Genomic DNA, 144179 nt, shown 5'->3' with positions numbered 1-144179 from the left:
TGCTGCATTGCAGTCACTTTTACAATAGAAGTAACAAAAAAGAGCTCTTCGAAAAACGAAACAAATAAGTTATTTTTCAGTCTTAACCACTCAGATCATCCCAGACAGAAAACAATTTTAGAAAGCTAAGCCTTCTCATTGGCTGATTGGTGATCAAAACAGTTGGTTGCAAGAGTAGAAGAGAAAAACTGGGCATTCCCTGGACTCTTTAAATCCCAATTACATCAACAATTGAATCAAGATTAACAGATAGTGCATGGTAAAACAATGATGTAAAAACGAGTCGGTGTCAAAACAGTTTCGAGAAAAATAATTTTTCAATTTGAACCACTTAGATAATCGTAGACAGTAAACACTTTTAAAAAGGTACGCATTTTAATTGGCAGCCAGGATGAGAGTGTCGGTTCAAGGCTATGGTATGTGATGCACGTTTATTTGGCTAGTAATGTTTTTGGGGTACATGTCCTATTTTTGAATTTCGATGCGCGTTATCTTATGATAATGCTGTGACATAACAATGGGTCATTCTTTAAATAATTTCCAGAAAAAAAAAATTTGACCCTTTTGTATTTATTGCAAATTGTTTACAGGTCAATGCTATGCATTACCACTGTTTCTTGCAGCACTTTGTATGGGTAATGATTCCATGCTGGTTGCCATTTCATCCCGAAGAACACTGAGACCTGTCCAAAATAGAAGAAATTCTCTTGGGCCACCCTCCATATGGACAATTATGACGAAGGCCTTCCAGAAAAGAAGGGAAACCTAAAAATTGGGAAATAACGCTTGCACATCGGAGTAGGGGTCAATCCTACCCTAAAAGAGACGTGAAAATCTATTACGTGTAATATACTGAAAAAAAACGTAAAACGCAATAAAACGTAAATTATAAAGGTTACAAATAAATGATCTACGTTGTAAATGCATCAATGAAAAGTCAAAGGGGTTGGGGAAAACGAATTAAAAACATCCAAGTTATGCAAAGACCAATCCGCTTTGAACCCCTCGTTTCCATTTCTATTCATAGATTCTCGAGAAAAAGATATTTTGTACTTTTTAGCTCGCTTTTTAGTCCATTTTGAAAACGACTCGAGAAAAAGATATTTTAGAGCTCGTCAGAAGAAATCTCGTCAGAAAGTGGCTGAGTTCAGAAAAACGAGTTTAAAAAAAAAAATGGATTATTGTCCAACAGCGTTGCAAACCCTTTGAGGTAAACTGCAACACTTTTCTGACCAAATTATGCCCAAAAAATGTCTGTGAAACAGTTATAGCATTCTATTTCAGTTCCATTTCATCGATTAAAATACTAGTGTAGGCTAAATTGAAAAGCAAGCAACTTTTTATCCACTCACATCTTTACCCTCTCTTAGAAACCGATTCTAAGCGCTGTGTCCCCGTGCAATGCTTAATCTGAAATCCGTTGAGATTTCCTTCACTGTGGAGTTTATGTTCGACAAAACTCCCCTTTTCTTTTGCTTATATATCCATAAGAGCTGACTGGAGGATTGGTTCGAAAAAGTGAATCTTAACTGGGGGATGCAATCAAAATGTACCAGAAACTTTGGATTGTACCATAAAATGTTCGAGTGAACCGTATTTACCAGAATACCTGTACAAAAAAAAACGGTTCAACTGTTTCACGTTGGCAACGCTGGTCCTACACTTCGGTGTTAAAAAGTGTGTTTTGAATCCATCGATTTATTTAATTAGCATACTTTCTCAAGCCAATGACGTTATTCATTCAACCATGGCCACATTAAGGGGGATTTAACCAGTTTGACCCCCCCCCCCCTCCTCTGAAATATGTGTCGAACTCGTAAAAAGCAACAAAAATACATAGAAAAATATTCGTTGCGTTTTATAAAGTTTTTTTTTACACCATCCTCCCCTCAAACAAAATCCTGGATACGGCCTTTCCTAAAACGTATTTTAAAAAGGTAATAACCCCACCTTGGTTATCCACTGATGTAGTTAGCATTAGTCGACATGTCGAATTTTGAGACCAAAGTATTCACAATCTGATTGGTTCTTTTGTGTGAAATTTTTAACCAGTAAAAAAAATAACAAAGGAACGCCCTTCTTAACAAATAAACTCTCTGTTTCTCTGTGCCTCAAACCTAACAAAAAAGCTAGATCAGATACTGACAATATTAGCTCACTATGTATATATTCATGATAATAATACACTAAAAAAAACTGCGTCATGTTTTGGGCAACAAGTACCAATTAGGCACCACACAAGATAGAAACCACAGGAGTAGAAGGGGGGTGCTACTCGTGACGGGACTCCTAATATGGGCATAGAGTCCCTAGGGGAGATGGATTTCTGAGAAATTGATTGCGTAATCAAAGTGTGTCAATGACCTCTTTTTTCCAAGGTCGATTTGTTTGTTGTTTCTAGGTGTAATAACTCCGGGACGAAGGTTGCACATGCGCATTGAATTCTAACGGGAACAATGTTATTGATCTAGGACTCGAGGGGGAAGTGAATTTCCGAGAACTTGATTGCGTAATCGATCGTGAATGTCATGGTGTCCAGAAATAGGAAACAGTATTTGTTATTGTTGCTCGAGCCAAATGTTATGAGTTTCCAGAAATTTGGAACATCTGTCCTGTCGACCTCAATTCCCCTATCGTGAATCAATAATTCCCCTTAGAAACAACAAATTAATTCCCCTTTCTTGACAGATCAATCAACCAATGACATCATCTGTCAGACTTTAAAAATTTTCTCCTAGAAACGATTCTCCAGGAATAGATCCAAGTCATTAATGTCTTTGCCTCGGAAACAGTTCTACTGGTCGAACTCCAAAAGATATTGATAACCAAACGCTATGGAAACAATTCTCCAAGAAACATCTTAGAGATGAATTGTTTTAGCGCGGGAATCAGGTTTCTTATTAATTTGAAATGCCTCAGCGCAGAAATGCCAATAACAAAGGAATACGCTGAATTTACGTTTAGGGATTATTTGGGCGAAACCGTTTTAGACATTTTAGGGAATTATTTCGGCGAAACAGATAGAGACATTTTAAAAGAAGATTTAAGGAAAGGTTTTAGAAGAGAATTTGAGGGTCAAACTCTATGGTCGTTATAATACACAAGTTCCATTTGAACAGTGTTGTGAGGTCCTCTACCACAACCCCAAAGGCTTCCAATGCCCCTACCCACCCCCGCAGGGAGCCCCCGGTACTCAAAGGTCCCCCACGCTCCCATAGAGACCCCGCCCCCCCCACCCCCTCCTCCCACCCGCCACGGACCACCCCTGGTCCGCAAAGGGCCCCCCGACCCCCCAAGGGCACCCCCGACCCCAAAGGCCCTCCCCCCGGTCCTCAAAGGTCCCCCGGGCCCGAGACGCGCCGCGGGGCAGGAATGCGCCGCATGGGGATGCACCGCCGGGGGATGCGCCGCGGGTCGGGGGAAGCGCCGCAGGGATGCGCCGCGTTTTGTTAGAGTTCTAGTTTACTTTAATTTTAGTTAAGAGTTTGATGTTTTACCTTTGAGTTTCAGTTAGAGTTGTTGTTTAGTTTTAGTTAAGAGTTTAGAGTTTTTAGCTTAGAGTTTTTGTTGAAGTTCTAGTTTAGTTTAGTTTTAGTTAATAGTTTAGAGTTTTAGCTTAGAGTCTTAGCTTAGAGTTTTTGTTAGAGTTCTAGTTTATTTTATTTTTATTTAAGAGTTTAGATTTTTAGCTTATATTCTTATATTAGAGTTTTTGTTAGAGTTGTGGTTTATTTTAGTTTTAGTTAAGAGCTTAGAGTTTTTAGCTTAGAATCTTAGCTCGGAGTTTTTGTTGAAGTTCTAGTATAGTTTAGTTTTATTTAATAGTTTATAGTTTTATACTATAGTCTTAGCTTAGAGTTTTTGTTAGAGTTCTAGTTTATTTTAATTTTATTTTAGAGTTTTAGCTTAGTCTTAGCTTAGAGTTTTTTTGTTAGAGTTCTAGTTTAGTTTAATTTTAGTTAAGAGTTTGATTTTTTTACCTTTGAGTTTCAGTTAGAGTTTTAGTTTAGTTTTAGTCAAGATTTTGGTGTTTTACCTTAGAGTCTTAGCTTAGAGTTTTAATTTGAGTTCTAGTTTAGTTTAGTTTTAGTTAAGATTTTAGAATTTTAGCTTAGAGTTTTTTTGTTAGAGTTATAGTTTAGTTTAATTTTAGCTAAAAATTTGATTTTTTTACCTATGAGTTTCAGTTAGAGTTCTAGTTTAGTTTTAGTTAAGAGTTTAGAGTTTTTAGCTTAGATTTTTTGTTGAAGTTCTAGTGTAGTTTAGTTTTTGTTAATAGTTTAGATTTTTAGCTTAGAGTCTTAGCTTAGAGTTTTTGTTATAGTTATAGTTTATTTTAATTTTAGTTAATAGTTTGATGTTTTACATTTGAGTTTCAGTTAGAGTTCTAGTTTAGTTTAGTTTTAGTTAAGAATTTATAGTTTTTATCTTAGAGTCTTAGCTTAGAGTTTTTGTTGAAGTTCTAGTATAGTTTAGTTTTAGTTAATAGCTTAGAGTTTTAGCTTAGAGTCTTAGCTTAGAGTTTTTTTTAGAGTTCTAGTTTATTTTAATTTTATTTTAGAGTTTATAGTTTTAGCTTAGTCTTAGCTTAGAGTTTTTTTTGTTAGATTTCTAGTTTAAGTTTAATTTTAGTTAAGAGTTTTATGTTTTACCTTTGAGTTTCAGTTAGAGTTTTAGTTTAGTTTTAGTTAATAGTTTGCTTTTTTACCTTAGAGTCTTAGCTTAGAGTTTTAATTTGAGTTCTAGTTTAGTTTAGTTTTAGTTAAGATTTTAGAATTTTAGCTTAGAGTTTTTTTGTTAAGAGTTCTAGTTTAGTTTAATTTTAGTTAAGAGTTTGATGTTTTACCTTTGAGTTTCAGTTAGAGTTCTAGTTTAGTTTAGTTATAGTTAAGAATTTAGAGTTTTTAGCTTAGAGTCTTAGCTTAGAGTTTTTGATTAAGTTCTAGTATAGTTTAGTTTTAGTTAATATCTTAGAGTTTTAGCTTAGAGTTTTTTTTATAGTTCTAGTTTATTTTTATTTTATTTTATAGTTTATAGTTTTATCTTAGTCTTAGATTAAAGTTTTTTTTTTATAGTTATAGTTTAGTTTAATTTTAGTTAAGAGTTTGATTTTTTTAACTTTGAGTTTCAGTTAGAGTTTTAGTTTAGTTTTAGTTAAGAGTTTGGTGTTTTACCTTAGAGTCTTAGCTTAGAGTTTTAATTTTAGTTATAGTTTATTTTAGTTTTAGTTAAGATTTTATAATTTTATCTTAGAGTTTTTTTTTTAGAGTTCTAGTTTAGTTTAATTTTAGCTAAGAGTCTGATTTTTTTTACATATTAGTTTCAGTTAGAGTTCTAGTTTAGTTTTCGTTAAGAGTTTTGTGTTTTACCTTAATGTAATAGCTTAGAGTTTTTAGTTAGAGTTCTAGTTTAGTTTAGTTTTGGTTAAGAGTTTAGAATTTTAGCTTATAGTCTTAGCTTAGAGTTTTTTTATAGAGTTCTAGTTTATTTTAGTTTTAGTTAAGATTTTAGATTTTTTGTTTAAGTTTTATTTTATTTTACTTTTAGTTAATAGTTTAGAGTTTTAGCTTAGAGTTTATGTTAGAGTTGAAGTTTAGTTTATTAATAGTTAATAGTTTAGAGTTTTTAGCATAGAGTCTTAGCTTAGAATTTTAGTTGGAGTTCTAGTTTAGTTTACATGTAGTTAAGAGTTTAGACTTTTATTTTATATACCTAGCTTAGAGTTTTAGTTTATTTTAGTTTTATTTAAGATTTTAGAATTTTAGATTAGAGTTTTTTTGTTAGATTTATTGTTTAGTTTAATTTTAGCTAAGAGTTTGTTTTTTTACCTCTGAGTTTCAGTTAGAGTTCTAGTTTAGTTTTAGTTAAGAGTTTAGAATTTTATCTTAATGTCTTAGCTTAGAGTTTTATGTTAGGGTTCGAGTTTATTTTAGTTTTGGTTAAGATTTTAGAATTTTAGCTTTGAGTTTTTTTGTTAGAGTTCTAGTTTAGTTTAATTTTAGCTAAGAGTTTTATTTTTTACCTCTGAGTTTCAGTTAGAGTTCTAGTTTAGTTTTAGTTAAGAGTTTAATGTTTTAACTTAATGTCTTAGCTTAGAGTTTTTAGTTAGAGTTTTAGTTTATTTTAGTTTTAGTTCAGAGTTTGGAGTTTTACCTTAGAGACCTAGCTTAGAATTTTAGTATAGTTTAGTTTTAGTTAAGAGTTTAGAGTTTTAGCATAGAGTCTTAGTTTAGAGTTTTGTTAGATTTATAGTTTAGTTTACATGTAGTTAAGAGTTTAGAGTTTTAGCTTAGAGACATAGCTTAGAATTTTAGTTTAGTTTTAGTTAAAATTCTAGAGTTTTAGATTAGAGTCTTGGCAGAGAGTTTTTGTTAGGGTTCAAGTTTAGTTTATTTTTAGTTAAGAGTTTAGAGTTTTAGCCTAGAGTCATATCTCAGAGTTTTTGTTAGAGTTCTAGTTTAGTTTTAGTTATGAGTTTAGAATTTTAGATTATAATCTTAGCTTAGAATTTTTGTTAGAGTTATGGTTTATTTTAGTTTTAGTTAAGAGTAAATATTTTCAAGCTTATACTAAAAGCATATAGATTTTGCAAACGATCTATATTATTAAATTTTTACTTTAGAGTTTAGCTTTTCAGTGTATATCATTTTATCAGAGTTTATGTTAGAGTATTATGTTAGGTTATAATTTGCTAATAGATTAGATTCTTTATCTTATAGTCGTATCCTATAGTTTTTGTTAGAGTTCTAGTTTATATATAGTTAAGATTTTAGTGTTTTTAGCTTAGAGTCTTAGTTTAAAGTTTTTTGTTGAAGTTCTAGTTTAGTTTATAGTTTTAGCTTAGACTTAGAGTTTTAATTAGAGTTCTAGTTTAGTTTAGTTTTAGTTGAGAGTTTAGAGTTTTAGCTTAGAGTCTTAGCTTAGAGTTTTTGTTAGAGTTCTAGTTTAGTTTAGTTTTAGTTAAGAGTTTAGAGTTTTAGCATAGAGTCTTAGTTTAAAGTTTTGTTAGAGTTCTAGTTTAGTTTACATGTAGTTAAGAGTTTAGAGTTTTACCTTAGAGACATAGCTTAGAATTTTAGTTTAGTTTAGTTTTAGTTAATATTTTAGAATTTTAGCTTAGAGTCATAGCAGAGAGTTTTTGTTAGAGTTCTAGTTTAGTTTAGTTTTAGTTAAGAGTTTAGAGTTTTAGCCTAGAGTCGAGTTTAGTTTATTTTTATTTAATATTTTAGAGTTTTAACATAGAGTCCTATCTTAGAGTTTTTGTTAGAGTTAGAGTTTAGTTTAATTTTATTTAATAATTTTATATTTTACCTTTGAGTTTCAGTTAGAGTTCTAGTTTAGTTTACTTTTAGTTAAGAGTTTAGAGTTTTACCTTGGAGTCTTAGCTTAGAGTTTTAGTTAGATTTCTAGTTTTGTTTAGTTTTAGTTAAGAGTTTAGATTTTTAGATTAGAGTCTTAGCTCAGAGTTTTTGTTAGAGTTCTAGTTTAGTTTAATTTTATTTAAGAGTTTAGAGTTTTAGCTTAGAGTTTTTTGTTAGACTTCTAGTTTAATTTAATTTTAGTTAAGTTTTATTTTTTTACCTTCGAGTTTCAATTAGAGTTCTAGTTTAGTTTTAGTTAAGAGTTTGATGTTTTACCTTAGAGTTACAGTTAGAGTTCTAGTTTAGTTTTAGTTAAGAGTTTGGTGTTTTACCTTAGAGTCTTAGCTTAGAGTTTTTTTTTGTTAGGGTTCTAGTTTAGTTTAATTTTAGTTAAGAGTTTGATTTTGTACCTATGAGTTTCAGTTAGAGTTCTAGTTTAGTTTTAGTTAAGAGTTGGGAGTTTTACCTTAGAGTCTTATCTTAGAGTTTTTAGTTAGAGTTCTAGTTTAGTTTAGTTTTGGTTAATAATTTAGAATTTCAGCTTAGAGCCTTTTCTTAGAGTTTTTTTTAGAGTTCTAGGTTATTTTAGTTTTAGTTCAGAGTATAGTTTTTAACATGTAGTATTATCTTAGAGTTTTTGTTGAATTTTTAGTTTATTTTAGTTTTAGTTAATAGTTTAGAGTTTTTAACTTAGAGTCTTAGCTTAGAGTTTTTGTTAGAGTTGAAGTTTATTTTAGTAATAGTTAAGAGTTTGGTGTTTTACCATAGAGTCATAGCTTAGAGTTTTATTTAGAGTTCTAGTTTAGTTTAGTTTTAGTTAATAGTTTGGTGTTTTAGCATAGACTCATAGCTTAGAGTTTTAGTTAGAGTTCTAGTTTAGTTTAGTTTTAGTCAAGAGTTTAGAGTTTTTGCTTAGATTCATAACTTAGAGCTTTTGTTGAAGCTATAGCTTAGTTTAGTTTTAGTTAAGAGTTTATAGTTTAAGCTTTGTTTCTTAGCTTAGTTTTTGTTAGAGTTTTAGTTTGGTTAAGTTTTAATTAAGAGTTTAGAGTTTTAGCTTAGAGTATTAGCTTAGAGTTATAGTTAGAGTTGAAGTTTAGTTTAGTTATAGTTAAGAATTTAGAGTTTCTAGATTATATTCGAAGTTTAGAGTTTTTGTTATAGTCTTATTTTAGTTTAGTTAAGATTTTTGAGTTATAGCATATATTAGTATGTTAGATTTTTTGTTGAAGTTGACTTTTAGTTTATTTAGAGTTAATAATTTGTAGTTTATATCGTATAGTCATAGTCTATAGTTTTTTGAAGTTCTAGTTTAGTTTATGTAATTTTTTATATTTCCAAATCAGAGACTTATCTTAGAGTTTTAATTAGAGTTGAAGTTTAGTTTACTTATAGTTAAGGGTTTAGAGTTTTAGCTTGGAGTTATAGCTTAGAGTTTTAGTTAGAGTTCTAGCTTAGTTTAGTTTTAGTTAAGAGTTTAGAGTTTTACCTTAAAGTCTTAGCTTATTGTTTTATTTAGAGTTCTAGTTTAGTTTAGTTTAGTTTTAGTTAAGAGTTTTGAGTTTTACCTTAAAGTCTTAGATTAGAGTTTTAGTTAGGGTTGAAGTTCCGTTTAGTTTAGTTATAGTAAAGAGTTTATAATTTTAGCTTAGAGTCTTAGCTTAGAGTTTTAGTTAGAGTTATTGTTTAGTTTAGTTTTAGTTAAGAGTTATAGCTTTAGCATAGAATCGTAGCTTAGAGATTTAGTTAGAGTTGAAGTTTAGTCCAAACTAGCATATAAAATTGACAAAATATAAGCATCAGAGTGAATAATTTTTTTATCAACATCCTATGCCAGTTACATTGAAAAAAAATGACAGAATCTAAGTGTCAGAGTGAATAATTTTTTTTATCAACATCCTTTGTCAGATGCATCGAATAAAAATTGACAAAATTTAAATATCAGAATGAATAAATGCTTTAACAACATCCTTCATCGGATTCATAGGTTAAAATTGGCAAAATCTAAGTATCAGTCGGATTAAATTCTACATCAACATCCTTTGTCTCAGATACATAGATTAAAATTAACAAAATCCAAGTGTTAGAGTGATAATATTCTTAATGGCTTGTTAGCTCAGTTGGTTAGAGCGTCATGCTAATAACGCGAAGGTCGAGGGTTCGATCCCCTCACGAGCCATAGTTTTGATCTTCGTATGGTAACTCCATAAGTTATTTTAAGGATATATTTTATATCAACATGCAAAGTCGACATAGCTTTATTTAAAAAAAACCTTAACCTTAACCTTTTAACCTTAAAAAATGAAATAAAGCTATGTCGACTTTGCATGTTGATATAAAATATATCCTTAAAATAACCTATGGAGTTACCATACGAAAGTCAAAACTAGGGCTCGTGAGGGGATCGAACCCTCAACATTCGCGTTATTATCATGACGCTCTAACAAGCTGAGCTAACAAGCCATTAAGAATATTATCACTCTAACACTTAGATTTTGTTAATTTTAATCTATGTATCTGAGAAAAAGGATGTTGATGTAGAATTTAATCTGACTGTTACTTAGATTTTGCCAATTTTAACCAACGAATCCGATGAAGGATGTTGTTAAAGCATTTGTTCATTCTGATATTTAAATTTTGTCAATTTTTATTCGATGCATCTGACAAAGGATGTTGATAAAAAAAATTATTCACTCTGACACTTAGATTCTGTCAATTTTTTTCAATGTATCTGGCATAGGATGTTGATAAAAAAAATTATTCACTCTGATGCTTATATTTTGTCAATTTTATATGCTAGTTTGGACTAAACTTCAACTCTAACTAAATCTCTAAGCTACGATTTTATGCTAAAGCTATAACTCTTAAATAAAACTAAAATAAACAATAACTCTAAATAAAACTCTAAGATAAGACTCTAAGCTAAAATTATAAACTCTTAACTATAACTAAACTAAACTAAACTACAACCCTAACTAAAACTCTAATCTAAGACTTTAATGTAAAACTCAAAACTCTAAAATAAAACTAAAATAAACTAGAATTCTAAATAAAAAAATAATCTAAGACTTTAAGGTAAAACTCTCAACTCTTAACTAAAACTAAAATAAGATATAACTCTAACTAAAACTCTAAGCTATAACTCCAAGCTAAAACTCTAAACCATTAGCTATAAGTAAACTAAACTTCAACTCTAATTAAGACTCTAAGCTAAGACTCTAAGGTGGAACTCTAAACTCTTAACTAAACTTAACTAGAACTTCAAAAAACTCTAAGCTATGAATCTAAGATAAAAACTCTAAATTCTTAACTATGACTAAACTAAACTTCAACTTCAACAAAAACTCTAACCTATGACTCTATGATAAAACTCTAATCTCTTAACTAAACTAAACTAGAACTCTATGAAAAACTCTAAACTTTGAATCTAAGCTAAAAACTCTAAATTCTTAACTATAACTAAACTAAACTTCAACTCTAACTATAACTCTAAGCTAATACACTAAGCTAAAACTCTAAACTCTTAACTAAAACTAAACTAAACTAAAACTCTAACAAAAACTCTAAGCTAAGAAACTAAGCTAAAACTATAAACTCTTAACTAAAACTAAACTAAGCTATAGCTTCAACAACATCTATACTTTATTAATATAATCAAAAACTATAAACTATGGAACAAAAATACACTACAATTTAACAAAAACAAAAAATCTGAGCTAAGAGTATAAGCTAAAATTATAAACTCTAATATTACCCTGAAATAGGAATATAGCAAGAAAACTAATCATATACAAAACTTCAGAAATCATAACTATAAAATAAAACTGCAATACACTTCAACTCTAACAAAAACTCTAAGATAATAATTCATTTTAAAACTCTAAAATTTTAAATATAAGTAAAATAAGCTAAAACTTTAAAGAAAACTCTAAAATAAGACTCAATGGTAAAAACTAAACTCTTAACTAAAACTAAAATAAACTAGAACTCTAAAAAAACTCTAAGCTAAAATTCTAAATTCTTAACCAAAACTAAACTAAACTAGAACTCTAACTAAAAACTCTAAGCTAAGACTCTAAAGTAAAACACAAAACTCTTAACTAAAACTAAACTAGAACTTTAACTGAAACTCAGAGATAAAAAATTAAACTCTTAACTAAAATTAAACTAAACTAGAACCCTAACAAAAAAAAACTCTAAGCTAAGCCTCTAAGGTTAAACACAAAACTCTTAACTAAAACTAAACTAGAACTCTAATTTAAACTAAGTTAAAACATCAAACTCTTAACTAAAACTAAACTAGAACTCTAATTGAAACTCTAAGGTAAAAAAATAAAACTCTTAACTAAAATTAAAGTAAACTAGAAGTCTAACAAAAAAACTCTAACCTAAAACTCTAAACTCTTAAATAAAATTAAACTAAACTAGAACTCTAACAAAAACTCTGAGCTAAGACTCTAAGCTAAAATTCTAAACTCTTAACTAAAACTAAACAAAACTAGAACACCAACTAAAACTCTAAGCTAAAACTCCAAGGTAAAACGCTAAACTCTTAACTAAAAGTAAACTAAACTAGAACTCTAACTGAAACTCAAAGGTAAAATATAAAATTCTTAAATAAAATTAAACTAAACTCGAACTCTAACAAAAACTCTAAGCTAGGAATCTAAGGTAAAACTCTAAACTCTTAACTAAAACTAAACTAAACTCGACTCTAGGCTAAAACTCTAAACTCTTAACTAAAACTAAACTAAACTAGAACTCTAACAAAAACTCTCTGATATGACTCTAATATAAAATTATAAAATAATAACTAAAACTAAAATAAACTGAAAGAATAATATAGTTATCTAAGGTTAAACTATAAACTCTTAACTACATGTAAACTAAAATGGAGCTCGAACTAAACTCTAAGATAATAATCTATGCTAAGAATCTCAACTCGTAACTAAAAATAATCAGAACTAAAATTCTAAGCTATGACTCTAAACTCTTAACTAAAACTAAACTAAACTAGAACTCTAACAAAAACTCTAATCTAAGACTCTAGGCTAAAACTCTAAACTCTCTACTAAAACTAAACTAAAATAGAACTATAATTAAAACTATAAGTCTAAGATAAGACTCTAAAATAAACTAGAACTTCAACAAAAAAATACAAACTAAGACTCTAAGCCAAAAAGGCTAAACTCTTAACTATATCTAAACCAAACTAGAACTCTAACAAAAACTCTAAGCTACGACTCTAAGCTAAAAAATCTAATCTATTAACTAAAAATGAAAAAAACTTCAACTATAACAAAAATTCTAAGCAAAAACTATAAGCTAAAACTCTAAACTCTTAACTAAAACTGAACTAAACTAGAACGTCGACAAAAACTCTAGGCTATGACTCTCAGCTAAAAACTCTAAACTCTTAAGTAAAACTAAACTAAACTATAACTCTAACAAAACTCTAAGCTAAGATTCTAATCTAAAATTCTAAACTCATAACTAAAACTAAACTAGAACTCTAACAAAAACTCTGAGATATGACTCTAGGCTAAAACTCTAAACTCTTAACTAAAACTAAACTAAACTAGAACTCTAACAAAAACTCTCTGCTAAGACTCTAAGCTAAAATTCTAGAATTTTAACTAAACTAAACTAAAATTCTAAGCTATGTCTCTAAGGTAAAACTCTAAACTCTTAACTACATTTAAAATAAACTAGAACTATAACAAAACTCTAAACTAAGACTCAATGTTAAAACTCTAAACTATTAACTAAAACTAAAATAAACTAAAATTTTAAGCTAGGTCTCTAAGGTAAAACTCAAAACTCTTAACTAAAACTAAAATAAACTAGAACTCTAACTAAAAACTATAAGCTAAGACATTAAGTTAAAACACCAAACTCTTAACTAAAACTAAACTATAACTCTAACTGAAACTCAGAGGTAAAAAATCAAACTCTTAGCTAAAATTAAACTAAACTAGAACTCTAACAAAAAAAACTCTAAGCTAAAATTCTAAAATCTTAACCAAAACTAAAATAAACTTGAACTCTAACATAAAACTCTAAGCTAAGACATTAAGCTAAAATTATAAACTCTTAACTAAAACTAAACTAGAACTCTAACTGAAACTAAGATGTAAAAAATCAAACTATTATATAAAATTAAACTAAGCTATAACTCTAAAAAAAAAAACTCTAAGCTAAAATTCTAAAATCTTAACTAAAACTAAACTATACTAAAACTCTAAGCTAGTTCTCTAATATAAAACTATAAACTCTTAACTAAATGTAAACTAAACTAGAACTCCAACAGAAACTCTAAGCTAAGACTCTATGCTAAAACTCTAAACTCTTAACTATTAATAAACTAAACTTAAACTCTAACATAAACTCTAAGCTAAGACTCTAAGATAAAACTCTAAACTATTAACTAAAAGTAAAATAAACTAAAACTTCAACAAAAACTCTAAACTATTAACTAAAACTAAAATAAACTAGAACTCTAGAAAAAAACTCTAAGCTAAGACTCTAAGCTAAAATTCTAAAATCTTAACCAAAACTAAGATAAACTAGAACTCTAACTAAAAACTATAAGCTACGACATTAAGTTAAAACACAAAACTCTTAACTAAAACTAAACTAGAACTGTAACTGAAACTCATACGTAAAAAAATCAAACTCTTAGCTAAAATTAATCTAAACTCTAACTCTAACAAAAAAACTCTAAGCTAAGACTAAGCTAAAACTCTAAACTCTAAAATAAAATTAAAATAAACTAGAACTCTAACAAAAACTCTAAGCTAAGACTCTAAGCTAAAACTATAAACTATTAACTAAAACTAAACTAAACTAGAACTTCAACAAAAACTCTAAGCTAAAAACTCTAATTTCTTAACTAATTATAACTAAACTAGAACTCTAACTGAAACTCAAAGGTCAAAAAATCAAACTCTTAACTGAAATTAGACTAAACTAGAACTCTAACAAAAAAAACTCTAAGCTAAGACTCTAAGCTAAAACTCTAAACTATTAACTAAAACTAAACTAAACTAGAACTTAAATAAAAATTCTAAGCTATAAGCTCTAAAATCTTAACTAAAACTAAAATAAAACTCTAACTGAAACTCATAGGTAAAAAAAATCAAACTCTTATCTAAAATTAAACTAAACTATAACTCTAAAAAAAAAACTCTAAGCTAAAATTCTAAAATCTTAACTAAAACTACACTAAACTAGAACTCAAATTAAAACTCTAAGCTAAGACTCTAAGTTAAAACATCAAACTCTTAAGTAAAACTAAACTAAAAATCTAACTGAAACTAAAAGGTAAAAAAATCAAACTCTTAACTAAAATTAAACTAAACTAGAACTCTAACAAAAAAACTTTAAGCTAAGACTAAGCTAAAACTCTAAACTCTAAAATAAAATTAAAATAAACTAGAACTCTAACAAAAACTCTAAGCTAAGACTCTAATCTAAAACTCTAAACTATTAACTAAAACTAAACTATACTAGAACTTCAACAAAAACTCTAAGCTAAGACTCTAATCTAAAAACTCTAAATTCTTAAATAAAACTAAACTAAACCATAACTATAACTTAAACTCAAATTTAAAATATCAAACTATTAAATAAAATTAAACTAAACTAGAACTGTAACAAAAACTCTAAGCTAAAACACTAAACTCTTAACTAAAACTAAACTAAACTAGAGCTTCAATAAAAATTATAAGCTAAAAACTCTAAACTCTTAACTGAATCTAAACTAGAACTCTAACTGAAACTCATAGGTAAAAAAATCAAACTCTTAGCTAAAATTAAACTAAACTAGAACTCTAACAAAAAAACTCTAAGCTAAAATTCTAAAATCTTAACTAAAACTAAACTAAACTAGAACTCAAATTAAAACTCTAAGCTAAGACTCTAAGGTAAAACACCAAACTCTTAACTAAAACTAAACTAAAACTCTAACTGAAACTCAAAGGTAAAAAAATCAAACTCTTAACTAAAATTAAACTAAACTAGAACTCTAACAAAAAAAATCTAAGCTAAGACTAAGCTAAAACTCTAAACTCTAAAATAAAAATAAAATAAACTAGAACTATAAAAAAAACTCTAATCTAAGAATCTAAGATAAAACTATAAACTATTAACTAAAACTAAACTAAACTAGAACTTCAACAAAAACTCTAAGCTATGACTCTAAGCTAAAAACTCTAATCTCTTAACTAAAACTAAACTAAAATTCAACTCTAAAAAAAACTATAATCTAAGACTCTAAGCTAAAACTCTAAACTCTTAACTAAAATTAAACTAAACTAGAACTCTAACAAAAACTCTAAGCTATGACAATAAGCTAAAAATCTAAACTATTAACTAAAACTAAACTAAACTATAAATTAAAAAAAAACTCTAATCTAAAAAATATAAACTCTTAACTAAAACTAAACAAGAACTCTAACTGAAACTCAATGGTTAAACATCAAACTCTTAACTAAAATTAAAGTAAACTAGAACTCAAACAAAAAAGCGGCGCATCCCTGCGGCGCGACCCCCGACCCACGGCGCATCCCCAGGTGGCGCCTCCCCATGTGGCGCATTTCGGGCCCAGGGCACGTAGCGTTCCCAGGGGAAAGTGGAGGCCCGGGGGAGGGCCTTGGGTGTTGGGGGGGCGCTGTGGGGGTCCGGTGGGCCCAGTGAGGGCTTGAGGAGGGCCTTTGAGGGTCTGAGGAGGGCGGTTGGGGGGCTGGGGGGCTTTGGGAGCTTGGGGGACCTTTGAGGACCGGGGGCTTCCTTCGGGGTTGGGTCGGGGGATTGGAAGCCTTTGGGGTTGTGGTAGAGGACCTCACAGCACTGTTCAAATGTAACTTGTGTATTATAACGACCATAGAGTTTGACCCTCAAATTCTCTTCTAAAACCTTTTCTAAAATCTTCTTTTAAAATGTCTCTATCTGTTTCGCCGAAATAATTCCCTAAAATGTCTAAAACGGTTTCGCCCAAATAATCCCTAAACGTAAATTCAGCGTATTCCTTTGTTATTGGCATCTCTGCGCTGAGGCATTTCAAATTAATAAGAAACCTGATTCCCGCGCTAAAACAATTCATCTCTAAGATGTTTCTTGGAGAATTGTTTCCATGGCGTTTGGTTATCAATATCTTTTGGAGTTTGACCAGTAGAACTGTTTCCAATGCAATGACATTAATGACTTGGATGTATTCCTTGAGAATCGTTTCTAGGTAAAAATTTTTAAGATCTGACAGATGATGTTACTGGTTGATGGATATGTCAAGAAAGTGGACTTAATTTGTTGTTTCTAAGGGGAATTATTGATTCACAATAGGGGAATTGAGGTCGACAGCACAGATGTTCCAAATTTCTGGAAACTCATAACATTTGGCTTGAGCAACAACAACAAATACTGTTTCCTATTTCTGGACACCTTGACATTCACGATCGATTACGCAATCAAGTTCTCGGAAATTCACTTCCCCCTCGAGTCCTAGATCAATAACATTGTTCCCGTTAGAATTCAATGCGCATGTGCAACCTTCGTCCCGGAGTTATTACACCTAGAAACAACAAACAAATCGATCTTGGAAAAAAGAGGTCATTGACACACTTTGATTACGCAATCAATTTCTCAGAAATCCATCTCCCCTAGGGACTCTATGCCCATATTAGGAGTCCCGTCACGAGTAGCGCCCCCCTTCTACTCACAGGATATTAAAAAGTACTTCATGCGATACCTTCAAGCCACAACTGGCGAAATTGAGCCGGGAAACTTTTTTTCCATCGGCTATTGACACGCCTGTCAATGCTAAATTATGTGGTGCAATAGTAAGAAAACAATAGCAAATAATAATAGAATGGTAGGCTAAATTTACAGTGATGGTGAACAGCAAGCGATATTGTATGTGTATTTAATGAAGAATAAAACTTATCTTATCTTAACAATGTTGTCTAACAGTTATTGTTAAAATAGTTATTTTAGAGATTGTTTGTGGGGCCAAGAGGAGCTGGAGGCAGTAGTCAAGTCAAGTTGACATAGGTCAAGTTGACAGTAGGTCAAGTCAAGTGACATAGGTCAAGTTTATAGTTTCCTCTTCATTGAGGTCTACATGGCTCTGTCTACATGCCCCGTACGTTACAAGACTATAAGAGACAAAATAAATTTCGGGCGTCATGAATCGATTCAGCAAAATTAATTTCAAATTTGTTTTCAGTATAGGGGTCCACTGTCCCAGATACTTTGAAGGTAATTTTGAAGCCGAGTGGAGAAAGGCCCCATTTTTGTGCATCCTCAATATTTTAGTCTTTTGGTCTGGAACACTGTAAAGAGATATAAACAGTACGATCATTTCCATCTTAACCATCAGACAAAGCCGGGCCGAGATGCAGCTGCTCCGGAGAACATATAACCAGAAGAAACATATGCGACATTATATTTTTTCATGGGTAGGCAAGCGTGTGGCAATAACAGTGGTTTGAGAATGAAAAGAAAAACAAAGAATGAATTTATAAGAATAATCAAGGTAAAAATAAGTTTTATTTGAACAATGCCATAACGTGGAGACATTTGATTAAGATATTTGGCACTTCCCATTGATATTTCAGTTCCATAGTTTTATCAATTTTTTCTCAAAGGCAAATCGTGTGGTCGGTATGAATGCAGACTCGCAGCTAAATCAAATTTAGTCACTTCCTTTTTTCAAATATGTTTATTGATAGTGGTTTGATTTTGCCTATCTTACATTACGGATCAGAAATATGGGGGTATCAGCCGGCAAAGCAACTAGAAACCCTTCAACTTCAATATTATAAACGAGTTTTTGGCCTACACAATACAACACATACGTTAGTTTTAAAAGGTGATCTTGGTATATTTAACCTGAAATTGAAAAGATATACCCAAATCATCAAATTTTGGTTAGGACTTCTAGAACTTCCCCAGACTAGACTTGCCCGAGCAGCATATGAAGATCTTCTTCTTCAGTGTAACAAAACATCATGGACAGCACAAATCAAGAGGATATTAGATGAGAATGGATTTTCAAATTCGTGGGAGAAGGGAAAAGGGCCAGAGGATCATGAAAAGTTCTTCAAGGAATTTAGTGCAAGACTTGAAGACCAAGAAGTGCAACTATGGCAAGCAGCTGTGGACAAATCTCCAGAGTCTTACTTTGTATAGAGAAGTAAAAGAGAATTTTGGTCAGGAGTTTTATTTCAAGCTGGGATTGCCCATTAAGTATTTGAGGATTTGGATTCAGATTCGAGCAAATTATCGTCCAATTTATACTAAAGTTGCAAGGAAAAAGAGGGAAGGTCCGGAGGCCGGGTGTAGTTGCTTAAGATGTGGGGAAAATAATTATGGGCTGGGCCATTTCCTGCTCCGGTGTAAGCAACTCTCTCATTTAAGGGGATTAATTATCCAGGAGGGGGGAGATAGGCTGCTTTGTGAGTTAATGAGGTCTAAGACTCCCCGTTATATTGTGGCAGTAGGAAAATTTGTATTGATGGGAAGGATGTCAAATGAAGTGTAATTTTTCTTTAGTATGTCTTTTTGTATATGGCTTTAGTTGGCTTTTAAATACAGATTATTATTATATTATAGAGTCTTTTGATTTACCTCACTGCTTCAGCCTGAATAGATGTAAAGCTCAACTGGACCTAATAGTGGCAACATTTTTAGGCATTTGGAATATACAAAGTCCCCCCTTTTTTCAATCTAAACTCAGAATATGAAGTCTCCTTGTCTCCTCTCACTTCCCCCTCGACACTACAAAAGTTTCAGCTCGATCCCTACAAGTCGTTCCCGAAATTGTGCAGAAATGCCATTTTGATAACCTAGATGCATAGTTTCTTTCGATTTACATCTGATCATCCCCTCAAGTAAGCAATTCAAGGCCACTTACCCCCCCCCCTCCGAACCCCCTGAAAATTTCAATTCAATCGTCCAATCCGTTCCTGAGGTAAAGCAGATACGCTATTTTGACGACTGGGTACACATAATGTGTTTTGGTCTACATCGTTACTCCACCAGAAATAGATTCTAGTCCCAAAAGGGCCTATAGTGCCACAAATTTCAAACAGGTTGGAGAACAAAATCTTTAGATCTTTCTCCTCGTTCCCCATCAGCAAGTTCACGTTCGTTGTCTACTTGACCCAAAAAGTCCCAGAAAGTTTCAATATGATCCCCATAGCCGTTCCCAGGTATTTCAGATACGCTACTTTGATCATCTGGTAAAGCATAATGTCTGTTGATTTAACTCGCTAGTTAACTATGAATAGATCATAGTCCCAGAGACTATAGGTACAAAAAAAATTAACTGAATCGGAGAAAATATCCTTTCATCCCCCCCCCCCCGTCACCCCCTCTCCCAAGTCTAAATTTGACCTCCACTTGGCCTTGGCCCCAAGGAACACTTTAGATTTCCTCTATCCCTTTCCCCAAGTAAAAACTTGAGGTTCACTTGACCCCCCAACACCCTTAGAGGTCGATCTCCCAAGCCGTTTCTGAGACATTGTGGATACCCCTATTTTTTTGGAAACCCTTGGCCCAAGGACTTTCAAATGTGAGTTTCAAACCAATCAAAAAACTTGTTGGTATTTTTGGGCGGCCCATGCATCTAACCTAAATTCTCTTTTGGCTATGCAGTTCCCTTTGGCTCGGAAACTAACGGGTGTAAGTTTCAAGTTTGATGGTCGGACCCATGATCCCATACGAATTTTTTTGTACATTTGGTTCCTCTCAGCCAACAACTTACGGCTTCAAATTCAAAGTGATTTTGGATATAAAAAAAAATGGCTAGTTTCCAAACCCCTTAACACTTTGTCCCCACCAAAATATATGTTCCTCTTGGCCAATCAAACAATTCCTGAAAGTTTTAACCTATCCAAGCACCCATGATAAAAAGTGTCCCCTTTCTCTACTCTAAGATTTGTCTACACACAGTTGGCATAGTTTACAGTCCTCACCCCAGGGAGTTAGGGGGATGTGGGAGTTATGACATCCCCAGAAGCGTATTTGTTAAAACTTTTAGTCTGTTTTGAACAAATGGATATTTTAAAATTTTGACCTCACATCATGAGGAGAGTGCTGGAGGGTCGGGCAGCAAAAAAGGGCACGGGCAGGAGGCTTGCTGGTCGACAATCATTTTCAACCCTTAAAAAGGGTACTAGAACTTCCGATCTAACGAGCCCCTTCCAAGGTTCTACGACCACCCCTTCCATACGAAGTGACCGGGGGCAGAAATAAACAAATGCATGGAACCGTTGGCTCTGACTATTGCCGCAGAAACTTTTTTATCAATTGGTGGTATACCATGTTGAACACTTTATTTCGAAAAGCGCCATTGCCTATTTCTTTAGCCTTTGAAACATGGGAGATGGGAAATATTTATAAAACGCGGTTCTACTTATAGCGGTTATATGAATAAAATTTCCATTCTAGTTTATCCACACAGAATTTCATACCTCCAATTTTAAGGTCATAACCCAGGTATTTTGAACCTTGATGTCTAAATTTATTTTATGACCTAAATTCTGTCAATTCCATTGAGATTCGTGTTATCAAGATTATTTTGTCAACACAAATTAATAATGAAGTTGATTTGCAGTTTTGTTCGTTTGCCTTGCAAAATATTGTGGTCTGTCTCCCAAATTCCTGAATTTATCATTTCAATTAAAAAAAGGGAAAAGGCATAATTAATTAAGACATGAGATAGTGCAAATTTATACTACAACGATACTAACATATTCAACACAATAGCATGACTTGATAAAGAGCAATGTGACACCAAAATATTTGTTGTTGTTTTTTTTTCGGCCTAGATGGTTGCAAAAACTTAGGGTACTTACGGGAGTTTATTTTAAGCTGGGATTGCCCATTAAATATCAGAAGATTTGGATTCCGATTCGAGCTAATTGTCTTCCAATTTATGGTAAGGTTGTAAGGAAAATGAGGGAAGGTCCGGAGGCCAGGTGTAGTTGCTTGAGATGTGGGGAAAATGGGTTGGGCCATTTCCTCCTCCGGTGTAAGCAGTTTTCTCATTTAAGGGGACCAATTATCCAAGAAGGGGGACATAGGCTGCCTCGTGGGTTAATGAGTTCTATGTCTCCCCGCTATATTGCGACAGTAGGAAATTTTGTATTGAAGGGAAGGATGCCAAATAGAGTGTAATTTTTCTTTAGTATTTGTCTTTTTTTTATATGGCTTTACGAGGCTTTTAAATACAGATTATTATTATTATCATAGCGACCACACCAAAGAAGCGAGGTTAATCTTAATGAAATATACCAAAATATGATGAAAATATAATGCTTTAGTAACAAAATTATGGAAAGCAGACCGCCCAGAGCTTGACTGACTTAAGGCTCCTGCCGAGGGTTCGGCGTAGAGAATGATGAGACTAGGCGCCTCCAGGTTGACCTATCGCTTGCCAGGCTCGCAGGTTCTTCCACCGGGATGTGGGCTTGGGGGAGGAATTCATCGGCTTTGTCTTTCCACCTAGTGGGTGGGCGTCCTCTGGGTCGCTTCCATCCGTTTATGGTGGGGTTGAAGTCAATTGCAACCCGTGCTGGGGCGTCGTGTGGTATGCGAAGGAGGTAGCCGTACCACCTAAAAGTACGCTGGGCGAGCTGCGTCGAGAAAGGAGTTTGAGCCGTACGTGATAGGAGAGTCTGGTTGCTAACGAAGTCAGTCCAGTGAAGTCTTTCGATTCTTCGGAGATGTTTCGGCTGAGCGACATCGACGGCGCTGAGGATAGATTTGGCAGCTGACCACGTTTCCGCTCCATACAGCAGGACGGTGCTGACTGACACATTGTAGATGCGCATTTTGGTAAAGCGGCTTATGTTTGGCTTTCGCCAGATGCTGCTAAGCCTCCCAACAAGTGCTGACGCTTTTGCTGATCGAGATGTAAGCTCTTTTGTGATCAAGCCATCATTCGACAGAATAGATCCCAGGTAAGTGAAGTCTTCAACCACATCTACTCGGTTAACGTCCAGAGCGCATTATATTAAATACCTAGCCACCTCTATATATTGAACATTTAATTAAAATATACCTGCATAGATACCGTTTATCTCGTTTATGCTAAGCTGGTTATCTCTAAGTGGACACCACAGTTTATATAATTAGCAGTATGATCATTCTCTATCTCACCAATTATAAAAACCCGGACCGGGGTTAGCTTGTTTCTGCATTAGCTTTATTTCCGTTTTGGCAGATACAAACATAGGCGAAGTCAGATTAGCGGGAATGCAGTTTAGTCTGTTTCCGACTGTTTCCATCAAAGTGCATTGAAACAAACTGAAATAAAGCTAATGCAGAAATCAGTGGGAGGAGCTTTTTGTTCATGAAGAGCAGAAATTATCTGCGATAAGCTTGCTGGTACATTCTGTCTACCGTGGTAGACACAGACAATCGGTTTCATTACAGAAACCAGATATAGCGACCAAGTGTGGTCGATATATCATATCTACCAAACTTAGGATATGGTTTGATAGACATCAAAACTGCTACAGTACCTCTATAAGAGCCAAAATCGGTCAGAAGACAACGTAATGCCAATTCAACGGCCCATATACTCCCTGGCGACCACACATGGCATTAAACAGAAATCTTAAACATGGCCATTTCAATCTGAATTATTAGAAGATTTAAAAATGTAGTTTCGAGGGCTGCAAGAACACATCCAGGATTTTTTTCGAGGTGAGGGGGGTTTAAAAAAAAAACTAAAAACGCATCAAAAATGTGTTTATGTCTCCTTTGTTTTACGTTCTTACGAATCGGACAAACATTTCACGGGGGAAGGGGGTTCAAACCCCCTACCCCCCTGGACACAGCCTTGCCGGGCTGCACCTGGGGCAACGGCCTCGAATATGCAAATAGTCCATATAAAATAGAAGCTTTTCATCTTCATTTAAATAGAAAGGTGATCATGCTATACCTTGCTGAAATCAGAGTTAAACCAGGATTTTATGGATAACGAATTGTCAAAGATTTTACTTTTTAACAATCCTGCTGTGGCCAAATGAAAGACAGATTGTCCCCGGATGGGGATAGAAAGGTCATAAAAAAAAAATTAAATGAAACTGGAATTTCATGGGAGGAGGTAAGGAGTGGCACTTTTGGGTCCAGATATGCAAAAGTTCCAAAGCAGCCAGTAGCAGAACTTGACAAAATTCCAAAAGCTGCCAACAAATTCAGGGATAGTGGAAGCACTAGCATTTTCTGACAAAATCTGCCGAAAATTTCACTAGGCCATGAAAACAACCAAGTATCATGACAACCATGCTACCCCACTTTTCGCACGCTGGCATGGGTCTATGCTCCCTCTTTTTTTTTCAAAAACAGTATCTAAGATTTTCTATGCTTTTTAACAAAGGCTAATTATGCAACAAAGATGTCTAAAGCAGAGGCGGACCCAGGATTTTTTTTAGGGGGGGGGGCAAAATAGGTTGATCCAATAAACTTGCGTTAGGAGCAAGTTTAATTAACGCAAACTTGCGTAAATTACACTACCTTAGACAATGTTAGGGGCGCAACCCCTCTAGATCCACCACTGGTCCAAAGTCAAAATACATTAAACATGTCAAATGGTAGATATGTCACACCTTATCGAAAAATTAGACTTAGTAAAGTTTTCAAATGCAACTAAAAAGCGAAATTCAGACCTAAACTGAGCAGAAATTTACCGTCGTCGACATGAAAAGGGCTGCATACCCCTAAAAATCCCAAACATAGAGTTCAAGTAGGGGTTTTCGATCACCAAAAACAACAAATTTTCGAATATTTTTCGTAAAAACGCGAAGATACTTGCATTTTTAATAATCGATATAAAATTGGAATTTCCCAATCGGACATTTGTTTTCATTGTAATAAGTTTTCCTTAAGGCCCAAGCAACAAATTGGATATTATGAGCGGCCACTTGGGGGGGGGGCATATGCCCTCTTTCTGCTTAGTTGTTTTGTATTTTTTTTTTTTTAATTTCAACATCGATCCTTACTTCTATTAGAAAAAAAAAAATAACCGTTTTTCCCTAGCGTAGTGGTATATATTTGTATTGGTTTATATTTCTGTTTATTATGTTAAATAAAAGTAAAAAAAAGTTTGTTTTTTAATTTTCATTAAAGCATAGTTTTTGCTTCTCCTATAAATGAGTGAAGTTTCTCTTACTTATTAGGACCAGCCCTTCGCCATCGTTTTCCATTTTACTGGACATGGGGAATAATCTGAAGATGTTCTTCTTTCATTAAGTGCTTTAGTTAGTGTTAGAAAATATGATAGAAAATAATGCGCAATAGAAATACGTCGAAAGGGATTTTTCATCTTACGCAATAAATTGACTGTATACATTTCGGTTTGTGATCAGTGCAGTAGTTTTTGGCATGTTATTTCCTACAGTTCTAATTGTGCAAATAATTGTGCTATCAGTCGATAGTTGAGATTCGACTTTATCCATGTAGCCTACCGAATTACGTTTGAAATTCACTTTGCGTTTTATAGATCAAAAAATTCGTTGAAAATTGGTGGAAAATCATTGAAAAAGGAAACTCTTCCTATTTCTAAGCAGCCTTCAATCACTCTCTAAATAAAACTGTACTCGACCTACTGCGACCACTCCATCTTATCTTTATCCGGTTTGTTTCAAATTTTCCTCCAAAAAGATCCGAGCTCTCCGCTCAGCGTATTTTCGGTATTTAAGATTTTTTATTTATTTACCACAATGGTATAAGAATAGAAAAATTGTGCAGAATTTTAATTCTCCAGATATAACGACAAAACTGGCCCTGTGAGATCAGGAGTTGTCCCAGTCGGCTATTTCATGGTCTTACCCCATGTTCTGTTCTAGTAGGTTGTCTTTGTTTATTTTAGTCTCTTTTTTAATGCACCTTTGTCTTGTTGCTTATAGTGGCTTGACAATAAATTATTATAATTAAAAGACCGATTATATCATATAATGCCCTGGTGAATGAATAGATCTGAAATCGATCACTCCAAATATATAAATATTTTATCCTTTCGACTAAAGTTGCAGCTTTAGGCTCGCTGCAAAATTGCATGTTTCAGAGGGAATATGAGTTTGAATCAAGAAGACATTAAAAGAGAAACCTTGAAATTGCAGAGTGAAAAAAAAGGCTACCACCAGAGGACCCCCCCCCCCCCAAAGATCTTTTGACCTTTTTTTTAAAATAAACTTGTCAATTTGGTCAATTTTTGGCACCCTTATAGATCCGCCTTTGGCTACCACTGTAACTAATTATTAAAGCCATCCAATGATTTTCAATCTGTATAATCAGAGTCCTTGAGCCCGTGCTTACTCCAGTTTCGGTTTGACACCTTACATTCAATGTCAGATATCAATCTTTGTCTTTCTTTATTTTTTCCCTTATTTAATAATATTATGTATGTGCAAGGGGTTGATAAAATTTGAACAAATAAAAGCTTAAGAAGGGTTAAGTTTTTAATTTAAGTTTTTAGTTTAATTTAAGGGTTAAGTTTTTAAAATTTGAACAAATGAAAGCTTAAGAAGGGTCTCGTGTTTTAATCTTAAAAAAAAGTTTACTTAGGAACTTAATGCTCCATCAAAGATTCACGATTAGCCATTGCCTTTAAAGAAATTAAATAAAAAACTAGTTTTTTTCAACTGGAAATAAGGACCAGCATGAAAAACTTAAAACGAAGAGAAATTATTACGTATATGAAGGGGGGTGCCTCCTCTTCGACACCTCACTCTTGACGCTAAAGTTTTTTAGTACTTTTGAAAAAAGCTTCTTATTGTTCTAATTGAACGATTCTTACGTCTCAGGGGTTGTTGTTACAAATTTTGGACGAAGTTTAAAGCTTAGTGTGAAGAGCAGAGTGTTGAGGAGGAGGCAACTCCCTTCATATACGTAATAATTTCTCTTCGTTTTAAGTTTTAATGTTGCTCCTTACTCTCAGTTGGAAAAACTTGCTTTTTTTATTTAATTTCTGAGCATTTCTAAATAATCCCAGGAAACACCTCCATGGAGAAATACCCTCCCCACGGATATATCTTCTAGACAATTCAATCCCGGTGAAAATTTTCCTCTGACAAGTTCGCCCCCTGGAAACTTCCCCCCTGAAAAAAAGAGTAGAAAATTCGTCTTTCCACCCTAAAATGTATGCATGCTTCCCAATAACAAATACTATGCGTAAACAATGAGCAATTTTTTAAACTTAAAGACCTTTCCCCCGGGGCTGTGGGGGGTCATGTTATATCCTAAGACATAGTTATTGAGCCTTTCAACTACGATGAACCAAATGGCTATCTCAAAATTTTAATCGGACAGTTTTTTGGGGGAAACAATGGGGGAGGGGGCCTAGTTGCCCTCCAATCTTTTTGGTCACTTAAAAAGGGCACTAGAGCTTTTAACTTCCGTTCGAATGAGCTCTCTCACGATATTCTAGGACCCCTGAAAAAAAAAAAAAACACACATCTGTGATCTTTCTTATGGCAAAAAATACAAAATTCCACATTTTTGCAGATATAAGCTTTAAACCTCTACAATAGGGTACTCTGGTACGCTGAATCTGATGGTGACCCCCCCCCCCCCGTCTAGATACGACCTTGACCAAAATTCCACATTTTTGCATATAGAAGCTTTAGACTTATACAACAGGGTTCTCTGGTATGCTGAATCTGATAGTGTGATTTTCATTAATATTGAAAATCACACCTTTGATGGGTAAGACTAAACTTGATGAAACTTATATATTTGAAATCAACACAAAAAGCCGATTCTTTTGATGTATCTATTGGTATCTAAATTCCGTTTTTTAGAGTTTTGGTTACTATTGAGCCAGGTTGCCCCTTACTGACAGTTTGTTACCACAAATTGTTTGAAAGACAAGAATTACGCGTAGGTTAGATATCAGAAAACTGGTATTCATAGCCACAAAGACAAGTGATAAAATGCATTGGGCTTATATTTACACAATAGGGGGTGGGGTTAGGTTAGGGGCGCTGTCCAAATACTTTACCCCCACCTTGCCCCTTGATATGCAAATATATAGCCCAGATTATATTACTATATAAACTAAAGGTTATAGTTCAGTAGGATTAACCTAACTTCACTTTTTGGGTGTGTTTTGTTTAATTAACAAGTGCCAAAAAGTCTGTATTTTGAATATAAATTGTAATACTAATGGCTGAGAACAATTTTTAAAGAACAATTAAAAAATATTTCTATTTTTGTAGTTTTTATTTCTGTTCATGTTTTTATTCCTATATGTAGTTTTGGTGTTAGAGGTAAAAAAAAAGAACAATGAGTCTATTTTGATGTCCTTGGTACTTCAACCACAAGAAGAAGACATATATAACAACCTGAGAACAATGGACATTAGAAGCAATCATATGACTGTTATACCTGTGTTGTCGCATAGACAACAAACAAAATCACTTTCATCATCAATCCTAAGAAAAAGGATGGTGACTGTCCCTTTGATAAACTAATTCAGTTTCAAATATAGCCTATTTTACCAAAGCAATTTTCTAGTTTCTTGTAAATTTTTGAAAGTTCTTATTAACTTAGGAATAAAGTGAGCACACCACTTGATGCCTTTTTTATGCTCTTTACAAACATGACAACTGGAAATTCAAATTTACCAACCCCCACCCCCTAATGTGCAAACATATACCCTGAATTGTAACCACACAAAGAAGTTATTAACACTAGTTAAGTTATTTAAAAGTGGTTAAAAATATATAACTAGTTTATAAATAAGTTGTTCAAGAGTAACATATTCCAAAAATACTTATTTATAATAATTCAAACCTCATTTATTAGGCAACTCAAATATAATATCTTTCCCTACCATTTCAAGTTTTTTGAATGCCATTGACAAAAATAGCGCTGAGTTTTGCAATTCAAAACTTTGCTGTTGACAATTCATGGTATATTCCAATTCAGGGTATATATTTGCACATTAGGGGGATGGGTAAATTTCAATTTCTGACAGAAGCAATTATTATATTCATAAAGAGCATAAAAAAGGCATCAAGTGGTATGTTCACTTTATTTGTAAGTCAATAATATGAACTGCCAAAAATTCATCCCGTTTTTTAGCACTAAGATCTTACAGCTAAGATCTTTCATCTTTCTGCAAAGATTATCGTTTTTTCAACTCATCTTTGTCCTAAGATCTTACAGCTCACTGATGTTAGCAAAATATGTGAAAGACGCCATCTTTCTGCCATATAGAACAATGATGAGAAAACTTTGATGATCTACTCATCATTCTTCTCAGACCGCTGATCAGAGCAGAATCATGAAAGACGTTTGCACAAAAACGACCAAAGATGGAAGATCTTAGTTCAAAGATTTCACTTTTAAGCGTTTTCTGACAAAAGATGTAAGATCTGAGCACACTGATGAGTGAAAAAACAGGGCTATTTACTGACTACCCTATTTTACCATCTCATTCTGTGTTTGTCTGAATCAAAATATTATCCAGTAAAAATTCACTTTCTAGACAAACTTTCTTCACAGTTTAAAGAAATGGAGCCAGGTGAATTAAACTTCTAAAAAACAGCTCAAAAATCAAATTCTGAAAATCAGTCATTTATAGCATCAGATAAAACAAAAGTCGGTAAAATTCTACTTTAGCTACTTTTGGCTATCTTGGAAAGGGGTTAGGTTAGGAAAATGAAACTTTTAGGGATGGGTCTACAGGCTAAAGTATGTCCTAGGAAGATATTCTGAACTACCTACCTCCACTTCTTCTCCCTCTAGAGGGTCCTGACCTTTAAAAATCTATGAGTTATAGAAGTGAAACCTTGCAAAATAGATCTTCTGCTTAAATGGAGCACAACAAAATTTTTTTCAGCTTCACAACTTTGCTCAATCTCAATTTATAAGGTTTTAAAGATATGCAAATACATTTCCTAAATTTTGGAAATAAACTATTTATATGTCTTAAAATTCTGCTCAAATAACTGGAATTGTATTTTCAGAGCTAAATCCAGAGAAAAAGAAACTGATAACTGAAAATTAAGGTAAAATGTTGTTTTGTCAAAATTTCAATAGGTATAGACCTGGCATGTAGACAAATGTCAGGACTCTCTAGAGGGAGAAGGAGTGGAGGTAGGTACTTCAAAATACCTTCCTGGGACATACTTTAGCCTGTAGACCCATTCCTGAAAGTCTCATTTTCCTAACCTAACCGCTTCCCAAGATAACCAAAAGTAGCTAAAGTAGAATTTTACCCAAAAATCATCCACTGTTCTTTCCAAATATAGTAGGTCACAATAAGCCTACATCCTAATTCCTAATAATCATCCTAAAGTATGATGTCCATCATACTTGTCTATCCATCATCTTTCTTAGCCATCTCATTAGTGAGTAAATGCAAAAATCTACCAAATTGCCCTTCTGGAAACCAAGAAGACACTCAGCAAATGGGAAAATTTGAAATGATCCCATTTTTATCTTAACAGCAAAGCTTTTGCTAGAACTCCCCCCCCCCCCCCCCGTGGCATAATTTCATCAAAATCCTGGGGGGAGCAAAGTTGGGCCTGTTTCTGTGGATAGGCTAGGCTACTTGAATTATTGAGGCTTATCTTAATTTTGACAAGTTTTTTTTACGGAAACTTAACTTCAGCTTGGGGGGGGGCAAACTGAGGTCTGACAGAGGGGGAAAACTTGGGTCTAGATTGGACGATTACCCCCTGCCCCATAGAAAATTACGCCCCTGTCCCCCTCCATCAAATTTCTTGACAGCACTTATAGCCTATTGTTGACAATGCTGAGCCTACTTTCCAAGTTGGCAAAAAGCCTCTCATCCCGAATTTTTCCTACTTTATTACTGAGTATCTACCCAGTAGGCCTATATTTATCTAAGCTTCTGTGTATGCTAGGCTACATCTTTCCTCTAAAAGACTGGCCTAGCCTACAAAGGATTAAATCTAGGCATAGGCTACACTAAACAAAAGCATAATATTGTGAAAAATCACCATATTTGAAGCTGCATACTTTTCCTTCACTAAATGTTAATTAAAAGAAACTCTAAATCCACAACTTTATATACATAATTTTTGTATTTCATACATATTCCACAGAAAGTAAAAAAAACGACTGATGAAAATAATGAAATACGATTGTTGACAAAAAAATGATGGCTAGCTCCTCCCTTTCATTTCATTTTTTATCCTACAGGTGCGCGTCAGCGTTGCCACTTTACCATCTTAGTTCACGGCAATGGGCAAAATTATGAATTGCTTTTTTACGACGAAATTCACCAGAAACTTCAAAGGGAAGAAGATAAAATTTCAACTCGCGGACTGTGGGACAGGAAAATTGTATAGGAGAACTCGAAAGTTCTTCTTTAGAAGATGTACACGGTGACTCTTATAATTTATAATTTGGCTCATAGTATTTTGAAGGGGGGATTTATCTTCCCAAAATTCAAGGAGCAATTGACGCCTCAAATAAACACAACATACACTGAGTGTATAATTCACATACAGTATTTTGATTTCCACCAGGGGCAGATCTAAGGCATAGGGGTCGGCACCTTCAAAAGGTAAATGAGAGCAGCTCTTTTGATACATTTAAAGTGAAAACAGGGCCACATCTTTCAATAGAAAATGGAGGTCATACTAACTTCGAATAAATATAAATTTCCTTAAGCAAAAGACAGGCTACTGCCAAAATTTGACACTAAAGTATAACTCTTGCATAAACTCAAGCTACTGTTCCAAACACCGTTTGAGTAACTATTTATAATGGCGTTTCTAATGCTTGAATCCTAAATACTCTTGTAAAAGATTTGTCTCTGCTGGTTAAGATAGTTCATTTTACCCTGAACACATTTTCAAGGCCACTCCAGCCAAGTTAACATAACTGCCACGACTCTTAAGCGGGATAAGAATTTTTCGGCAATAATCTGAAAATTATCTAAAAAGTTTCATACTCAACTCCTGTAGCTGTCAGCGTAAAAAGACTCAATTTTAGGACTTTAAAATATTGATCTGTGTCAATTAAAGGGAGTTAAAGGGAGTGGAGTAAGTTAAAGGGAGAGGAGGAAATTTCCTGCTACGTTGTTCCCATTCCTGGATTTTGAAAATACCCTTTTTTGGTATTTTCATTAAAAACTGTACTGTTTTATGCTTTAATTGAAAAAAAATAAGCTGCCCCCTTGGCCTCAACTCAGTTTAGCAGGTTCACACACAATAATAATAGATACTTCTACCCCCCCCCCTCCCATTTGGGAAAGTAGCTGTGTTAGGTGAATGACATTTCCAGAAATGAATCCAGAGCGATACGATACCTTAAAAATCGATACATTATCAATCGATACGATACCTTAACAAGGTTAAAGGGATACGATATCTTAAAAATCATTTTGTGAGCCTGAGCATCGGCTGACCGTCTCAAGAGAACAGGTATATTAGCAGATTCTACACTAGAGACACTAGGGACACTTCTAGGGGACACTAGATATCATCTAAAGCTGTCGAGAATTTTTTTTTTTTTTTAACTCTGAAATTTCAGTGAAAATACAGTGAAATTTTGCTTCCTTTTGTCAGCGAGTTTGTCAATCAAAGTGGGTGGTATCACAAGGAACTCCGAAGTGGTCAAGTTACTCAAATTATAATTCCCTTAAACTGATTTTTAGCGTTTTCCTAGTGGCTATGCTAGAAAATTTTTAGGGACTGCCATTTTATGAACTTCAAAAAGGAAATTCTGCTCTGTTTAATCGAAAATCAAATTTAATACATATGTTTGAAAATATTAAAAACCGATATATTAAAAATATTGAAATCGTATCAGGATTTTTAGCAAAGGTAAAATGCTCAAAATGCTTTCCTTATGCATCATTTTTGTTGTAGATCAATTTCTTAAAGTTTGAATTTTGTAAAACAGAGTTTTTCCACGGTTATCTAAGGTCAGGATCTCTTTAAGGGTTGAAACCATGCATATTTTTGCTGCTTCAAAATTATCATATGAAACAGGAAAGTAAGTTTTATTGACAAAAAGGCGCTGCCCAGGGAGAGAAAATTTTTGCCTGAAAATTACCGAGCTCCAATATTTAAGGTGACAGTTTGCCAAAGATCTGCCAACCATATAAGGCCAAATGAAAAGCAGATCGTCCTCGAATAGTGTAGGAGGGGGTCGTAAGGAAGAATTTAGGGAAGACTTGAAGCTATTGGAAGTGTGTAAAGAGAGAGGCTTGAATTAATTGGGATGGAGGAGTTTGTGCAGCTGTGTTGGCCTCAGACTTGGCTCTGCAGTGAGTTGTTAGTAGTAGTAGAATCCCAAATCAGAAGATAACCGGTACCATAGACAATACAATCGAAATGGCGCCCACTTCGAGCAGTTCCGTAAACCAGGCTGCGCATGCCAAGCTTGGCAGAAACTGTGTCGAGTGCAGCGGAATTTTACGGCACACGTAGCGTTCTGAGATGTAAGCAAGGAGGCGGAGAGTGGGCACCCCTCCAATATAATACAGCAGCTTCCCTGCCTTGCGCCAATGTTTGATTACCATATTGAGACTTTTTTTTTCAAAACAACGACTAAAACTTATCATATAAAAATCCTGGCTGTATTTATAGTTTTTGTTCGGGGGGGGGGGGGGGGGGTAACAAAAATAACTTTTGAAAAACGCATCAAAAGTTTGTTTACATGGGTTTTTGTTACTTTTTACGAGTTGGACCAAAATTCCAAGAAAGGGGGGGGGGGGTCCAAAGCCGGTACAGCCCCCCCCCCGCGGACACGACCTTGACGAATTCCTTTCGTTTTTTCGTTTTAGTGATTTATTTCTCTCATCTTTTTATGTTATATACTACTATGTGTTAGTTTGTTCTATCTAGTTTTATTTTCTCTTTTTTTTCCCGTTGATTAAGGCCTTCGGATTTGAAGCAAGAATATTCGAACATTTACTAATATTTCTATAATTTTTTTTTCCAAAGTTTACTGTTTTATTTAAAGCTTTATCCATTTTGTGTTTTCGTTTCTGACCAGACTGGTTCAAAGACTAGCTAGATGGTCAGTTTATTCATCGGTCTATTACACATTCGGTTCATTCTATTGCTAAATTTCTATTATTAAGTTATAAATATTCTATTGTTAGGTTTTTGCCTTTGATCTGTTAAGATCCTCTTTTAAATTAAGATCACCCGTTGATATTTAACAACCTTCTTCTACCGTTGGCTTTACTGAAGTAGCATAAACATGAAAAAAAGAAGATGCAAATGAGAAATTACCAATAGTTTAAATTGCCAATAGATTTACTAGACTTACCAGGCATTAGATTACCGGAAGATGAAAATGAGAAATCCCTAATAGTTTAAATTACCAATATATTTAAAAGATTTACCAGCCATAGATTACCAGAAGATGCAAATGAAAAATCCCTAGTAGTTTAAATTACCGATAGATTTACCAGGTATAGATTACCAGAAGATGAAAATGAGAAATAACCAATAATTTAAATTACCAATTAGTAGTAGAAATTACCAATAGAACAGTGAGAGTTGCGTGGGTGAGGAGCTATGGAGTGAGGATATGATATGAAGAGTAGTGGTGGAAGGAGATACGGAGTAGTCTGGATGAAGAATTGTTTGGTCACCCAAAAAACTCCCTATTTCTTTTTAAACAGCTTTGACCTTCAAATACGAGAATTGACCATTCCCTATTTGCGATACATATAAAATAGTAAATACAACGAGTAGTTCATACAAAAGAATTTATATCTAAATATTCATTACTCCAAAAAAACATTCACATTTCGTACTTGTATAATGTATTCAAATTCACTTAAAAAAGCATGTCCGAGGGCAAACCACGTTCCATAAAAAATCGTACTTAAGCTACTAGGTATCTAATCATTTCATTGTTCATATATTGGCCATCCTAAATCAAAATATGCTATGTTCATCCTTGAGTTTAACACAATATAAAAAAAAAACATAATAATAATAAAAGTCCTAAAAATAGAGGCAATCCTAAAAATTGGTTCGAAATATTTTAAATAGAGAAGATGTTATCCCGTCATCTGAATAAAAAACGCTAAAAAAAACTTTGAAAACTCATCAAAAATTTACTTATATGCATATTTGCTACGTTTTTACGAATCGGAGGGGGGTGACCCCCCCCCATCTAGATGTGACCTTGACCAAAAATGAAATTTTTTTTTCGTAAAATCAGTCTCATTACATAATTTTTAAAAAAAAAATATATGTTTAGCATAGAATCTATCTTATTTTTCTTCAGATAAGGTTATGGGTTTTTCAGTTTAGTCCTCTTTTTTTTTTTTTACTGATCTCAATAAGTGGTTAGATGCAGGGCCGTTACGTATGGGGGGGGGGGGGCTCCAATGTTTTCGGCCAGTCGGTGAAAAAACTGGGTCGGGCAAACAGTTACAAGAAGCACCATTATTTTATTGGCTCAGTTTATTGTCATCAGGTTAATCGGCTAATGGGAAATAAATGAAATAAAATCAATGAAACAAGATCGACCACGGTCAGTAAAATCTACTACCCCCCCCCCCCAACAAGAAATAAATTGGCTAGTGACACCTGTAGTAAGAAGTGTATAAACCTCCTTAGCTAGATGGATAGGGTAATACCCTTCTTCTCGAAACGCTTAAATATCAAAATGGATATTTTTTTCGTCTTGTTTATCTTCAGTTTAGGTTTTGGGCATTCCTGGTAAAATTATTTAGCCCTCTAATTTTTTACTGATGCCAATTAGTATTGGGCTAAAAGTTTATGTGCCTTCTCAGCTAGATGGATAGGGTAATACCCTTCTTCTCGAAACACCTAAACATCAAGATGGATATTCTTAGCTAGATGGATAGGGTAATAACCTTTCTTTTCGAGACACCTAACTATGAAATTGGATATACAAATATCATCGGTTTTCGAAAGATTTCACTGGATTTTGTTAATAGAAGATTGGGCGAATTTCCTAGATTTTACACGGATTAAGTTGAGGTTCTTCTTCTGAACAAGCAGCGGTCAACAACCACTTATTTATAACTTTTTCTTACTTATTATTATTTGAGTTATAGCTAATTATAGTTATTTGAACATTTTCTATTTGTTCTTGAAGGTTATTTTCAATTCCAGTTACAATTTGTATTTTGTGGAAAGATGTTTTCTATTGCAGTGACCAAAATTCCAAAATCTGTATGAAGAAAAGAGCGCAATTTTGAAAAAAATTGGAAGGATTTCAGTAATTTTTGAAAAATTGGACCACTCAATTTTGTTTGCAAATCTTAAAGAGTTAACCCATACTAGTATCAATATTATCCCAAGGACAAGACACTTTAACGTCATAACGTATTAAACGTTGAACAGCTGGACAAACGTAATGTCTTTCATGCTAAAAGAACGGCCGCATTTTGATCAATTAACAGCCATTACAATTCTCACGTCGATTACAATTTTGAGTGACTTAACGCTGACTTATTTAAGTTTGAGCTTACCATAAAAGAACTCGATATTTTTAAACCAGTCCGATCTCACTTTTGTATTGTATCGAATTAACGACGTTTCTTGACTACTCAGGTCCTTGCGTCGGCCCTGCAGTATGTTATTACAGCCGTATTCAATCTCTGAGTCAAATTACCAAGCTCAGACTCAATCATTACCAAGCTGAAGTCAAACCCACTGCGCCATCACAGCACTCCGATCTCACTTAGCGTCCATGCTTTATGAATTTAAAATATTTGCCAAGAAAATTTTGAGCTTAACATAAGGGAACTAGATATTTTTAATGTACGTTTTTTGGGGGGAATAATTACTATATAGATTAAAACCTATCGGATCTCTTGGCGTCCATGTTTTATAAGTTTAAAACATTTTCCAAGAGAAAACTATTTTTTTGTGTGTTAAAAGTCTAGATAATACACTTCTTCTCGAAACACCTAAACATCAAGAAGGATATTCTTAGCTAGATGGATAGGGTAATAACCTTTGTTTTCGAGACACCTAACTATGAAATTGGATATACAAATATCATCGGTTTTCGAAAGATTTCACTGGATTTTCCCAATTTTTAATTCCTTACTTATCTTTCTATAATAATCATTGTATGTAAGAATTTCTTTTTATATTAATTGATCAGGAATTGACAGTCAAACAAATCAAGTTTAACTAAAGATTTCACGGCAGTTCCTACTTGTTCGCTATCAATACACTGCAAGAAGATGTCATGTCTGTCCAAGTGAAAAGAACAATGGGAAAGTGAAAAGAAGAATGGAAAAGTGAAAAGAAGAATGTGAAGAAAGTGAAAAGAAGAATGTTTTCTCCGAACATATTAGTTCAACGAATATTGGGAATTAGCAGAAGAGGCATTGATGTACCAAGGACAATGTCTTCATTTTTAATTGGTTAATTGGAACCTTAGAGAGCTTAAAGAACAAGTACTTAAAGTACTTAAAGAAGAAGTAGTTGGTGCAATAAACGGCGCTATGAGTCATGCCCAAATTCAGGAGCTTTTTTTCTCCAGTTGCTTTAAACTGTCTGTCACAAAAAGTTTTTACAAAATATGAAATGGACATTGGTGAGAACTTGGAAAAAACACTTCATCAATAATTTCAAGTTGAAATCAGACACTTGAAATCATAAATTCAAGTTGATTAATCAGTGTATTATTGTTAAAATGCTTTACTTAAATGTTATTGTACAGGTTGTTGAAGCACTGGATTAGATACGGACATCCGTAATAACATGCTTTTTATGAATATAATTATCATTTTTGTTAATTTTTTTGTTATTCATATTATTGATTTACAAATAAAGTAAACATACCATTCAATGCCTTTTTTATGGTCTTTCCAAATATAATAATCATTTTTGTTGGAAACAAATTTCGAGAAGAAGTGTTTCGAAACACGAGAAATTTCGTGTTTCGAGAAGAAGTGTATTATCTAGACTTTTAACACACAAAAAAATAGTTTTCTCTTGGAAAATGTTTTAAACTTATAAAACATGGACGCCAATAGAGATCCGATAGGTTTTACTGAACAATGGCAAGATTGAACGCAGAATGGCTATTAAAACAGGCGAAAAAATCGACATGTATGTCGTTTTTTGAGGTTTTCACAAAATGACGAAGGCATAATTTTTTTCAATGGGTAGTAGTGACGGGTCTCCTTTTTTTTTTTTTACCGGGGGTGATTGTATTGAGTGATCGTAGATTATTAGGAGAGGACTCATTTCAAGGGAAATGTCAAGTTTTAGACTATTCTTTTAGTCATTAAAAGTTCCTGCCATGCCACAAAAACCAGCATTTCCTACCACAAAAAAGCCAGTATGACTAAATAGGGGCAAATCGTCAATCAGTAAAAATTTCTGAGATAGCCGATAAATCGGAAACTATTTAAAAGATGCACGTAAATTCCAACCCTCCCCAATTGAGAGCGTGCAAAGGCATTGGAATTTATTGTCCCTACTGGCAGTGCTGATCTCCATTTCATGGCCATTCAGCCAGGAATTGCAATAAGGGGTTGGGGGCTAGCCATCCTGTGCTTTCACACACCCACTCTATTTACCTGGCCCATATTTATTCAGCTACCGATTGAGAGCTGGATCGACTCTGGCTGAACTTTAAGAGGCACGCCACTTACCCCCGCTTCATATATATCTTAAAAAATTGGGAAAAATCAGGAATTTAATTTATAATGAATAATTTAATTATAATGATATGTCGGTTTTTTGGTAGTAGCGGGCGGCAAAATGAAACAAAGGAAACGTGGGTTTCCTTTCAGCAAAAAAGCTAAAAAAATGGGGCACCAAACAGCCTAAGATGGTGTAGCTCTCCTTTGAAGGTGTAAGCAGCTTTTAAGCAGATAAGCAAACTTTTAAGGAAACAGCTCCTTTGAACTCTTTGGGAATCAACAGTTTGATAATCCTTCAATGCAAAAAGCATTGTCACGTATTTAACCAAGTATACTTATTTGCTTTCACGGTTCAATGTGGCGGGCAAGGCCGTAACAAGGGGGGGGGGTGTAGTGGGTTTTACTTCCCCCCCCACAAAAAAAATCTGTCCGACTCGTAAAAACAAAAGCTTGTATGCATAGCTAAATCTTGATGTATTTTAATATTTTTTTGTATCCCTACCCCCGAACAGAAATCCTGGATATAACCCTGGTTACAGCACTGACGAAAAGGTGATACAGCCATAAAAGCTTTACAATTAAAACAAAACTTAGAAAATTCTGGTTTTCAGGCATGAACGACCCCTAAGATGGATCGACGGGACAGGAATATTTTTACTTGGTTTCTTGGTAGGTTAAGCGTGCAATAATGCAAATCTAGTAGCATTCAAGACTGATACCATCCGTAGTAGCCGAGTAGGCGTTATGACTTTTTCTATTTTTATGTGACGTTTAACATTAAGATATATGACGTTTTCTATTCAACTGAAATCTTAACCCTATCTTCTTAAGCTAATCATATTGAAGCGGCTGGCAGAATCTGATTTTTAGTATATCAATTCGGTCTTGAGAGAATTAGATTTTTCTAATTTATTGATTAATTTAATAAACTTTATTAATTTTCTAATTTATTAATAAGTTGTTTCTCCATTTTGATCTTATAGAATCAGCTACAAAATAGATAGACTGATTCTCTATCTTTGCCACGCCTTAAAAAAAGAAAGAAAAGAAAAGCTTTTACAATCAACGAGTGATTATCGAAAGTAAACACATGATAGCTTTTTTTTGGCTTTTATGTTCTTCCCCAACATTTATATATTATAAAACAAAATCTTCTCAGTTACCGCACCTAGAATTGGTTGATTTAGAAGAGGATAGACAAAAAAAAAAAAAAAAATGGAATTTACCAAACGATACTTTAGGAAACCTCCTCTAACCTCCCTCCGACCCAAAAAGGATTGCCTATGAAAAATTGAATTTATGCTTTAAGGCCTGACTAAGCTAAAATCTTCCCTATATTCACCACCCAGAGCTTAAAAATACGGAGATCATATTAGATCTGAGCTGCGATATGCTCAGTTGATTCATAGCGTTGTAACTCCAATGGAATGTGGTTTGCGTCGTGTCCCTAGCTTGTACCCGCCGTAATCCTGAAATGAAATAAATCAATTAAGATAATGCAGCAAAAAGTGAGAATAATAAAAAAAAAAAATACAAAAACATAATACCAGGCGGGTCTATTTTCAAAATATTCTAAAAAAAAATGTGGGGTAAATAGACTTTTTCCGGGCACACTTTCTTCAATATTTCAAAGAAAATAGCCGAGATACGTCAAAGGGACTTTCAGACAGATTTGAGCTGATTCCTAACAATATTATTCATTTATCTCTGGTATTATCTTTGAAATATCAAGGAAACTACCCAGGCAGCGATTGTTTATCTTAGTTTAATTATGCTGCTATTGTAAAAGTGAAATATTATTTCCGGTTTATAATATTTTACTAACGAATATTAGAATAAGAAGCATAATCCATAAGCTTAAATATGAGGAAGAGAAACACTTCTAACGCCACTGCTATGAGTAATAAAAGGCATCGCTGAGCCTGAAACGTCATATTTGACGTCATGAGTGAAGTATTATTTCCGATTTATCAAATTTTAGTTAACATGTATTAGAAAGAGAAGCATAACCCAAAGTTTTATTATGAGCACAAGAAAAGCTTCCATCGCCAGTGCTGAAAGCAACGACAAGCATCGTCGTAGCTATAACGTCATATTTTTGTAATCGTTTTACGAACCGTTCGGTGTTAAGGGGAGACGATATAAAAAAAAAAAATTAGTTGTGCTGAAGAGAAACTATTATAAATGAATAGGAGCGTTTATCAGTAGGTGACTACTTAGGGGGTTTAGGAGGCGGTTCTTATGTTTACTCTGCAGAAGTCGAATGAAGACTGAGTAGCAGGGTTTCCATGTGTAGCCTGATTTTAAAAGACGGAATCACAAAAACGGTAAACATTGGACACGTATACAGAATTTAATTGTGCTGCACCAAGAGCCTTTAGTGAAGTGGAGGCATTAGTAAAGTTAACAAAAGGATTAACTAAAGAACAAATATGGGAAAGCTGACGTATGGGAAAGCGGACATCTATTGGATCTTTACAAACAGGCAACACTTACAGAGCCGTCGTACCCAAAACAATAGGACGTATCTCACACTTTTTTTTATAAAGAAAAAAAGGACATTGGAATGAAGCTTCTACGTCTTTATCAGCGACTTGCGATTGCTGAGGAGTCGTATCTGAAACAGGGTCTAGTAGCCCCCCCCCTATTCCCCCCTGGATAATTTCAGATGTTCATTAGAAGAGAAATTGAAAGTTCTACACACCTGTCTTAGTCAATGCTATAGCATTGACTAAAGTAAAGAGCCATAATGGTTCAATGTATTATTGTTTATTTTTCCTAGAGGCACTTCATACGAAAGGAGTGGCCAGCCACTTCATAAACTTCAAAAGGGGGTTCTTAAATTTCGAATTAAAAGTTCTAGTGCCCTTTTTAAGAGTCAAAAGTGATTGGAGGCAACAACCCACCACTCACATCGTTTTCCCCAAACACATCCGATCAAAATTTTGAGATTGCTATTTTGTTCAAAATAGTCCAAAGGTCAAATGAGCATGCCCCCGGGTTTGACACTTCCCCTTACGGCCTTACAGGGCAAGGGCAATGAGCTATGCAAGTTGCCCATTGTTAAGATATAAGGTTTTTGTGGGAAGGGTGGTCATATAGACTTTGGAGGGGGCTCATTCAATTGGAAATCGTAAGTTCCAGTGTGCTTCTTAAGATTCAAAAGTGATCAGAGTGCAACCCCCCCCCCACACTTTTTAATGTTATTCGGGGGGGGGGGACAGATGCGGTGGCGGATCTAGGGGGTGAGGGGGGCGCCCCCTAACGTAGTCTAAAGTAGTGTAATTTACTTAATTAATGCAGTTTTGCGTTAATTAAACTTGCTCCTAACGCAATTATATCGGCTCAGCCTATTTTGCACCCCCCCCCCCGAAAAAAAAATCCTGGATCCGCCCTTGGACAGATGCCTCAAAGGCTGCATTTTAATACAAAAAAATCCCAACTGTTATTGAGCCTTCAAGTAAATACAAAATTAGTTCTAAGGAAGGGACATGGAGGGGGGATCATTACGCTGTCTAAGCTGTTATTATGAGAGTAAAGAGTAAATTTAAACCCCAAAATAAGCAGAATTTTGTTTGAATAGGAGCGGGGTAGCCCCTTCCTCATCCCCAACCTCCCCCTCTTGGCCGTAGAAACTTTGGAGGATGCTCATTCGGTTAGAAATTAAGAGTTCTAGTTCTATCTTTTTTTTTATTCTAAGGAAGGGACAGGGAGGGGGGATTATTACGCTGTCTACGCTGTTATTATGAAAGTAAAGAGTAAATTTAAACCCCGAAATAAGATTTTTTTTTTGCATAGGAGGGGGGCGTCCCCTTTCTCATTCCCAATCTCTCCCTCGTGGTCGTAGAAACTTTGGAGGATGCTCATTCAATCGGAAATTAAGAGATCTTGTCCTTTTTTTATAAGTCGAAAGTGATAGGAGACCATCCAGCCCCTGTCTTAAAACGTTTTCTATATCTTAAATAATAAATAAATAAATAACGATTTTATTTTCAACGCCATAAAACGGTCATGCCAATCAGCAGCAGTTCTTGTCATAATAAGGCACTAAACATATAAAGCATATGAAAATCACAGCCATAGCCATCGTCAGGCAAAATTATAAATTGATTTTAAATATCAGAAATTCAAACTAAACCGAGTCAAACGAATAAAAAGAATAAAAGAATAATGAACTAAAGAAAATAAATATATAAAATTATTGACGAATGGGTACAGAATTAAAAAACTTGACGAACGAGGGGACAGAACTACTTGCGTACCGCATGTACCGTGCTGGTACCGGCTGAATGTTTGGTACCGGTTGAGCTACATGTCGTGGGAGCCTTTGGTGCGAAGGCAGATGTTCAGGGGTGGGGATTTCACGAAGCCGCGGATTTTCCAAAATATCGACACCAAATTCAACACATAATTCGTCACGGCGTGTCGAAAGAGTATTAAGTAAAAATCATAGGCAGCGCAATAGCGCTGCCTAAGTAAAGAACGATGTTGACACAATGTATTATTTATTATTTTTTTCCTTTAGAGTAGGGCACTTCGTATCGATGGAGTTGTCGTAGAAACTTCGAAAAGGGCTCATTCGACTGGAAATTGGAATGGCTAGTGATTGGAAGGCAACTAACACCCCTTCCACGCCCACCATTCCCCCAAACACATCCAATCAAAATTTTGAGACAGCCATTTTGTTCACCGTAGTTGATTTCCGGGTAGAAATTGTGTTTTTGAGGAGGACACTCCCCCCAAAACCCTCAGGGCAAGGGTTGTAAGTTATGCCCTGCGGGCATGTAAGGTTTTTATAGAAAGCTTTGTCGTAGAAACTTGAAAAAGGGCGTATTCGATTGAAAATTCAAAGGGCTAGTGCCCTATTTAATAGTCAAAAGTGATTGGAGGGCAACTAACTCTGACGCCCACCTTTTCCCCAAACACATCCAATCAAAATTTTGAGATAGCCATTTTGTTCAACGCAGTTGAAAGTTCTGGAAATTAGGTCTTTGAGGATGACAACCCCCCCCCCCCCCCACGGACCTCAGGGCAAGAGTTGTAAGTTATGCCCTGGGGGCTTTTAAGGTTTTCATAGAAAGTGTTGTTATAAAAACTTCAAAAAGGGCTCATTTCATTTGAAATTGAAATTGCTAGTGTCCTTTTATAATAGTCGTAGTGATTGGAAGGCAACTAACAGCCCTTCTACGCCCACAGTTCCCCAAACATACCCAAACAAAATTTTGAGATAGCCATTTCGTTCAACGCAGTTGATAGTTCTGGAAATTATATCTTTGAGCAGGGCACTCTCCCCACAGTCTTCAGGGTAAGGCTTATAAGTTATAACCTGGGGGCTCATAAGGTTTTTATTGAAAGCTTTGTCCTAAAAACTTGAAAAAGGGCTCATTCGATTGGAAATTCAAAGGGCTAATGCCATTTTAATAGTCAAAAGTGATTGAAGGGCAACTCTTACGCCCACCTTCCTCAAACACATCCAATCAAAATTTTTAGATAGCCAGAAACATAATTTCTATCTGGAAATACACTACGCTGAACAAAATGGCAATCTCAAAATTTTGATTGGATGTGTTTGGGGAAATGATGGGCGTGGAAGGGGTGTTAGTTGCCTTCCAATCACTTTCGACTATTATTAAGGGCACAAGCCACTCCAACTTCCAATCGAATGAGCCCTTTTCGAAGTTTCTACGACAACTCCTTGGATAGGAAGTGCCCTGGTCTAAGACCAAGAAACCAAAAAAATAAAATAAATAATACATTGTGCCAACATCGTTCTTTACTTAGGCAGCGCTATTGTTTTTCGTCTTTCCTGTAACATGTATGCAGTTTAATATGCGAACTTTAGATTTACCACAGGCCAGTCAAATTCTCAACGGTGTCTCCATTTCAGTAAAAACGGCTGAGAAATCGAATTTTTGCTAACTTGTATGTCAACTTCAAATATCTGTTAGATTAATTATTTTTAAACTTTCCAATTTACCAGAGGTTACTCCATTGTATGCCAGCAAATTTTAACAGCAATGTTTATTGCTTTTCATTACTTATCCACTTTCTCCACCGTTCTCTTCCATAGCTAGACTGATCAACAAAATGTAATTTTTTTTTAAATTTAATTTTTAATTTTTCTTAAATCTTTAATTTCAGAAAAAAGTAAAAAAAAGTCCTGCTACATGGAAATACTGAATATAAAATTTATTTTTTTTTTGGGGGGGGGGAGGGGATTTAACAGTTTTTTCTTAGGGGGAGAGAGGAAATAATGGAGAAAAGAATTTTATTCAATTAGATAATTTCAATCACAAATGCAAAAAAACAAAAAAAAAAAACAAAAAAAACGGTATTTTGGGTGGAGGCACGGACCTGTGTACTTCCCTGATCTGAACCGTCAATCTGTCTTTCGAACCACCATAGCAAAGTTTTTTTTTTGCTAAGAAAAAAGATATAATTTTACTGAGCCCAATCAAATTCGTAAAAAAAACAAAAAAAAAAAACAAACAACCAAAACAGAATAATATTTCAATTGATATATCGAATATCAAGCTTTAATGCGATTAAAAAAACAAGTCTTTTTTTAACTGAAAGTAAAGAGTGACATTAAAACTTAAAACGAACAGAAATTATTCCGCATGTGAAAGGAGCTGTCTCCTCCTCAACGCCTTGCTCTTTACGCTAAAGTTTTTTATTGTTTTAAAAAATAAAGTTGTGAGACTGAGTCAAACTTTACCGTAAAGAGCGAGGCGTTGAGGAGGGGACAGCTCCTTTCATATACGGAATAATTTCTGTTCGTTTTAAGTTTTAATGTCGCTCCTTACTTTTAGTTAAAAAAAAACATGTTTTTTTTATATTTAATTTCTGAACGTTTTTGAATTAATGCAGCTTTGATTTTGGATCACCGTACATGAATAATTAAAACGAAATTTGCATATTTATTTTACTTTTTTTGGCTAAATGGCTTTCTCGAAATTTTGATCTGACGTAACTTACGAATTAACTTACGTAACGAACTTCTATATTCGTATATTTTTATTACGTATATCAGAGGGTTTGGTCGCTAGTCAATACCTCGCTCTTTACGCTAAAGTTCAAATATCGTTCCAATTCTTTAAGAATCTTTAAACATTTGCCTCTCAATTACTTGAAATATCTGTCTTGGCTTTTCTCTGTCTACAATTAGCCATGTCTTGAAGCAACCTACTGCAAAATACTTGATAACTTCAATTCAAAATCAACAGACTTTGTCGAGGACCGAGTCCGTTGATTTTGAATTGAAGTTATCAAGTATTTTGCAGTAGGTTGCATAGGTTGCATCAACACATGGCTAATTGTAGACAGAGAAAAGCCAAGACAGATAGACCAAGTAATTGAGAGGCAAATGTCTAAATGGCTGGGACACGGGTAAATGGCAGGAGTATGCATGACTCTTAATCACAAAGGCCGTTAATTAGAATAAATAGCTCTGATGAACGTAAAAAAAACTTTAGCGTAAAGAGCGAGGTAATGACCAGGGGGCAAACCCAATCATATACGTAACAATTTCAGTTAGTTTTAAGATTTGATGTTGCTACGTGCTTTCGGTTGAAAAAATTTTATTTTTTTATCACATTTCTTATCGTTTTTATAAATAATGCTGAAAAATCCGGCGCCCCCTTCATAGCAATGTCCCTTCCTCCATAAAAACTTCCTCCATGAAAAGACTCCTCCCACATAACCCCCGACCCCCCCCCCCAAACTACCAGAAAAAATTATCCCTGAAAATTTCTGTATACTTCCCAATAACCGATACTATAAGTAAACATTGGGCAAAGTTCAGAACTTGCAGACCTTCCCCCGGGGACTGTGGGGGATTAGGTCATCCTCAAAGACATAATTATTCTGTTTTTCGACCATGCTAAACAAAATGGCTATCTCCAAATTTTGATCGGGTGAGGGAAAAAAATAAGCGCTGGAGGGGGCCTAGTTGCCCTCCATTTTTTGGTCACTTAAAAAGGGCACTATAACTTTTAATTTCCGTTCGAATGAGCTCTCCCGCAATATTCTAGGACCACTGGATCGATACGTTCACCCCTGAAAAAAAAACAACAACAAACAAACAAATAAATAAATAAACACGCATCTGTGATCTTTCTTCTGACAAAGACTACAAAATTCCACATTTTTGCAGATAAGAGCTTGAAACTTCTATAGCTGGGTTCTCTGATAGGCTGAATCTGATGGTGTGATTTTCAAATTAAATTAAAGTTCTATGACTTTTAAGGGGTGTTTCCCCCTTTTTTCGAAAATAAGGCAGATTTTCTCAGGCGCTTATATATTTGAAATCAACATAAAAATCTGATTCATTTGATACATCTGTTGATATCAAAATTCCATTTTTTAGAGTTTTGGTTACTATTCAGCCGGGACGCTCCTTACTTACAGTTCGTTACCACGAACTGCTTGAAAACACATTTATTCACATTTCCGAACCCCAGATTTATCTGACTTTTCTGTAAATACCCTTGTCAAAATGTATTTACATATTTTTTCCCCTTGTCATTATTTTTCTTTTTTCAATTATGAGATTGTGACACATTCTTTATTATGAGATTGTGACAATTATGAGATTGTGACACTATTATGTAAGCATTCGAAAAAAAGGAAAGAAAAGGCGACTCACCTTCCCATAAAAAGTACGTCAGCTCGCCTGCTACTCAAGAAGATCAAAACAGTTGAAACAAAGAATACAATAACACCAACTACAAATATTCCGTTTTCGTAAGACGAAGACTCCTTCAAGAAATAACGGACGGTAAACGGCTGCCATCTAGATTCAGTCCACGTGGAATATTCACCAGATGTCCAATCATAGCCTTAAACAAAAGAAACATTAAAACTTAGTTATCAACTATACAAACTACCCTGCTAACCAATAAAATTATGCATATAAAAAATAGAAAGTACGTTTTTTTTAGCTGGTGTTCAACATGAAATGGGTCCACAACCCAAGTTAGGATCCAGGAAATTGTTTTGATGTTCCAACTTCAATCGTTTCCCCTATTCACGGGAACCAAAAATCCTGTCAAGACAGGTCTTGTGCCTGCCTTTAATTAAAAAAAAAACTGTTTCATTGGAGCGCTGTTAAGGCGCTGGTCTTTGATTGGACCAAGTCTCAAACTCTTTGAACCTTGAATCTGATTGGCTGGAATTTTGAACCAGACTGGTTGGTTAAAAGTACGGTAGCGCTGATCTTTTGAACTCGATACAAGACAGACTCCAAATTCTAGACGCTGCTTCACATGTCTTTGGCTCTACACCTTGGCAGAGCCTTTTGCAGGAATTGAGCCAAATTACTAAGCAAAACTTGATGGTAAAAAAAAGAAAAAAGGATCAATTTTCCAAGAATCATTCAAGCTTCAGGAAGGATTGGGAATGGGAGCTTGAGACACTATTTGAGCTGCAAGTTATTTTCCAGAAAGTTCATTCACCTAAAAAGAAATTTTCCAAGTTCGTCAGAAGCCAGTGTTCTGGAATCAAAGGATCATTCCAGCTATTTGGGGGAGTCAGAAAAGGAGGTTTAACACATAAGATTAAATACGGGATTTCCGTACTAACAATTCATTCCATTTTTCCAACACACCCAGAAACCCTGCTTCCACAAAACAAACAAAAAGCTATTTTTTTCTTCAATTTCAATTTAACCCCACTTCAAAAATCTTACAACCGGAGACAAATTGCTTTAAGATCTCTAAGGGAATCACACAAATTTGCAGACTTTTTCAAAGATTCAGGCAAATTAATTCCTACATTTGGCCTAATGTAAAATATTAAAAATAAAGTTCTAGTACTAGCAACATGAGGTGTCCTTATATTTTTGAAGAAAAAGGGTTTTATTAAAACAAATAAACACATTAATAACAAACCCAAAGTTTAAAAACTTATATGGGTAGACATCACCCTTTAGCATATCGACATCATTAGCATATTGCGTAGAATAATTGTATACTTCATCACCAGAAATAAACAAATTTAGGATTCACTTAGGAACGAACTTGGAATAATACTTATACATGAATATTGCATCGTAAAATTTCCCTAGACCTGACAGAGGGATAGTACTTAAGAGTAGATATTGAGACCTTACTAAAGCTCTTTATCCCTCTCCAGTGCCATATGCACTGCCATTGAATTACACGTAATTGCTTCAAACGAATTGAAAACGTAATAAAAAGAAAAAATACTAAATACGGCCCAAAGAAAAATAAATTAATCCCATTACATATTTCGTGAAAATATTCTTTAACTTTTCTTGTCATTTCATCATTTCATAAGCATGCACTTCAAAGTAACTTAAGTAACACACATCAAATGCAAAAATGTCATTTTTGACATTAATATCATTTAATGCAAAAACCTATCTTTTCCAGAAATTTCCTCATGTGGTCGATAGAATACTTTAACGTTAAATCCTAAGACAATGAGCTCCAAAAGACTCAAATTTAAATTAGGATTACGTAACTCATGAACATATTTGATACAGCTTTGTTCTTTGCTAAATTTAATCATTTTAGGAAAAAAGTCCATCTTAGAACGTTTTTCTTAGAACGTTACCACTATGAGTGTGCACATATTTTTATTGGGTTCTTAACGGCGGCAGATACGGTGTTTTGACTAGTCAGTGTAATCTATCATCATAAAAAATGTAAAATATAAATGTGAAGGTTCAATGTAAAGCGAACGAAGTTCATTTGCGACATTTATGAAGCATCAAAAATGCTCGAAAAAGGGGCAATAGAAGAACAATTAATCTAAAGGCGGTGTGGTACCTCAAAGAATCACCCTATCTCGTCAATTATAAAACTTTTTTAATTTATGCGGCCAAACAATTTGGAATTGATTGGGCGGTGTTGCCATATCACGCAGAGCTTGGATAAGAGATCTGAACAAACGACAAAAAACTCTTACCGACTTTCCCAAAATTTTAGAAAATTTTTAGAATATCTGTGTCTCCGGCATTTTGTCCTAGCATAACTGCTAGGAAAACCTTAAAAACCAGCTCAAAGGAAATATCATTTGAGGAATTTGACAGCTTCGGGAGTTCCTCGTGATGCTACCTGCTTTGATTGAAAACCTTGCCGATACAGGAGACTGCAAACTGAGGTCGGGGGGGGGGGGGGGGGCAAAATTGGATCTGCAAGGATTAGTTGTCCCCCCTATCCCATAGCAATTTACATCCCTGCCCTCGATCCGTTAAGAAATGGCTCGCAGATTGTGATAATATGTGGTACTTGTAAGCACCACAATGACTTTTAGAGCCCTGACTTAGTCCTGGGCTGTATTTTCTTCTTTCGTGACAGAATCAATTGTATTCCTTCCGAAATCGCGCATCTTTTTATATATGAAGGGGTTAGAAAATTCATACACATGGGGCTTTCCTTTTATCTTTTGGTCCAGACTGACCTTGCATATAAAAGGAAATTTTTGTTAATTTTGAAGAAAATCCTTAATTTTGAAGAAGTTCCTCGTGATGCTACCTACTTTGATTGAAAACCTTGCCGACACAGGAGACGTATTATTGATGATGATTGATGATGTAGATACATTGAATAGACAGCACTTTGCTTAAAAATCATTAAAAGATTATATTTTTCTTTAGTTCTAACTAGTCTCTTGTCACCTTTTCAAACTGTTGACACATTCAAGATGCCCTATTGATTTTTACCAAAATTTGGTAAAAATTTGGTAATATGGCAGCTTTCGGAGTTCCCTTTGATGCTAGGAAAATTCGGTAATAGGCCCTTTGTCTGCCGACGCTGAGGCTCGCAAAATGATTTTGAGGTATCAAATGGCTTGTTCAAAATATAAAAATTAGTGTCTACCAAAAACTAAACTTACAAGGAGAAATTGCGAAAACATCGAGAAAACAAAACAGAAAAATAATCAACAGAAACGAACAAATATAAAAAAGTGAATATTTTAAACTATTTAAAAAAATAAGAATTAGAGAGTGGAATCAGAGGCGAGATGATTGACCGAATTAAATTTAAACAACCAAACACATGCGATTTGAACTATACAGTTTCTAGTGCACCCTACAACCAAGTTGTAGCTCGTGCATTTACTATAATATTTCAGCAGTTGCTCAAGTGTCATAAAAATATATTACCCTTTTCAATAGCAAAAACGAATCAAACCCCCTTTGGCCTTATTTTGTTTAATTGTTCTCAGCTTTTACTGAAAAGCTATCAATTTGCCATTTTATACCGTTCTTAAAATGGTTTACTCGTTTTACAAAATCATAACCAAAGTTAATTTTGGTTTTCAGAATCTGAGCTTCGAAAAGTTTAATTTTATGGATTTATTTTAGTTATTTAATATTTTGAATTCATTTTATTTTGAATATTAAATTTGATAATGATTCTCTAAAATGAAAATCAAATCTAAAAGCCTAAATTTAAAGTCAACTTAAAACATAAAATATGATATTAAGCAGTCGTTTAATATTTAGTCATCTAATAAAAGCAAATTTTTGTCATTTAACTTCGAAACCTGTTCAAAAAACAGTATCTAAAAAATTACCCCTGTCTTGACTTGATCTATTGAACCCCCAAATAATTTTAGCCTAGACATAGGATATTGCCCTTATGGTGTCCTTCCTAGGCAGGACCGTCTTGTTGTAATTCAATTTGTTGAAAAATTGTTTCAATTATCAAGTTTTATGTTTTCTTTTTAGCGTGTTCCAACAGGCTAAAGGATTTGCTATGATTAGATAGAGGTGCATCGGAGTGGGATCACGATAAATCGATTCGTTGCTCAAACCTCAAGACCATTAAACATATGCAAAAAAAAAAAACTGCAAAAAAAAGAACGGAACATACTCTGAACTTAATTCTCAAGTTGATCTGCTTTAATACTGAGCTTCCAAACATAATTTACCTCAAACATGAGGTTTCGTCCTTAAGGCGTTCTTCTTTAGCAGGATAGGTTTACTATAATTCATTGTGTAAAAATTAAACTTCAATTCCAACGTTTTTTTTTTCAACTGCTAAAAAGATTTTACTATTATTAGATATAATTTAGAAGGGTAACCCCTAGAAATCATGTCGGCGCTCATACTTCAAGACCAATGAACATAAGGCAAATATTCAACATCCAACGTTTTATTTTTCAGGTGTTTTATACAAACAGGAAATACTCTGAACTTGAGCCTCAAGATAACGTGCTTTAATGTGGAACAGAACTGATCCAACTTTAGTCAAAACCAGGGTTGCCACTATAGTCAGTTCCGAGAGTAATACAATTGCCCAAATTTGCGTGTTACACAGCGATTTTTGGTTCAATAGTCAACACATTGACTGTAATAGTGCTGAAATAGTGCTAATTAGAACACTTTCTGCTATGTTAGCACTATTTTAGCAACCCTGAATATGTGCAACAGTGCAATAGTGCTAAAATAGCACTTTCGTGCTACAGGTGGCAACCCTGGCTCAAATATAGGATATTGCCATTTTGGTGTTCTTCCTTAGCAGGGCAGTAGTATCACATTTTTTTTCAATCGCACAGTTTTATTTTATCCAATACATCTTGATCGAATACATCTTTGTAGCGTATATATGTTACCGTGAATGTCCGAAATACTTTTTGTTTCTCCTTGGATTTAGTCAGCGTTGCCAGTCAACTGTTTCAGTTTTATGCAAGGTTTGATGATGATAGGTTAGATCAGGTTTGGTTACCAATATTTTTAACCCATTTCTGATATTTATAACCAAATTTAACCTAATCCAAACAAACCTAAACTAACATAATCTAACCTAACTTTAACTTTACCATCATAGATTGCATAAGACTGAAAAAGCTGACTCGCAAAGCTTATTGAATCAAAGCAGAGAAAAGGAATTTCAGACATTCACCGGTGAATGTCGACATTAAACAGATTTCGGACATTCACGGTAACATTAACAAGCTACAAAGAATGTATTATTATTTGAGACAAATTAGGTGTTGCGTCGAAAATGACTTCCCATAGAAATAATATCGAGGCTACCACCTCAAAACTAATGAACACGTTAAAAAAGATCAGTAAAAAAAAATTATATCAATCCAAAAAACCAAACTACGCAGCAAACTTAACGTACAACTTAAGAAACATAACAAAAACTAAAACCTAAAAACTACACAAATTTAACGGAAAATTTGTTGATCAAATACACTAAAATTGTACAATAGGTCGGTGTAAATCAAAAATGCATAACAATCGGTAGAAGATAAAAATCAAACTAAAAATAAGAGAGTAGAGTTGTGGACGGAAAAATTGTAGGGGAAAGGGTGATTTGTTATTATTGGGAATCTGGCCCACCGAGAGGATGTTGCATAGTAATTGTGCTTATATTATTCTTTTTGTAAGTTGTTTTTTTTCTTTTCTTTTTCTTTGTTTCTATTATTCTTTTCTCTTTGTTTTTCTTGTTTTAGTCGTTTTGTTTAATTGTTCAACTGATTCTTTTAATTATTCTTGTACGCTGCTTAATTTTTTTTTTTTTTTGTTTATTCTTTTCCCGCCAAGGCTCTGCAGCTTTTTTGTGTGTCAAATATAATAAATTATGGAGTTGACGTGGGTTATAACAATTTAAATTGGAGTTAAATGTTAATATTATAAACTAAACATGGTATAAAAATCCCCTTATATTTGTCCGTTTTGCAATCAATTGAAATTATAATATAACTTTTGGCTTTTGGGAAGTGATTTCCGATTGAGTTTTTAGAGGGGAGGGGGGAAAGAATAGCTTCTAGCTTCGGAAATTAACAAAATCTTGAAGCTACTGGCCCCGACTTTCGTACATAATGATTAAACTTGTATTTTTGAAATTTTGAGTGAAGGCGCTTATGCTATGAAAGCAAAGTGATTAATATTAAATTAAAATTATATTACATAAAAATTAATGTTATTAAAATTCCCAACATTTTAGAAAAACCAAATTTAAATTTGGTTTACATTCGGGCCTATTGAACCAAATGCAAAAAAAAAAAAAAAAAAAAAAAAAAAAAAAAAAAAAAAAAAAAAAAAAAAAAAAAACCAGCACCGGTACTAATTAGCTTACCATCAATAATAAATGCAGGACTAACAGCAACGGTAAGCTTGACAGTAAATTCGGTTTATATTCGTGCCTATTGAACCAAATGAAAAAAAAAGTATCGGTACTAATTACTAATAGCTTACCATCAATAATAAATGCAGGACTAACTGCTACGGTAAGCTTGACAGTAGAGCGATAGCATTCACCCATTAAGCCTGGGAGATCTCCAACCCATGAATGGTGGTAAATCTAAAAATAAAAGTTGGAACAATCAATAATAATTAATCCCAAGTTCATCCATAGAACTTCATATATCATGGTTGGAGCCGTAACGCCAATCTAGTAAAGAACGAACCACAGCCCATAGCAACCAAAAATTAAAAGAAGCGTTAAAAAGTCTAGTGTCTGGTGCAGTTTTCAGCGTACCGAAGCACGCTATATTCTTCTGGTTCTTTTACTTACTAACCTAAATACAGTTAAACTTTGTATTACTCAATTATTTTTTTTTGCTAAAGTAAACCTTTGGCGTTTGTCTATTTGCGAATAAGCATTCTCCACGCCCTGTTAAGTGTCGTAGCAACCAAAATAGTGTAGGTACAAATAACAGTTCAAATATGGATAAATCCTTTTATTAGACACTGAAAACAATGAAAAAATATCTGGATATTCCGATAACTGTGTATGTGATAAAAAAAAAATAAATAAAAAAACTGGCTAGTGAGAAATATTCCTATGAGTCTGAATAGTAAAATGTTATTTTGAAAACCAACTTATGGGAAAAAATAGCCTGAAAACCCTTGAAAATGACGTCGAATCGAAACAAAAGGTATACCACTAGAATTGCCATTGCCGACAACTCTGCATAGGAAACTTACAGCCTCTTGGTTGTGGCTGGAAATAAACGCGTTAAAAAAAAATTGACTAGTGAGAAAAAATTGCCATTTGTAGCTGATCCAGGTGTGGCCACTATTATGTTGCCATGGCAACTATTATGATCTAGGAATGGAAACTATAATAGCAGCTAGTCTTAATAGTAAAATATTATTTCGAAAACAAACTTATGGGAGTTCCCAAAAATAGCCCGAAGCCCCCTAAAAAACTGGGTTCGATTGAAACAAAAAGTACGCCTACAACATTGGAATCACCATGGCCGAAAACACAATACAGGAACCCTGGCTTGGACAACAAAGGAAAATCCCTTTTTTGCATGAGTAGCACTGGTCCATCACAGAGAGCCGTTTAAGGGCTCATTTGAAAGGAAATTGCTATGTACGACATAAATCGATATTTGACTTTTGGATACTACAAAGATTGGTACGACTCTTCGCATTGGTAGGACTCATCTATTCGCAAAAGGACCATATATAAAAAAGCAAGACCCCCCCCCAAAAAAAAAAAACAGCAACTCAATAATTTAATTTATTTGTATAAGAGCCATACTAACAAATAAGTGTTAAAAAATTCTATGAAATAAATTTAAAGAATTGTTCAAATTTAAGTTACTATCAATGAATAAATGAAACCGGAAACGAACATAAATTACAATGAATAATCAAGTCGAACTTAAAAGGAAAATAAACTATTACAAACAGGAGTGGGGCTGCAACCAGCCCTTAAAATGCCACAGCCCTTAAACTTAAAATACCACAACTTAAAACTTAAAACACCAGCCACAGCCCTTAGATTTAAAATGCCAAAGCATTATTTGAATTTCCCTAAAAACGACATGTCCCTCGAGTAGTGTGTCATATTTGTCATAACATGTATCGAATTATATTCGACTTTTTTGACATAATCCAGACTCAAAATTCTAGTCCAGGTGATATACCAGTTAAATTGCCAGGACTTCATGCCAAAAAGTTTTGTTTAAAAAAACAGTTTGCGTAAATTTTAAGGGTTCCTCGAATAATTTTGCTCCATTAATCACAAACTTACATTAAAGTTTTATTCGATATTAAATACAACTTACTGGCAGAATAGCATAAAAATAGGCTAAGTAAAACCCTCAAATAATATCAAATTAAAGGATATCTAACAACTGAAACGGTTGCCCGGGCTTGACCCTGTCTTTGTTTTGATATTTTTACATGTGAAGTTCAATTAATTTTGTATTTAATTATCAAATATTCAAATTTCTTTTAGTATAAATTAAAGAAGTATTTTCTGCTGGTATTGACACAGTCTAGACTAAAGATTCTAGAATCTAGACGGTCTCCCAACTTAATTACCAGTATTTTAAGCATAAAAAGAAAAAAAATAACCTGATAAAAATAGTTCATGCAAATTTTAAAGGTCAGTTCCTCGAATAATTTTTGGTTTTATCCACTAAAAAATAGTTCATACAGATTTTAAAGGTCAGTTCCTCGAATAATTTTTGGTTCCATAATATTTGGAGATTTTCTGAATCCTTAACTACAATACTTTGGCTGAGTACTGGCTGAACTGCTTGAAAGTTTGCTGAACAGATAAATAGATCATTGTATTTCAAAAGCCCAGGGGCAAAGTATATAAAGAAAAAAAAAATACAAGTTGCCAACTAACAAAAGAAATTGAAAACAAAACAAATTAAATACTTAATCTTGAGACAAAATACCTTAGGGTCCCTAATCTCCTTAATACCGTATACACTAGAAACAAAATACCCATAAAAATTTACATAAAACAAGGAAATCACTAACAAAACAAATTACAAAGTAAAAAATATCCAATCTAAAAACAAAACAATCTAATCGCATAAAATTTTCCTTCTTTCTAAGCAAGACGATATCCAAGCGCTTGGTTAATGGGTTTGAACCCCATGGGTGAGTTGTCTGATGTAGCCGCAACACTTTTTTATGATTAAATTAAAAAAAACCAGTTTTTTCAGCTGAAAGTAAGGAACAATATTAAAACTTAAAATGAAAAGAAATTAGTACGTATATGAGGTGGATTACCCCCTCCTCAGGACCTCGCTTTGCACACTAAAGTTTTTCAGTACTTAAAAAAAAGTTTCTTATTCTTCTAGTTAAACGGACCCTTGTGTTTCAGGAGTCGTTATAAATTGGGATAAAATTTAAACTTTAGCTTTAAGAGTGAGGTGTTGAAATGAGTATCAAATAAATAAAGAAAACATAAAAACTTAACAAATACAGAAAAAAATTCACAAGCTACCTGCTGAAAATCCCCTATTCCTCCCGTTTATATTAGTATATGCTGTAGGCTCACATCTGGCCAATGTTCATGATACAATTCAAATCCTTCAAGTAAAGCCGAAATAATTTATATAGAATGTTAATTCTTATATAAAAGAAACAGGAAATTTTTATCCGAAAATATTTGTAATACTAAATATAGGTGATTTGTGTTAGATAATTATACTTTTTACTTTCGATCTAAAATTAATCACCTGCCTCCTCCTTCTCCTGACCCATATACAAAAAAAAATGGCCTTCAGTAAGAGTTACCAAGCGATTTTTGTTTCGCCCGTGAATAATTTTTCCACAAGCAATTTTTTGTTCCGCTCTGTCAAAACTTAGCTTACGTAATATAACTCTAAATAAAAACAAGGAGACTTACATCATCTTTGGGATCAGAATGACAATCTGTTTTATTGACACCATTTAGACGATCTCCCAATTTTATTGCCAATATTTCATTCACAAAAAGAGTGGCTGTGTTTGCATTCCCACGGAAGTCTTCGTCAGCATTAGCTACACCTACATAGAGGGGGCGCGGGGGTCCAGTTATATTCCGACTCATCAAATAACGCAGTAAAGTACAGTTATTGTTAATCAAGAAACATTCTAGAACTTCACCGATCTAAAACATAAATGAAAGTTAGTATACGCTAGTTTGTTGTGGCTGGGGAGGGGGTGCCTGAAGCCTCAAATTTCGTTTCTAGTCCTAAATTTTCGTAAGAAGTCTTTCTGACCATTATGAGAGGAGTTCCAAGAGTCCACAGGAGGCTTGCAGAACCATAGAAACCTGTTTTGAAAATTGTCAGATACGCCTTTTGGCCGTGACTTTAATGTTCATACCTTTTAACTAAACATCCTCTTTATTTAAATCCAAGACAATTTTTCGTAAACAGAAGTAAAATTTAAGAAGGTGGTTTGGGAGATATTGGTTGTAGATATGACTGTTTGGAGAGCTTCTCGTTTTGCTCGAGATTGGGTGCAGTGGCATCGTTTGAGGGGAGGCAGTTGCACCCCCTCCACTAATTTGGAGAAAGAATATCACATAGCCCATGCCTCTTGACTCTCCAGATGTGGAGCCCCCCAATGAAAATGCTGGAGCTATGCCCCTGATTGAGTGGTATGGTGACATTGGAGATCGACTCAGGATTGCCAGTATTTCATTCACAAAAGGAGATATTTATTTGCATTGCCATGGAAGTCATCGCCAGCAATAGCCATACCATAATAGAGCGGGGAGAGAAGGAGGAGCAATATTCCGAGTCATCGTATGGAACAGCAAAGTATAGTAATTATCGGGAATCCACCTAGAACTTCGAAGATCTAGAACATGAAGAAAACGATAGAGATTTCGAAAACTAAATAAATAAGAGATGCCACAACAACTCATTGAACAAACAAAGGTCTTAATTGTGACTAAGTTCTTCATGTGCGCTGAGCATCCCAACATAGACAAGCCAAAATAATTTTAAACTATCTTATCTAAATATAAATATATGTCATTAAGCAAGTATTTACTTACCACTAATTTATCTTTCGAAATTTAACCCTTCTAAGAAAGAAGAAAAAGCAGAAATTATTTAGTAAGAAGAAAAGGCAGAATCAAAAGAAAGAGAAGTTATAAAAGTAAAGGTAAAAAAGTGGGAGTTATTTAGTGATTTAAATATTGCTACTGATAGTTTATTGGTAAATTACTTGCTAATTACTACGTGGTTCATTATATACCAGTTAATTGTTTTTACTGAGCAGATATAAGGGGAGGGGGCTGACGCCCCCTATAAACCTTAATACCTTAGCTCGAACTGCTGTTTCCTGTCCACACTGGTCGAATCCTTTTATAGCATTCGTTCAATTCCTCGATAATAAAAAAAAAACATTCCTCTTATATATTGTATCAATGTATAATTTTGCCAAGCCCTTCACGTAACATCATTTCGTATAAACCCAGTCTATTATCTTACTTACCCTCGAGGACCATCACGTCACCTGTGGTTGATTTCCGGTTGCAATCAGAAATAAAGGCTGTTACTTGATTCTTGAATATGCGCGTTTGAGTGGACATCACCGTGCTGATTGTTTGAAAGAGCTTGCAAATTGTTTGGAATGTGGAGGCGCGACCAAACAACACTGGGCAGCTTTGTGATTTTGAAATGCCACAACAACAACAATGCCACAACCGAGAATAACAGAATCTGGACATGGTTAGTATCTTCAAGCAGTGTGAGCTCTCAAGAAATCCCCCTGTGTCCAGTGAAAACCGTTGAAACTATCGCGTCCGTTGTACTCCCGCCCCCAGAATCTTTTCCCGAAAATGATATTGGAAGATATTTTGATATAATCTAGATAATTGACAACAAAACAAAGCGCGAATTATTGGGAAGAATTGGGAAACCCCTGAATGACTCTTTTTTACCACGTTCTACGCACGTAAAAAGAAAGGCGACTTCTGAGAGATTCCCATATGCCAGCTTTTCACTGGCTTGTATATTCCGACGTCAATAAAGGCATTTTTGTAAATATTATGTCCTGTCTGTGACTGGAACTGCCGGGTACACGAAGAAATATGTTGCTCTTCCAAAGCTGGGAACCCCAGCCTTTGGTCAAGTTAGCGAAGTTAAAGGGAAAAGACGATAACTTTCTTCCCGAAAATATCGGAAACGTAATAGGAGCCATAAAAAAAAGTTGCTGCATTCTTCAATGCTTTGGCTAGAACAAACTATGTCCTAACTAAAGTGTTGAAAACTCAGCCTCCAGGGATGTGCGATACCGCGTAAGTCGAGCGGTGACCGGCGTTTATACCCCCCCCCCCACCGGAAAATTCCTTCCCGTGGAAATTAAGGCTTTTCAAATTTGAAAACTTTATTTGTTTTTTTTTTATTTCCGTAGGGGGAACGAATTTTAGTACTTGTGTATTATGCGCCACTCACTCAAGCTTAAGTCGAGAACAAACCGGTTTCTTCGTTAATTTCTTTCATCTTAGCATGATACAAAACAAAGACAAGTGACAAAATAGATGGGATATATATAATTTGGGCTAAATATTTGCACATAAGGGGGGGGGGGGTAAACTATTTGGACAGTTTGAAGTCAGAAAATAATTCCTTCTAGGTATGGCCACTAAAAAAATACAGAAAAATATCTGGAAATTCTGTTAACTAACTAACTAACTAACTAAAAAAAAAAAAAAAAAAAAAAAAAAAAAAAAAAAAAAAAAAAGTATAAAGTAAATGTAATGAATGTTTCATTTAAGTGTTTTTTCCAAGTGTTAAGTGTTTTTTTTTTCAATGCCCGTTTTTTCGAGCATTAAGTACTATTATTAAGTTAATATAGTGTTTCATTTAAGTAATTGAAACTAGCATATTTATACACAACAAAATAAATAATTTTCCAGGTCCTTCACAAAATAATGAATATTTTGTTGCGTATAAATATGCTAGTTTCAATTTTATTAATTTAGTATTTCTACTGACAACGGTCGCTGCATATGTGAAATATCTGGACTTTTGTACCTGTTTTTTCACTGTCTAAATAAATGGATTTATCCCCATTTGAAAGTTTATTTGTTCGTCCTAGAACGGCAGCCTGGTCTAAGAAAACAACACCTAATTAAAGGTGCTACGTCGAAAATACGTCTTTATACTGCAATATCTGAAAGTTTAAGCAGCAAAATCCCGTGTACGTAAATGCATTTTTTTGATTTAATGATAGAACAAAGACTTTGGTCCCACTCGAAGATGAATCCCCACCCCACCCTAGACCAAAAAGGAACCAGGCCTTATTATCAAAATAAATCGTCTTCAAGATATTATAGCAAATTCCTTGCAGAAAAAAATAGAAGAATAGAGGTAGAATAACCGTTAAAACTTAAACACAATGATTTTAATCTAAATTAAATGGAATATTGTTCAAATTAATCAGAAATCAGTAAAAAAAACAATCAGATTGAAAAAGTTCCTTTAAAATACAAACTAACCTAATCTATTGCCGAATCTAGAAAAACGACCTAACGGGACTTTGAAAGAACGATCGAAATAGGTCACGACGGGCAGAAAAAAAAATTGCGGCGTACACTCTTTTCTAACAATCGGAGAAAATTGCATTCCCCATTCAAAGACGAACCCTAACCCCTACTCCAAAAAAATTTTTCCTGACAGTTTCAATTCACCCCTCTCCCACAGTGATAGACAAAAATGTGTTGAATCTCCAAAACTCTCATACACGAAAAGAGAAAGTCCTCCCTCCCTTCTAATTCCTTTTAGTATGGCTCTGGCACCATTTCCGGCACAACAATGGTGCATTTCAACTGTTTTAACACTATAGCAAAAACCAGCTGATGATATTAACATTTTGATACTCTCTTTTCTTGTATTTACGTTCCACTGTGTTGAAAAATAGCCCATTTATTTCTTTTCCAACTATTAGTTTATTGTTACCATCTATTTTTTTCCCCATTTTTTTTTACTTCCTGATTAAGTTCCCAAATCAAATTTTTGATTCTACTTACAAATTCTTTATCAGGTGCAATACTTGCAGGTAGTTTTTGATCGGTGGCCAATTTATAGATGGTGCTCGTAACGACGTTTGACACAGCAGCAATGTTGTCAACTATTATCTGTTTCGAATTCGAAAATCTCAACGCGTCAGCTGTGTCATATTCGCTACTGTAATATCTAAAAGATAAGTAAATTATAAGTTTTCCAAGATTATGAACACTGATTTTTTCCTCATTTTTTAAGTAAAATGATTCAAATTATACTGCGAGAGCCGAAAAGAAGCGAGTCTATGGAATTAATGATTGTAAACTGCTAATTTGAATACCGTCACGATTGATCCAAATAAAAAAAAAAAATTATCTAGAGTTTTCAGCCAAAGATTAGCATAGAATTTTTCAATATTTATCCGAAACAGAGGCAAACCAAATACTTACCCTTGTGAATTTTTGATTGCAAAAGCATCAAAATTAATATTACAGTTATTCGAATAAATGAACATTAGCAGTGGGGACCTACGCAGAGGAGGAGGCCCAGGGACTCCTCCAGAATTCTCCAATCCTTCAGTTCTTCACATTCACACATTAAGTGATATGCACTTTCATTCAAATCTATGTAGACATGTGACAAAAGTAAGGACCAGTCTTTGACCTTTCCACCCCAATAAACTTACCTTTTTAGCCCTGTGCTGAACTATCAACCCTCGTTTCGATTAGTAATTTTATTTCCTTTTTATTTAAATCCGCCTTTAAAAATTTCCCAAATTTCCTTCGACCGAAAATGTTCATGATCTTTCAGCTAGCAAATTAGCCAATCTTCGAAACAACATATATATTTTTCCATCAATTAGCCGAAGAGAGGTGTAATTAATGTCGTTGCGATAGACACCCCCCCCCCAGAAAAAAAAGGAAAAACCGTCTCATTCTAAAATTACACAACCAAGGCCATTTTTGAAGATTGTATCATGAAGCAATAAAAGGGATTTGGCATGGAAGCAGTACCAGACAGCTAGTAGAAAACAATCCTGAATTTATTGTGACCAAGAGTGGTATCCAGGGAAAAGGAATGGGTAGTGCATATGACTCTCGGAATTTTGGCTCGGCTTGTAAAAGACGTAGAAAAAATGCACGTAAAATAGTTTTTGATGCGTTATTTAAAGTTTTTTGGACCCCCCCCCCCCAGACAGAATAAAATTCCCTAAACAAAAATCCTGGGTGCGCCCTTGACTGTGATGTCTTGTTATTACAAATATTTCATCTTGAGATTGCTACAGCACCCCTGAAATTCATCTATTCTTCAGAGGCATTGCAGCCCTCAAAGGGCTGCATCAATGAAATACAGCCCTCTACTATTGATTTTTATTTAGTTGTAATATATATTATATTATAATTTATATATTATAATCGTGAATTACACGATTAGCAGATATTAAAAACTATTGCGACTTTTGGTGATCTCCTAATTTAAAGCATTTTCAACGATGGAGCGCAAATAAAAAAAAACACTTATTTCAGTTCTCAATATATGTCGACAGGGGCGAATCTAGAGCGAAATCTTGGGGGAGGCCCAATGTGACAAGGGCACTAATGAGCAGAATCTTGGGGGCCCAATGTGACAAAGGTGCCAATAATTGACCGAGTTCACAAATTTATTCTAAAAAAACAGAGTAAAAAAACAGGAAAAGAGGGCACCAGAAAGAATCTTGGGGGAGGGGGGCGGTGTCTCCTCCACCCCCCTGGATCTGCCAGTGTATGTCAAAGCCAAGGCTGAATATTGTCTTGCAAATGCTTTGCTTTATATCAAGTTACTTTTCAATTTATGATAAAGAAAAAATCAATCCGCTTAATTTTCTTTGTCATGGTAGGTCAGTTCAGCTGCAGACCTTCTATTAATATACAAAGTTCCACCATTGTAGACTTAATCCATGGAATCGGGAGTCTCCGTCCATTTCTGAGTCCACACTCTTTCTTGAGTACTACTTACACTCTCCCCTTTATAGTAGGCTACACTGGATTCATCCAGTGAATCCAGTAGGCTACGCTGAAATAACACTGGATTCACCCACCATATTAAATATTGAAATGCTTTCTAAAACCAACCCTAGAACTCTATTCAAGCACCAAGGGGTGTGTGCACCCCCCGTTGAGTCTACTAAAGCATGATCACTACCTCAACTAATTATTTTGAAGGAATGTTGCATAGTATCAGGATATGATTGTTAAAAGAGGAAAACGAACTAGTTTTCCGTTATCAGTGTCTTAAAGTTCAAATATAATTAATATTTTAATTACACTTCTTGTTGTAGTATTTTAATTAATTTATTTTCATTAATATTGCTCAAATTTATAAAATGCTGTTGTAAACTAGATTTGCAAGCCGAGGCATTGGGGACTTAGTCACAAATTGGAGCAAATTGCCTACCTCCAAAAAAAACAACAAAAACAAACACACAAAAAAAAAAAAAAAAAAAAAAAAAAATAGGGATTACTCTGACACCAGATATAATTCGGAAGTTGTTGATGAAGCCCATATTCTTTCTTGCAGAGTGCCAGCAGCTGTTTTGTTTAAGAAAATAATTCTTTGAGCTCCTAAGGATCTTGCAATTGACTGTAAAAAGGATAATCGTTCAGGTTTGTAAATAAGTTAAAGAAAGTGATGAAAAAAAGTACCATAATTATTTATTTAAGTTAGAAGGAATTAATAATTTCATATTTTATAGGGAGAATGTATGAACATAATTAGTCTGTTTATAGGAAAGTTCATTATTATTGCATCTTACTTCAAAAACTCCCTACCAACAGAGGATTCTCTGAGATATTAGATGTTAGTGTCTGTTGGATATACATTTGCGTCTATTTAGCGGTATTACACCTAATCCTGTGCTTTGGCGTTTAAAGACTTTAATACTACTTCTAACCTCAGGAGAAGCAAATAGTGGATATTATCCAAATATCCAGTGACCTTCAGCGTTTGGAAATTGCCCTCGATTCACTCAAGCGGCAAGTCAAGTCTTCCCTTTATGAATCAGTCACGTCATACATCACAACTAGATTACGTCATAAAATTTGACCACGACACATTTTTTAATGAACAGCTTCCAGAAAAAGAGAGAAACAAACAAACCTGTTTTTAAAACTTCCCTTATGGTTCGTGATTACGATTCCTGGTATGCGCTGATCCCTCTTAAGAAATGACTGGAAAGAAGATGGCGGTAAAGGAACATCACCAGTGACGTCAAACATATTTTGTCCTATAACAGCCGATTCATTAAGTATATTCTTCAGCTTTTCAACCTAAACAAATATGCCGAATAATAAAACAAATAGATATATAGCAGGTTGAATTAAAAATTTGGAAACCTGAAAGGAACCAGGTCTCTGGTAATTTTATTTTACTCTTTCCCTGGATTCAAACAGCTGCACTTTCGTTCGAAGTCAAACAGTTTGCACAGAGCAGATGCAGCAAAACGCTCAACTATTCACGTAAAATAGGTTCGTTCACTATTCAGGACCAAGTAATCAATATCTATTGATTTTAGGACCTAACTTCTCCAACCTCTCCAAAATCACCCCTCCCAAACATTGCTTATGTAGACATGTTGTAACTTCCTGAGTCATGAATATTCAACGATATTTAGGGTCCAAAATTATTATACGTTATTTGTCAAAAATCACAAAAATTGTCCTGAATGGAGTAACTGACAATATGTTTCGCAAGTTTTATTTGATGTCTACTAAATTTGGTATTTAAGTGCTTTAGCTTCTTGGTCGTAAATCTGAGCTTAATATTACAATAGGAAATTCCAAAATAAATAAGTGTTTTAACTGTTATGACCTCATACTGATTATAGTGTTTTAAGCTAATTTTGAAATAGAGTAATCCAAATCACAATACACTAAGGACAAGTCTCACAAATGGTTGTGATTTCTATCAATGGTATCTAAGAATTTGTGAGCATGCTGATTATCAATCGGAGACTCCCCTCCTTTCCCCCAGGACTACTGCTCCATTAAAACCAGCCTTATGATACTCTTTGGGATATAGCACAATCCTAGCATTAAACTCATTCCGAGCAATTATTGTTCGCAAGTGAAGGGCTGCAAGTAAAGTGACAGCACATTTTGGGTTTCAAACAAAGCTAAATTGAAAACAAAAGTCTTCGATGATTCTCATCAATCAATAAGACAACACAAATGACAGCGCATTTTGGAAAAATATGACAGAAAAATGAAAGTATATTTTGGGTTCCAAACAGAGATAAATCGAAAAAGAAATTCTTCGGTGATTCTTGTTAATAAATATAGTAAAATGGATAACCATAGACAGTGAGTTTAACTCGTAATCGGTTTATCGAGGGGAATGGTTTTCATTTGGGATGACCGACGACCGAACTGCTTTCACAGAACCTTTCTAGACTTAGATTAGGAAAGTGAAGGAGGTATGCTCAGGCAAGGTCGGAAATAGCTCCAGCCTTCGCCCCTCGCAAATAGATCTTGTCATAAATCCCATTACTGTGTTCGAAACTTTACGAACTTTTCCTTTTTACAAACAAAACCTTATTTTTACGAAAAAGGAAAACCTCGAAAAAAGAAAATCTTTTTACGAAATCTTTCTTTTTCCTTTTTTAAGAAAAAAACTCGTAAAAAAGGCCACATAAAAAGCCACAACTCGTGAGGGGAAGGAGTAGAGTTACGAGCTGGAAATCACCCTCCTTAAGGCCACAGCTCGGGAGGGGAAGGAATAAAGTTACGAGCTGGAAAACACCTTCCCTAAGGCCACAACTCGGGAGGGGAAGGAGTTAAAGTTTGAGTTAGAAAACATCTTTCCTAGACACAATTTGACAAACTGTTGACACATTCTTTAGAGGTTTACTCATCTACTAGTACTGCTATCAACTCACAGGTGCATCAAGCCGCCTGAGGCTGAAACAGCTGCTCTTGCTCCTCCTCCACTCAAATCTATTTAAAGCTTCACAGTTTATCCCCTCCTATAAGGTTTAAGTTTCCTTTAAAACACTTGCTAATGACCTCTTTCCGCCATATTCGGGGCAACATGCTTTTTGCTTTGCCCCAGACATTAATGCAGCACATAATTTCACAAAGTCACTGTTTTGCATTTTTATTGTATTTAGTCAAACTTTTCAGTTCTACGTGAACATAAAGTTGGGTATTATTATACCCTAAATTTTTTGCATACACCACTTTGTTATGGCAGTGCTACTGAGTTGCGTGCCTACTTGTTCGAGTGACGTTAATTCACAACTTATTTATTATTATTTTTTATGGGGGGGGGGGGGGTCCACGGAAACTTACCTATATTAATGTCACTGATTTTATGTGTCTTCCCATTTTACACAGCCCCATCCCCTTACTTGTAGTTCTCTGCGTGAGTGTCTTATGTCAGCAAGGTGTGCTATTAGCAGTGGCGTCGTTTCGAGGAGGGGGGCAGTGATCCCCCCTCCCCAATAATTTGAAGAAAAATTATTATATAGCCCATATCCCTTGACTCCTCGGATGGAGACCCCTCTTACCCCCCTGCCAATAAAAATGCTGGAGCTACGCCCCTGGCTATTACATGCCAGGTTGGCAGAAGTTGAATCAGGAAAAGTTCTAACATCAGATAGGCCATTTGTATTTTCTTTGTTTGTTATTTTTCTTTTGTCTTATATGGTCATATAATGGCGTAAACTAAAATTAGTAAATCATATTTACTGTGAATACTTCAGAAATTACCTCAGCTTTAACATCAGGATCTCTTTGAGATATTGGATCACTATGAACAAAATACTTCTGATCAACCAAATCACTACCCAGCTGCTCAAAGTCAAAAAAATATTTTATATGGTGTAGCCTTATTGACGCAGGTATGGAGATACCCTCCTCTTCTGGTCGAGGGAATATTCCCTTCTCCATATCAAAAACAGTTCGACTAGACCCAATATAGTCAAAAGCTTCTCCGTTGAAAATAGAGAAGACAATATTGGATATATCAGGTTTGAAATTCAACAATGATAAACGCCTTGCCCTTCCGATCATATCAGCTATAGACAAAATTCCAGCAAGTCCAGTGACAACACTGTCAGCTGCAGGGGTTATCTCTTCAAAGAGGCTCATTGAATCCAAGCGAGTGGAGATCATAATTACGGACCTAAAAATGAAAAAAAAAATTGAGCCAAAAATGACCATTGTTGCCACCTAAAATCAATCTACCATTTTAATAGAAACAGGAGACGCTTCGAAGATAAAAATCAAGATCAAAGTCATCAACCAATATATATATATATATATATATACATATATATATATATATATATATATATATATATATATATATATATATATATATATATATATATATATATATATATATATATATATATAACTAGCCCCGGGGGGGGGGGTGTGGGGGGGGGGGGGGGGGGGGGGGGGGGGGGGGGGGGGGGGGGGGGGGGGGGGGGGGGGGGGGGGGGGGGGGGGGGGGGGGGGGGGGTGGGATATATATATATATATATATATATATATATATATATATATATATATATATATATATATATATATATATATATATATATATATATATATATATATATATATATATATATATATATATATATATATATATATATATATATATATCACACACACACACACACACACACACACACACACACACACACACACACACACACACACACACACACACACACACACACACACACACACACACACACACACACACACACAACACACACACACACACACACACACACACACACACACACACACACACACACACACACACACACACACACACACACACACACACACACACACACACACACAAACAAACAAAAACAAACAAAAAAAAAAAAAAAAAAACACAAAAAAAAAGAAACAACCCAACAACAAAACACACCCCCACACTCAAAAAAAAATAAAACAAATAATAATTATAAATAAAAAAAAATAAATAACAACTCAAACTATAAAACCCTATACACCACAAAAAAACACACACACATACAAAAACACATACACACACACACTCATACACACACACACACACAAAAACACACACAAACTCAAAAAAAAAAAAAAAAAAAAAAAAAAAAAAAAACAAAAAAAAAAAAACAAACACAAAAAAAAACACAAAAAAAAAAATATAAAAAAAAAAAAAAAAATATATATATATTGATATATATATTGATTTTCAGCAAATACAACAAAATAAGACGATTGGGCTAAATGATCTGGGCTACGAATAGGCTGTTAGAAAAAGAGAAAGAATGATTATTATTTATTTTTTTATGAAGGTGGCATTTTCCAATTTTAGATTTTTATCAAAAGAATGCCGATACGAACATCTTTTTCATCCTTCTGAGAAATGGTCTAAAAAAGGAAAAAAAATTACTTCTAAAAAATAAAATAATGTTTACTTTATATGCAGAGAAACGCAGTGCATATAATATTGAGTTATTATTATTATTATTTTTTTTTTTTTGGGGGGGGGGGAAGGATAAGTATTTTTGGACGGGGGAATCAAAAGATTGATTTTTTTGTTTATTTTTTAGAAACATTTTTTCACCAGCATTCTTACGGTCAAAGAAATACTTCCAGTGGCGAAAGGAGGGGGGGCAATACTGAAAAATTAAGGAATCATATTGCAGATGACACACCTATATCAATAATGAGACAATATCTGAAAAGTCAGACGGCACTTATTTCTAACGCAAGATTCTTTAAACACTTAAACAATTTTTCCCTTTACAGGCTTGTGCCTTTACAAGAACGTTTCAAATACCTTACAGTAACTGTTGATTTCCGCCCCCTCCCCCTTAAAGTACCACGGACAGCCATAGGAATGGAATCTGGTTCTTTGACTGGGTTAAGTAGAAATTTACACAACCATATACATCTTAAAAACAAAATAATTACACAACCATATACATCTTTAAAAAAATCCAAGCGAGTAGAGCTCACAATTTCGTAACTAAAAGGCGTATATGATAGTTACAGACCAAATACAACTTAGAAAAAATCAAGCGAGTGGTGATCATTATTAGAGATCCTAAAAGATGAAAAATTTACACAACCATATATAACTTAAAAAAGAAAAATTTACACAGCCATACCCATAAAAAAAGAAGAAAATAAGGAATTCAATTTTTAATGAGAAATACTACACAAAGTGGATGAAGTTTTCAACATTACATTCAGGCGGATATTCTTGCGATTTATTACGCAAAGTCAAAGAAAATTCATTCTGAACTGATCTTCTACGACAAAACTTTCTATAAAATCCTTATATGCCCCAAGGGCATATAAGGGCTTATTCCTTCTCTACTTTCTCCTCCTTAGGGCAAGTCCTAAAAAGAATTTTTGGGAGAGGAGGACAACTAACATTTACTCGTATTCGACAGATTTTCCAGGTGGGGATAATGAGATAAGAACCAGCTGGACAAGAGCGTAGCTATGATCTATGTCTCTTCCGATGTTTTATTTTAGCCTTATTCCTTCTCTACTTTCTCCTCATCTAGAGGGTCCTAAAAAGAATTTTTGGGAGAGGAGGACAACTAACATTTACTCGTATTCGACAGACTGTCCAGGTGAGGAAAATGAGAAGCAAACCAGCTGGACAAGAGCGTAGCTATGATCTATGTCTCTTCCGATGTTTTATTTTAGCCTTATTCCTTCTCTACTTTCTCCTCATCTAGAGGGTCCTAAAAAGAATTTTTGGGAGAGGAGGACAACTAACATTTACTCGTATTCGACAGACTGTCCAGGTGAGGAAAATGAGAAGCAAACCAGCTGGACAAGAGCGTAGCTATGATCTATGTCTCTTCCGATGTTTTATTTTAGCCTTATTCCTTCTCTACTTTCTCCTCATCTAGAGGGTCATAAAAAGAATTTTTGGGAGAGGAGGACAACTAACATTTACTCGTATTCGACAGACTGTCCAGGTGAGGAAAATGAGAAGCAAACCAGCTGGACAAGAGCGTAGCTATGATCTATGTCTCTTCCGATGTTTTATTTTAGCCTTATTCCTTCTCTACTTTCTCCTCATCTAGAGGGTCCTAAAAAGAATTTGTGGGAGAGGAGGACAACTAACATTTACTCGTATTCGACAGACTGTCCCGGTGAGGAAAATGAGAAGCAAACCAGCTGGACAAGAGCGTAGCTATGATCTATGTCTCTTCCGATGTTTTATTTTAGCCTTATTCCTTCTCTACTTTCTCCTCATCTAGAGGGTCCTAAAAAGAATTTTTGGGAGAGGAGGACAACTAACATTTACTCGTATTCGACAGACTGTCCAGGTGAGGAAAATGAGAAGCAAACCAGCTGGACAAGAGCGTAGCTATTATCTATGTCTCTTCCGATGTTTTATTTTAGCCTTATTCCTTCTCTACTTTCTCCTCATCTAGAGGGTCCTAAAAAGAATTTCTGGGAGAGGAGGACAACTAACATTTACTCGTATTCGACAGACTGTCCAGGTGAGGAAAATGAGAAGCAAACCAGCTGGACAAGAGCGTAGCTATGATCTATGTCTCTTCCGATGTTTTATTTTAGACTTATTCCTTCTCTACTTTCTCCTCATTTAGAGGGTCCTTAAAAGAATTTTTGGGAGAGGAGGACAACTAACATTTACTCGTATTCGACAGACTGTCCAGGTGAGGAAAATGAGAAGCAAACCAGCTGGACAAGAGCGTAGCTATGATCTATGTCTCTTCCGATGTTTTATTTTAGCCTTATTCCTTCTCTACTTTCTCCTCATTTAGAGGGTCCTAAAAAGAATTTCTGGGAGAGGAGGACAACTAACATTTACTCGTATTCGACAGACTGTCCAGGTGAGGAAAATGAGAAGCAAACCAGCTGGACAAGAGCGTAGCTATGATCTATGTCTCTTCCGATGTTTTATTTTAGCCTTATTCCTTCTCTACTTTCTCCTCATTTAGAGGGTCCTAAAAAGAATTTTTGGGAGAGGAGGACAACTAACATTTACTCGTATTCGACAGACTGTCCAGGTGAGGAAAATGAGAAGCAAACCAGCTGGACAAGAGCGTAGCTATGATCTATGTCTCTTCCGATGTTTTATTTTAGCCTTATTCCTTCTCTACTTTCTCCTCATTTAGAGGGTCCTAAAAAGAATTTTTGGGTGAGGAGGACAACTACCATTTACTCGTATTCGACAGACTGTCCGGGTGAGGAAAATGAGAAGCAAACCAGCTGGACAAGAGCGTAGCTATGATCTATGTCTCTTCCGATGTTTTATTTTAGCCTTATTCCTTCTCTACTTTCTCCTCATGTAGAGGGTCCTAAAAAGAATTTTTGGGAGAGGAGGACAACTAACATTTACTCGTATTCGACAGACTGTCCAGGTGAGGAAAATGAGACGCAAACCAGCTGGACAAGAGCGTAGCTATGATCTATGTCTCTTCCGATGTTTTATTTTAGCCTTATTCCTTCTCTACTTTCTCCTCATTTAGAGGGTCCTAAAAAGAATTTTTGGGAGAGGAGGACAACTAACATTTACTCGTATTCGACAGACTGTCCAGGTGAGGAAAATGAGAAGCATACCAGCTGGACAAGAGCGTAGCTATGATCTATGTCTCTTCCGATGTTTTATTTTAGCCTTATTCCTTCTCTACTTTCTCCTCATTTAGAGGGTCCTAAAAAGAATTTTTGGGAGAGGAGGACAACTAACATTTACTCGTATTCGACAGACTGTCCAGGTGAGGAAAATGAGAAGCAAACCAGCTGGACAAGAGCGTAGCTATGATCTATGTCTCTTCCGATGTTTTATTTTAGCCTTATTCCTTCTCTACTTTCTCCTCATCTAGAGGGTCCTAAAAAGAATTTCTGGGAGAGGAGGACAACTAACATTTACTCGTATTCGACAGACTGTCCAGGTGAGGAAAATGAGAAGCAAACCAGCTGGACAAGAGCGTAGCTATGATCTATGTCTCTTCCGATGTTTTATTTTAGCCTTATTCCTTCTCTACTTTCTCCTCATTTAGAGGGTCCTAAAAAGAATTTTTGGGAGAGGAGGACAACTAACATTTACTCGTATTCGACAGACTGTCCGGGTGAGGAAAATGAGAAGCAAACCAGCTGGACAAGAGCGTAGCTATGATCTATGTCTCTTCCGATGTTTTATTTTAGCCTTATTCCTTCTCTACTTTCTCCTCATTTAGAGGGTCCTAAAAAGAATTTTTGGGAGAGGAGGACAACTAACATTTACTCGTATTCGACAGACTGTCCAGGTGAGGAAAATGAGAAGCAAACCAGCTGGACAAGAGCGTAGCTATGATCTATGTCTCTTCCGATGTTTTATTTTAGCCTTATTCCTTCTCTACTTTCTCCTCATTTAGAGGGTCCTAAAAAGAATTTTTTGGAGAGGAGGACAACTAACATTTACTCGTATTCGACAGACTGTCCAGGTGAGGAAAATGAGAAGCAAACCAGCTGGACAAGAGCGTAGCTATGATCTATGTCTCTTCCGATGTTTTATTTTAGCCTTATTCCTTCTCTACTTTCTCCTCATCTAGAGGGTCCTAAAAAGAATTTTTGGGAGAGGAGGACAACTAACATTTACTCGTATTCGACAGACTGTCCAGGTGAGGAAAATGAGAAGCAAACCAGCTGGACAAGAGCGTAGCTATGATCTATGTCTCTTCCGATGTTTTATTTTAGCCTTATTCCTTCTCTACTTTCTCCTCATCTAGAGGGTCCTAAAAAGAATTTTTGGGAGAGGAGGACAACTAACATTTACTCGGATTCGACAGACTGTCCAGGTGAGGAAAATGAGAAGCAAACCAGCTGGACAAGAGCGTAGCTATGATCTATGTCTCTTCCGATGTTTTATTTTAGCCTTATTCCTTCTCTACTTTCTCCTCATTTAGAGGGTCCTAAAAAGAATTTTTGGGAGAGGAGGACAACTAACATTTACTCGTATTCGACAGACTGTCCAGGTGAGGAAAATGAGAAGCAAACCAGCTGGACAAGAGCGTAGCTATGATCTATGTCTCTTCCGATGTTTTATTTTAGCCTTATTCCTTCTCTACTTTCTCCTCATCTAGAGGGTCCTAGAAAGAATTTTTGGGAGAGGAGGACAACTAACATTTACTCGTATTCGACAGACTGTCCAGGTGAGGAAAATGAGAAGCAAACCAGCTGGACAAGAGCGTAGCTATGATCTATGTCTCTTCCGATGTTTTATTTTAGCCTTATTCCTTCTCTACTTTCTCCTCATCTAGAGGGTCCTAAAAAGAATTTCTGGGAGAGGAGGACAACTAACATTTACTCGTATTCGACAGACTGTCCAGGTGAGGAAAATGAGAAGCAAACCAGCTGGACAAGAGCGTAGCTATGATCTATGTCTCTTCCGATGTTTTATTTTAGCCTTATTCCTTCTCTACTTTCTCCTCATTTAGAGGGTCCTAAAAAGAATTTTTGGGAGAGGAGGACAACTAACATTTACTCGTATTCGACAGACTGTCCGGGTGAGGAAAATGAGAAGCAAACCAGCTGGACAAGAGCGTAGCTATGATCTATGTCTCTTCCGAGGTTTTATTTTAGCCTTATTCCTTCTCTACTTTCTCCTCATTTAGAGGGTCCTAAAAAGAATTTTTGGGAGAGGAGGACAACTAACATTTACTCGTATTCGACAGACTGTCCAGGTGAGGAAAATGAGAAGCAAACCAGCAGGACAAGAGCGTAGCTATGATCTATGTCTCTTCCGATGTTTTATTTTAGCCTTATTCCTTCTCTACTTTCTCCTCATTTAGAGGGTCCTAAAAAGAATTTTTGGGAGAGGAGGACAACTAACATTTACTCGTATTCGACAGACTGTCCGGGTGAGGACAATGAGAAGCAAACCAGCTGGACAAGAGCGTAGCTATGATCTATGTCTCTTCCGATGTTTTATTTTAGCCTTATTCCTTCTCTACTTTCTCCTCATCTAGAGGGTCCTAAAAAGAATTTTTGGGAGAGGAGGACAACTAACATTTACTCGTATTCGACAGACTGTCCAGGTGAGGAAAATGAGAAGCAAACCAGCTGGACAAGAGCGTAGCTATGATCTATGTCTCTTCCGATGTTTTATTTTAGCCTTATTCCTTCTCTACTTTCTCCTCATTTAGAGGGTCCTAAAAAGAATTTTTGGGAGAGGAGGACAACTAACATTTACTCGTATTCGACAGACTGTCCAGGTGAGGAAAATGAGAAGCAAACCAGCTGGACAAGAGCGTAGCTATGATCTATGTCTCTTCCGATGTTTTATTTTAGCCTTATTCCTTCTCTACTTTCTCCTCATTTAGAGGGTCCTAAAAAGAATTTTTGGGAGAGGAGGACAACTAACATTTACTCGTATTCGACAGACTGTCCAGGTGAGTAAAATGAGAAGCAAACCAGCTGGACAAGAGCGTAGCTATGATCTATGTCTCTTCCGATGTTTTATTTTAGCCTTATTCCTTCTCTACTTTCTCCTCATTTAGAGGGTCCTAAAAAGAATTTTTGGGAGAGGAGGACAACTAACATTTACTCGTATTCGACAGACTGTCCAGGTGAGGAAAATGAGAAGCACACCAGCTGGACAAGAGCGTAGCTATGATCTATGTCTCTTCCGATGTTTTATTTTAGCCTTATTCCTTCTCTACTTTCTCCTCATTTAGAGGGTCCTAAAAAGAATTTTTGGGAGAGGAGGACAACTAACATTTACTCGTATTCGACAGACTGTCCAGGTGAGGAAAATGAGAAGCAGACCAGCTGGACAAGAGCGTAGCTATGATCTATGTCTCTTCCGATGTTTTATTTTAGCCTTATTCCTTCTCTACTTTCTCCTCATCTAGAGGGTCCTAAAAAGAATTTTTGGGAGAGGAGGACAACTAACATTTACTCGTATTAGACAGACTGTCCAGGTGAGGAAAATGAGAAGCAAACCAGCTGGACAAGAGCGTAGCTATGATCTATGTCTCTTCCGATGTTTTATTTTAGCCTTAGTCCTTCTCTACTTTCTCCTCATCTAGAGGGTCCTAAAAAGAATTTCTGGGAGAGGAGGACAACTAACATTTACTCGTATTCGACAGACTGTCCAGGTGAGGAAAATGAGAAGCAAACCAGCTGGACAAGAGCGTAGCTATGATCTATGTCTCTTCCGATGTTTTATTTTAGCCTTATTCCTTCTCTACTTTCTCCTCATATAGAGGGTCCTAAAAAGAATTTTTGGGAGAGGAGGACAACTAACATTTACTCGTATTCGACAGACTGTCCGGGTGAGGAAAATGAGAAGCAAACCAGCTGGACAAGAGCGTAGCTATGATCTATGTCTCTTCCGATGTTTTATTTTAGCCTTATTCCTTCTCTACTTTCTCCTCATTTAGAGGGTCCTAAAAAGAATTTTTGGGAGAGGAGGACAACTAACATTTACTCGTATTCGACAGACTGTCCAGGTGAGGAAAATGAGAAGCAAACCAGCTGGACAAGAGCGTAGCTATGATCTATGTCTCTTCCGATGTATTATTTTAGCCTTATTCCTTCTCTACTTTCTCCTCATTTAGAGGGTCCTAAAAAGAATTTTTGGGAGAGGAGGACAACTAACATTTACTCGTATTCGACAGACTGTCCAGGTGAGGAAAATGAGAAGCAAACCAGCTGGACAAGAGCGTAGCTATGATCTATGTCTCTTCCGATGTTTTATTTTAGCCTTATTCCTTCTCTACTTTCTCCTCATCTAGAGGGTCCTAAAAAGAATTTTTGGGAGAGGAGGACAACTAACATTTACTCGTATTCGACAGACTGTCCAGGAGAGGAAAATGAGAAGCAAACCAGCTGGACAAGAGCGTAGCTATGATCTATGTCTCTTCCGATGTTTTATTTTAGCCTTATTCCTTCTCTACTTTCTCCTCATCTAGAGGGTCCTAAAAAGAATTTCTGGGAGAGGAGGACAACTAACATTTACTCGTATTCGACAGACTGTCCAGGTGAGGAAAATGAGAAGCAAACCAGCTGGACAAGAGCGTAGCTATGATCTATGTCTCTTCCGATGTTTTATTTTAGCCTTATTCCTTCTCTACTTTCTCCTCATCTAGAGGGTCCTAAAAAGAATTTTTGGGAGAGGAGGACAACTAACATTTACTCGTATTCGACAGACTGTCCAGGTGAGGAAAATGAGAAGCAAACCAGCTGGACAAGAGCGTAGCTATGGTCTGTCTCTCTTATGACATTTTATTTTACCCCTTTTCTTGCTCTACTTTCTCCTTATTTAGAGGAAATTTTTGGAAGAAAAGAAAACCTAACATTTACTCTCGATAGTATTTCCACGCGAGGAGAATGAGAAAAGAACCAGCTGGACAAGTGTGTAACTATGATCTATGCTTCTTACGACATTTTATTTTACTGTTTTTTTTGCTCCACTTTCTCCTTATTTAGAGGAAATTTTTGGAAGAAAAGAAAACCTAACATTTACTCTCGATAGTATTTCCACGCGAGGAGAATGAGAAAAGAACCAGCTGGACAAGTGCGTAACTATGATCTATGTTTCTCACGACATTTTATTTTACACTTTTTTTTGCTCCACTTTCTCCTTATTTAGAGAAAATTTATGGAAGAAAAGAAAAAATAACATTTACTCTCGATAGTATTTCCACGCGAGGAGAATGAGAAAAGAACCAGCTGGACAAGTGTGTAACTATGATCTATGTTTCTTACGACATTTTATTTTACACTTTTTTTTGCTCCACTTTCTCCTTATTTAGAGAAACTTTTTGGAAGAAAAGAAAAAATAACATTTACTCTCGATAGTATTTCCACGCGAGGAGAATGAGAAAAGAACCAGCTGGACAAGTGTGTAACTATGATCTATGTTTCTTACGACATTTTATTTTACACTTTTTTTTGCTCCACTTTCTCCTTATTTAGAGAAACTTTTAGGAAAAAAAGAAAAAATAACATTTACTCTCGATAGTTTTTCCATGTGAGGAGAGTGAGAAAAGAACCAGCTGGACAAGTGCGTAACTATGATCTATGTTTCTTACGATATTTTATTTTACCCTTTTCTCTCTATTTTCTCCTTATTTATGGCTAGTAAATTGTCAACTAAGGAATTTCCAAGTAAGAATTCTTTGAGGTATTTTATCATTTCTGTTTTATTAAATAGCACTAATACAAAAGAAGTTTTACAATAAACTAGCTAATGGGGCAGGGTGGAAGGCCAGGATCCATTATTAGTATCTGGACTGGATTTCTCCCGTTTTTCCACTTCTGGATTTGTAATTAATTCGGTATTTCCAGTCGGGCTATCATTCACTTTTGGATTCTCTTGGCAAATAATGTTTTCATAAGCCTCTTGATTCACCTCCCCATAAGTTTCATCAAGTACTTTTTCCAGTTTTTGGGGCCCATTGGTCGCACTTGCGAGTTCAAGAATTTCTTGTATCTGTTCTCTCAACTCGATCAACAATTTTCGACCTTCTGGAATCTGTTTCGCTAAAAGCGCAGGCCATTTCTTTTTCTGGCGTTTTGTTTTTGCTTTCTTCATTTCGATTTCGGGATTGTCTCCTTCCATATCTTTTTCCTCCCGAATAACCTCTATCTGCGGTAAGTCACTTTTCTTTTTGGTTTTCACTCGTATTTTGTCGCTGGAGCTACTCAAAATACTCTTTTCGGCTTTAGCCTCATCCTTCTCAAGCTCAAATTTTGAATTCTTCGAAACCACGCCTTTATTTTGGTTTGCTGTACTTATTTCAGTTTTATTGTCACAAGCAGACAGAATACTACCGCCATTTATGCTCCACTCAGAAAGAAAAGGGGATTTATGAATATCAAAATACTGCAAGCAACGCCAGGAAGAATCATCAGCATTCCAATTACTTCTTCCACCATTCCCCCGATTGGCATTGAAGTTCCTCCTTCCAAGGTTTTGATCACTACGCCCTGCCCCAGCACCACGTCCTCCTCTGTAGCCTCCTCGTGCACCAGAATTGTTACCAGAATTGAATTGTCGTGAATGATTCATATTGTTTTATTTTTGTATTTCTAAAATGTAATGTATATGAATGATTAACTCAGCATTCCACTAAAATTTTCAAAATGTCAAATATTTGTAACTAGCACGAAAACAAGTTCGAGGCTTTAAAACTAACAACAAAAGAACAAAAAGATCGTTTTGCACTTTTTCTGTTTGTCAAATAAATTTCAAAAACAGACAAAAACTAACAAATTGATACAAAAAGAAGCTATTACGTCACTGTTATTGTGTTCCAAGACACAAAAAGAAGCTATTACGTCACTGTTTTTCTGTGCTCCAAGTACATGTAAGGCAACGTAAAATGTATTAAGCTACGGGAAATAGATTTTACCTCAGTAAAACAACGGAAAAATGAGTGAAAATACTGAAAACTGAAAACCCAAAAACTTAAAAAAATTTCTATAGCTGTTTATATGCTTTATAAATTATTGGCTTGTAAATGGCAGGTATTCGTTTACCAACAAAGATACGATAAAACACAGCTGATATCAGAAGTTCCAACTTCCAACTATTTTAATAAACAGAAAAAAAGGATAGAACATATTTTGGTGAACTTCTGAGTATTTTCAAAAAAAAAGGTTCCGAAAAAGGAATTGGATTCAATCAATCGAGCAAGGTTAGAGTCAGGGGAAGGGTTATAGATGTCTTTTATTTATTTATTTTTGCCCGCAATCATTTTAGACTTAAAATTACATTTATTCAGTCAGTCCAATTCGGACTTACGATATTATTTCCCAGCTATTTCAGCAAATGGAAAAGGGGATAAAATGCGTTTTGGAATTTCGACGCGAGAAGAATGAGAAAAGAAACTGCTGGACAAGTGCGTAACAATGATTTATGTTTGTCACGACATTTTATTTTACCCTTTTTTTAGATCTATTCACTAGAAAAGGGGATAAAATGCGTTTTGGAACACTTCAAAATATTTTCATAAAGAACAAAGGTATCGGAAAAGAGAAATGGATCGAATCAATTGAGCGAGATCGGAGTCAAGGGGAGGGCTAGAGGTGTTTTTATTTGTTTACTTTTTTTTTTACCAACAATCAATTTAGACTCAAAATTATAATTTAACCCGGTCATGCAAATTCAGACTTTCATTATTATTAAAAGTTTTTTTAGTACTTTTAAAAAGACTTCTTATTCAAATTAAACGGCCCTTGTGTTTCAGGAGCCGTTCTTACAAAATCAGTCAAACTTCAGTGAAAGAACGATGTATTGAGGAGGAACGATATCCCCCTCATGTACGGAATAGTTTCTGTTCGTTGTAAGTTTTAACGTTGCTCCTTACTTTCAGTTGCAGACAAAACTTGTTTTTTTTTATTTAGTTTCTGGTCGTTTTTTCCAATAATGCCGGAAAATCTGCCCTCCCCTTCCATTTAAAATTCCCTCCCATCAAGGAAAATTCCACCGTTGAAAGTTCCTCCCACGTAAAATACACTTCCACCCGGAAAATCCAGACAATTCCATCCTCGTTGAAAATTCTCCCCGTAAAATTTCTTGTGGACGATCCCGCCTAAAAAATCCTCCTTAGCAACTTTCATTTGAAAAAGGCTTTAATTTCAAATCGTTTTTCAAATCATGCCGGAAATCCCATATTCCTTGGACATTTTTTCCCGAACCCCCCCCCCCCCCTAATTGGGAAGTTGCTCTCGTGGACAATTGTCCCATAGAGAATTTCGCCCGCGACACCCCCCTCCCCCCCCAAGGAAAAATCGGCCACATAATACCAACTCCGCTGAAAATTTCCCCCGGGCAATTCCCCTGGATCATCTCCACATACAAAATTGAGTCGGCAAACAGAAAGTAAGACAAATAAAACTGTTAAATTTTCCCAGCTTAAAATTTCCCCAGAAAAGTTGCCTCGGGAACTCCCCTCCTTCTCCATGGAAAATTACTCCCGTAGAAACCCACCCCAGTAGAAAAGCCCCCCCCCCCCAAAAAAGAAGTCTGAATACTGCCCAATAACAAATACTAAACGTAAACCATTTCCCCAGAAACTTGGGGGCGTGGTCATGTTATCCCCGAAGGCATATTTATTAAATCTTTTAACTATGTTAAACAAAATGGCTCTCTCAAAATCTTGATTAAACAACTTTGGGGGAAAATAGGGCGTGGGAGGGGGCTAGCTGCCCTCCAATATTTTTGTCACTTAAACAGAACACTAGAACTATTAATTTCCGTTCGAATGAGACCTCTCCGGATATTCTAGGACCATCGGTTCGACCCCTTGGAAAAAATAATAAATAAATAAACACGCATCCATGATTTTTCTTCTGGCAAAAAATTTAAAATTTCTAATTTTTGTGAATGGGAGCTTGAAACCCCTGCAGTACGGTTCCCTGATATGCTCAATCTGAAAGTGTGATTTTCATTAAGATTCCTTGACTTTTATGGGTTTTTTTCTCAGGCTCGTAGATTTTGATTAGTGTAAATACTAAACTTAATGAATCTTACATATTTGTAATCAGCATAATAAGCCGATTCTTTTGATGTATCTATTGATATCGAAATTCTGTTTTTTAGAGTTTCGGTCACTATTGGACAGAGTCGCTACATTCTTGTGTTTCGTTACCACGAACTCTATGATTTCTAAGCGATTTCAGCACAAGAAAAAAAGGGATAAAACATTTCTGGAACACTTCTGAATATCTTCAGTAAGAAAAAGATACTGAATTAAATTCAATCAATCGGGCGATGTAAGAGTTAGGGAAAGGCTAGATATCTTTTATTTCTTTTATTTTGCCCGCAGTCAATTTAAATTGATATATTATTCACTCATACCAATTCAGACTTATATTATTATTTCTCAGCTATTTCAGCAATTGGAAAAAAGGGATAAAACACATTTTAGAACACTACTGAATATTTTCAGAAAGAAAAAACGTACCGAAAAAGTGAAATATATTCAATCAATCCAGCAGGATCAGAGTCAGGGGAAGGGCTATATTTATTTTTTTCCCCACAATCAATTTAGACTTCTATTATTATTTTTATAAATATGTTTTTCTTTTCTTTCAAAGTTTAATGTCTTATTAAAAAGCTTTACCTGTTTTCAATGTTTTCATTAGTTTAATTACTTAGAAAGGGGAGGCGAGGGGGCATACCTAGTTCGAAACATCTAACTCTATAAAGATGGAAACAACATTGAAATTCACATTTCTCGGTTACTTGTTAGAATTTCTGTATTTGGATCATTTTTTTTCCTTTTCGGATTTCCACTTTCCTGGATTTTCCTTCTTCCTCTTTTTCCTGGATTTCCTGGATTTTCCTTCTTCCTCTTTGGATTTGGATAATTTGTAGTCGAAATCATTGGTACGACCTAGTCCAACTACTAATGACACTACTACCTTGCAATTTGAACGAACATAATGACGCTATACCATTGTTATAATTCATATTAAACTAAGTTAGCTTTCTATACATATCAGTTCACACAGCACAATGGCGAAGATAATTTCCTTAAGGATATAAGGATTGAAGTTCAAGCCAAGCTGTGGCAATTATCTATCCTAATAAATTTCAAAGGTAACTTCATTTAATTTCTTATTTCAACATTAGTTTTATTTCAAAATTTTAATTAACTTAATTTCAACATTAAATAAGTATTTTTTTTTCAGCTATAAAAATTCTCAAAAAATGGAAATGATTCAACCCAAAAATCACAAATTGTTCAAAAACACGATTTTGGAATACTAACTGAAATTTCGGCTAATTTTAATAGTAAAAGCATATTGTGAAAACTAATTTATGGAAGCTTCAAAAATAGCCTTAAGACCCCCGAAAATGATGTCAGATTAGCACAAAATCTGCACCACTAGACCTACCCCGGTCGAAACACCTATGCACGAGAAAAACAGTCCCCATTTTGAACAACAAGGGAAATCACTTTTTCACATGGGAAGCAGGGATGTGTCTCATTCCTTTTCTGTTTTTTCCCCTACACCTAGATAGTTCACAAATTTCACCCAAAATCACAAACTGTCCCAAAATACAATAGAAACAAAATCATTTGAGCACAACCGAAGATAAGCATCGGGGAACAATATGTCAAAAAAATCCTTCGATTTTTAGCTATTTTGAGTTAATTGGACATGCTGATTTCAAAACTATAATTAGTTTACTTATACTTCGTCAACTTTTTACACTCCATATTATTAATACATTTTAAAAATTCAAATTAAAATGACATCAAAACAGCCAAAGAGTCTGCTTTTTAAGGTGTATATCGTCAGTAGGGTATCAAAAGGACGTATCTCAATAATTTTAAATTTTCAGAAGAGCAGAAAAGAAGACTCACAACTGTTTCATTTCCTCTCTGATAACCGTAAAACCAAAGCGGAATGATACGTATTGCGACAACTACAACTAACCATTCACCACAGCACCAAGCCGCCTGAGGCCAACAGAGCTACGCACGCTACTCTTCCATTCTAATCTATTCAAAGCCTCCTTCTTTAGACCCTCCAAGGAAGTTCCTATTTCCCTTAAATCTTTCTTTAGGACATCCTCCCACCCCAACCGAGGATAACCTGCTTTCCGCTTAGCCCTAAAAGGTTGGCCAAATAGGAAAATCTTCGGCAATCTGTCATCCTTCATCCATAGAAGGTGCCCTAGCCATCTCGACCTTTTTCTTTTTTTTGAATCACACTTTTTGTAGAGCCTACAGTTTGAAACATGGTCAGTCAGCCGGGTACTCAGAACAATCCGTAGGGAGTTTGGAAAACATCCAGCAAATCTTCATCCGGTTTTCGGAGCGCCCATGCTTCAGAGCTACATTTGACCACTGTTATCACTATAGATTCCAATACTGATTTTATATATCGTTCCGTTTATATTTTACGGTTAATGAAGGGGAAATAAAACAGTTATGAGGTTTCTTTTTTGCTCTTCTGAAAATTTATAATCATGGAGATACGTCCTTTTGATACCCAACTGACGATACGCTTTGTAGTAACCGTTATACTCTGCAATGTTTTTTGTTTTTTTTTTTTTTTTTTTTTTTTTTTGTTTTTTTTTTTACGAAAGATTTATATTAGATATTGCAGAGATATTTTTTTTTTTAAACTGTAATTACATTAGTATTTTTTGTTGAAGCGTTAGATGCAACCTATTAAGGAACAAACTCTAGCCAACTATACCCAAAAATATTAAAATGCCTTTTCTATAAGAAATTAGTAAGAACCTTACTAAAGAACGAACCACGTTATTGTCACTTTTATCTATGCCACTCTTTAAAGCAACATTGCAAATGACGTTATATTGCTTTTGTACATCTTTTTAGTTTTAATAAGACGTCATTCATGAATGTAACCTATGATTTATGACATCACTAGTCATCTTATATATGATGACGCAGTTTTCTCCAAAAATTACACTTTAAATTAAATATTACTTTTGTTACTTAAAAAAGTATAATATATTGTGATTTCCTTTCAAATGAGCCCTTAAACATCTCTCTATGATGTTCCATTTCACCGCCAGTGAGGACACATCAGTGCCACCCATCTAAAGAAAGGAATTTTCAATATTGATCAAGGTGGTGGGAGGGGGGGGGCCTCTAAGTATCCTGCATTGGGTTTCCGGCAATGGTGATCCCAATGGTATTTACTGTTAACCTATGGTTTTTAATAGAATTGTACTATTTAGACTAAACGTACCGTTCCTGAATCAGCTATGAATAGCAATTGTTTCTCACTATACACTTAAAATAAGCGGTTTTTAAAATTTTTGATACTATGGGCTAGGGAGCGTTCTCTATTAGGTGCAGCTACCGCTGCAACCATAATATGCCTTCTTCTTGTTTGGATTTTATGGAGACACTTTTGCATAACCCCATCACCAGAATCAAATTCTGGGCCCTGCAGTGGGTTGCTGAGTTAAAACTCCGGGTCCCTGGAGGTTTTGATCCCCCGTATTGAAAAACACAGAAAATTGGTTTTTGTATGGGTAGTAGTGATGTCTCCTTTTTCTATTTTCTTTTTTTTTCACCGGGGCTAACAGGCTGCCACAAGATTGTTGTGAGAATTTTAATACCTCATTTAAACGCTACTGCTCATATCGAGGTGTTTTTTAGTTTTATTTGTATGAATCCGTTTTGATAGCGCTAAAATAAAATGCAATTTTCAACAAAAACAACATTTTTTTAAATGTGATTTCTATATTAGTTATCTGTATGACGTGATGGCATCATCCTAAGATGTTCTATACATAGACTTAAGTTTAGTTTCATTTTGGAGACTTCATTTTGGGGTTTAGGGGGGAAAAGCACCTAGGTTAGGTTACGCATTTAATATATGCTATACTTTACCCCCACCCCCTGATGTGCAAATATATAGCCGAAATTTGTTTCTAAACTATTATATACTTATTACTAAAATATAAACTTATAAATCTGTTGTCGATGTTATGACGGCTAGTGTTTAATCATTGACGAATTATTGTCATGGAAAGAACCTAAAAAATTCTAAAAATATCTAAAAAAAATTGCAAGAGGAGCTGGGATTCTGTATAGACTCAAAAATTTCCTTCCGCAAAAAGTTTTGCGAACCCTTTATTTTACTCTTGTTTATCCTTCTATTCAATATAGTTGTTATGTTTGGGCTGATTCTTTCTTTTATAATTTAAAGAGAATTCAAATCTTACAAAATAGAAAGTTAATTTATTTTATTGAATATAAGGTGTTTTATTGAATATATTGAATATTTTTTTATTGAATTATTTTATTGAATATATTGTTATTTTATAGAGTATATTGAATATATAGTCAATTTATTTAATAATAAAGAAGTTTTGGAACAAAAACTAAACAACAATGGAACTAAAGAACAATGAAACAAATACCAGAAGCTTTTTCTTGGCCTTCCTCAATGGGTCAGAAACACTTGCATCGTTAAGAGATTCAGAGTATTTGATATAACACAGAAATGAGTGAACTGTTGTATATGACAACAGATCTACAATAATAAACGTAGGCATTGACTTGCATCATATCAAAACATAATTTTTCCAGATCAACCCTTCTTAGGCAAGCTCACATCGGCGACCCATCAAAAGAGCCAAGCCGACCCCCTTGAAGTCATGGCCCACAAAATAGGCAACTGTTGAAGCGATGGGATTAGCCTTTTTTATGATATTATTACAAAAAAGATGCCAATAAATCCAGTTTTTGTGAAGAATGCCATTTTAATCACTTTGGACTCTTAAAAGAGCTCTAAAATTTTAAATTTAATGCACCCTCTCAAAAGTTTCTACGACCACCACTTCTGTAGGAAATGGCCGAAAAAAAGAAAATATAAAGAGGCCACATTATTCTCGATTATTCTACAATGGTTGTTGCAGATAAGACCATCTTTGTTGACTATTAATTTTACAAGTGTGTAGCTTTAATGAAAAAAGCCTTTGGCCTTTCGTTGCCTAGAACCTAGTAAAGAGCGAATTTTACCTTTCCTTTCCTGGAGCTGTAATATGAAGTTATTACAAATGAAAGTAAATTGACCCACTGAAAATAACATTAACATGAAAGTAGAGAGCATTTTAGCATGATATAATGAAGTTATATGGATAACAATGCATCATATATAACGCAAAAACGCAGTTTTCGTCAGAACTTATTTCAGTGTTGTCAACAAGGCCGTATCCACGGGGAAGGGGGTTTGAACCCCTCCGCCCCTCCCCCGAAATGTTTGTCCGACTCGTAATAACGTAACAAAAGTGAATATAAACAATTTTTTTATGCGTTTTTTGATTTTTTTTCGTATCCCCCCCCCCAAAAAAAATCCATTTATAATTCACCCCCCCCCCCCCAAAAAAAAAAATTCTGCAAACGGCCCTGGCTGTCAATACGATTTTATAGAAGGTGTGTAAAATTAAGTAATAGCTTTTGAAATGAGCCAATAAAGGTATTTCTATAATTTTATGCTGGCCTGCTAGCCTTGGCGAAAATAAAAAAAAGAAAGTAAAGGAGACCGGTCAATGGTACCCATATGAACAAGCAATTTCCTTGTTTTTCAAAATGGGCAGGGGAGGGGGGCTCAAAACCTCCAGTTTAAGGTTTTTGACACTGACGATTTCAATGGGCGCTTTTTTTTCTCAATACCACTACAATTTTCAAAAAAAAAATTCAAGTTCTTTTTCAAAACTTTACAAAATTCATTTTTGCTATACACTTTAACTATTAAGATGAGCGTATATAATAATTATTCCTCAGTAGACATTTTTCAATAGAATACATGTTTAAACTTTCGATCACTACGGGCTATGGTTCGACCTTTACTAGGCTGCGTGGTCTGTTTGAACGGTATAATACATATATTAAAACAGGGTGAAATATTGTAATAATAAATTATATAATTTTGCTTTGACATAAATGACCCATCAAAAATTTTGCTATTAACAAAATAGTTTTATTGGAAGCTTCTTCTTTCATTAGAATATTCATCTAATTTCATGTAAATTTAATTTCATCTCAAAATTGCAACGAGAGAATACCTTTAATAGACTTGACTTACCTATTTTGTACAGTGTCAGTAGAACTATTGGTGGGCATAACTGTGGCAAAAATATTCTTATCTCCCAAAGGGTCACAGAACATACCTATAAAAACAAGATTGTAACCTAAAGAAATCAGTAAATATAGATAAAAGAGTTTACAGTGCTACAATCATTAAATAATATTATTATTCATTATTTAGTTTTATTTATTATTACATTTATTTCATTTATTACGTAATTTGATTATATATTATATTTTATTACATGTTTATTATAGCATTATTTAGTACTTAAATAATAATAATATTTATTATTTATTCATCACCATAATAATGATAATGACATTTTTCAATAGAATACATGTTTAAACTTTCGATCACTACGGGCTATGGTTCGACCTTTACTAGGCTGCGTGGTCTGTTTGAACGGTTTTATAATAATGATTAATAATAATGATTTTTTCAGGAAAACTTTTTATTAGACCCCCCCCCCTCAAAAAAAAAAATAATAGCAGACAATTAATAAGGCATAAAAAAAAACAACAAACAAACAAACAAAAACAACAACAACTATAAAGGTATGTTCAAAATCTGAAAAAAAAACTCTACAAAAAGTAATAAAAGGGCTGTGGGGGTAGGAAAGAATGTACATATTCAATAAATAACATCACGCTTTACGCCGATGACTCTAGCTTTTCGCACCAGCTGTTCAACAAAGCCCGCAATCAGACCTCCAGAGAATCGAGAATTGGACACTCGCAGAAGCTAGCAAAGCAAAGAGTGAAGACCAGAATGCGCCAAAACCTTTTACTCAGCATATTTTCAACAACTTGAACAACCTCCAAAAGAAAACTACGATTGCATCTACTAGTGCCTCCTTTAAGTCAAGAGTTGACAAAGACTGAAACAACAAGCCATGGAAATATAACTTGGACAGACCATCCCTCTCAGCTGCCAACTAATGCAACATCACTGGGCCCATATCACAGTGACGTTCCAAATTACCATTATTGACGCGGAGTAGAACAGATTCAGCATGGACCTTAATTTCACTCCGAAGTGCGAATTAAGGTAATTAAGGTAAAATTTATTACACCAATTATGCAGGCGGAAAAAACTCTTCTATTTCTTCCAGAAGAAAGTTTTATTGAGGTGAAAAGAAGACGAGCTCTAAGGGTGAGAAATTGACTAAAGAAAAGTAAATTTGTCTGTGGGTCAAAGAGAATAGCAGGGGCAAAACGCAAGGAAATTTTCTATTTCCTTTGTGGCAGAAGGACGTGTACAATCAAGAAGAAAAGATAAAACAAGTAATTAAAGCATGAAGTAAAGCAGCAAACAATACCCATGCAATGCAAATGAACTAAAGCAGCAAACAATAGTCATGGCAGAATTACAAAGTAGATATGCACATTCTACGGGGGGGGGGGAATACCTAAGTCACCTCTTAATTATTCATATAATTTATCCACAATTGGAGTTTATATATATAAAGTTTTTGACATAGCTGAGCTGACAAGTGCGAGAGGATACCGAAAAGCTTCAACTACGAATCTTAAAAGATTTATTTTCAAGTATTTGACGGATTTTTTTTGTTTGTTTAGCCATCAGACAGATTTGATTTTTTTTTCCAGCTTTTCATAGCCTCGTCACTGAAAAGATTGATTGATGTGTCCATCACTCCCAGGTTAGCCACAAACTAAGAGTTCCAAGTCTCGATCAGTTTTTCAAGTATCATGATTCACGTTTTTGAATAAGACGAAACAAGAGCAGAAATTACCTATGAACAAGAATGATCTTACTCTTTTGAGCATTCTGATAAGGAGATAATTTGCTTTATCAAGTCTATAAATGTCATTCTTTCTTCTTTGAGTTATTACGGAGACGCTTTATCTCATCCCCGGATTCGAATCCCAGGTCTTTAAATATCACTGATGTCAAACAGAATGTTTCTATCTAAATAAGGTACAAGATGAATCAGTATGCTCTTTGAAATTTTATCAGTCACGAACGAAGGAAAACCAGAAAATTGAACGTTAGTATTAGAGCATTTTTCCAAGCGAAAATTTCACATAACTTGAATACTTAAGCTCCTTTTTCATTTTACTATTGGTTTTAAGAATTTCACATTCCACTGATTTTAAGCATAACTTCTATCTATCCAAACACGGTACAAGAAGAAACATTATGCTAAAAGAATTTCCCATTCAGACGAAACTTTTTCTATCTAAACAGGGTGAAAGATGAAACACTATACTCTTTGGAATGTTATCAGTCATGAACAAAGGGAAACTATCAAATTGAATGATTATATTAGAGCATTTATTTAAGGAGATATTTTGCATTTATAGCTTGAATAGTTTAGATGCTGTTTCATTTCCGATTCATTTATTAAGTTTTACAATATTACATTTCACTTATTTTGAGCAAAACTTTATCTATTCAAATAGAGTAGAAGATGAGACACTAGGTTTTTTCTCCATTCCACTTTTTCTTCTTTAGATTAGTATGATGAATTATGTTTCAAATTTGGTGTCGGTATTTTGGCAAATCCGCGGCTTCGTAAAATCCTCCACCCTGACCATCTCCCTTCGCGCCAACCACTCCCACAACAAGTAGCTGAACCAGTACCAAAATTCAGCCGGTACCACCACGACATATACATTACGCAAATATTTTTATTCCCTCGTTTGTCAAGATTTTTAATACTAGACTTGCTCATCAATAATCGTACATATTTCTTTGTTTTAGTTCATTATTCTTTTTATTCAATGTTGATTTCAAACGTTTTTTTTCTTTAATCTGAACCTGGAGTTATTTCATTTTATTTTTTACAGATAGTTGGATATTTTAATATCATAGGTTTTAGCTGGGCTCTGTTTGTGCTATTTTGAATCAAAATATATATTTGTGTGACAAGGGGTATGGCTGTGATTTTTATATGTTTAGTGCCCTTTCATTTATTATGACAAGAAGTGCCACTGATCGGCATGGCCGTGTAAGGAAATTGACAATAAAAAAGATTGAGAGTTTGAATACGGAGACACTTTCGCCTAACTTCATCACCAGAATCGAATTCAGAGCCCTGCAGTATGTTGCTGAGCTCTAATTCTGGGTTCAGTATTACCAAGCTCAGATCAAACCCACAGCACCACAATAGGACATTTTTCAGTCCATTCATCTTAAACAGAACTTTTCCTATCTAAATAGAGTACAATATAAAACACTTATTATTTAAAATACCATCGGTCACGAAGAAAGAAAATACAACAACCTGATCAGCAATGTCGCATAACAACATAACTGAACAGCAACGTTCCAAGTTTATAGCGTGAATAGTTTTAGCCTACGAAGAGAATTACGATTTCAATCAGACTTTAGACACGCCTTACGTTTACGCTCAAGCATACTCTTGACTGTTATTGACAAGGGTCTGCTTTGATATGCAAATTCATCACTTTGTCCGGACCGGTTTGACCCAACCTAAATTTTGTCGTGGTGCACAACAGAGTTGTCGTTATCTGACCAATAAATTTGGGGGGAATATTCAAGACTTATTTCAGAGTTCAGAGCAAACACATCTAAAATCTAAAATCGGATAACTTATGAACATTATTAATTCAGTGAATTTCGTAACAACAATTGGCTTGGGATTATAGTGACGATAATCCTGAGAGTGAATTTGAGATTGGATAATTACTGATTGGATAGTTCACTAACGCTGGTCGGAGAAACGTCAAATTTGGATTTCTCAAACACTGCATTTTCTGAAAGCGGGCCCCGAGTGATAGTTGGTTCTATTACCATACAGGGGCCCTTGCAAGTAAGTATCACTCCATGTTTTTTTGAAAATTTTTGAAGGCACAGTGGCAATATAGTTGAGAATTATGGCACTCACTAAACAATATTTTGATGAACGAATGGACGAAGTCCTGCAGAAATTCGCAAATCTCCAGCAGGAAAATAAACTTCTATGGTCGGAAAACAGGTCGCTCAGATCCGAGCTTTTAAGAGTTAAATCGACCGCTCTTCGGTCAGAACTATACTCGAGAAGAAACAATCTTGTTATCCACGGTCTAGAGAATCTTCAGATGGCGAAGATCTCCGTCAGAAAGTAGTTGGTTTCTTCGAATCAAAACTCGGAATAGCTACCGCGAATGAGATACCGATGAATGTGGTATACAGAATTTCGAAGAATCCGTCAAATGCCGAGTCGTCTGGCTCTAGCGGTCTAATACTGAGAAACAGCGCGCAACGAAAAAAGTCCGCTGATCCGATTTTCGCTAGCCTTGAAAATTTTCGTCGGTCAGAAATAATGAAAGAGTGTGGTAAACTGAAAAAAACCGGTTTTAGCGTATCTGTTGACTTGCCAGCTGATCTTGGGAAACGACGCAAATAACTTTTATCACTTGGTTATAAGCTAAGAAATTCAAAAGTAGCGAGTGAGAAAATAGCGGAAACGCGTCTGATCCAAAAAGGGATCAAACTTTGGTTAGAAACCAAGAATCAAAGACGGCTCAGTGGATGAAGTTTCCAGACGAATGCTACGATCCGCTCAAGCTTCCCCGCGCTGGCTCGGACGATGCGAATGATTCTAATTCGGACGCTTAGAATTTTTCTTTTTTTTTGGTTAATATTTTGTGAGGTTTGTGGGGCAGCTATAATACTGAAAGTAATTAGGAGAGAATATTGGTAAAATTAGAGTAGTAAAATTGATGAAAAATTTAAATTTAAAAGATATTATAACTGCGCCATGAGAGAGTGTTTATGTATAATTTGCCGCTTGCGTATTCTTGATTTCTGTTTATACAATGAGATGTTTTTCCTTTTCGTGTGTTCTTGCTTTCTTTTTCTTTTCCAGAGTTACAAGAAAAGTTCGGGTTTACAAACTTCAGAGTGGTCTACTGCTCTTCTCAAAGGTACAGCCATTGACTCTCTTCAGTATGTTGGTAAGTAATGAATTCCTGTTCTAATCCTCCCGGGGGTGCCTCCTCGTCAACAAGCCAAAGTAATGCTAGATTAGTAGAGGTGGAAGAAAATTTTTTGGATTTAGACAATATTTTTGATTTAGAAATTAATAATGAATCAGATACCCCGTTATTTGATAAAAGTAAATTTCCTAGAAGCCGTTATGAAGAAGTGTGTAATTTAAGTATGGGACGCTCTGACTATCAGTTCACTGTCTTTCAACTGAACTGTCAAGGGTTATGCTAATCGGTCGTGGATATAGCGACTCTTTGTCAACAGTTGCAGCCAGATGTAGTCGGACTTTGCGAAACCTTTTTAACAAAACAAACAGATACCCTTCTGGAAATACCTGGATATACTTCCCATTTTTTGCACAGAACAGCATTGAAGAGAGGAGGTTTAACTATTTACACACGGCAAGAGTACTCGGTATGCATTAACAAAGAATTAACCCGGAATATAGAAGGAATTTATGAATCACTTTTCCTGGAAATATGTTTACCTTCACAGGAGAAATTAACAGTTGGAGAAGTATACCGCCCACCGGCAGGATCTGTTTCTTCATTCTTGGAAAACTTAAGCCAAATATCGGATCATCTAGAGAAACAAGGGAATGAAGCTATCTTAATGGGGGACTTCAACATCAATCTTACTCTTCCTCTATCTTCCGGTGCGACAGATCTGCTTAGTATGATGTCTGCTTCGAATATGTACCTCTCGATGACGATTTCAACCCGAGTAACTGCCACTTCCTACTCACTGATTGACAACATTTTTTCGACTCTGCCTCCAACATCAGCCTCAGTTCTGCTATTCGACACTTCAGATCGCTTCCCTCTGCTTACAAATTTCAACATACAGCATAAATATCCAAAGCCTAATGCTTCGATTAAGCAGGGGTTCACTACCTGGAAACTGAATGACGAGAACTTGAAAACTCTTAATCAAAATCTGGAGAGCACATCCTGGGAAAGTGTTATGAATACAGATGATGTTAATTCAGGATTTGAGGAATTTCATAACATTGTCATGAGAATATATACGGATTGCTGTTGTGAAAAGCGTTCAAGGAGGAAGGGACGGAAAAATCAACCCATAAGCCCTTGGATTAGTCATGGACTGCTCCAGTGTATTAACAGGAAAAATAAACTGTGGATGGCATGCATTGCAACGCTGGAGAAATATGAAAAATATAAAAAATGTCTTCGATCAGTTTTACGTAAAGCTAAACGAGATTATTTTAGTGGGAAAATAGCTGAAAGTGGCAAAAATTCTCGGAAAATATGGAAGGTTGTTAACTCTATACTGCGTCCCTGCAGCCCCCCGCCTGAGCTTCCATCTAATTTATCTGTAAAGGGGGGGACAGTAACAAGACCAGATAACGTCGCAAATGCACTGGGAACATTTTTTGCAGAAGCGGGCAGAAAAACAGCAGATTATGTTGGGAATTCTGCAAAGAGTTTTAAAGATTACCTTGGCCCGGCATGCACTATGTCCATGGCAATAGCACCTGTCTCTTCATCTGAAATTCTGCTAATCGTACTAAATCTAAGAGGCAATTCGGCTTCTGGTTTCAACCGAGTACATACCAAAGTGTTAAAAGCAGTTGCCCCTTCAATAATAGAGCCCCTTACTTACCTCATAAATTTTTCACTGCACAAGGGCGCATTCCCAGAACTGCTAAGAAAAACTAGAATAATTCTACTGCACAAATAGGGCTCTCGAGTTGACCCGGCTAATTACAGATCTATTTCTATCCTCTCAGTTTTTTCAAAAGTTTTTGAAAACCTATGCAACAGCAGCTACTCCAGTTTCTGGAAAAGAAAGGGTTTCTTAATAATCGCCAGTTTGGGTTCAGACCAGGGCACTCCACACAGGATGCACTAACTGCGTTAAGTTTATGGATAAACAAAGCTTTGGATTCTGGTCTACTACCTGCAGCGGTTCTGCTTTGATATCAGGAAAGCATTTGATAGCATGTACCATTCAATTCTCCTCGGGAAACTGGAACATCTAGGAATAAGAGGTGAAGCTCTGGATTGGTTCAGATCATATCTGAGGGACCGCAGGATTTATTTGGGAGAAGATCCTGGAAACGATGTGCTCTTTAACTGCGGTGTACCCCAGGGATCAATATTAGGACCATTACTTTTCCTGATCCATGTTAACGATCTGAGCCGAGTGCTGAACCCGGCAGAAACAAATCTTCACTGCTGTAACTTGTGCCAGGATGAAAACTCCCTCCAGTCCGAAGGTGAAGATGATGAGCTCGTAGCCTTTGCCGATGACACCACGCTTGGTTGCTGTGAAACGGATAAGACAACACTCATGTCTAAACTGAGGGAGGTTCTGGAGGTGACGTATCTCTGGATGGATGCTAACTGACTTGTTATTAATGTTGAGAAATCTTGCGTTCTATTTTTTTTCCCGGGTTGGAAGTGTCCATCCGGAGATATGTGGTATCCAGACATCCAGAGGTGTGATTAGTCGGCCAGAAAAGCATTTTGCAAAATACCTAGGAATCCTCCTCGATGAGAACCTATCATTCGTACATCATACTCAAGCAGTAGAGTTGAAGCTATCCCGGAATTTTGGAATAATGAAAAAACTGAAAAGCGCTTTGCCGCAGAAAACGCTGGTCCTCCTGCACAACGCTCTTATAAAACCCCATTTACAGTATTGTGCAATGATCTGGCAATCAACTTTTAAATCCCACCTGCGAAAACTGAATTCAATTCATCAACGATGCCTGATATTAATTGGAAAGCATGAAGAGTACTTGTCATTAGGGTCCCTGCATCAATTATCATGCTTGACATTTGTGTTCAAGTTTTTAGCTAGAGAGCTGCCATCTGCGTTTATAAGATTATTTCGACCTATTTCAGACCAGCATAGTTTGCATACCCGATCATCATCATCATCATCCCGATCTGTTGTTATCCGATCAATAAATGGGGGGAGGAGGATATTCAAGGCTCGTGGAATCTTCAAGACTTCTTCAAGACTGTCGTGGTGCACAACAGATTTGTCGTTATCCGACCAATAAATTTGGGGGAATATTCAAGACTCGTGGAATCTTCAAGACTGTCGTGGTGCACAACAGAATTGTCGTTATCCGACCAATAAATTCGGGGGGGGAATATTTAAGACTCGGGTGAATCTTCAAGACTCTTCTTCAAGAATCTTCAAGACTGTCGTGGTGCACAAGAGAGTTGTTGTTATCCAACCAATAAATTTGGGGGGAATCTTCAAGACTCGGGTGAATCTTGACGCTGGCCAATAGTTTCTTGAAATGGGTCAAACCTTCGTAGATCGAATTTTGGTAGATTGAAACTGCCACTTCTTACTTTTGCTTCGACATCTGGCGAGAGTTTGGTCCATGAACTGGTAACAGGAATAAAGGTTTTATTCTGTCATTGTTTTTGTACTTAAAGAAAGCCCAGACAGTACTTTTAGGCTTTTTAGCAGCTGTTTAAAATATTGAAGTTTTTTGGGGAGGAGAGGAGCATACTTCCGGGAGAACTATATTTATTGAAATAGTACCCAATAAGTAGTATAGGTGTCAAAGTGATAGATTTGGGGCAAGGTTATGAATTCCATGTAGTCAGGTTGCTTGTTTGATTTTGGCCACATATCATCTTGCTTGTTTTGGGACCTGTTTGCAATTTTATTTATTTATTTTTTAATTTGGAAAGCCGTAAATATTTTATTAGGGGTTTTGAAAACCCTTAGAAGGTTGACAAATTTGGGCATTTCCTGACTGCAAGCTCAGCTACGAACTTAGACTGACTCATCTCATTCCAATTTAAGTTTACACAAGCCTAAAAAAAACTCAAAAAATGGGCTCCATTACAACTGAACCCTCGTGTAACAGAACCCCCGTGCAACTCGACCCCCTTGTACCTGAACCCCCTAGCAACTGCACCCTAGTGTAACTGAAATCTCGTGTAACTGAACACTCCGCAAAATACCCCTGGAAAAGAATACCGTGAAAATTAATCCCGGAAAATACCCCTCCCCCCGCGACTAGTTGGTTTCCAATTAATCTTGACTTATAAAAAAGTACCAAAACTCTCAATTTCTGTTCCAATGAACATCCTCTGAAGTTTCTACGACAGTATGGCGGAGGTGGGGGTGAGGAAGGGGCACTTCCCCTCCTATACGGAATAAAATCTGCTCATTTTGGGGTTTAACGTTACTCCTTCCTTCTATAATAACAGCGTACCAATATAATTTTCACATTTTTGATGTTTTTTAAAGTTTTTGCCCCCCCCCCCGAAAAAATAACCCCCCAAAAAAACGTCCTGAACATAGCCCTGGGGATTATGCATCAATTTCTACCTCTATCCTTCCCTTGTCTCTTTCTTAGAACTGATTCTGTATTTATCTAAAGGCTCAATGAGAGATGGAAAGTTTTGGCTTCAAAATGTACCTTTTGAGGCCGCTCCCTTCCTCACTAACTAGCCAAAATATTTTAAGGTCTATAGAAATTTCACCGGCTTAGGTAAATGCCCTGTTGTTTTAAATTTTCGAAAATTTGCATTTAAGTGCTTTAAACTTCTACAATGAGGTTCTACGATTGTTTTGTAGTTTAGGAATTTACTGAGATGTCTCGAAGGGTATACTTTAATACCAAAACACCCCAACTCTCATTGCGCCTTCAAATAAACACAGAATTAGTTATAAGGGAGAGACAAGGGGAGGGTGGGGTAGAAATTGATATATAATCCCCAGGGCCGCATTTAGGACTTTTGTTTGAAGGGTTATTTTTTTCGGAGGGAGGACAAAAAAGCTTTAAAAACACGCAAAAATTTAACATTGATATTTCATCCCTCTTGATTTCTGGGAATATGTCTGGTCTAAGCTGTTATTTTGAAAGTAAAGAGTATAATTAAACCCCAAAATGAGCAGAATTCATTTCGTATAGGAGGAGGACAGGCCCTTCCTCACCCCCACCTCCGCCATACGGTCGTAGAAACTTCAGAGGATGTTCATTCGATCAGAAATTGATAGTTTAGTCCTTTTTTGCAAATCAAAAGTGATTGAAAACGAACCAACCGCGGGGGCGGGGGTATTTTCCACGTGGGTTATTTTACAGGTGGGGGGTATTTTCCGGGGGGAGGGAATGGGTTAAACGCCTATACGAGTAGACAATGACAGGGCGAAGGGAACCCCCCAGCAATAGACATGAAAAAAGAGAAATAAATCTGGCTTTAATGGTTTTGTGACGTCCAATTTTCTTTCTTTTTGTGACAACAAAACAGAGCTTTTTTATGAATCTTCTTTGATGAATCTCTTCGACAGGCATTTATATCATAACTTCGAAAAACAAACAGCTCCAACAAGGTTGAACAGGTGAAGGTTCTAACTTGTGCTTTACCCAATGATATTGCCTCATATTTGTAGAATATTGAAAAACTGAGTACGGTGGTTCAGTCGCACGAGGGTTTAGTTGCGCAGGGGGTTCAGTTGCACGGAAGTTCAGTTGCACGGTGGTTCAGTTGTACGGTGGTTCAGTTTCATGGGGGTTCAGTTGCGTGGTGGTTCAGTTGCATGGGGGTTTCAGTTACAGGGGGGTTCAGTTACACGGAGGTTCAGTTAAATGGGGTTGAGTTGCACGGAGGTTCAGTTGCAAGGTGGTGCAGTTGCTTGAGGTTCAGTTACACGCACACCAAAAAAAAAAAAAAAAAAAACGAAAAGAAAAAGAAAAATAGGTGAGTTATGTAAAAAATACGAGAGATCATGGAGAAATAAAAAAAAAAAAAAAAAAAAAAAACTTGGGATTTTTGGAAGTACGAGCCAAAAAAGATAATACAAAATTAAAAAATAGAGAACAATGCCAAATCAAACCCTTATACTTATAGCACACAAGTTTGGTTACATCAGAACAATTACGGAGATTCCTGAATAGAATCCTATGCTATAAATAAAAATTGCCCTGTTCTATCGAAGACCCCTCCCCTTTCAGAAAAAGAATACTGATAAAATAACTAGAAAAATAAATTACTTGGTTGGGGATTTATATAACTATCCAAGATTCCTCGTCGAATACAAGTTGGGGTGTTGACAGCACCAATCATAGGAGATTTCAATTCGATGGCACATAGAGGCCAATCTCGAGGGATGCCCTTGACTGACGGCCGATTGTACTTCTCATAACACTGCAAAAAATACTTTATTATTAAGAAATAAAGCAAAATTTCTTCACGCCACAAGTGTTTTTTTTATTATTTCTTTTTTTTGCCTGTAGATTCTTTTACGAAAGAAATTATTATATATACAGGTCACACAGGCTCCTTAGGGCTTAATCCCCAACTATTTTTAAATATTTTGTTCCTTAGTTTTTCTTACTAAAAAATTAGTTCTTCTTTTGTTTTTTCAAAAAAAAGAAATAAAATAAATAAAATAAATAAATAAATAAAAAAACTACTAAATCTTAATAGTATCCATATCCAAGAGCGCACAGGTCTAAGTTGACTAATTGTACAGTAAGCATAAGTGGAGACCGACACGATTCTTTGTTCTTGAAACACAAAAAACGCTTTAGTGCCCACTTTTTTTGGGATAGATCCAACCCTTAGGGGAGGGGGTAAGTTGTCAAAACACGAACAATTTGCAAATTTACCCGTGATTTTTAATTTTTGCCAAGGAAAGTTTGGACCAATCTCATGAATGGGATAGGGGAGGAGGTAAGACAAATACCCAAAACCCTTTCTCCCCCCTGTGTCCAGAAATACAGTAATATTAGAAAAAATATATACCTTTTTATTGTAAAATAAAATTATACTCCTGTGAATACTATTACTCATCTTTAGTTAACTGTTTTTAATTGATACCTTCGAGCTTTTGACTTGAAAACTACGCCTTTATATGTTTTTCCTTTGGATGTTTCGAAGTTATGAGGCTTTTACGGCAACACCGCATTTTCGTCACTGTTGACAACGCTTCTCCTCAGGAAAACTTTAAACATTAACAATCTGTTGATTTCCAATGACAAATGCACCCCAAAGGAAAAGCTAAACTTAAAATAAAAGCGGGTGAAAATCAGCGAAAAAAAAGCTAAAAACATATAACAACAAATACCCTAAGAATGTATAGCTTTCCTTCGAAGATGTAATTCGTCTTTATTAATGTATGAACTTTATGGATATAAAATGTCTTCCAATGATTTCCCTTATTTATTTTTATAGTTTAACATGGACATTCAAGTGGACTTTCAACGTGGTACTACTGACAGAAATGTGCCTAAAAGTTCCATAACTTTTGAAACAACCTAAAGAAACATCCTTGAAGATCGTAGTCTTCATGTAGTAATCTTCATGGTGGAAACTAAGTTTTTTGGTGACTTGTATTTTTCACCCAAGTTTCTTTTTTTTTTTAGTTTGGCACCCACTTCTACAAAAAACTGAAATATGAGATCTATTTCATGAAAAACCGAATTACTAATTTTTATTAATTTTCTATTCAACTAATTTTAACTTAACCGCTTAACCAATTGGGTTAAGTTTCATCTTAACTAATTTAAACTTAACAACTTAACCAATTGGTTAAGTTTCCTTTTAACCAATTTAAACAGTCAGATTCCGATTTTACAACCTTAGGATCTTAACTGAAGATTCCTGATAATATTTAATCACAAATCAATTTATAATTTAATTATTTGCAATTTATGGTTTAATCCTTCGTTAGGGGTACAGGGAATAGGGTTATTCTCGCCAAATTTTGTCATTATTTCGTTCTCCGGTTTTTATCCTTGGATTCAAGAAATTATACCACATGGTGGAAAATTATTATTCTTTTTTTTTACTAAATGCTTGGTTTTTTTATATGAAATTTTATCATTCAAGTACCATTTACAATCTGTCTCTAATTTTTTTTTCTCGTATTTTAGGTATAATCGGAAAACTTTTTCTTTATTTGTCCGCAAATTCTGCGGACGATTTGTTTTCGCTTTCTACCGCAGTAATTACAGAAAGGCTGAGATGGATAGGACGCATTTAGTGGATAATAGATGACAGATTGCAAAAAATCGTCCTTTTCAGTTAACCATCTAATGTCTAAAAGGACCATCTGGGGACTGACCATCCCCAATCAGAGTAAAAAGAGAAAAAATTTAAGGGAAACTGGAACTTTTTGAGAGGGTGTAAAAAGCAGGCTTTGAATATATTGGGATGGAGGAAGAGCAACCGTAGCTGTGTTGGCCTCAGGTGACTTCGTGGTGCAGTGAGCTGTCAGTAGTAGTAATAGTAGTATCAATCCATATATACTGTACTGTGTTAGCGTTTGGCTTGGTTCATTTTCTTCCATTTTGCGGCCTGAACGAGTTGTACAAAATAATGCTACTCGACTGGATCTGGATTAAGAGAGCCATACACATTTTTTTTTTTTAAGCTACAACATGACATAAATCTTTCATCTTTTGATAATTTAACAAATTTGAGATCTTTGGTCCACGAATATGACACTCGATCTTCAACAGAGATTAATACTCCACTCGTTGTTTTAACATGATTGATGTTTCCTGTCCTTTATAAGGAGATTAGAAGTAGAAACATTCTTGACCAGAATATATAAAATATGTTAGTGATATTTCTTCGTTTAAGAGTGTAATTACAAATTGATTTTTAGTAAGTATGAATTTTAGTTGTATTTTTGGATTTATAAGTTTATTAATATACATTGAATTTAAAAAAAATATAAACAACTCTTTTTTTTTATCCATAACTTCTGTCTTTGCAGTGCTGATTGCTACAGTGTCATCAGAAAACAATGACACTGTGTTATTCCGGAATTTTTTTATTCTATCACTATCAATAAAACAACAATTTGGGATACAGCTAGAGATACCACTAATGAACAAAAGAACGAAAATATTCGAAACAAGAGCAGATCCTTGAGGAACGTCACAGAAAACTGGACGCTGTTCAGATTGAGTGTAAGCCATCTTTACAAATCGGCACCGGTCACGAAAAAAACTCCGTATAAGATCAAAAACTTTACCTCGGATCCCATACACCTTTCATTTCCCAGGAGTAGGCCACGGTGGACTGTGTCAAACGCCTTCATGAGGTCTAGAAGCACTAAAACAACAATTGAGGTAGGTATATCAATATTGACATTATGCATTCTGACATTATTGGTAACTTTTTCATTAATTTGTTACTGCAAGCCGTTGGATATTACTTGAACGTGAGGGAAGGCTGTCTCGCACCTCCTTGAATGTGAAGGAGGGCACCCCAAAATCTTTTTACCACCACTACATACGTTAGGGAGGTGAACACACATTCCTTTAATACGACTCCCTTAAATGTGACAGTTCAAAGAATCATTTACCTGGCTTATATTTTCAGCTGTTTCAATCGACTGAACAAAAAATATTGGAAATCCCCAATCTTCAAATAAGAACTCTGTTGATCCAGGATTCCAAGGGTTTGTGTCACAAAACTGAGACTCCTCCTCAAACGTGTAGTAAAAACCTGAAATATTAATTGGAAAGGTTCACTCAAAGTGAAATTTCAACAGCACCAAGAACTAGCTAACAAGAATCAGTTTTCTTTAGACTAAATCCAAATTCGTGCAATAGATTTCATACTTGTTGTACAGCACTAAAATATAAACAACTTACTCTGATTTTTTAAACAGGCTGAGACCATATTCAGTCATAATCAAGGTCAAATTTGTGATAAAAACCTAAAAAATAAGCTATGAACATCCATTCAAAATCAAATTTTACAAATCCCGAGATTCAGATAATCCTAATACATTAAATTATGCTAGGTCAAATACTAGGAAAACACTTTACCGGTGTAGCACCCTGGCCCCATCTAGCCTTAAACTGATAAGCTCAGAGGTATGCAAAAACAAGGGTATATGAATATTTTAGAAGCCCAGTGTTACTTAAAAAGACTCGGGGTATTATGTGTATCGACCCTTAAAGAAAGAAAACATGGCCTGACGATGAAAGGCTCTAAATGTCGGTCGTCTGAAGCCCATCAAAATGATTCCCCTAGTCATGCGTCAGATTTACGACTGAAGCCCTAAACCACACTGTTTACCCGGTCAGCTGGTCTTCAAAAGCTAAGACCTAAAAGTTGTTAATTCGACTGATCGATACTTGTCTTCATCTGTGCCTTGCTTTGTGCGTAATTTTAACTCCCGATGTTCTTTTAAGTGCATTAACATGCAATTGACAATCCGATGCTAGTGTGTTTTGATACTATTATGGAGAATAAAAGAACTACCTATTTATTTAAATTAGCTAAGTCTTTTCTCACTAGCGCTCCTTTCAAACAGTTCGTGGTAACGAACTGTAAGTAAGGAGCGACCCGGCTCAATGGTAACCGAAACTCTAGAAAACGGGATTTTGATACCAATAAATACATCAAAAGAGTCAGATTTTAATTCTGATTTCAAATATATAAGTTTCATCAAGTCTAGTCTTACCCATCAAAAGTTACGCGCCTGAGAAAATTTGGCTGATTTTCGAAAAAAGGGGGAAGGACCCCCTAAAAGTTATAGAACCTTAATGACAATCGCACCATCATATTCAGCGTAACAGATAACCCTACTGTAGAGGTTTCAAGCTCCTGTCTACAAAAATGTGGATTTTTTTTGCCATAAGAAAGATCACGGATGCGTGTTTATTTGGTTTTTTTTTTTTTTTCCCCAGAGGTGATCGCATCGACCCAGTGGTCCTAGAATATCGTGGGAGGGCTCATTAGAACGGAAATTAAAAGTTCTAGTACTCTTTTTAAGTGATCAAAAAAAATGGAGGGCAACTAGGCCCCCTCCCACGCACATTTTTCCCCCTACGTCACCCGATCAAAATTTTGAGATAGCCATTTTGTTCAGCATGGTCGAAAATATGATAAATATGTTTTTTAGGATGTCCTAATCCCCCGAAGTCCCCGGGGGGAGGGCTGAAAGTTATGAACTTTACCTATTGTTAACATATAGTATTGGTTATTGGGAAGTATACAGAATTTTTCAGGGGAGATGTCTTCTGGTAGTAGGGGAGGGGGTGGGTCGGGGTTTATGTGGGAGGATCGTTCCATGGCCGAAGTTGTCATGGGGGAAGGGACAGTGCCACGACGAGGGCGCTTGATTTCCCAGCATTATTTAAAAAAATCAGAAATTAAATTAAAAAAAAACAAGTTTTTCAACTGAAAGTAAGGAGCAACATCAATACTTAAAACGAAAAGAAATTATTACGTATATGATTGGGTTCACCCCCTATTCAATACCCCGCTCTTTAAGCCAAATATTTTTTTAGTACTTTCATAAGAGCTATTTATTCTAATTAAAGGCCTTTGTGATTAAGGGGTCATTGTTAAAGAATTAGAACAAAATTTGAACTTTAGCGTAAAGAGCGAGGTATTGACTAGGGGGTGAACCCCCTAATATAAGTATCAAAAATATATTAATATAGAAGTTTGTTACGTAAGTTAATTCATAAGTTACGTATATTTATTACTAATAAAAACGTTAGTGTTGGGGTTCCACCCCTGTTTCTTTTCTTTTCAGATAAATGACCCATTTTATTTTCTGTAATTACATTTGCCTATAAGATAATTTTCAATCGTAAGTTGGATTCTAGTTGCTAAGTAAGATACTTTCGCAATAAGTAAGCTTTGAACTAAATTCTATTTTGGACTTCCTGGTTTGAGTCATTGAAAGGCAAAAGTAAGAAAAAGTAGAATGGATTTTGAATGGGGATTTAGAGGATTGGCCAGGGCCAAGCAAAGGTCCACCCCTATGCAAAGTTTGTGTACAGAATGAATATTATTTTGGAGTCTACTTTGAGACCCCGTATAGGGAGTCTGTAATGAGAGTTTATAGATGTGTTTGTTGTGACCGTTTGGAAGAATACAAGTAAGCTATTTTCTACAAACTGTGTACTAATTTTCCCGGAACCCAAACAGGGTAGAAACAGAGTTACGAGATACCGTCATTATTATATTGACAGCTCGTTACCTCCAAGGAGATAGTTAGAAATTAGCGGTAACCCAGGGTGGGTAGCCTTGGCCTTAAAGCGGCCATTTGACAGCTCGATCACGTTATCATACCCTGGGGCAGGGTATAGGCTTCTGTAAATTGGGTATCACCAAACCCGATATTTACAGAACCGGTGTGGTGGACGCGGGCATCCCATAAAATTTGGCGCCGCCAGGGGCTTTTCCCTACAGTAAGTGGTTTAGCACCATTTTTGCACCAATAAGTGGTGACACCCATACCTTACAACACCAATAGTGGTGGCATTGTAACCTACCAGTATAACAGTTAGTAAATAAAATTTAACAAGTTTCGAGAAAGCCATTAAACCAAATAGAAGTAAAACTAATATGAACATTTTGTTGTAATTATTCATGTACGGTGAGCCACAATCAAAACCTGCATTAATTCAAAAACGTTCAAAAATTAAATATAAAAAAAAACAAGTTTTTTTTAACTTAAAGTAAGGAACGACGTTAAAACTAAAAACGAACAGAAATTATTTCCTATATGAAGGAGGCTGTCCCCTCCTCAACGCCTCGCCCTTTACGTTTAAGTTTGACTTTCTCACAACTCCATTTTTTTAAACAATAAAAAACTTTGGCGTTGAGGAGGGGACAGCCCCTTTCATATACGGAATAATTTCTGTTCGTTTTAAGTTTTTACGTCGTTCCTTACTTTCAGTTAAAAAAAACTTGTTTTTTTATTTAATCTCACTTAAGAGAAGAGATGCAATGCAACATAAATGAGCTCTCGAAAGTAGGTTAACAAACAGGTTTGGCAATAAGCACGCAGAAGAGGAAAATCTTGCGCTGTGTGAATAAACTACCTGCTGAGCCACTGATAGTTAACGAAATTGAAGAGGTTGTAATGTTTAGATATCTTGAGTGTCTAGTGAGCAAAGAAGTCCTGAACGTGAAATTGCCACACGAATCGCGTGCGCAGGAAGCGACTCTGATAAGTTAAGAAACGTGTGGAGAAGTGCCACTTTCTATTTGAAGATGAAATTGAAGTTTTCAATAGTAATGTCCTGTCAGTGCTAATGCATGGTTCTGAAAGCTGGGTGCTGACAAAACAGCTAGACAAAAGAATCTGATGTTTTTATAATAATCGCCTTTGAGGGATTCTCAGAATCAACTGAACAGACAAAATTGCCAACTCATTCTTTAGAGACAGCCACTAACTATTAAACACTAAACAGCCACTCGTTATTGATAAAGTCATAAGCAGTCGGTGGCGATATTGAAGACACATGGTTAGAATGGGCAGCAATCGCCAGCCGACGCAGTGATCTCAAGAACAACCCTTGTGAGCTTTGGTCGAAGACGCTGGAGAGGCATCGTCGCCGCCTTATGAACCGACCGGCGTGAGAAGCCCTAAATCTAAGTAAGTTTGAAACAAAAACCTAAAATATAAACTCTAAGCTTCATCCATAATAAGATTTCACAAATCTCGAGATTCAGCTAATCCTAATTTTCAATATCGGTTGATTCTAATTTATTTTAGATGTCAAATTAGTACAAAAATAAAAATTCTAAAGGTCTATTCAAAGTGAAATTTTACCAATGTCAAATTCGGCTAATATTGATTTTCTAAAATTGGCCGAGTCCAAATTCATTCAAGATAGGGGTCAAATTTGTAGGAAAAATCTAAAGTATAAACCATAAAGGCTAATTCACAACAATACTTCGTAAACACCGAAATCCAGCTTATCCTGAGTTCTAAAGATTAGCCGAGTCCAAATTCGTTTATAATAGAGGTCAAATATTTAGCAAAAACCTAAAACATAACCTCTGAAGGTCTATCCGCGATCGACCTTTACAAATACTGAGATTCAGCTATACCTAGTCCAAATTCGTTTATAGCACAGGTCAAATTATTACCAAACTAACTCCACTAATACCAAAGTTCAGCTAATCCTAATCCTTAAAACGGAACAAGTCCATTTTTACTGATTTCAAATAATAGAGGTCAAACTTGAAGCAAAAACCAAAAATATAAACCTTGAATGTCTATTCATAATGAAACATTACTAATAATCTAGCTAATCCAAATTTTTTAAATCGGCGAGTCTGAATTTGTTCATAATACGAGGAAAGGTTAAATTCGTAACAAAAACCTAAAATAAAAACTCTAAAGCTTCATTCGCAATAAAATTACATTTTTTCTTCTTATTGTGATTAGTATGGAGACGCTTTTACATATCGTATTACCGGAATCGGATTCCGAGCCCTGCGCTGTGTTGTTGCATCCGAGTTCGAACTCCAGGCCTCAATAACCAGGCCTCATATAAGCCTGAGATTAATCCGACTGCGCTAATACAGGAACATTAATATCTTGGTAATTTATCCTAATTTCGTCTATCGAGTTAAAGTTTGTTCTCAAAAGAGCTTGCAGAGCTAGACCTAACCAATAGTCGCTCAGTTAAATAAAAATTACTTAAGACTGACCAATCAGAGGGGGCAAAAGAACAAGCAGGATGTTTTTACATGGGGTGGAAATGGCTCATAAAAATTCACTGCATTCAATCTGCGTTCAATACACTCATTGCAATTAAGTTTACAATTTTGACATTCAGTCGTAAATTGCAAGTACTGAATGGCGTTTAGAAGCACTTTTAGAAACCTATTGCAATTAAGGTAATTAAGATAATTAGTAATTAATTAATTACTAATTAGTAAGGTAATTAAGAAAGTTCCATATGCAATTCTTGGTATACAATTTTGGTATCTTGCTATTCTTATTTTTCTGTGCCTAACTGTTAAAGTCATTATCTTTCTTCTTCCTTTTGTTTTGTCTTCTAATACCAACTTGGTCTTTCCTGTTTTCTCTACTGTCTTGCTTTCTGTTATTATTCTTGTTATTATCTGCTATTATTATTATTATCATTACTTTGTGTTATCATATTACGCTACTTTTGAATTGAAAACCATCTGCCCCTTCTAGAACTTTCTACTAGCTGCGCTAATATATACAGCTCTTCTTGTAAGGCTACTTATGCCCCCTATAAAATATTTACAGCGTTTACTACAATTTTTTGGCAATTAATTTGAAATCCTCAATAGATTACAAAAATAGCAAAAACTACTAACTCGAGTAGTGATTCGGGCATACATCATCGATGGAAAATCTTTCTGGTCTACCTTCGCCTGTTTTATTAAGAACGACAACACCGTTCACTTTACCAGACTCCTTCAAACTTGTCATCATCTCCCTGAAAAAAAAAATCAATATTTATTACGACGTGTATTACATACACGTCGATATGTTACAATCCATCTTTTAAGAAATCAAAAATAGAACGAAAGTACCCCCCCCCCCCTGCCAAAAGGCAGTGAAAAGTACCTTTTCGTGTGGTATATTAATTAAAAAAAAATTTTTTAGTATTTTTATTAAACAAATTGAACAAACAACAGATTTAACTCCTTGTCGAATTCAAAAACTATATTTTGTCCATCCTCAAACATGTTTTTGAATTGGCACCCTTGGTTACAATATATTACAATATGCATATTGACAAGGACACACAATATCCAGCTTAAAATTGGTTTTAGCCTTGGAGAGGCAAGTTTGGCTATTTATTCAGTACAAGATTTTATATAAATCAGAAACTGGAGTAGGTAGGGAAGGATTTCTAAATTTGCGAAACATTTTATAATATTCATTTTCATCCCTTTGAAAAAAATAATCGGCATGGTTTAGCATCTGCAAGGGCCAAAGGTCCAAGCACCAGCGCAAGCGATATCCCAATTTTCATTTAACAATGCTTGTTAGACATGTTTCCATTGAAAAAATTGAAAAGAGCAAAACTGCCCAATTGGATTAAAGAAAAAATACATTTTGCCCCTCTCCCCCTAAATTTTTAAAATAAAGGCCTCTGAGTGTAATTTTTATTCGTCATATAATCATCAACAACACAACAGCAAAATAAAATCATAAGGCTAACCAAGGTTAGCAAATAAGAGCCAAGGTTAGAAAGTATTGAGAAAACGACATTCTCCCCTCCCTAGATCTTGAAAAATACATTTTATCCCACCCCCCCTAATTTTTATGAATATGTGCCACTAAACATAACAATGGCCTAAGCATGTTATTTCTTGCCTCTGTTCATCAGTAAAAGAGCAATATCTGTTAGAACTAAATTTCTATGTATTACAGATGGTGATAAAATTGGAAGAAAATAAAACCTGTTTTACACTAGCCTAAAAATTAAGTCGAAAACGGCCTCAAAGTATAACAAAGGCTATTGGGTAAGTCTTTAAGGACGTTTGATATCCAAAATGAAATTATGCGAATCTCAGAATCAGCTGACAGTCTCAAAGACAAAGAACTCATTAGCAAAAATTTCTCAGCACCACAAGGAGCTCCCGAAGCCGTTTTGGTATAAATTGATCTTAGAAGTGTCAACAGTTCAAAAATCTGACAAGAGGCTAATTTAAAACAAAAAAAACCTATAATCTCATTCCAATTGTTAAGCGAAACGCTGTCTAATCAATGTACATAAAGTATATATAACGTACACCCTGTGGCCCCAAAGATTTCAATCAAGGCAGTTAGCATAACAGAAAGCTAACAGAAAGGCATAGCATATATTAAATACGTAACCTAACCTAATACAGCAACAGAGATTTCAATCAAGGCAGTTAGCATAACAGAAAGCTTCAAAAGCTGTCAAATTATTCAATGAGACGTCTTTTGGGAGGATTTTTAATGTTTATTAAGCAGATATACCATAATATTTTTAGGGACTGCTCTTTCCAGAACTTCAGAAGGAAAACCGTGCTCCATTCAATCAAAAAAATAAAATTCATGCTTTTTAATGATGTTAAGTTTCATTAAATCTGAATATCTCTATCTCTGACGCAAAACCTTTCTTTCCTTTACTTTACAACCAGGGACTGTAATATTCTATTATCTGATATATTTTTCATTATATGCTGATTGTTTGATTGCATGAACTGCTTTTAAAATGTTCAAACATGACATGTTTAATTTTCTGTGTTAATTTTCTCTAGTCCCCAAATGACTATTTTTCACTACGAATTCACACGTAGAAAATATACATCGAGAGTTCAAGAGCATGTTGGCTTACTGCTTGCAAAATCAATGCTACATTAGTGGAATCGCAGTACAAGACTTTGGCTAACCTGAGGACTCACGCGCCTCTCTTTTGACCAAGCCTTTTGACCAGGGTTTCAACAATTCTGGAAATCCAGTGAAAAACTAATTTTTATGTTGTATTCACAAGAAATTAAACGGTTTTTCTCAGATTTCTGGGAAAGTAGGTGCTGGCTTTTAGTTTTCTGTCGTTTATTCGGATTTTTTAGCATAGCTATACTAGTTATTGCAAGACCGCCCAACTAATTTGATTTTGTGATATTTAAAATCAATGTATAATTTTGCATGACGATAGCTATGGCTGTAATTTTCATGTTTTATATGTTTAGTGTCTTATTATGACAAGAACTGCGGCTGATCGGCATGACCGTTTTATGGCGTTTGAAAACAAAATCGTTATCTTTAACTAATTCTGAATAGTTTGGCCACAAAAATAAAAAAATCTTGTATTGGACAGAAGCGCATCCAGGATTTTTGATAATTTTATAAATTACGTAAAAACGTAATTTTTGTTACGTTTTTACGAGTCAAACAAACATTTCGAGGCGGGGGGGGGGGGGGTCAAACCGGGTAACCCCCTGGATACGGCCTTGGTATTGGACGAGATAGGGTGATTCTTTAAGGCATTGAACAACCTTAAAACAAGGTAGATTCTTTTATCCACCCCAGATTTATTTTGGTACTTTTAAGTCAGCAAGAATGTCTCATATTTTTCAATTCAAAAGCACGTCGCCTCAATCCACCCACACGGACGGCAATGCCTTAAACTTTTTTCAGCCTGAAACTGTCTATGACGCTAAATATATGTAAAATGGAAACAGCAAAAATACAAAAACGGAAACTGCTTGCTTAGATACATAGTTTATGCCACGAGCATAGTACGCAGCAGTCAAGGACGTATCCAGGAATTTTTTTTTCGGGGGAGGGATGAACAAGAATAAGCTTTAAAAAACAAATTGAAAATTTGTTTATATGTATTTTTGCTACTTTTTTAGAGTCCGACGAAAATTTCAGGGGTGAGGGCTAAAACCCGGACCCCCCCCCCCCCCCCTTTCTGGATAAGAACATGAAAGCAACTCAGAAGCACTAAAAAATAGCACTTCTATTACAATTCCAGTAAATAATAACTTTCTTACTTCTTCCTTAACTCAATGTTAAGGAAGAAATGGTTGGCTGGGTAAGAAAATAGTTGGTCCCTTTCATTGCCAGCTTCTTATATAGTTAAATTAGTCACCTTTGGCAATTATATTATACTAATAAAGTACTATACTACTACTACTACTAATAAGTCAAGCAGCACCAAGCCGCCTGAGGCCAACACAGCTACGCAAAGCGCTGCTCTATCCCAATCTATTCAAAGCCCCTTAAATCTTTTGTTAAGACATCCTACTACCTCATTCGGGGAGGAGTCGCTTTTCGTTTGGTCGTAGACGGTTGGCCGACAAGGAAAATCTTTGGCAATCTGCCATTCTTCATCCGTAGAACGTGTCCAAGCCATCTCATCCTTCCTTTTATTATAGCCCTAGAAAGCGATATTGAACGACATATTCGTACAGCTCACTATTTCACATACAGTCAGTCAGTCGGGTACCCAAAACAATCCTTAGGCAATCTCTCTGGAAAATATCTAGCAATCCCTCTTCCATTTTTCGGAGCGTTATGGCTTCAGAGCCATATTTGACCACTGTCATATCTGTAACTTTCAATATTCTAATCTTGGCTTGCAGACTTATCTTCCTATTCTTTCAAACCTTTTTCAACTGTTATAAAACACCCTGGGCTTTGGGAATTATACTTTTAACATCTTCACTGCAACAATAGTCTTTACTAATAATACTACCAAGATAGGTGAAGCTGTCCACTTGATTGATCTTTTCGTTATCCAACATCACCTCTTCACCTTCACTTATTTCTAGTTTTAGCGACTTAGTCTTCTTGACATTAAATTTCAAACCTATTTTTGCACCCTGAACTTGCAAAACCTCTAATAGTTTAAACATTTTGTTAATATTTTCATCTATGATGCTTAAATCATCAGTATAATCTAAGTCTAGGAGAGTTTTATTTCCCCATTTGGCTCCGTGCTCATTGCCTTTGCTGTGCTCCTTAAGACAAAGTCCATCAAATTGACCCATATACATGGGTATAGAACGCAACCCTGATTAACTCCTGATTTAAGACTAAACCAACTATTAACCTTATTGCATACCTTAACCGCAGTAGCTTTATTCTCATACATAGCACAAATCCCTTTGATGTATTTATCTGTTAAACCATGCAAGGAGAGGACCTTCGCTAAACCTCTTCTATCAGCTGAAACAAACGCTTGCTCATAAACTATATTACTAAAAAATTAATTAGTAATAAGATAAACTATTACGATAGGATACTAATAAACTAATTAGCAATTAAATACTCCTTTTTCTGTCTTATTTTGCTTTTTCTGTTTCGTTTTCACATCCCCTAGTCAAAATTATATTTTGAAATTTGCATTGTTTCCAAGCTTTCCTTAAAAATTATAAACTTACTTCCTATAGGATTTTTTTTTTTTCTTGTTCATATCCTCCTAATCTCAGAGCCAGTTCAGGCTGGAATTTTTTTTGGCAGATTTTATATGCACTGCGCAATATTACAACGCTAAATAATATATAGCTTAGTGCATTGCTTAACTTGACTTGTCCCAAATTATGAGGAAACACATCTTCCTAAATTACCTTTAAACAATCATTAGCTAGTAGCTACTAATTGAAGTGGGGGGAGGGGCATTGTAATTTAGGGTCATCTAAATAATACCTTTGGAATAACCTGGTGCTAAGTAAGGCCACATACGGTGAATGAGGGCCGATTTCAATCAGCCATTTCAAATCATCTTCACTTTGAATTTTGTGTAGCACACCCACGTTTCCATTCTCACGAGCTGAAAATTAAGCAAACTATTAATTAATAAAAGATTTAATAATGGAATAAAAATCTATTAATATAAAAGAAAAAATACATTCTTAATAAAAGTAACAAAATTATTACATATTAAAAGCATCTCCACATATTGTTCTGGTAAATATTAGCATCAGCAAAAAAGGATAGAATATTAGCATCAGCAAAGGTACCTTATCCTTTTTACACAAGTCCTCTTATTGACGTGCTACCCACTACCAGAAAACAGAGTATTTCTTAGGGCATGCTAGCAAAATCTTGGTTTTCATAGTTTCATAAAGATATTTAGGCACAAATGGCTGGTTGCTGCCATCTACTTTGATGTAAGTGAAAAGTAGATGGCAATACAGAAAAGTTTGTGGAGGAACAAAATTCTCTTAATATCTAGCGTATGATTTAATTACTCAATGAAATATACCAACTGAATTGTATTACATTCAAGGTCATTGATGCGAGCTCTCAAAATCGTGCTATTACCTACCAGTACTTGGTACATTACCTTAATTTCAAGAATTGCTCTTAGGTTTATTATAAACCTTGAAAGTATTATTCACATGGCATACCTTCTTTGCAACCTCAGCAAACTTTATCTTGTTCAGAGCTGGGCCAAAGGGACCCAGCCAAGGCAATGGAGAGGTATTATTTATTGGTTTTCACCCCTCCAAAAGTTTACTTTAAAGTCTTCTCAAACATGACTCCAGCCCAGGTCCTTTCAAGACCCGGGCAGAGATTTTTGCTCCCCTTCCTTTCATTTAATTAATTTTTTTTGTCAAGTATTTGTTTTTCCCCTAAGAAAGAGAATCGTTTTTGCCTTGAAAAAGCGATAAATTACCGGATTAATTACCGGAAAACACCGCTAAAGTGTTTTCCGCATTTGACCTAGCATTATTTAATCTATTAGGATTATAAATATGCTCTTATGATTTTCATTCCTTCCTTTTTATTTGTGATGCAAACACTTATGCGGGACAACGTGGCCTTTAAGAATCTTTAACCTCATAAGACTTTTGGATAAACTAAATCATTGCCTCTAGGGGTACTTGTTAATTATTCAGAACACAGTCAAGAATTTCGATATGCAAGATCAGACAAAAACCGGTTTATAGCTGTATGCATTCAGAGACAATTAGCTTAGGCTCAAGGGAAAGACTATATTGAAGTTATATTTTAATTAAATATTTAATATATAGAGTTTTTGGTTAGGTTAAGTTACATTTTGCATGCAGCCCCGCCATACTTAACCCTCACCTCCCCCCCCCATAATGTGTAAATATATAGCTCAAATTATATATATCCTATTTATCTTCCAAGCATCTCAGTTGTTTCAACCCATGTACCTGTAAATTGAATCAACTTGGGTGTGTTCTGAATAATTAACAAGTACCCCTCTAGTTTTTAGCTCAGAAACGGAATTCCCAGAAAAAAAATGAACACAGTCCAACAAAAAGAGCCATTGATTGCTGGCTGACTACGTTTAAGCATCTTAACACAATTTGATATGACTATATAGGAGTGATGATAGTGATGACAATCGGGATAGAACGCTCTGAAAAAGCAGTGGACAAAAATTAACAAACTATAGTATTTCGTGTAGTTCTGGGAAGAGACGATTCAGGGCTTTCAAAAAATGTGCCTTTTTACCCATGTTTAGCTTGTAACAGTTGAATTCTTAATATATGAACTTGGATGAACCCAGAAATTTTATTGTTGGTGGTGTCGTAGAAAGATTGCAATCATAAGTAAGTAATCGGATTAACGACGCTTCTTGACTACTAAGATCCCTGCGTCAGATTGCGATCATAAGGAAGTTGAAATGCCAGTATTCCCACCATATGCCTATCTCTATGTGTTGACAAAGTTTTTGAATTTGATGAACATGACAAGTCGGGTAAAGAAATAAAGGCGTTATGAAAATCCAAAAAATAAGATGGGTATAAATATAGTGCTTTTGCTATTGAGCATAGTGAGGACTCGCCAGGAACAATTTGTGATACTTGTGCTAAGTGGTTGCGTATCAACTGTCTAGAGAGGTCACAACCTGAGTATAGGTTATTTATAAAATGTCTCACCGGCTTGGTTCTAGCTGGTTTTGCCCAATATGTAAAAGAAATGATAAAACATCAGTTAATCCAAGAGCTATTGAAGAAATTTGACTTGACGAACTTGAAAGATAAAAGAATAACTGTCCGCCTTAATTCCATCTTAAAAAATTAATAAAATATTCAGCAGATTATATTGTGGATGAATCTTTTGAGATGCGGAGAAAAGAATTGAAAGCTGAACTAGAAACCAGATTAAAAAATCTAGATAATAAAATTTAATTGTTAAAAGAAGATATTTGAGAAAAATGTAGGCTATACTGAATGAAGCGAAGGACCAGTTCACTGAGGTTCTTGTAGAAGGAATGGTGTCATTTAGGGCCAACCTAACCTCAAATTTTCAGAATGGACAGCCATTCTAAAATTTTTCTTGCTCTCACTAAATCCTTACCCCCAGACTCTGAAGAATTTTGTCTACCCCAATGGCCTGATTATACGATCTTTGAACTATTTTTGAACAAATGGCTATCTCAAAAATTTTTCGAATACAATTATGGAAAATACGACGTAGAAGGGGGGGGGACGGCTGTCCTCGACAATCTGCAACAAAAAAAGAATTAAATTGATAGATACTGGTGTTCCAATTGAAGGTAAAACTGAAAAGCTTCTATTCGAACACCTGAGTCAAGTGTCTGGTGTGGACAACAGTAAGCTAATGAACAAAAAATAACTACCCATACCAAGGTATAATCTTCCTGGCTGAACCTTACCTCCCCCAGTTTATCACATATCACATATGGTTTAGGAGAAATTCATCAAAAGGGGAGCTTCTAAAAATAAAAAAAACGTTGTCAGTGCAATGAGGAGAAGGATTTCAAATGGCGAAAAGGAACTACCAATAAGGATGGAAAAAACGAAATGTTAGGCAGCCAGAGCCATCTGGAGTTGGCTGCCATGGAACATTAACAGTATCCCCCCCCCCTCCATAGGGTGGTAAATAGTTTAACAGCTAGCGAATTTTTAAGTGAATCTAGTATTTCTTGGAGTTGCAGTGTTGATGAAATTATAATAGAACCCTTCGTCCCTGCACTTCCTGTAAAGACAGTCTAGAAAAAACAAACATTCCGAAAAATGGGAAACTGCTAAAAGTACAAAGTACTAATATGGATGTGCTAATCATGTGCGATCATGCTTTAATCATCTGTGGCAACGTCTATGGGTGCAGTTTCACCTTGTTGCTTGTAGGTGCAATTTAAGGTAAATACATCACAATTAACACCCTCAGGGAAATTACCCCCCCCCCCCCCCCAATAAAAGTCTGAATAAGTTCTACAATTTTTCCTTCATATCCATATTTTTTTTTCAGGAAACTAAGCTGTTGTTTTGCTTTTCATTTGGATGCCCCCCCCCCCCACTTCTCTAAAGTAAGTCCTTAGACATCCAACCATTAGCACCAACTAGATTGCTGATCAACAATACGCATATTAAAAACTAAAAGCTACCAGGGTATCTAAAAACTCAATTCCAGGAGTAAACAATTAAGTGGCAGAATGAGACCAATAATGTTATAATTTATTCATCTAGGAGAAATTTATTCTTTTTACTTTTGTATGATAGCTTGAATCAATAAAATGATTATGATTATTTATACAATATATAAATGAAATATATTTTGTTATATTATTTATATTATATTTTGTTTTGAATGGTTGTTATATTACATTTTGAATGCTTTCGCATAAATAAAATTTATTTTATTATATTATTTACATTATATTTTGTTTTAAATGGTGGTTATATTATATTTTGAATGGTATTGCAAGGGACATTGTCACCATAAACCCATACGTTGACCCTAGTGAGCCGTCGAGTTAAAACACAGCTTACTCAAGTGAACAGCTTGAGTCGTTATATTATAAAAAAGGGCTGTTAGTTATTCTATGCTATGTTAACACAAGCTATGTATCAGCTTTATCTAATAGCTACTGTTCCTTCATAAACTTAATTCTAATTTGATATGCAAATTTAACCAATTTCTTTTATCCAGTGACAATGACAAACGTAGAGGATAGATTAAAACGACCAACCATTAGAACTAAACACTTCTCAAATTCGCTTATGCCTTATTATGCCACAGTTTTTATAACAAGCTAGTCCAGTGTTTTTTTTTCACGGGGGGGGGGTAGAGGTTGGTCTACCAACTTCTAGAAATCCCATACACAAGTGGGCAGTAATAAACCTGGTGAAAGTGTGTCAAGTATGACGGAACTGTGTGAAGTAATGCAGGGACTGTGTGCAACATGCAGCAGAACAATATGGCAGATATGGCACTCCAGAAGCACAAGCGGTGACAGAAATTGGGAGAACCCTCGAGTTTTTTGTTTATAATTTAAGAATTTTTTTTCAGTTGAATTTATTCAGTCAATCAATGTGGTTATTCTATTCATATATCCCGTCCTGTAATGATAATATAATGCAAACCACTGTTTGCATTACCCCCGGGTAATGCAAAAAATCGGGGGGGGGGGGTTACCATTTTTGGTGACAATGAAATAAATAGAAATCGTCTTTTACAAGCAGTAAACCGTTATTCGGCTCTGCTAATTGGCGGCTCTGCTAATTCACTCTGTTAATGGTAGTGTTGTCAACAGATAAAAATCCAGAAAATTTTAATGCCATATAAAAGTAGCCATTTTCTGGCTACTTTTAAATTAGGAATGGATATAAATTACAACTTACATGAGCAACCAAACTGATGTGTCCCATTAAACCGTCTGAAGCATCCGACACTTCCTTCAACTGGTTTGTATATCCTTTTTGCAATTCTTTCTGCACTGGCTGAAATAAATAAAAATAAGCAGATAAAATAGAAATAGATAAAATAAACACTGGCTGGAATAAGCAGAAATAAATAAAAAACATCTAAAACTTCCTTCAACTGGTTTAAATATCATATTTGTATTTCTTTCTGCATTACCGTTGCTGAAAGGTCTGAAAATAGGCAAAGAGTGTAAGAAAATAAGCAAAAATAAATAAAAATTTTAGTGGCTGATCAGTATCATTTATACATCCACAGTTTTGTGTTATTCATTACCTTTAACCAAAACAGAAATACAGAAGGCTTCATTAGAAATCTACCATCATTTATCTTGACTTTGTTCATCAGTTTATCAGAAAAATCTTTCTGCACTAAAATCTCCTGACCCCCACTTAATTTGATTGTTGAATCCATATTTAGGTTGGTCTTACACATAGGCTATGCTAATTTTCAGAAACATATTTTTAAAGTTTTGTGAGCATAGTGTATAAATCATGAAAAAGAAATTAATATCTGTCAATATTTTATGATTTGTGTTGATCCAAATCCAAAAAAAACATTTCACTTTCTTTCATAGGTTCTATTTAATAGTCACAAAGGGGTTATTTGCAATAAGCCATATCTCAGCGGGAAAAAAACGTCAGTCGCGGATAGCCGATGGAAAGCAAAACTAGCAGATAAAAATGACCAGGCCTAGTAAAAATTACAAAAATGAAAGTTATTGAAACCATGCTTCTGCTGTTATAGCGAATTTTTTTCTATAAAATAGCGCTAATAATTAGGTCTTGGTCATGATCTTGCAACTTTTCTAAAAATACTATTCATTTCTTGAATTTAGTGATTGCAAAATAAAGAAAATTCAAAATTAGAAATTTTATTAAATCCTGAGTGTAATATTTAATTAAAAAAACTTATTCAACAAAATATGTTTAAAAAAAGTAAAAAACTCCATTAAACCCAAATGAACAAAAATAGAATCAAATAACCTACCCAGAATATAATTACCACAAAACAGTATCAATAAATAAATGAAACCCAAAACAAACAGAAATTAAAATACATAAGAGTTGAATTCAAAACGAGCGAAAATTTATATGAGTCTGCTTTTAAGCCCCAAGCCTTGTGAGGACTAAATATAATTTGTTTTTCACCGAAAAAAATTCAAATGAATTAGCTGAAAAAAAATCTGCATTGTCAGTTTAATATACAAATGCTGATTTTTTCCCCCTAAAATCTTAATTGATTTTTGATTTCTTAAAGCTAGAAAAGTTAAAACTTTTAAAAGAATTTTTTTCAGTAAAGTACAAATTATATTCTGACTTTTAGAAAGCTTGGGGTTTAGAACCCTACTCATATTAATTTCTGCTCGTTTTGAGTTTGACTCTTATTTATTTTAATTTTAAAATAAATAAGTTTTTTTTAGGTTTCATTTATGTTTCGTTTCATTCACTGTTTGTTTTAGGTTTCATTTATTTATTGATACTGATTTGTGATAGTTGTATTCTTGGTAGATTATTTGATTCTATTTTTGTTCATTTGGGTTTAATAGAGTTCTTTACTTTTTTAAAAAACTAATTCTATTGAAAAAGTTTTTTTAAATTAATTTCTGTTTGTTTTATATTGACATAGTCTTTTTCAGGGAGAAAGACTGAGCCTCTTTTATAGTTACTCAATGATCCCTTCAATAAGAGCCTTAAATACCCCCTGGGCATAGCTTACAAACCTTGCCCCTAATTTCTGGGGATTGTTTCGACCCTAAAGGCCTTGTTATACAATATTTAGACCATTTTGAATAGAATAGCGATCTCAAAATTTCTATTAGATGCATTTCGGGACAATACGACGTATGTGTGTGCGTGGGCGGGGGGGAGGAGTACCCGCTCTCCGATCACTTTGACTCTTAAAAAGATCACTAGAACGTCTGATCACCAATCCAATGAGCCCCCTCCAAAGTTTACACCACTATGCTTTCTATAAAAACCTTATAGGTCCCCAGGGCATAACTTACGACCCTTACCCTGAGGGCTGGGGGTTTTGCTATCCTCAAAGACATAATTTCCCGACCGTTCTGATACGCTGAACAAAATGTCTATCACAAAATTTTGATTGAAGTGTTTGGAGAAATTATGGGCGCGGGTGGGGGGGGGGTATTTGCCCTTTGATCTCTTTTTACTACTAAAAAAGGCACCAGTGTTCTCAAATTCCAATCAAATGAGCCGTTTCTGAAGCTTCTATAAAAAACTTTCTATAAAAACCTTATATGCCACAAGGGCATACCTTACGACCCTTATCCTGAGGGCTATGGGGGGAGAAATAATTTTCAGACCTTTCAACTACGTAGAACAAAATGGCCAGATCAAAATGTTGATCGAAAATGTTTGGGGAAATGATGGGCGCGTGGGGGGGGGATTCTCCCTCCGAATACTTTCGACTATGAAAAAGGACAATGGCTCTTTCAATTTACAGTCGAATGAGCCCTTTTTGAAATTTTTACAACAAAAATTTCTCTAAATACATTATATGCCCCCAGACCATAACTTACAACCTTAGCCCTGAGGACTGTGGGGGGTTGTCATCCTCAAAGACCTAATTTCCAGAAGTTTCAACTACGTTCAACAAAATGCCTATCTCAAAATTTTGATTGCATGTGTTTGGGGAAATGATGGGCGTGAGAAGGTGGTTAGTTATCCTCCAATCACTTCCGACTATTAAAAAGGGCCCTAGTCCTCTCAATTTCCAGTTGCATGAGCCCCTTTTCAAGTTTTTACGACAACGCTATCTATATAAGCCTTATATGCCACCAGGGCATAACTAACAACCTTTGCCCTGGGGGCTCTGCGGGGGGTTGTCATCCTCAAAGACCTAATTTCCAGAAGTTTCAACTACGTTCAACAAAATACCTATCTCAAAATTTTGATAGCATGTGTTTGGGGAAATGGTGGGCGTGAGAGGGGGGTTAGTTATCCTCCAATCACTTCCGACTATTAAAAAGGGCACTAGTTCTCTCAATTTCCAATTGAATGAGTCCCTTTTGAAGTTTCTACGACAACACTTTCTATAAAAAACCTTATATGCCCCCAGGGCATAACTTACAACCCTTGCCCTGGGGCCTCTGCGGGGGTTTGTCATCCTCAAAGACCTAATTTCCAGAAGTTTCAACTACGATGAACAAACGGCTATCTCAAAATTTTGATTGGATGTTTTTGGGGAAATGGTGGGCGTGGGAGGGGGGCTAGTTATCCTCCAATCACTTCTGATTATTAAAAAGAGCACTAGTCCTCTCAATTTCCAATTGCATGAGCCCCTTTTCAAGTTTTTACGACAACACTATCTATAAAAACCTTATATGCCCCCAGGGCCTAACTAACAACCTTTGCCCTGGGGGCTCAGATAGCCAAAAAATGGCTATCTAAAAATTTTGATTGGATATGTTTGGGGAAAAGATGGGCGTGAGAGGGGGGTTAGTTGCCCTTCAGTAACTTTTGACTATTCAAAAGGGCACTAGCCCTTTCAATTTCTAATCGAATGAGCCCTTTTTGAAGTTTCTACGATAACGTTTTCTATAAAAAACCTTATATATCCCCAGGGTGTAACTTACATCCATTGTCCTGAGGACTCTGAGAGGGTTGTCATTCTCAACAATATAATTTTCGGAACGTTTAACTACGATGAACAAAACTCCTATCTTAAAGTTTTGATTGGATGTGTTTGGAATAAATGGTGGGCGTGAGATGGGGGTTAGTTGCCCTCCAATTACTTTTGACTATTAAAAAGGTCACTAGCCATTTCAATTTCAAATGAAATGATTCCTTTTTGAAGTTTCTACGACAATGCGTTCTATAAGAACTGCATAAGTCCCCAGGGCATAGCTTCTACTCATTGACATTAGGTATGTGGGGGAGGGGGGGGGGGTTGTCATCTACAAAAGATATGGTTTTTAGAAGTTTTAAACACGTTCAATAAAATGGCTATCTTGCACTTTTTATTGGATGTGTTTGGGGAAATTGTGGGCGTGAGAGGGGGTTTAGTTATCCTCCCATCACTTCCGACTATTAAAAAGGGCACTAGCCCTCTCAATTTCAAATTGAATGAGCCCCTTTTCAAGCTTTTACGACAACACTATCTATAAAAAACCTTATATGCCCCCAGGGCCCAACTTACAACATTTGCCCTGGGAGCTCCGGGGGGTTTGTCATCCTCAAAGACATAATTTCCAGAACTTTCAACTACGCTGAAAAAATGGCTATCTAACAATTTTGATTGGATGTGTTTGGGGAAAAGATACGTGTGATAGGAGGGTTAGTTGCCCTCCAGTAATTTTTGACTATTAAAAAGGGCATTAGTCCTTTGAATTTCTAATCGAGTGAGCCCTTTTTCATGTTTCTGCGACAAAGTTTTCAATAAAAAACCTTATATGCCCCCTGTGTATAACTTATAAACCTTGCCCTGAGGACTCTGTGGGAGTTATCATCCTCAAAGACCTAATTTCTAGAACTTTCAACAATGTGAAAAAAATGGCTATCTCAAAATTTTGATTGGATGTGTTTGGATAAATAGTGGGCATGAGATGGGGGTTAGTTGCCCTCCAATTACTTTTGACTATTAAAAAGGTCACTAGCCATTTCAATTTCAAATAAAATGATTCCTTTTAGAAGTTTCTACGACAATGCTTTCTATAAAAACCTTATATGCCCCCAGGGCATAACTTACAACCCTTGCCGTGAGGGCTGGGGGGGGGGGGGGTGTCCTCCTCAAAGACATAATTTCCAGAACTTTCTACTACGTTGAACAAAATGGTTATCTCAAAATTTTTATTCAATGTGTTTGGGGAAAAGGTGGGAGTGAGGGGTTAGCTACCCTCCAATCACTTTCAACTAATAAAAAAGGCATTGGCCCTTTGAATATCCAATCGAATGAACCCTTTTTGAAGTTTCTACAACAAAGCTTTCAATAAAAACCTTATATGCCCCCAGGGCATAACTTACAACGCTTGCCCTGAGGGCTGTTGGGGAGGGGGGTGTCCTCCTCAAAAACACAATTTCTATTTGGAAATCGACTACGCTGAATACAGTTGCTATCTCAAAATTTTTATTGGGATGTGTTTGGAGAAACGTTGGGCGTGTAAGTGGTGTTACTTGCCTTCCAATCGCTTTCGACAATTAATAAGGGCACTATTCCTTCCAATTTCCAATCAAAGAAGCCCTTTTCGAAGTTTCTACGACAACTGCTTCGATACGAAGTGCCCTGGTCTAAACCTAAAAAAAAACATTGTGCCAACCTTCGTTCTTTACTTAGGCAGCGCTATTGCGTTGTCTATGATTAGCCAAAGAATGAGAAGCCATAAACACTTTCCGCTGGTGGCCTGGATCCCCTTTTGAAGTCTATCCAATTATCGTCTTCTTGCAAATACTACTACTACTACTAATTACTTCACGCGGAAATTAAGTCTTTTCTGAGTAGGCCTACTTTAGATTTAAAAGAGTTTCTGGTTGGTTTTGGTGATATTTAGCAGAACAGTCCAGGCGAAAATGCAGGTTCAGCAGAGCCAAGGTCTAGATACAATCCTGATCCAGGGAGGGACAAAACTACAAGCAGTTTTTCAAAAGTTTACAGGCATACATTAGAAAACGGATTAGCATAAAGTTGCAAAATGATAGTTTCAAAACTTCTGGGTACCGTAGCTCTAAGTCTTAGGAAATGGCAACGTTCTAAAATATGGCTATCCTCATGAAATATATATTATACATTTTTAATCATCCTCCCCCCCAAAAAAAAATATATATATATATATATATATATATATATATATATATATATATATATATATATATATATATATATATATATATATATTATATATATATTTATATATATTATATATATATATATATATATATATATATATATATATATATATATATATATATATATATATATATATATATATATATATATATATAGACTTGGAACAAAATGTGTTTCAAATGGAGGTCCAGTGTTGTTGCATCGTACATTCAAGGCATGAACATACCAAAGTAAAATTAAATAAGTGAACTCGTTTCAAAATACACAGATCCAGCCAGAGAAGAGCAGCATTTTCGAAAGCATACACGCCAAGATTTCATCTTTATTTGGATCTTACAGATCCTCAGCTTGTCATAAACATACCTTTACTATCTTCATTTACACTCCTTAAGTTCAACTGCAATCTCAATTTATAATAAGCGTGAAGCTGAGTAGACAAAAAAAAAACGGGGAATACAAACGAAATCTATAAATAATGGAAAAAATAAACGTTCTATAGTTAACAGACCCTTTAATGCTTTTTTTCCTTTTTTATCAACATGTCAGTCAGAAGTTCATTAGCATTCAAATAAGTAAAATCAATTAAATTCTGAAAAAAAAAAACTATAAAAAAAAGTCCGTCTGAAAGATATTAGAACAAAAGCTGAAAAGAGGCTTGCCAGTTACCAAAGAGAAGACTGGTCGTTGTTCCAACTGTGCTAGAAGTAGGTTATTGCCACTGAAATGGTAGCATCCTGGTAACCACTGGCCCTGCTGACTAACTACCAAATTTCATTTTATTTGATCAGTAAATTATATTTTAAGACATTTAATTTCAAAATACTTCCCAGGATTTTTTTTTTTTATTTAAAAAGAAATACGGTACTAAAAACAAGCAGAAATAAACGCATATGAAGAGTCAAACTTAAAATAAACGGAAATTACCACAAATATAGGCACAACTCCTACCACTTGAAACCCTCAAAAGGTCAGACTATCATTTGTGCTTTACTAAAAACGTGTCTTAAACAGTGTGTTTTTCAACAGACAACAGAAAATCAACGTTTTATTTGAGATTTACACATAACTGGGAGTTAGGCCAACCCCCTCCCTTAAAACCTGTGTCATTTGTATTCATTGAAAATATTAAGTGTAGTTTTTTTTGTTGAAACATCAACACAACTATAATTCTAATCTAGGTTAAAGGAGAATTTTTTTTAGAATAATCACATTTGTGACATTCAGTTTAATTTCACTTTAATAAAAGGACAAATTTTTCACTAATGTTTCATTTCTGTTTCATTTAATAATGTAAAAAACTACACAAGTATGATACTTGAAAAGAGTATATTAAGTTAAGTTTTTTTTTTTTTGAAACATCAACACAACTATAATTCTAATCTAGGTTAAAGGAGAATTTTTTTTTTTTAGAATAATCACATTTGTGACATTCAGTTTAATTTCACTTTAATAAAAGGACAAATTTTTCACTAAAATTTCATTTTGATTCTGTTTCATTTAATAATGTGAAAAACTACACAAGTATGATACTTGAAAAGAGTATAAAATAAGGAAGTCTTAGGGTACTACTTTTATTTTGTTAGCATATTTCTTTCTCTGGTGTTGTTACTATCCTCCGTTGCCTTTCATTCCCCAATTGACATTTTTTCCAAATAAAACATTTGTTATAATGACTATGTATCCCTCATACTGTCCTAGATATAACCCTAAACAATGAATTTTTCTGTTGTATTTTTATCTCATTATGCATACTATTCCCTATTTTATAATAATAATATTTTTTTATTATAATAATATTTTAATCCTATTGAACAAGGTTTGCTAAATGTTTTTAAATTTGTAAATAGTTTACTTTTTTCTTTCAGATTTCTGTCTTTCAATTAAAAGTGGTTAAGGTTTATTACAAAAACAAATACACCATTACAAAATTCCATACTCTTTGCAAATATACATAATAACTTAACTTTTGTCTATTGTCTATGGCTATATCTGACGCTGGCCCCACTGGTTTTGATTCTACTCAGTGGTGTACTCAGAAAATTATTATGGGGGGGGGGAGAGGGCTGACTGGGGTCCTTGGGCCAACCAACAGAAAACTTAAAAAATTCCTTAAAAAATTGCTTGGGCATAAACTTTTTTCTTGAGGGGGGGGGGGGCTACAGCCCCTTTAGCCCCCCATGGGTACGTGACTGATTCTACTTCATGATTTCCTTTGAAGAGCAGTCTGTCTTTTTTATTTAATATGGTTCAGGGTCTGCAATTTGATCATTGTTAGCCTGAGCTATTTCTTCCATATTGAAAAAAAAGACAAGTTTTCTGGATTTCATGAACTGATTTTTTGTTTGCTATTGACTATAATCGAAATGTCAATGTTTATTTGTAAATTGTTAGATCTTTCTACTTATGCAATTTTCAAAATAATCATGGGATTTGACAATAATCAGAATTATTTAAAGCTCTAAAGGAACCAAGCAGCCCCAAATGAAGTTATTGGCACAACCAAGCACCACCAATGATTCTCTTACATGCCTTACACGATTTTGTACTCAATTTTAGTGTTAGTGATGCTTGTGTTCCAGAGAAACAAGAGTTTCTTTAAATTGCAAGCCTGCTATGGCACATATTGAAGTGTTGTTTTCTTTTTCTTGGCCCAAACAAAGCTACAATGGAGAAATCTGATTCATTCAAGTTCAGTTATTCATGAAAATATCCCTAATTTAATGTATGATAAATAAGAAGATAACACTAGGTTTACACAGATATCCAAGAGATTTTTTTCTGGTTTATCCTGCAAGTGAATGAGTCACAATTGTCCAATGACTTGATTTAGATATTTCAGTTGACCCCTTGAAATATGCAGTCATTGAAACAAAACTATAGTTCTCTGCCTAATTCCATATTTCTATGGTTGCTCAGTGTCCTGTAAAAGATAAAAATAGCCGATTTTATATGAAAAACTATGTATCTAGTGTGTCTGCTGTCCCTGTGTGTGAAGAGTTTTACATCAAAAATAAACTGCAGCTATGTGCACCCAGAATAACATTCACAAAAAATTGAGTAAATCAATTCTTTGTATCTTTACCCAGGGTTCACATAGCTGCAGCTTTTTTCTGGTGCCAAAATTCTCATGTCAAGTGCCTAAAGCCAAAACTGCAAAATGTAGCTGGTTATATCCATTCATATCAGATGGTTGTTTCTATCTGTTAATGCACACACAGCATAGCTAGAAGCACAAAATTGAGAAGAAATTGATGAATGAAATTGATACAGATGTTTATATCCATTCATATCAAAGTGGTTGTTTCTATCTATTAATGCTCAAATCATAGGCAGCACAATAGCGCTGCCAAAGTAAAGAACAATGTTGGCACAATGTATTATTTTTTTTTTTGGTTCTTGGCCTTAGACAAGGGCACTGTATCGAAGGAGTTGTCGTAGAAACTTCAAGAATGGCTATTTTAACTGAAAATTGAAGTGGTTAGCCTTTTTAATAGTCGAAAGAAATTGGTATTCAAGCAACAGCCATTCCACGGCCACCATTCCCCGAAACACGTACAATAAAGATTTTGAGATAGCTTTTTTGTTCAGCGTAGTGGATTTTCAGATAGAAATTATGTTTTTGAGGAGGGCACTCCCCCACAGCCCTCAGGGAAAGTTTATAAGTTATGCCCTGGGGGCATATAAGGTTTTTTATAGAAAGTATTGTTGTAGAAACTTCAAAAAAGGTTCGTTTGATTGGAAATTCAAAGGAGTAGTGCCCTTTTTGATAGTCAAAGTGATTGGAGGGCAACTAACCCCCCTCTCACGCCCCCTTTTTCCCCAAACCTATCCAATCAAAATTATGAGATAGCCATTTTGTTCAACGTAGCTTAAATTTTTGGAAATTTGGACTTTAAGGATGAAATCCGCCCCCCCCCCACAGCCCTCAGGAAAAGGGTTGTAAGTTATGCCCCGGGGCATATAAGGTTTTTTATAGAAAGCGTTGTCGTTGAAACTTCAAAAAGGGCTCATTCGATTGGAAGTTGAAATAGCTAATGCCCTTTTTAATAGTCGAAAGTGATGGGAAGGCAACTAACATCCCTTCCATGCCCGTCATTTATCCAAACACATCCAATCAAAATTTTGAGATATCAATTTTGTTCAACGTAGTTGTAAGTTTTAGAAATTAGGTCTTTGAGGATGATAACCCCCTCAGAGCCCTCAGGGCGAGGGTTGTAAGTTATGCCCTGGGGGCATGTAATGGTTTTTATAGATAGTGATGTTGTAGAAACTTCAAAAAGGGCTCATTCGATTGAAATTAGAAGGGCTTGTGCCCTTTTTAATAGTCAAAAGTGATTGGAGGATAACTAACACCCCTCTCACACCCACCATTTCCCCAAACACATCAAATCAAAATTTTGAGATAGCCATTTTGTTCAACATAGTTATAAAAGTCTGGAAAGTATGTTTTGAGGATAACACTCCCCCAACAGCCCTCAGAGCAAGGGTTGTAAGTTATGCCTTGGGGGAATATAAGTTTTTTTTATAGAAAACGTTGTCATAGAATCTTCAAAAAGAAAAAATTTGATTGGAAATTGAAATGGCTTGTGCCCTTTTTAATAGTCAGAAGTGATTGGAGGGCAAGTAACCCCCATCTCAAGCCTACCATTTCCCCAACACATCCAGTCAAAATTTTTAGATTGCCATATTTTCCAAGATATTTGAAAGGTCTGGACATTACGTCTTTGAGGATAACAGTCCCCTCAGAGCCCCCAGGTCAAGGGTAGTAAGTTATGCCAAGAGGTATATAAGGTCTTTATAGAAAGCGTTGTCGCAGAAACTTCAAAAAGGACTCATTCGATTGGAAATTGAAAGGGCTAGTACCCTTTTTAATATTCGGAAGTGATTGGAGGGCAACTAACCCCCCTCTCACGCCCACCATTTCTCCAAACATATCCAATCAAAATTTTGAGATAGCAATTTTCTTCAACGTAGTTGAAAGTTCTGGAAATTAGGTTTTTGAGAATGACAACCCCCCCACAGCCCTCAGGGCAAGGGTTGTAATTTATGCTCTGGAGTCATATAAGGTTTTTATTGAAAGCTTTGTCGTAAAACTTCAAATGGGCTTATTTGATTGGAAATTGAAAGGGCTAGTGCCTTTTTTTAATAGTTGAAAGTAATTGGAGAGTAACTAATGCCATTTCATTTAAAGTAGCCATTTCATTTAACAGCTAAAATAGGTTGGCTAAAATAGCCATTTGATAGCCATAAAATAGCCATAATGGCTAAAATAGCCATTTCATTTAACGTAGTTGAAAGTTCTGGAAATTAGGTCTTTGAGGATGACAACCCCCTCACAGCCCTCAGGGCAAGGGTTGTAATTTATGTCCTGTGGGCATATAAGGTGTTTATAGAAAGCGTTGTCGTAAAAACTCAAAAAGGGCTCATTCGATTGGAAATTGAAAGGTCTAGTGCCCTTTTTAATAGTCAAAAGTGATTGGAAGGCTTGACATTTGTATTGTAAAGATTAATGTGGGTACATTGTATAATAATTATTATTTATTTTTTTTTTTACCAGGGCACTTTGTATCAAAGGATTAGTCTAAGGAACTTTGAAAAAGGCTCATTTGATTGAAAATAGAAAGGGCTAATGCCCTTTTTAGTATTTGAAAGTGATTGGAGGGCAACTAGTCCCCCACCCACGCCCACTCTCTCTTTTGCCCATTATGTTTAGAAACTTAAATGTTGCCTCAAGATTAAATAAAAATGCACTGTGATATGGCAAACTCCCAATAAGGCATCTCAGCAGTAGGCCTATCCCAAGAACAATTGAGGACCTTATTTTCAAACTTTCGGTGCTATTTCTATACTTAGAATTCAGCAAACTCACAATAGCTTCTGTGCATCCAAAATATTAAAGAAATTAAACAGATTTATTTGCAAATGGTATCAAGTTTTCTATTTCAGGTCAACTAGAGGAGGTATGAAACTGAATTAAACACTACTATTTGTGTCCAGATTTTTAAAAGGGTGTATGTTGTTTAAAATTGCTGAAATTTTTCCCCAGCATACAAATAGTAAGCCAAACTATAAAGTATAAAAAAAAACGAAAAGATTTAAAGAATTATTTTCTTTTTCCGTGAAAAGACTATGACAATATAAAAAAACAGAAATTAATTAAAAAAACTTTTTCCACAAAATAAGTTTTCAAAGAAAAAGTAAAGAGGTCCATTAAACCAAAAATGAGCAAAAATAAAATCAAATAATCTACCAAGTGTGAAACTACCCCAAATCAGCATCAATAAATAAATAAACCCAATACAACAGAAATTATAATAAATGACCAAGTCAAACTCAAAACAAACAGAAATTAACATGAGTAGGGCTCAAACCCCTATTAGTCTGGGAGCCAGACCACTATAATGTGACAACTAGGCGGTCAGAAAGACACAGTCAGTTTGACAATAGTTTCCGACTATATCAACCACGCTGAATCCAAATATGTGTGGGGGTAAAGTTGGAGATCACGGCTTGACCTTGTAAAAGCAAATCAACACCCTTTTTAGGCCTATCAAATGTAGACAGACTGTTTATTTTTTTTTCTAAGGTTGTACCACTCCGATTTAGTGGTGCGACATCTCAATTTGGTCCCAATATGGTCTTTTCATAGAATATGTTAAATTTTTTCCGATATCTTGTATAGCCCAAGAGCTATAGGCTAATATTTATTAATTTTCCCCAAAAATCTCAAAATTCAAAAGTTCATTTTCAACTAAACCACATATATCGGACCTTTCTAATAATTTGTTGTTGTTCATTCTTTTCCAGAATTTACCTTTCGTATTTAGCTTCACATTACCGTAAAGTTCAAAGCTTAAACTGTTCGGGGAAGCCGTGTAGAATTTTTTGAAAAAGTGTAGGTCTAAAAATATATGCAAAAATACATTTGTCCAAAATGAGGATGTGATACATCTTCTATGTTAGAATTTAACGCCAAATCCGAATATGAACTTTACTTCGCAGCCCAATCTTAACTTCGTTAGTTATAGGCTAATTACCTATTTGCAGGCCTAAAAATTTTTTTTGGACAAAAGTTTTTACAAGACATGTTTTTATGCCAAATTTTGACACCGAGTCCAACGGTAGTGTTAACTTGGTCATCCTGTTTCAACTTTAGTTGCTATATGCTATTTAATTCTCTATAAACTCCAATTTTCTTACAAATATAGTTGTAAATCCAGATTATAATCAACCTACGAAGCTTTGCAAGCTAGTAAACGGACACGGAAGAACCATGCTTGACAGAAGCTGAAAGCTTAAACCTGTAACATGATTAAAGAGTGTTTATTATTTTAAGTACCGTAAGTAAAGCTACAGGTAAAGCCTGTCAAAATACAATTCCCGCACATCCCAACGGTTTTCCTCAAACACACAAAAAAAAATCCCGCTAATCCTTGTCCGAATCGTCGCTGTCCGCACCACATTGCCCACCATATGCACAAAGGATGTCGCATGGCTTTATCCCCAAACAAGGGCACTTTTTACCACACACAGTTTTACAGTAACAAAAGGTTGAAGCCTTGTTGACAGATAGAGGCCATAGGGTCTGTGCTGAAGTCATTGAACTGACTCCAAAAATGTCGTGATGGGTCCAGCCAAACTCAAGTGGGTTGATGATATAGGGCTTAGGAATCACAGCCTGAAGAATAATGCTCCACTGAAGTATAGCACCTTGACATGATATACGAAAGAACCATCTGTTGGGGGTAAGCTGTTCAAGTTCTTTTTTCTGGGAAATAAATGAATTTGGAGGTCACTGAGAGAATCAAATTCGGACTGTTTTTTGCTATATATCAATACAGTCAATTTCGTACAGATACGTAAGATTTAGGGCTCGTACATAATGATGTTTTTGATATCACTCCTCACTTTCTGTGTAAGATCAGCAATTTCTTGAATGAGCTGTGATTTAACAGCAGATGTAGCAAATGTTTTTTGCCCTTCAAGAAGAAAAAACTGACCATATCACATCCACCAACGTTATGTAGCAGCCCTATTGACTCTACAGCAGCCCACAATGTTCTATTCACAATTTTATGGATCAGAAAGACTTTGTCATGGAACTTGAACCACCTACCACCACACCAGTTCCTGTGACCGTGTTAATTGAAACTTTGCTAGGCCAACTTTCTAAACTTGCAGAGGTGCAAATGAACTCAAGAAAACTTGACTTTGTACCCAATCGAATTTTAATACGTTCACTAGCCATGGACATAGGGAGGGGGGGGCAGCTGCCCCCCCAACTATCAAATTTACATTAGATATGGTTGAAAAAGGATATGCTTGGAAAAGCAGTTGATAAAAGGCCCTTCATCACACTATCGTCTGCCCCCCCCCTAGAAAATATGCTGCCTACGCCCATGTCACTAGCTACTGCTTCAAATATTGCTGGGGTGTAGGGCAAAAGTTTGTGTGGCATGATCTTACTTAGCATCTCAAGTGTAGATTCTTGACTAGTGCCAACAGTAACCAAAATCCTTTTAACAGCTTCCAACTCAGCATAAACGCTGCTAACGGTCTTGGTTGTTGAACATTTGGCCTGTTTTGTATCGCAATCCATAGTCTTTACTTTAACCTTGGGAAAGGGGTTGGGTTTTCCATCGAAGTATGCTTCCAATGCTTTTAAACCACTAGCACGTGCACTCAAGAGGCTCTTTTCCACTGCTTCATCAGTGACTTGATTTTAAATGATATTCACCAATGATTCCTCATCACATGTAAAGGGATCAATATGGTCTTCGACAACAGAGACCACATTACTGACAAGGTTTTCTTGGTGCTTCTCAAAGGTTCCATTTTGTTTCCTTCAACATCAAATTCACTCATGCTCTCAATTCCAGCAAGTCAATAAAGGGCAGAGGAAACCTCAGCACAGAATGGTATGGTGGTAGTCCACTTGGCAACTGCCATTGAGTTCAGTGTGATTCCCTTTTGTTTTGATTAAAAAAAAAACAACCCTTTTGTTTTGATACCAAAAAAATATAAATGAATGTGCATTGTCAGTTTAATATACATATACTGATATTTAGTAATCAAAATGTTAATATAATTTGTTTTATTAAAGTTATAAAAGTAAAAAAAATTAAATTTTTTCAGTAAAGTGCAAATTATGTTCTGGCCTTAAGAAGGCATAAGGGTTTTGAGCCCTACTCATGTTAATTTCTGCTTGTTTTGAGTTTGACTTGGTTATTTATTGTAATTTCTGTTTGTTTTGGGTTTCATTTATTTACTGATGCTGATTTGTGGTAGTTTCACACTTGGTAGATTATTTGATTTTATTTCTGCTCATTTTTGGTTTAATGGAGTTCTTTACTTTTCTTTGAAAAACTTATTTTATGGAAAATTTTTTTTTAATGACATAACAGAAGCACGAAATCAAGTAGAATACAATTATTTTTCAATGGATGTGTATTTCAATGACTCTGTTTTCAAGAAAGTTGTTGGATCTTCCTGACCTATGAGCATTTTTGCTGACAAACTTGACTCTTGAAACAAATTGGGAATTATGAATGGAACAAGGATGTTTACAAAGCTGGATTGAATTCCAAACTGTAGAATAGCCAAATTCTCAAATCTGACCAATGACCTTGAAGAATCCACAATCAAAACAAAAACTTTTTTTTTGGCAAAATTGTCAAATATGCAATCTAGATAATGAATGCAAATCTAGTTGTCATTGGAACTGCATTTTCATAATTTAGATTGAAAATGGAATAGCAGATTGAAAATTAAGATATGAATTTGCAATCTAGAATGTTAGAGAAAAGACCTATGAACTTGCAGCAAAACTGGGTGATGGGTGATGAAAACTGAAAAATTGTGATTTCTGTGCAAAGTTATTTAACAAAACAACAGAAAAGTTTGTCTTACAGAACTGAAGAGCACACTTGAAACTTAAAACAAATAAAACTATTGCTTTGCAGATTATCCCAGATATGGGTAGAATTCTGAAACCTTGTGCCTTTGCTGAAAACACAAAGCCTAACCCCCCAATGAACAAGAGGTTCCATCAGAAGCTAGAAATTTCATAATACTAATTTCAAATGCTGCTGATAATCTTTCACCAGTCAATGATATCATTGACTACATTTTCATAATTTAGATTGAAAATAGAATAGCAGATTAAAAATTAAGATGATTAATTTGCAATCTAAATTGTTAGAGAAAAGACCTATGAACTTGCAGCAAAACTGGGTGATGGGTAATGAAAACTGAAAAATGGTGATTTTTGTGCAGAGTTACCCCCCAACAAACAAGAGGTTACCTCAAAAACTAGATATTTCATAATACTAATTTCTAATACTGTTGATAATCTTTCACCAGTCAATAATATCAATAAATTTCAGTGTGCAGTTGACATTCTCCAAAAACAAACTAAGCAAGCACATTTTTCAATAATGTGCTAGTTTTTAGAATTCTACACATATTGAAAAACACAAAAAGATCTATTAAACTCAGGCAATGACACAAGCCAAATTAGCATAATTTTTTTTTTTTGTAAAAAAGGGTTTTAAAAATAGGTTTCATTCCTTGTCATCTCTTGAACTTTCCCATAAGACATGTGCAACTTTGTCATGTAAATAAAGAGTCCCAGGAGTATTTAACCACTGACATCTTTGAGAATTTATACATTAAAGATACAGGTTTTTCATGAGGTACTTTTTTCAAACTGCACTTTTTAGTTTTCATCTTTACCTCAACATACCTGCCATTCTTTCTACTCCCAAACTGGCACTAAAAGGGCCATTTTTTGTTCCACTCTTTATAATTGTGTTATGAAAATGAATTTTAAAGAGGCAGTAGCTCTTAATTGGGCCATTAAAAAATTGTGTGTGATCTTAAGGTAGTTTGCTAGCCTTAGCACCAAACAAAATTGAAATAAATAAAATTATGCTTGCTAACCTCACTATAAACACATCAATTTTATTTTATGGTTCATTTCTCTACACAACCATAAGAACTCAAGTAAAAGCTGGTGTTGAAAATGTAAAACTTCCATGGAATTGTCCTTTTCATTAGTTTGTTGCTGCAGTCCAGAGTAAGCACTAAAGTGTTAAAAGTTACTAATTTTAAACAATGTTTTGATTTACAAAAATGGTATAAATTGTGCCTTTCTTATGGATATTAGAGACTATAGCACTGAGGGATAAAAAGAAAATCATGTTTCTTTTGTTTGGATTCCCACAAGAGTTTGATTAAATATGGAATTAAGTAGCATACAAATGCTACTTAATTTTTTGTTTTAGCATACAAATGATTTACATTATTTTTGTAAGCACAACTTCAAGAAGACTAAGAAAACGCATGATTTATCATGCCAAAACTAGGGATTATGCTTGGTTAAAAAAAGAAACATGAAAAAAATTTCATGTTTGGTGTGACATGAATTTCTTGGCCACACTTGGTTTGCTTATGCCACTGTCAGAGTCAGCACACAACTATTGACTTAGCAAGCAGCAAAGTAATTGCCATTTACTCTTGTTTTTCTTTTCCTTTTTCTTGGCTCTTTCCCATCAAAGTAATAGTTGTAGAAACTTTGGAAAGGTCTTTATTCAGTTGGAAACTGAAAGTTTAACCCTGGATTGCAATTATCAACATGAAGCAAAAAATAGAAGAAAATTTGCAGGCCATGCAAAACAGCCATTTTGCATGAAATTGCATCAGTGGGAACCCAGGGTTAGGGGCTTGTATAAGGTGAAAAGTGACTGAATAGCAATAAGCTCTCCTCCAATGCCCTTTTTTGCCCCTATGCACACCTGCAGCCCCCTGTGGCTTTAGACCAAATTTTCAGATAATAATTTTTCTTAGAATAGTTAAAGGATCTAACAGATATGACCATATGGATGACATTACCAAAACAACCTAAGAAAAAGGGTCCTATGTTAGGCAAGTTGATTATAAATCTGTTATAAGAAAAGCTGGAAATGTTTTATTTTGGCTCCCCAATCAAATTGAAATTATGAATAATTGTTCAGTGTGCAAAACAATCACACTTTTGTAGGAGGTAAAGGGCCTGAAAATGAGTGAATAAACTTTCTTTCATGATAATTTTAAAACTTACTGCTGCTGGGCAGTGGGGATCCTAATGTCAAAAAAACTTAATCTGGAGGATAGGGCTATATATATATATATATATATATATATATATATATATATATATATATATATATATATATATATATGCACATGTATTGGATTCTTTATTTTATTCTCTTTTTAAAGTTTACATTAATTACAGGAACTTATTAAATTAATTTAATCATTATGATCTATTGAATGAATTTCATGTGCAAAAAGCTAGAAAACTTATTGAACCTTTAAAACTACCCAAAAATTTTGTTAGTATATACTGCTAGATAAATATTCCTTCTTCTTCTGAATATTCATTTGATATTCCAAATACCAATACAATCATCAGATAAACAAAAAAGCTCTATTTTTGTCTCTAACAAAAAAATCTTTGGACCCATTTTTTAGCACTAAGATCTTACATCTTTCTGCAAAGATTATCATTTTTTTAACTCATCTTTGTTCTAAGATCTTACAGCTCACTGATGTTAGCAAAAAGTGTGAACACTGCCACTGTTTTGCCATATAGAACAACAATGAGAGAACTTTGATGATCCACTCATCATTGTTCTCAAACCGCTGATCAGAGCAGAATGATGAAAGACGTTTGCACAAAAACAACCAAAGATGTAAGATCTTTGTTCAAAGATTTCACTTTTAAGCGTTTTCTGACAAAAGATCTAATATCTTAGCACATTGATGAGGGGAAAAACGCCCCTTTTATTTATTTATTTCCAATAATTTTCTATTTGTATAAGAACAAATTGCATCTTTTTTTTACACAAATTCTGATAGGCTACTCTTGCCCTAAAACTTGATGAACTGAAGCTGTGTGTTTTGATCTTGATATAGAGATTATATTGATCCAAATGACTAGACAGACTGAATCTAGGGATTTGGATAGGCCTATGAGATTTTTCCAATTTATACACTGAGTTTTTAGGGGAAATTTCACACCTAACCCCTTTCCAAGATAGCCAAAAGCAGAAATTTATCTTAATCTCTTCTGGAGAGCCAATATTCTGCAGAAAACTTTTTCTTTAGCCTAAGTTCAATTTGTGAAAAGGGACATGGGAGGTATCTAGAACTAAAAGCAACCCTCAGTGTCATTTCACAGAAGCCAAAAGCACCTTTTTTCACAAATATTGACGAGCCAACGAAGCCCAACCACTTCAGATTTTTATTCTTACCAAAAAAATACAGTGAAATAAATAATAGAGCTTTCATTGTTTTTATTCTATTTGTTCTTGATAGTCAGGTACAGGGTTGCCGGGTTTTCGGTCCGTAAATATGTCCCCTGAGCATCCAAAAATACGTCATTTTAGCCAAAATATGTCAATATTCGTCTAAAATATGTCCAAAATGTGTACACCTTGAAATCTCAGAAACTAGAGGTAATTTTTCTTATCACTTGGAATTTTAACCAAAAGACGATTTGGAAGCCTCTTTCAAAGCGAATCGTTAACATTCAATATACTGAAAACGAAAAACAAAATCATTTAATACAAGGACAAAACTCATAAAAACAAGTAAACACTAAAAAATAACTTATGGGAGCTTAATATTAATTTTCTAACGAGAATTGCTCTTAAAAGTTACGCAAAGTGTGAGAGTCATCCTTCTTTCTTTTTCTGCTAGCTATTTGCCAATCGCAGCATTTCTTGCGCATTTCAAAAGGTATAATCCAGGATTCCAGCGACGTTCCAGAACGCCAAATTAGTTGCTTCACATGTATTAAACAACTAGTCGTTTGCACTAGATTACGATTGTGTAATTTGGTCTTCATGCTACCAGGTAGCGTGAATTGACTTTCAGCAGCTTCCGAAGAGTGTGGCAGGGCACATTACGTCAGCATGAAATTACAAAGATCCTTGTGTATTTTTTTCCCCTTGGCATTCTTACATTTTCTTATGGCAGACAAGAAAACTGATGGATTCGCTTCTGCAGTGGTTAAGCGAGTAACGTGTTCTTTTTTTTCGAAAAATAGAGTTCCAAAGTTAATTAAATCACTTCGGTCCTTCTCTTGTTAAAATTCGGTTTCCCCGAGTAAGTGGAAAAATCAACTGGGCAGACAAAGTACTGTCGCGCTCTCCACCAAGGACAATTTCAGGATCCAAAAGCGACTCTGCTTTCAATGTTTCGTCTTTGTGGTCAATTATGCTTCTGATCTGACTAACAAGTTCTACCATGTACGCCAAACAGTGCTCCCTAAATCCAGCAATTTCGATAGGACCCAATTTACTATTGTGCTTTTCCAGGTACACCATAGTGTTCGGTCAAAAATTTGACTATTCCTTGGGGTAAAAACTTTCTTTGGTGAGACTCACTGAAAATGGGCTCTGCCTCTCAATCATAGAAGCTTTGATGAAACATCTAAGTATTGACTTTAAAAGTGTGCAGGTACTTCTTAGAATCTTTGCAGCGCTTCCCTTGGCAAGTGTATCCGGAGCTTCTGTGCCTAGAGCATGGTTGGTAAATAAGAGCACAAGAGATGCTCACTCCTCCAGCATTCTATTGACAGCTTTTTCGATTGAAAGCCATTGTGTATTAGCAATTAGAAGAATTTTATAGGCCCCCTGTTCAGCAGACTCTTGCATTTCTAGAAATTCGTTTTGCCTCTTGCTCCTCTCTTTGATATGGAGTTAGAACGTTCGTAATAATTTCTATGATTACAGTCCTTTTCATCTTCATTACCTTCACAATTTGGGAATCAGGAGCTCAAGCTTTGAGAACTAAAAGTAGACTGTCTGCCTTCAAAAATGATGTGTCTTCCTTAAAAAAGCATGCAGCCAGTCTTATTTGAGAGTTGATGATCTAAGACTCTGCGTCCATGCGGTCTCCACTAAACTCAGAAACACTGGTTGTGAGTTGTACAGCACGAATTCTTTCCAAGTGCGAGTTGCTACAAGAATAAAGTAACATGTTAGTCTTTGTTTCTTTGAGCTCCTTCAAACAAAACTGTGCCAAGGCTTGTTTCTGTCACAGGGTGATCTTGCAATAAATCCTCTAAGGTCATTATCTTCTACCCAGGCTTTATTGTATTGGCGAGTTCTTTTCTAGTTCTTTTCTTTTCCCCCCTCTCCCATTAAAGAATACTGTCGTTCAACTAAAACTAGCACTGAATGGTGTCACCTATCAAGCTAGGACTGAAGCTTTTCTAGTTCTTTTCTTTTCCTCCCTCTCCCATTAAAGAATACTGTCGTTCAACTGAAACTAGCACTGAATGGTGTCACCTATCAAACTAGCACTGAAGCTTTTCAAGTTCTTTTCTTTTCCTCCCTCTCCCATTAAAGAATACTGTCCTTCAACTAAAACTAGCACTGAATGGTGTCACCTATCAAGCTAGAACTGAAGCTTTTCTAGTTCTTTTCTTTTCCTCCCTCTCCCATTAAAGAATACTGTCGTTCAACTGAAACTAGCACTGAATGGTGTCGCCTATCAAACTAGCACTGAAACTTTTTAAATACTTTTCTTTTCTCCCCCTCCCATTAAAGAATACTGTCGTTCAACTAAAACTAGCACTGAATGGTGTCACCTATCAAGCTAGCACTGAAGCTTTTCAAGTTCTTTTATTTTCCTCCCTCTCCCATTGAAGAATACTGTCATTCAACTAAAACTAGCACTGAATGGTGTCACCTATCAAGCTAGAACTGAAGCTTTTCTAGTTCTTTTCTTTTCCTCCCTCTCCCATTAAAGAATACTGTCGTTCAACTGAAACTAGCACTGAATGGTGTCGCCTATCAAACTAGCACTGAAACTTTTTAAATACTTTTCTTTTCTCCCCCTCCCATTAAAGAATACTGTAGTAGAATACTGGCGACACCTATTTTAACTTTTACTTAATATTTAAATTTTTTTGTTTTTAAATTTTTAATGTTGAAATTTTAAGCTTAATTTTACAGGAAAGTCAGTCGAAACAATGAAGCAACGTCACTATTAAAAATCTATTTTATATGTTTGAAGGAAAGCTGAATTATTTGGTTATCTGGAAAATTTTCAAAAAATAAATAAAATAAATACTGTTCAAATCTAAAAAGAATAACAATAACACATTTTCCTATCTGGATTCCACCAAATCTCCTATCTGGATTCCGCCACCTGCTGAGAAAAAAAGATTTACGGAGACTTAGAAGGGGTTACTTTAGATACAGTAAATATCTGATGTATTTTCCCGGCCGTTTCATAAATAGAAATATTGTATCCCGTTATTGTGTCATTGATGCTTGCGCGCAACTGGACAGTCTAGCTTCTAATATGATTACGAATACTTGTAATGTTTTTTCTTTCACCGACCCCCTAGGTTGCTTTTTTCATCGTGATATGGGTTAAATTGTATTTTTTGTTTTCGTATTGATGTTGTTTTTATTTTTTATTCTTCTTTTGTATTTACTCAGCAGTGTCATTTCTAATGTTCATTTGTGGGTTATAAATAAATAAATAAATTAATTAATTTTTACCTGTGCTTAAACAGGAAGTTTCCATTTTAAAGAAAATATTATCGGCCATAGAAACAAATTTTCAACTTCAATCTGGAGCAGAAAAAATGAAAGTTCACCAACGTTACTTTTTTTATATTTATATAAACTAAATTTTTTGAAAAAGATATTTAGCATGGCAGTAATATTCATCCAATAGCAGTTTTAGTATTATTCAACTTTCAAGTCAAAATTTCTTAAAAAACGTAAGACTAATTTTATTAATGAGAAACAAGAAATCATGTTATTTGAAAGCAGAAGTGTGTTTCTTACACAAAACAAAATTTTTCCCTAAGCAAAATCTTAGTCTTAACTCTCAATATTTTCATTATATTTACCATTTTCACTCACCGTTTCTAACGAATTTTAACAAAATTGCCCTTTTCTACGTTTTTTTTCTTTTTTCTTTCTTTTAATATAGACATTTTGAAGCGTTAGACTAAAATTTGTCAATTTAAAAAAAATCGGGTACAAAAAAAGTTGAATATTCATAAAAAAAATTTTATACTTACTATGTTGAAAATAAAAAATTAACCAATTTTTTTCTAAGGCCAAACATTCTTGGGTAGGGATTTTTTAAGCTTTTTAAGTTAAAATTTTTTTAAACACATCAAATATATTTTACGAGCAATCCAGGGGCTAAAATAAAATGTACGACATTTCTGAATTCAGTATTAAACAAGTCCAAAATACCCATTTTTTTTTTTTTTTTTACAAAACCGCAGGAGGTCGAGAAACTGAAATAAAATTTGAAATCTGCATTAAAAACCATACAAAAAAAAGAAAAAAATACCTGTTGCAGCAACAGTTTCCTTCTTAGATTTAGGTGTCGCTCCTTGGTTTACCGCTGCCTTTACTACTTAAGAAGATAAATAAAACAGATAAATTGATTAGAATTAATGAAAATAGTTAGATGTATCGAATTTGGTAGCAACTACTTGTGGGTAGCAACTCAGTGGAAACAGACTAGTGCAGCGTTTCAAAAAGTTTGGGCGACCTTGCCAAATGTCAAAAGAAAAATTGTAAAAATGAAAAAAAAAAAGATTTGGAAACTGATAGCCTGTGGACTACATGACATATTTTCAAACAAACATACTTTATTTCAAATTATTTAAATATCCAACTAGGTTGAATTGGTAAGAAATGGTCTTTTATTAAAACGGATAAAGTCTAAAATAACACATGCAATGTGAACACTACAATGGGATGAATTCCTTTAGAAAAGGGCTTCTGAAGACTTCAGTTCATACCTGGCTTTTACAAGACCTTCTTCTTTTCCATTTATTCTCCTTCTTCTTCCAAATTTGTAAAAAGAAGAAGAAACCTAAGAAAGTAGTCGTAACCCTTCTTTTATTGTCATTCCTTGTTGGGTGTTTTATTATTATTATTATCATCATTATTATTGTTATTATTTTCTTTTTATTTACTATTTCCTTATTTTTATTGTTATTATATTCATTTTATTACTGTTTATTATTATTTTATCATTATTATTATTTTAAGAAGTGAAGTTAAAAAGACAAACTTGCTCCAGTAGTAAATTTTATTCCTTCAAGATAAATGCCATTAGGTTGAATTAGTGGTGAATGATTCTTAAATAAAACGAATAATATAACAATTACTCTATTTTTTAATCACTAATATCAGTTACCTCATTTTTAATTTAATTATCAAATTTCTTTAGTTTATTAGTGCAGTAAATAAAAGGAAGTTTTAATCAAACATGAAGATATGAGATTTAGATTTAACTACGTTAAGTGATTAGTTCACAGAATACAACTAACAATGTAATGTTTTTCTTTATCTGTATTAATATCATTGCTGGCAATGGCTGTTTTATTCAGCTGTTTTCTTTTTTAGCAATGCAAAATAGGAAGTCTCCTATCTTCTGTTTGTTTGTGTATCTGAGTCATGAAGTAATGCAGTATTTTTTTCGATTATTCCTTACCTTGCTTTTGATCTTGCTTATTGCAATCGAATTTATTTGGTCTTTGTCACTGACAACCAATCAAAACCATTTTCATTGAAGAACAATGGTTTCCATTGGCTGTCAGTGACGGAAATTAATTGCCATTGATTGCAATAAACATTATTAAACAAAAAACTACGAAAATTCAAAAGAACGAAGAGCATTCCAAAAAGAACAAATACGAAATGAATAGCGGAAATGTGACGGATGGAGAAACTTCAGACGAGAAATTGTCTGAAAAGAAAAACTCCAGGAGATTTCACTGAAAAAGGAGATGCCAAGCTTGATAGTACAAATGGTGCAGTTGCTTCAGTTACGTCGCCGGAAAAAAACCTATTGGAAAGGCTACTGAAACATTCGAGTAATTTTATTTTACTGTTTTATTCTTTAGAGCACCATGGATATTAAAGCAAAAACAGTTTTTACTCCCTGTACCCATTTTAGACCTATTCGGACCTGAAAACTGCGATTTTCTATAGTCTGTTTTTCGCTGTTTCAAAATTGAAAAGTTTTTACGGTAGTTTGACATTTTTGTCAGTATTGTCACGTTGAGCCACCAGAATAAATAAGCGAAGCTAAGTAGTCAAATTTGACAGCGCTTTCCTTATGACAACTACTCCTTTAATGGAAAGCTGGACCTTTGAAAACTGTTTATAATTTTTTCTGGCTTTTTTTGCTGGTTTGTCACCCACAAGGTGGTATCCAGGATTGTTTTTTGGCGGGGGGGGGGGCATAAAAACCTTATAAAATTTTATGGATGGAGAAAGTTCAGACGAGAAATTGTGTGAAAAAGAACCTAAAGAAGATTTCACGGACAATGGAGATGCCAAACCTGTTAGTACAAATTGTGGGATTGCTTCAGTTACATCAGCGGAACAGAGAAAAAAAAGAAAAATATTAGAAAGGCCACTGAACCATTCGGGCAATTTTTATTGTATCCTTTTATTCTTCATAGCACCAAGGATATCTACGAGCACCGAGGATATCTTCACAGCACCAAGGATATTTCGTATAAGTGAAAACTGCGATTGTCTATGGTTTTTCTTTCGAATGTTTCAAAATTACGAAGTTTTAATTTAGAATCACATTATTATCAGTGCTGCCACGTTGAACCACCAGAATAAATAAGTGAAGAAAATTTACTTAAATTTGATAGGCTTTTTATCCTTAAAACTTCAAATACTAAACCTGTTGATTCCCAATGACAACTACTTCTTTAATAGAAAGCTGCACCTTTTTAAGCTGTTTATTATCTTCTCTGGCTTTTTTTGCGGGTTTGTCATCCACAAGGTGGTATCTAGGATTTTCTTAGGCAGGGGGGTATTTTTGGGAGGGGGTACAAATAAATTTACAAAACTTATCAAAAATTTTGTTTAAATACAATTTTGTTACTTTTTTACGAGTCGGACAAGAATTTCAGGGGTTGGGTGGGCACAAACCCTGTAACCACTCCTGAATAGAGCCTTGGTCATTCATGTTTCTTTTTTTAAATTTGGCGTCAAACACTACCTAAAACTGCTATGGAGGTCTTTTCCATCAAAAGTTGAATTTTAAATTTTATACAATTTTTTAAAATATATGTGGTTGTGTCAGTTTTTACTTAACCTGTCGGAACATTCAGATTTTAATGAGAAAAGTCAATACTAGATTAAAATCTAGTCACAAATGATTGGAGGGTAAACAGCTCCCCTCCCACGCCCATTATTTCATTAAACACATACAATGAAAATTTTGATTGAACACATTCGCACTAAATAAAAATCAATATTTTGTTTGAAGTAAAAATAAAATATTGTCTAGAAATATTTGTTTTATTCTTAGATAGTAAAAGATTTAGTGGGACTTTTTTCTCTCTTTTATCAGCATCGTGACAAATGTTTGCTGATGTAAATTTGCAGGCTCGAGTAGAGTAGAAGTCTCAAACCTGGTATTAGCAAGCTCAATGTTCCTGTGCCAGAAGATATTTGCAAAACGTGTGCGGTCTCTTTCGAACAACTTCGAGAATATTGCTCAAAATTAATGGATTTCCGACAGTATGAATGCAGGAAATTTAACTAAGCTTTTTGGTCTTATTTTCCTGAATCTTATGATTTCGGTAATTCATCACACTCATTTGTGGCATCTCTGTCCCGAAAGCAAACCTAGATTTTTTTTTCTGCCTGCTTTCTTTTGTTTTCCTATGCCACTGATTTTGGTTTGTTTCTGGTAAGTAGCGAGGGTTTAACCTTAGTGGATTTTGCAGAATATGTGAACTTTAAATATTTTTTGGCAAAACATTTTTATGATAATCGACAAAAAATAAAAACTGAAGCGAAAATATTCTTTTCCGTTTTTGGGCCTCAACGGTATTTTCAGAGCTATAAGAATTTGTTGATTGAAGTTACAAAAACTCGTATATAAAACTTTTGAAATTTCAAGCTCTGGCCCGCCCTTCCTCAAACCAGGAAAATTATTTGTGAGTCCTAGAAAAAGAAATTTTCTAGAAAAAGAAAATTCTAGAAAATTGATATCCGCCAAAATACCCCTATCTAGGATAAGTGATAAGTTATATTTGTCTTCGATCTTGAACACTTTGTTTTTAACCTATATACATTCTCACTAATGTAAAATCCTTACTTTTCTGTATACTTGTACGCTTGCTAGTGAGGGCTTACCCTTAGCGGGTTTTGGGGAATGTGTGGACCTTATACAGTATTTATGAATGTCATACTACATTTTAGAAAACCACGTACAGTTCTTGCGTGGGGCCAAAAGGATGGTTTCGCTTGTCTTTGAGCCGAAGCATATAGTGTGTTAGCTGATGCCTGTGCATGAGTCAATGTCAGAGAAAGGTCTAGCGTTTTTCTATCAGGCTTTTGTTTCTTCGACCCTTGTCCCTACTTTCGAATGGAAAGATCCTGTTGATTGAGCATACAGGCAACCACCAGTTTCAAGTTGAAGTTAGGCTAAAACCTAAAAAGTCTATGTGACGGTTTTCTGTTTTTTTTTTGTTGTTGTTTTTTTTGTCCTGTTTTTAGCATAGCGCATAAAAATACTTAGAAATCCAAAAAGGAGCAATTTTCCACCGTTATGAAAGAACTGCCATCCTCTGCTAACCATTTTTTGCAGAACACTGTCTCCTAGTGTTCGTTAGTTTGTTATTCCCGTTTCTATTTTTGAACCGCGGCAAGGGTATCAACATATGAACTAAGTCTGTTTCTTTTTTTTTTTATATAATCGATAATCGTTGATGAGCTGATCAAAGTATATCTTTTTTTTTATAACTAAAATTTTGTCATTGGATACACCAAATTGAAAGTTTAGAAGGACTGAGAAGTTCGTTGTTCGACGTTCGTATCGATTCATATTGAAATTTATATCGGAAAAAGAAAACAGGACAACGAATCTCTGCATAAACGGGCTAAGTTCTGATCTTTTGGGAGACACGCGTTCAGCACAAAAACGAATCAAGTTCTGACTTCCTTGAAAAAGTTTCCACTACACTGGCTCCCCCCCCCCCTACTCTCACTTTATTCGGAGATTGGTTTTCAGGTAGCACTATGTTTAGATTAAACCATGGAATGGTTCTCAAAATGTATATTTAGATTGGGTATGTGGCTCCTCCAACACCCTTCCCCCTCTCCATGTCAAGTGCTTAGAAAAAAGTGGATATGTAAAACCTTATTTGACGAAGAATTAAGCAAAGGTTATTCATGTGTACATTATTAGAGACATACATTGATATGTGGCTTCTCCTACCCAGCCCCTCCAACCACACTCTTTTTAGCAGAATGATAGGCGTATTTCACCTTG

At 35.1% G+C, this 144179-nt stretch overlaps 2 protein-coding genes across 2 annotated transcripts in view; both read right to left on the bottom strand.

Moving 5' to 3' along the window:
- The window catches only part of LOC148949153 (uncharacterized), a 218312-nt gene extending 187853 nt beyond the window's left edge, over window positions 1-30459 (bottom strand). Inside the window, exon 1 of the mRNA XM_089093206.1 lies at window positions 30341-30459. The gene's annotated coding sequence lies outside the window, so the exon portion shown is untranslated. The remainder of the gene's footprint in view (window positions 1-30340) is intronic.
- A 3604-nt stretch (window positions 30460-34063) lies between these two features.
- On the bottom strand, window positions 34064-135184 carry Nct (Nicastrin). The gene is made up of 14 exons (XM_089093205.1): window positions 135134-135184; window positions 115952-116050; window positions 111033-111156; window positions 106214-106335; window positions 100464-100606; window positions 97138-97291; window positions 86184-86268; window positions 66387-66801; window positions 63778-63947; window positions 60669-60834; window positions 56547-56789; window positions 53135-53240; window positions 46601-46793; window positions 34064-39422 (listed from the first exon to the last, which is right to left on the bottom strand). Exons 1-14 carry the CDS (start codon window positions 135168-135170, stop codon window positions 39401-39403), a joined length of 2079 nt encoding a protein of 692 aa, XP_088949331.1. The 5' UTR covers window positions 135171-135184; the 3' UTR covers window positions 34064-39400.
- Between the last annotated feature and the right edge of the window lie 8995 nt (window positions 135185-144179).

Source organism: Artemia sp. Qi Xiang Cuo, chromosome 8 (assembly GCF_049724085.1).
Source record: "Artemia sp. Qi Xiang Cuo chromosome 8, ASM4972408v1, whole genome shotgun sequence".
NCBI classification, from domain to species: Eukaryota; Metazoa; Arthropoda; class Branchiopoda; order Anostraca; family Artemiidae; genus Artemia; species Artemia sp. Qi Xiang Cuo.
Note: the sequence above shows the minus strand (reverse complement) of the source record. Positions and strands in the feature narration are given on the sequence as shown.

Coding starts and splice junctions, on each gene's coding strand:
- Nct (XM_089093205.1), bottom strand. CDS start 135,170: ATGAAAGCTCTATTATTTATTTCACTGTATTTTTTTG. Junction 111,157..115,951: donor ACATCAGTTTGGTTGCTCAT/GTAAGTTGTAAT, acceptor CTTAATTTTCAG/CTCGTGAGAATGGAAACGTG. Junction 66,802..86,183: donor ACTGACACTGTACAAAATAG/GTAAGTCAAGTC, acceptor TTTCATTTTTAG/GTCCGTAATTATGATCTCCA.